We start from the raw sequence: 144179 nt of genomic DNA, 5'->3' as shown, positions 1-144179 counted from the left end.
ACTCTGACACTAAAAACCCCTGTTTTTGACTTTGCATTGGGTTTTGAACATGGGAACTGGGATAGAGGAGTTAAACTGGCTGGGTCCTCTGTCCCTGTTTCAGTTGGTGTAGTGACAGAAACAGCCAGCAGGGCGGCCAGCACAGGACAAGGCAAGGTGGCAAAAGATTATGGCAGTGACGGAATTGCCAGCACCAGTAAGGCCAGTGATGCAGAGGGTGCGGGGAGGGGGGGGGGTCGGGATCAGGGGTCCCCTGTGTGAGAAGTCAGTCTGCAGGGGTCCCTGGGTCTAGGAACCAGGCACCCAGTGATGTGGACACCGCTGGCAAAATTAAAGATAGAGGCAAAAATAAAAAAGCAAAAAGTGCCATAATACAGAGTGCTGACCATGAGGGGGGGGGGGGGGTGTCATTACGGTGGTGGCAGCTGCACAAGATGGGGTAGCGGTGCCACCCCCCAGGTCTACCAAGGCCAAAATAAGACCTGCTTGTAACCCCAAGTCTGGTCCAGATCGTGTCTGTGTGAAAGGTGTGGATGTGCCTGGTGTGGCCCGCGTGTCTGATGCTCCGACGCACTTGGAGGCACAGGCTGCAGTTAGTGTTCCCAGCACAGGGGCACCTACTGTACAAATAGGCACAGGTTCTGCGGATAGTCAGGGTGTATCACAGGTTCCAGTCATCCCTCCGGCGGCGACAACAGCTGGTAGGAGTTATGCCAGTGTCGCCGCTGGAGGGAAGGAGACGACCTTGTCTCCAGGCTTTAGAGATGCATCTCCTCGGGGCTCTATGGAAAGAGGAGAGTTCAATCACAGTTGGAGGAAGAGAGGTGAACCTATCTCTTTGGACAGAGAGACATGGCTTAGGGGCCTTCCGAGAGCAAAGGGGGGGGGGGACCGTATGGTTCCTACCGACACCTGGGCAGGATGTAGGCCGTAGGAATATGGTCTGTCTTTGCTGCAAAAGCAAGGATACATGCCCCCCGGGGGAGAGGGTAGTGGAGCTTCTACTGAAGATAGGCTTCAGAGCGGTTGCCATCTTTGCCCTGATCCATCCCTACGGCACGTCTGAGTTTGACATCAGTTTCGTTCGCCAGGAGGGTCTAGAACTCTTCTGAGGGAATTACGAGCTGATGAAAAGCGAGCCTGGCTGGCAAGACTTTGCCATCCAGGTGGTGTCTCGCCAGAACGAGGTCAAGAAAGTGACCGTTTTGACTTATAACGAGTCGCTTTCTTGTTTTACTATTATGACGTGGCTCGGTCGATATGCAGAGGTGACAGACATGCCCAGAAAGAACAGAGATGAGCGGAAAACTTATAAATAAAGAATTAAAAAATAAAAATAAAAAAAAAGAACAGGGACAAGCACGGCATCTGGTCCGGGGCCTGCATATTTATGGTCAAGCTGAAGCGTTCAGGTAACTCAATGGCTCACATTCCATCTGCAGACTTCCTTGGCAGGGATCGTATCCTGGCCTTTTAACAGGGGCAGCCGAAGCTTTGCCACAGTTGCGGCAACCCTTCACACTTGAGCGCCGCTTGTAGGGCCTTGAAGTGCACTCTGTGTGGGGGTCTGGGTCATCTAGCCACCTCCTGTGCGGAGATTAGGTGTAACCTGTGTGGTGATCTTGGTCACCCATTCAATCGCTGTCCACACTCCTTGGCCAATGCGATCTTAGCCACTACAGATGGGGGCCATGGTGTGGCCTCCAGGGGTGAGGGGACTAGCAGAGGTGGGGGAGCTCAGGAGCCAGCGAAGAACCAGCAAAAGATGCCTACTGAGCAAAGATGTCAGGACAAACGCAGACAGAGCAGGGAGTTGACAGGAGCCTATGTGGCAGGTGGATCAATGGTGGCCCCTGTTCCTGAAGCAAATCTTGTGGCTGAGGTCTTGAGGGACAGCGAAGTGGATAAAGAGGACAGGAGGATCTAGAGGGAGGAGGAAAAGACCAACTCTTCAGATTCCTCCCACTATGAGAGCATGGATGAGGAAGGAAAGAGGTGGTTAGAGAAACGGCGTAAGCTAGGTGCCACTAGGAGAAAGTGAAGGGGGAAATCAAGATCTTCTCCGAACCCGGGCCAAGTACTGGAAGGAGAAGCCTGCTCGCCTCCAGTTGGACTCTCCAATGGGTACCGGGCCCTTTAAGACATATCTTTCTCCTCCGAGGGGGAAGTGAAGGGCAAGGTGCCTGGGGCAAAGAAGGGGTCAATGGGGAGTGCTGAGTCTCCTCCTCATGAAGGCATAGTTTCTTCCGGGTAGGGGGCTACTCTAGAGCCTGGAAACAAAGACGTTGGGGTCAGAGGATCCCTTGCTATGGACACATCAGTGTAAAAAAAAGAAAAGAAGCAAGGGGCTTTCCTCCATCCCCAAGGATGGGGGTGTGAGGAAGAAAGTCATATAATTTAATCACTCATGATGGCGGCACCCACTCCATTGACGCTGGCATCGATTAATGTTTCCAGCATTAAGTCAGATACAGCTAGATTTGCGGCCTTTGATTTTCTCAATCGCGTTGAAGCCGACATTTTATTTTTGCAGGAGACCAGGCTGTCTGATTTGGCAGCCATACATAAGGCAAAAAGGGAGTGGAGGTCAGGCCCTTCCTACTGGTCACTTGCGGCCGAGCTGTATAGCGGAGTGGCGGTACTTTTTACCGCAGTGGTTGAATGCCAACAAGTTATTGAATTAGAAATGGGAAGTTGCCTGATCTTAGATGTCCTCATGAAGGGACAAGAATTGAGACTTGTAAACATCTATGGTCCCCAATCAAAAAAGGAAAGGAAGTTACTCTTCATGAGGATCTACCTTTTTACCAGCTGCCAAGTTGTCTTTGGAGGTGACTTTAATATGGTCACAAGAGCCCGCGATACGGGAGGCTCTGGAGACAGGCGGCTGGCTTTTGATGGCGTCGCACTTAATAGCGTAGCTAGCGAGGCTTGCCTGGTGGATGTCCACATCTGGCACACCCCAGGCCATGAGGGTTTCACCTTTTATAGGGGTCAGAGCGGGTCTAGAATAGACAGGTTTTATTTGAAGGAGGAAGCCATTTATTCACCAGTGTCTGTTGTTGAGGTCGAATTCTCTGACCATTGTCTGATTTTGTTTTCTCTGAATGTTGCAGAGACCTCCCGATGGGCAGAAGTTTGTGGAAGCAGAGATAAGACAGTCCTTTGAGGATTTTCTGGATCTATGTAGTAGTAAGTAAGAGTGGTGGGAAATGTTCAAGAGGAGGGCGGCAAGGTTCTTCTAAGAGCTCTCCAACCTCATATGCCTGGACAGGTACCGCCTGTACAACAGCCTGAGGAGGAAACTCAAACATCTCGTTTTGACTGGAGGTAGCCGCGCGGAGATCTCCAGAGTGAAATCTTTACTGAAAAAGTGCCAGTATGACAGACACACATCCTTGATTTTTTAGAGGGATTTCAGTAAGTACCGCTCACCTGAACCTTACAGAAACTGTAGGATGTCAGTGACTAGTAAAGTGGTCTCTGGACTGATTGACAGTATGGGGTCCCTGAATCGATCCAGATCAGGGATTCTAAAGGTTGTCGGATCCTACTACTCGCAACTCTTGGGGAAGAGGGATCTAGATTTGGAGGTGAATTCGGCTTTCCTGGCTGAAACTGTCCTAGAGCCAGGAGTAGACACCTCTCTTAATGTTTTGAGAGAAGAGATCAGAGTAGAGGAATTTAGACTGGTGATTGATGGGCTTCGGCTCAAAAAGTCACCAGGTTCGGATGGCTTAACATACGACTATTATAAGGCCTTCAAGGACCACTTGTGTCCCCTCTTGACGCAGGTATTAAATAAATCTTTCCTCAGAAACTCTGCCAAAGTCAGTGAGGAGGTCAGCTTTGATCATTCTGTCAAAGGATAAAGAGTTGAGCTGTATTGAGAATTGGCGTCCAATAGCAATTCTCAATATGGACAGGAAGGTTCTGACAAAAGTGCTGTTTAATCGGCTGGTCAAGTTTGCAGCCCGGATCCTCTCGGGAGCCCAGCATTGCTCTGTTCCAGGCCGTAGCACCTTTAGGGCTGTTCTCGGTGTCCGGGAGGCAGTGGAGCAGGGTAGGGCTGGTCACTGAAAGGGGTACTTGCTGTCCTTAGATCAGGCCAAAGCGTTTGATTGGGTTAATCATGAGTACCTCTGTTCAGTCCTTGTGAGATACAGCCTGCCAGTGGGGTTTGTTGATTGGCTGAGAACATTATATGCAGGGGCTGAGACTTTCCCGCTGGTGAACGGTTGGCCTGGCCGCCCTTTTGAGGTGGGGTCCGACATCCATCAGGGCTGTCCCAAAAGTCCCGAGTTGTATGTGTTTGCGATAGATCCCTTCCTTAGGAGGATTGATTGTGGACCTATAGCAGGGGTTGGGATGGACCAGGCGGTGGCGGAGGCTACTCTGAGGGCAGTGTTGGGTGCCGATGATGTCACGCTCTTCGTGTCCTTGAGAGAGAGAGGAAGCGGAGTTTCTTGTGTCGGAAGTGGACCGCTACTCGGAAGCTTCCGGGTCTATGGTCAACTGGGATAAGTGTGAAAGTCTCTGGTTAGGAAGGGGGGATCCTGCATTTGATCTCCCTTCCGGTGCCCCAGACTTCAGCAAAAGTACTCGGCATGAAATTCGGCCAGGGGGATTACCCCATGCAAGATTGGGTGGACAGGCTGGATGGTGTAACTCACAAGGTTAATCAGTGGAAGGGTTGGTTTTTGACCCTTCGGGAAAGTGTTAGCCTGATCAAAACATATCTGCTCCTGTTATTCATCTACCTGGGCAGCGTATGCATTTTGTCAGACCCTCTGTGGACTCGGATCTACAACCTGTTCTTCCTAATGTTGTGGGGGAATAAGTTGAACCTGATCAGGAGAGATGTTATGTACTGCACGAGGAGACTAAGGCTTCTCTCCTGTGGAGAGGGCTTGTATTTTGTTAGGGATAGTCTTTTTTTAATTTTCTAGGGCCATAGGAGGGAGAGAGTAGGGACAGGATAGGAAGAGAGGAGGGATTGGGTAGGGTCAGTTTCTATGAAGGGTCAGACTGAGGAGCAGATTAAGGACAGTCTAGAGCAAATTAGGGAAAGAATAGAGAGACCATGTTTTAAAAATGTAAGGAATAGTACATTGTGATGTCTGTGCCTGGCTTAACACCTCCAATCCCAGTGGTGGGCTGTGAGGGCACCATGAAGCCTTTTGTTTTTAGTTCGGGCAAGATGGAGTGAAATAGGGCTGCAGGAGAGCTGACCTTAGGCTTTCGGGTTATGTTAATATATATAGTGTATGTCATGTGTATTGGTTAATGTATGTATTTGTGTTCTGGGTAGTAGTTAGGTTGGGTGGGGTGTTAGGGGGAGCGGTTTTACGCCTTGAGCCATAGCCTGGCACGTCCCGAACATTGAACTGGCACAGACTGGTGGAGCGGGCACGGCCCCCAGGCTGCGGCAGGCAGAGTATGATATAATTTTAAAAAAAAAACCCGGTGTGGCTTGGCATGTCCTGAACTTTAGAACTCTGGGCACGGACTGGGGGAGCAGGCATGGCCTTCGAGCTGCACTGGGGACCCGGGAAAAAGAACTTGTTATTTTTTGTATGCCGGATGGATTGGTCTTTCTGTTCATATTTGGTTAATTATTTTTCTTGGTATCTATGTTATGTTATTGCTTAATTTTGTTTATGATGTGGTTTCGCGGTACGGCTGGACCTGTAGTTTTAGTTTCTTTAGGTGGATGTTCTTCTTTTAGGTATATTGTGTTATGTGTTGAGTGTGTGTGGGAGTGTACGGCGGGGGGGGGGGGGGGAATTCCAAACATGTATATTTCTTTTGTTTGTGGTCTATGGACTCTGGGTGAAGGGCCTTATTTTTCTGTATACGGTTGTATTATTATTTACTATTGTTACAGTTTGTTTTTATTGTTACATTTTATACTTTTAGAATAAAAGATCTACAGGATATAACTCAGGTTCAGTACTATATTCAGTAATATATGTACACAGTGACTCCACCCGCAGAATAGTGAGTGCAGCTCAGGAGTTAATGTAGGGTGTAACTCAGGATAAGCAATGTATGTATACAATGACTCCACTAGCAGAATAGTGAGTGCAGCTCTGAAGTATAATACAGAATGTAACTCAGGATCTGTACAGGATAAGTAATGTACGTACACAGTGACTGCACCAGCAGAATAGTGAGTACAGCTGTGAAGTACAGTACAGGATGTAACTCTGTATTAGTAAAAGATAAGTAATGTACGTAAACAGGGACTATACCAGCAGAATAGTGAGTATGGCTCTGGAATATAGGATGTAACTCAGGATCAGTACAGAATAAGTAATGTATGTACACAGTGACTCCATCAGCAGAATAGTGAGTGCAGCTGTAGAGGATTATACAGGATGTAATGCAGTATCAGCAATGGATTGTATGTAGACTATATGGAGATGTAACCTGCTGACTGGTAGCCACTAACTGTAGTATTTCCTCCATCGTGTTATCTCAGTTCATTAACATTCTTGCCTGGATGATATAATAATCTACTGCAGTAATTATAATGACTCTGCAGTGTTGCTCCTGCTATCTCCGTACACTGATGTCTGTGACAGGTTATGGCATTTAAGTGAAGGGAAAATTTATGGATTTAAATATCATGGTTTCCACCTCTTCCGTGTCACTTTTCAGCACTGAGACACACGTCTGTGACCTTATTAACATAGCGAGGTATGACTGCTTTATTAACAAGCACTGGCAGCCATTTCTTTAATTGCCTCCAAGATTTAAAGCCTCTTACAATCCTCCATCGCCCCCGTTATATCAGTCACTGTGTATCACACAAATAATGGACACACTCACTATCTCTGTATACAGGTTGCAGATTATTTTTGTCCAGAGTTAACAGTACAGCAGAACATTACAACTACTTGCACATACATTACTTATCCTGTATTAGGCCTCATGTCCACTTGCAAATTCTAATTTAAAATCTGCAGCGTTTTTCCTGCACGTGGATCCGCTCCCCATAGGGATGCATTAGACACCCGCAGGTAGTTAAATACTTGCGGATGTCATTTTTCCCTGCAGACACAGATCCGCGTGCAGGACAAAATCCGGACCATGCTCCATTTGGTGCGGGTCTCCTGCAGGCTTCTATTGAAGCCTATGAAAGCCGCCCGGATCCGCGGGAGACCTAAAATCAGAATATACTCGCCTGCTGCGGGCCGTGCGTGTCTTCCCTTCTTCCCGGCCGGATCTTCTTGCTTCGGCCCGGTGGATGTGCCCGGCGCATGCGCGCGGCACGCAAATGGCATGCCAAGCACATCCACCAGGCCGAAGACAGAAGATCCGGCCGCGAAGAAGGGAAGACACGCACGGCCCGCAGCAGGCGAGTTTATTCTATTTTCAGCCCTCATGTCCGCGGGGCACGAGGGACCCGCTGCGAATTCTCCTGATTTTCCCCGTGGACATGAGCCCATAATGCTGAGTTACATCCTGTAGAACTTTTTTTTTTATTATAAAATTTAAAAAAACATAACAAGAGCACAAGTATCGCTCATAAAACAAACATAACAAACCAAACTGAAACCCGCCTTAATTCAGGAAAAACAAAAGGGTCCATCTGATCCAAACTAATCCACCCACCAAAGTACAGAGAGACCATACTCACTCACACTTACCGATACACATAATATAACACCCCATGACAGAAATAATATATACAGAACTAAAAACACAACCCACAGGATGCAGCCAGAAATGAAAAAGGACCTGAAAAGCAACTGAAACTCCCAAAACAATCACCTAACAATAATAATAAAACAGTTTTTTGGTTTTTTTAAATTTTATATTCAAACCACCACACACCTCACCCCTATGATACAGCCTGGGAGCCACGCCTGCATCCCAAGTTCGTGCTCAATGTCTCTGTCCAGGACGAGCCAAGCTGCACCAAATACACATACCCTGCCCGCGGTAGCCTGAGGGCCACGCCCGCACCAACAGTCCGTGCCCAGTGTTCATTGTCCGGAACGTGTCAAGCTACGGCTGATGCATAAATCCCCCCTCCCCCCAATAACCCCCACCTAACCTATCTATAATAACCTCTTATACCAAACTTATAATACTGTACCTTACAACAAGAACTAAGCAAAATAACACACAATCCTACCCGAAAGCCTAAGGTTCAACTACCTGCAGCCGTACTACTTCATCGTAGACTGAAAAGAAAACTCTAGTGTCACACACAGCCCTCCACCAGGACTGGATATGATAAGCCGGGAACTGATATATAAAGAAATCTATCCCTAAAATTTCCCTACTTCTTCCTTTAAACTTGCCCTCAGAAAAACTGTCCCTAGCTCTCCCTATTCTGCCTCTAAAATGACCCAAACAATAGAAAAAGAAACTGTCCCTAACGAAAGATAAACCTTCTCCATAGGAGAGAGGGCTTATCCGTGCCCAACCTCTCATAATCCAGAGACACTAAACATCATGCATTCCAAATGTGAAACCTGACCACTAAGCTGACTAGTGCACCGGTCCCTGCCACCAAAGTCCTGAATGCAACATAAACCCATTCCGCATAGGAAAGGCATGCTAGCCTAGGCCAACCAATGGAGGCTTCCACCCGATTGTAAACTTCTGTATTGAAGGGGCACTGAAGCAGGAAATGCGCCATGCTTTCCAGCACATTGGTGCACTCCTGAAGGGGGCAACCCCTATCCACCAGAGGCCTGCTCTTCAAGTTACCCCTTACATACAGTCTCCCGTGGAAACAGCGCCAAATCAAGTCCCAAAACTTCAAGGGGATCCTGTCAGAATTTAATAAACGCAACCCTACCACCAGGTCCCGACTTGGGCAGTCCTTGAGTGCCAGGGGCTTCTGGAACTGGGTCAACAGAAACCTCTTGTCGAGGAGCTTCCTCGACAGAGTCTTGATCTCCCATATCCCCAGACCCCACCGTGCGGCGTGCGAAGGTCCTTCACTCGTCCTCCTGTCTCCCATTCCTGAGAAGGAAGGCCAAAGTCATCACCTACAGAAGAATACCCACGGAGGAGCCCTCTCCTGACAGAAGTTGCCTATGTTGATTTTAACAAAAGTGTTTACGAGAAACACCACGGGGTTGATCATAGATAGCCCCCCTAGTCTCCTTGTGCGGTACATCACATCTCTACTAATTAGGTTTAACCTATTCCCCCACAACATTAGGAAGAACAGGTTGTAGACCCGAGTCCAAAGAAGCTCTGGCAAAATGCATACACTGCCCAGATAGATGAATACAGGGAGCAGGTATGTTTTAATCAGGTTAACCCTTTCCCGAAGGGTCAAAGACCAACCCTTTCACTGGGCCACCTTCTGAGTGGCATCATCAAGCCTGACCACCCAATTTTGCATAGAGTACCCTCCCTGGCCAAATTTGATGCCGAAAACTTTAACTGAGTCCTGGGGCACTGGAAGGGTGTCCGAGAGACCAAAAGTAAGATCTCCCCTTCCTAACCAGAGATTTTCGCACTTATTCCAGTTGATGCCGGACCCGGATGCTTCTGAGTAGCGATCCACCTCCGCCATCACGTAGTCTGCCTCCCCCCTAGAGGACACAAAGGTGGTGACCTCATCAGCATTCTGGCACTGCCTGATCCATCCCAACCCCCGCCATAGGCCCACCATCGATCCTCCTAAGGAAAGGATCAACGGCAAACCCATACAGCAAGCGGCTCAGAGGACAACCCTGACGGATCCCCCCCACACACACACACACACACACTGGGACGTGACCAATGGCGCCAGCACCTCTGGACTGGCCACGACCCTTCACTTTCCCAACGCTCTTCTCTACCTCCTTTACTCCTCCATTCCCACTACTGGCACAAGTGGGCTAGGAGTTTTGGGCCGCGTTAACCCTCTCTTCCCAAGTCCCCTGCACCGGACTCACCACAGAGCCCTGGACCAGGAGCTCAGGGTTACCACCCTGGTCTGACTTTGCAGCCAAACCAGGGTGCTTGGTGACATAAATTAATTTTTCCTGAATATATGTCCTTTTCTTTTCCCCCCTCTTCTTGCTAGATGTTTCCAGGGGCAAATATTTTCCAAAATAGAAGAAGGACCGCATCCTATCTGGGGACTCTTGCAGCTGAATCTGTCGCATTATTAGCGCCCTCTCTCCACTGCTGCTGCACCTGTCATCAGTGTCCTCCAAGTCAGATTCGCCTGATGTGGGGGGCTGGCTAACCTGTAAGCGGGGATGCTGGGCCCAGTAGTCCCACCTGGCAGTGATGATTGCCGCTCACCAGAGCACCCAGCTCGCCCATCCTGAGCACTGTCAGATTCTCCCGAGCTGCTGCTTGAGTGCCTGGCAGAGCGTTCTTTAATGCCACCGCTGCTCACCGATGCCATTTTGCTAAACCTCTCATCATTTAAGAGCTTCTCTTTAAAAGGTCCACTTGTTTCCAGAATTCGCTCTCCTTGTGATCAGCCCAACTTGCTTGCGTATGGTCCTCTACTTTCTTTCTCTAGCTGCGAGTCATCTTAGGTTCCTCCAAGGTAGTAAGGGTGACATTGCTGCCACTCCGACCAGATCTCCTGGGGTGCAGTAGTCCCTCCCCTTGACCAAAGCGAGGGAGGAGGTCCGGGACTCCATGGCTGGAGCAAGCCCAGCACCTATAGACTTTGCCGGGTAAGTTTTCCTCTCACTGGTGACCACACCCTAGATCTTGCAGAGCTCACAAATACACACCCTTCTCCAGAGATGCACTCACTATTCTACTGGTGAAGTCACTGTGCACATACATTACTTATCCTGTACTGATCCGGCGTTACATCCTATATTATACTCCAGAGCTCTTCTCACTATTCTGCTGCTGTAGGAACTTTGTACATACATTACTTATCCTCTACTGCTCCTGAGTTACATCTTGCATTATAATCCAGAGCTGCACTCACTATTCTGCTGGTGGAGTCACTGTGTACATACATTACTTATCCTGTACTGATCCTCAGTCACGTCCTGTAGATCTTTTTTATTATAAAATTAAAAAACATAACAAGAGCACAAATATCATTCATAAAACATAAACATATAACAAAACCAAACTGAAACCCGCCTTAATTCAAGGAAAACAAAAGGGTCCATCTGGTCCAAACTAATCCCCACACCACTCTACAGATAGACCGCACTCACTCACACTTATCAATACATATAATATAACACCCCATGACAGGAATAAAATACTAGCCTAAATATATACAGAACTATAAACACAACCCACAGGATCCAGTCAGAAATGAAACAAGGACCTGAAAAAACAACTGAAACTCCAATAACAATTACCTAACAATAATAATAAACCAGTTTTGTTTGTTTGTTTTTGAGTCACATCCTGTATTATACTCCAGAGCTGTACTCACTATTCTGCAGGTGGCGTCACAGTGTACATACATTACTTATTATATACTGAGCCTGCTTTAACATCCTGCATTCTACTCCAGAGCTGCACTCACTATACTGCTGGTGGAGTCACTGTGTACATGCATTACTTATCCTGTACTGATCCTGAGTTACATCCTGTATTATACTCCAGAGCTGCATTCACTATTCTGCTGGTGGAGTCACTGTATTTGCACATTTAAAGGAGTTGTCCCGCGCCGAAAGGTTTTTTGTTTTTTTTTCAATAGCCCCCCCGTTCGGCGCGAGACAAACCCGATGCAGGATAGTACTTACCCGAATCCCTGCGCTCCGGTGACTTCTTACTTACCTTGCGAAGATGGCCACCGGGATCTTCACCCACAGTGGACCGCAGGTCTTCTCCCATGGTGCACCGTGGGCTCTGTGCGTTCCATTGCCGATTCCAGCCTCCTGATTGGCTGGAATCGGCACACGTGACGGGGCGGAGCTATGAGGAGCAGCTCTCCAGCACGAGCGGCCCCATTCAGAAGGGAGAAGACCGGACTGCGCAAGCGCGTTTAATCGGGAGATTAGACGCTGAAATTAGACGGCACCATGGAGACGGGGACGCTAGCAACGGAGCAGGTAAGTGAATAACTTCTGTATGGCCAATATTTAATGCACGATGTATATTACAAAGTGCATTAATATGGCCATACAGAAGTGTATACCCCCACTTGCTTTCGCGGGACAACCCCTTTAATTACTTATCCTGTACTGACTGTTCATGTAGATCTTCTGTGATATTTGATGCCCGTGCCTTGTCCTTGGTGCTGAAGTTTCTTTCCTTCTTGGCAGCACAAGGGAAATCTGAGGCAGATCTCCTAGAAATGAATTTCCTGTGCTGTCCTTGTGAGACGTCCCGTCATCATCTCTGTGCTGTCACTTAATGGTTATTTTTAAAAACGGATTCTGTTCATTTTCGCAGTTTAGGGCAGTGGAGCGCTGTCCTCTACCACCATCAGGTGTCATCACGTATCGCTGTCAGGTAAATCCATCACCACCAGGTGTCATATCACACCTCTGCGTGGCCATATACCACTCTCAGGTGTCATATCATATATCATTGCCAGGTCAATATATCAACATGAGGCATCATATCCTGTGTTGCTCATCTTGCTTTGATGGGCAAAACAATTATCCTGATTTTAACTAAATCAAATCAGGTTAGTGCAAACTGATTTTTAATGAAAAATGTGTGAAAATTGAATTTCCCGCAATGCTGGCTGCAGAGGTTAGCATACAGCCGATCAACTACTAGGATGCCTTGCTGATGTCACCAAATATGTCCTCCATATTGAATACAGACAGCAGTTTCATTGGACGCTTGCATCACATGACCTAGCCATATATAACAGACACAGTGTAACCAGCGACAATTTTACAAATGAGCACAGGACAAAGAAGCTGCATTATTTTTATATGCCTATATAACACGTGGTCTGATGTTAGGGACAGATATTCTTCAGAGGATATATTGCTGTTGGGTGTGAAAGTTTGTATACTAGCAGAGAACTTAAACAGGGTTCTAAGGAGGGAGCAGAGAAAGAAGCTGCATCACGTTTATACGCCTATATAAAACGTGGTCAGTATTTTGGAAAAGGGGAAATTTCTGCTACTGTCGACATATATAACGCCAAAGCAGACAGACAAACTAAGCTTTGGCATGAGGAATATTGCAGTTCTCTGTTTGTGGCCTCAGAAGTCGTTCAAAGTCACCAGTCACTATAAACTATTTGCAGACCTTATACAGCTAGTAGTGGGGTTTGGGGAATTCAATTACGCTGAAGCAAACAGGGACAGCTCCCAAAGATACAAGCTATACCCTGTGGCCTTCTGTTCTCACATATTGTGCTGCCCAGTCATTGCGACTACTTAGTTGGCGGTGGTGTTTTTGTGAATATAAAATAAGAAGAAAAGCAAACAGGGAATTGGCAAATACACACATAGAATCCTAGAATGGTAGAGTTGGAAGGGACCTCCAGGGTCATCGGGTCCAACCTCCTGTTCAGTGCAGGATTCACTAAATCATCACAGACAGATGTTTGTCCAACCTTTGTTTGAACACTTCCATTGAAGGAGAACTAACCACCTCCCATGGTAACCAGTTCCACTCATTGATCACACTCACTGTCCAAGTTTTTTCTAATATCTAATTTGTGTCTCCTCCCTTTCAGTTTCATCCCATTGCTTCTAGTCATTCCTTGTACAAATGAGAATAGGGCTGATCCCTCTGCACTGTGTCAGCCCTTCAAATATTTGTAGACGGCTATTAAGTCTCCTCTCAGCCTTCTTTTTTGCAAGCCAAACATTCCCAGATCCTTTAACCTCATAGAAAATGATTTGCAGACCGCTCACCATCTTGGTAACTCTTCTCTGAACTTGCTCCATTTTGTCTGTCCTTCTGAAAATTGGGTGCGTGTCTGTGGCCTCAGGCACTGTTCAAAGTTACCAGTCCAGCCACTACGAATCCTTTGCAAGCTTTAAGGCTCAAAATTCGTTCAAACAGCTGAAGTGAGTCACTTGTCACTAGCGGTCATTCAAGCTGACTTTTCTGCCAGCTTAAACGATCTTGTTAGCACTCGCTGGCTTCTTGTGCTGTCTGAAAGCTCCCCGCGCAGGACTTCCCATAGAAAGCGCAAAGTGGGGAGAGAGAAGCAGACAAATAGCCAGCGAGCGGCCAGCTAGACTTTCAGTTTCAATGGAACGTGCGAGCAATAACAACCTTAGCGGTGATGTCAGCATTCGCGCAGTCGCTGAAAAGACCGTCGGCCCATGTAAAAAGGGGCTTTATGTAGTCAGCAGTGGTTTTCTGCAAACTACAAAGTTAGGTGGGGCTCATACGACCATATAAAATGTGCAGGATTTTACCTGAGTATGGAATTGCGTATTTCTGCGTGTTGTCATGAATGCATGTTTTTTTGCGTGTACAGTGTTTGTATATCATATTTTACGTGTGCAAAACTGAACACAAGCAAGGAATGATGTAAGAAGTTGCGAAACCATCTGGAAACACCCTTCTAGTGCTCACATAACCGCACTGGAACCATTTTCTTGTACTTTCCTGTGTTGGTGAGAGTTATTAGCAATGCTCTGAGAACCATGTTTTCACTAGAGCAGCGGTTCCCAAAATGTGCTCTGCAGAGCCCTTAGGGCTCTGCGAGCAACAGCCAGGGGCTCCAACCGAGGGTCTGTGGTGACGAACCTATGGCACATGCACAGACAGCTGCTCACCACTGTAGTGATTACCGTCTGGGTGCTGCAGCTCCCCGCCGGTAATCGCGCTGCAAAGCTGACCCTGGAGCACACTATGATATCAGTGTGCACCCGGGATCCTCCTCCCCTCATTGGTTCCGCAGGAGAGGACAAGGAATGAAACGTTCTGGCTCCCACACTGATGTCAGTGTGCACCCAGGCTCAGCGCTGAGCAGAGGAAGAGCGGTGCTGACTGCGAAGGAAGAGGTAAGTATATGGGCTAGGGGGCTATTATTCCTGGGGCTACTGAGGGGGTTAATATTACCGAGGGGGTCACTATTACTACTGGGGCCACTGTGGGGGGGGGGAGCACTATTACTACTGGAGCCACTGTGGGGAGTCACTATTACTACTGGAGCCACTTATGGGGAATGCTATTACTGCTGAGGCCACTGTGCGGGACTCTTACTATTGATGCCGCAATAGGGGTCACCATTGCTAATGAGGCCACTGTGGGGGTTGCTACTACTACTTGGGCCAGAATAGGGGATGCTATTACTACTGGAGCTAATATAGGAGGTCAGTATTACTACTGGGACTAATATAGGGGATGCTATTAATACTGGAGCGACTATTGCTACTAAGGCCACTGTGGGGGACACTATTACTACTGGAGCCAGTATAGGGGTTCACTTTTTCTACTAGGGCCAATATAGGGGGTCACTATTACTACTGGGGGCACCAATATAGAGGGTCACTACTACTACGCAGAGTAGATTTGCTGTGGAATTCACCGCAGCTGTAACAGCAAAGTGGATGACATTTTGAAAATTCCATCCACACACTGTGGAAAAAATCTGCACAAAACCCGTGCAGATATTGACATGTGGCGCGGGATTTAATTTCGGAGCATGTTAATTTAAAATAGCATGTATATTGATAGCCCCTCCAGCGCTCCAGCATCCCCCCCCCCCTCCTTTTTTTTTAAACAACCCTGTCCTTTTTATAATGACGGAGGGGAAAATAATAAATTGTGATAAGCCTCGCCCCCCCCCCCCCCCCCCCATCACACTCTCTGTCCTGCTTTGGGGCTCCACAAGAAAGTTTTCCTTCAAAAAGGGCTCCGTGGCTGAAAAAGTTTTAGAATCACTGCACTAGAGGATGATTCTTTCTTGGTTTGGCTGGTATTTACCACTTTTGGACAGTGGTGAAAATATTACCGCTGATCAACGAGGATATGCAAATCATGTGGTGTGGATGGCAGTACTGAGGACTCCAAGACATACATCATATATGGTTGAGTGGTTACTTGCATGTTTGCAGGAACACTCTGGATGATGTGGGCTATATTGCGCCTCAACAGATCTGCCCAGTCCTCTGACTGCCTCTGCTCCAACACTTCCACCATTCTTCTCTGTTGGCTTGTGCCACTTCCTCAGTGGCAGCAGAGATCTGAGCAGCTCCTGCCCTGCCTCTTCTTTGGGTGGTGGTTGGGCTAGGTCCACATGGTGAGCCACTTCTGTGCTGGCCTGACTGCAGCTGAGACCTTTTTCAGTCAGCTCTGAGGTGTTTGCAGCCGGAGTTGAACTTTCAGCTGTTAGTGCTGCCATGTCTCCCTCCTCCTGGAGACTCTCCATGTTGTCACTAGTAAGGTGTGCAACAAAAATAAAGCCTTGCTTAAATTTTACACACCCAACACTACCTGCACGGCGGACTCTTAACGTGTCATATAAACCTGAGAAAAGAAACGTTTTAAACATGTGCCGCTGTTGAGAAACATGCTGTTCACTACAATACATAGGCAACGGCGCGGACCCAAGCAATGTTCCCCCACAACCATTTATAGCTGGTGATTAGCTTTTTTTTTTTCACTGGACCCACATTGTGCTAACACGTTCTTAGCCGTCAACCGCTGATGGGAGCATTGTAAAAGCCGAAGAGACGGGCGAGGAGGAGCAGCGCTGTAGCCTCTTTATTATATTGAACGGCGGGACCCCACTGCTTTTTGACATGTGTCTGTCGCAGACGTAAATTTATATGAAACCGCAGGTAGTCATATTTACTGGCACGCTTGTTATGTTAGCAAATCATACTTACCATGGTTTGTGCTGGATACATCAGCTGCTGGAGATACAGGTATGGCTCTTTTCTTTTTCCTCCTCCGCTTACTAGCTGTGTACTCTCTCCAGAACTGGTCCCATGCGCTGCGCCATTTTGTATCCAGTTCTTCCACTGCAACATAACGAACAAAATCAGACCTATATTTTTTTTATGTTGCTTCTTATATTTGTGCGTAAAACATCATATGTAACTCAGTTCACAGTAGTGTTATGGCTTATAACCTGTCTGCTTTGTTTTGGTTGCAGAAGATCAAAACTTAAATCTATGTAAAAAGTTTTTGTTTTCCCCAAAATTCTATAGGATGTAACAACGCAGAAAGCTTTCCAGTTGCTTCCGTTATTTACGTTTCACTGCACAAAAAAAACTACAAACATTAAAAAAACCGGAAAAGTACTGTGAATGTAGCCGGCTTACCATGCTTATGCACAAAAATAATCATCACCCAAAGAAAGGAAAACCATACTCATGCAACGTCCCATAGGGACACCCCAGACACTTGAAAAAAGTGAGGAGCTGGGAGGGTTAAGTGTTGGCTTGTCATGGCAGCACTTACCGGATTCTTTTTCAAGAGGGATAGACAACAACAGGGCTCTTGCGTGCGTAATGCGCATTAAAATAGAACTTGCTGTGATCTTTTTTATGCGTGTAACAAACACAATATTTTATGTGTTTGTGTGACATGCGCATGTAATGGAGCAGAGCTATGTTTGTGTGTGCGTCCGTGAGACGCGCGAATGCTGCAGAGCTATGTGTGTCTGTAGCAGAGCTGTGTGGCGTTTTGCACCACCAGAAATGCGGATGCTATTAATTTCCTAATAATTACTAGTAAATCTTTAACAGCACACTTGGTCAATATCCTGCAGGTGGAGCATAAAGCCAAAACTAGTGGTTTACATTTCATGGTATCTTCAAGGGTTGTTGGCCATGCATCTTTGTCTGTCCCCTCCTCACCCCCCTCATCATCCTCTTCCTTCACCTCTTCACACCACCTTTCTGCACTCTCCACATTGGCACAGATATTTATGTGACAAAATCAGAGTTCCATACGTTGTAAACACCAAAATACTGTCCTAAACCTCTTATGTCTAGCGGCACACGGCAGAAGAGCTGTTGATGGTTCTGCAGGCACAGGCATAAATATGTATATGCAGGTGTGAGTGGAACAATGAACAGCAATGCACTTTCATTGCTGCCTACTACCACGTATTACCCGCGCATACATTGTTCTTAATGCGCTATGAATATACACTTGGTGAGCCCTAGCCTTAGCTGATAAATTATATAAATCAACGCTGATAAATTATATAAATCGACACTAAAAAGTAAACAAAAAAACAGAATAAAAATAAATAAGTACCGTATTTTGCGCTCTATAAGACGCACAGGATGATAACACACACCTAGGTTTTAGAGAAGGAATATAGGAAAAAAATATTTTGACCTCCCCCAGACCAGGCAGGGAGGTATTACAGGAGGAATTAAGAGCAGTAGTATCGCCTTGGAATGAAGTATATACCACCAAATGTGAGACCACTCGTCAACCTGCCCTTCAGGATCCAGGGACAGCTGAGTATAAATGTAATGGTGATCTTATTACTTGTCACCCAGCTTTCCAGGAGCCTTGAATGCCATATTTGATTAATTATAGCAATGTATGTGGTATACATGCTTGAAAAACTCTGCGTTGGCATTTAGGATCCTGGAAGAGCTGAGTGATAATGTAATAATTCCATTAGTTGTCACCCAACTTTCCAGGAGTCCTGCATGGCATGTTTCATTATGGTTATGTATTGATGTATACATTTGTGCAGAACTAGGCACCAATGTATACTCCAGCAGATGTGAGAGGTGTCTATATACTTACAGCTGATTGATGAGGCAAGGGGGGAGCAGCAACTCCCTCTTACTAATCAGCTGTTGTATGGGTGTTGCTATGGAGTGGACCTGCGATCTATATCATACTGCTGGATACATAGTAGGAGCCGCCTGTCCGTGCAACAGCTGATTACTGAGCTCCTTGCTGTTTTCCCACCCCCAGCAATCAGCTGTTGGGCTGGACGCTCTGCTCTCCTGCTGTGTATGCAAACAACCGACAGCTGTGTGAGGGCGCCTACCCACTTGCGTTGCCGATTTTCGCGCATGAAAAATGCGGCGTTTTTGCGCGTTTTTTGCAGCCCTCCATTGACAATCATGGGTGCATTAAGAGAAAAATAAGGAGACATATGCAACTGACAGTTCCTATGTGAAAAAAAACCCACGAAACGGGAAAAAAAACCCAGATGGACAAGAACACATTCTATACTAATTGCTCTTGAGAAAAAACGCAAAACATCACAGGAAAAAAAATCGCAAGTGGGTAGGCACCCTGAGAAGGATTTGTGATGCTTTTCAGCTGCCCGCTGGGTCCGGTCTCAGCACATTCGCTCTATAGGACGCACTGACACTGAAAAAGTGCGTCTTACAGAGTGAAAAATACAGTAAATAAATAAAAACAAAACAAGGTGTAAAAAATGTGTCGGTGGTGGAGAACGAGACAAGTTCAAGTGGCTCCCGCTGAAGCTCCGCATTCTGCAGGAGATGAGGCAAGCCCACTGCCATTCCTTAGAAGTGGTTCTGCCCATGCTTTATATCCGCGACACACAGAACAGGTAGTAGAGTGGATGGCACAGCATCAAGTACCACCAACTCTTCTTCCCTCTAGTCGCAGGCACACAGCAGTCAGTCTTCGCCAGTTGACCATGAGCCTCCCCCCTCTACTTCACCCCATGCCGAATCCCTGGCAGCCCCTGGAACCGTCCACATGGATCAGTCTGAGGAGCTGTTTCATCATTCAGTGCCATTGATGTCAACTTTATTAGGCGGTCTAAACAACCAGAAGAAGACCAAGACATTGAATGCACTGATGCCCAACCATTTTTTTCCTCTGAAGAGGAAGATGAGGGTGGGTCAGTGCTCATGGTCAGCCCTCCACAGGTAATATGTACTCAAGGGATGTGAAAACAGAGGTGCCAGTTCCCATGGTTCACAGTGACATACAGTCCACTCTGGAGGTGAAGGATGGCGAAGAGGAAGAGGAGGTGGAAGGCCACAGCTAGGTCTCTTCACAGGACTTGTACAGCTTGGGCATTCTTTGTACCCATATGTGATGGTCATCTGTAAGATCTGCGGGGAGCGTTCAAAATGCTGTGTGTGACGCCATTGCTGGTCCTAAAGCATAAAACATGCAGAGCCTGACAGCAGTCGTGTGCTCACAGGACCTGTGACGATGTCGCCATCAGGTGATCAGTCACCTGGGCTCTGACCTCCTCCCCTAGCATATTTCTATATTCCACAACACTTCTGTTCGATTCACAACCTGATTGGTTGTTTGGGTTGGCTGATTCACAGTGATTGGTTGTTTGGGTTGAATCAAGCAGAAGTGTTGTGGAATATAAATATATGCCCTCCCCTTATACAGGATGCTGATGTCATCACTGGTGCTTCCCTTTATTAAAAATTTGCACAGCCCGACAACAGCCGTCTGCTGACAGGACCTGTGAGGATGTCACCATCATGTGATCAGTCACCTGTGTGGGAGGAGTCCGGGGGTTACATGATGGTGACGTCATCACAGATACTAAACTAGAACAGTGTGCATCTGTGACATGCCCATGAAATGTAACAGAGCTGTGTGTGTTTGTGACACGCGCATGTAATGAAGCAAATCTGTGTTTGTGACATGCCCATGTAGCGTAGCAGAGCTGTGTGTCTCTGGCACATGCCCATGTAATGTAGCACAGCTGTGTGTGTCTGTGACACACCCATATAATGTACTAGAGTTGTGTGTGTCTGTGGCATGCGCATGTAATATAGCAGAGCTGTGTCTGGGATGCACATGTAGCAGAGCTGTGTGTGTCTGTGACATGCCCATGTAATGAAGCACAGCTGTGTGTGTGTGTGTGACATGCACATGTAATGTAGCAGAAGAGAGGGAGATGCTGCAGAGCTATGTGTGTCTGTAGCAGAGCTGTGTGGCGTTTTGCACCACCAGGAATACGGATGCTATTAATTTCCTAATAATTACTAATAAATCTTTAACAGCACACTTGGTCAATATCCTGCAGGTGGAGCATAAAGCCAAAACTAATGGTTTACATTTCATGGTATCTTCAAGAGTTGTGGGCCATGCATCCTTGTCTGTCCCCTCCTCACCTCCCTGATCCTTCTCTTCCTTCACCTCTTCACACCACCTTTCTGCACCCTGCACATTGGCACAGATATTTATGTGACAAAATCGGAGTTCCATACGTTGTAAACACCAAAATACTGTCCTAAACCTTATATGTCTAGGGGAGTGCAGCCACACGGCAGAAGAGCTGTTGATGGCTCTACAGGCACAGGCTGACACGTGGCTGACCCCGCACAATCTGAAGCCAGGCAAGGTCGTGTGCGACAATGGTGCCAACCCACTAGCAGCCCTTCCCCTCAGCAATCTCATACACGTACCTTGTTTGCCCATGTGATGAAGCCAGTAGTGCAGCGTTTCCTAAACAATTACCCAGGTTTACATCCAGTGTTGGAAAGACCAGGAAACTGCTCTCACACCCAGCAACCTCTCATCTGGCGGAGGTACAGTGAGAGCTCTGGTTACCACCAACCGTCTCATCTGTGGCCAGCCGCCTCTCATCTGGCAGAGGTGCATCAAGAGTTCAGGCCACCACCAATTGTCTCATCTGTGCCCAGCCACCTGTCATCTGGCAGAGGTAAAGCAAGAGCTCAGGCTACCACCAACTGTCTCATCTGTGCCCAGCCGCCTCTCATCTGGCAGAGGTACAGCAAGAGCTCAGGCTACCACCAACTGTCTCATCTGTGCCCAGCCGCCTCTCATCTGGCAGAGGTGCATCAAGAGTTCAGGCTACAGAGGTACAGGAGAGTTCTCCTTCTCCTGCTTCTGGCATGTTTCCTGATCAGTATGACCATCCCTGATGTCTGCTGGAACAGACACTACAGGGCCTTAGGGACAATGAAGTGTTGCTGACACAGGAGGAGGAAGGAATACTAACCTCCCAACTGTCTGGCCTGTCTTTCATTACTCAACACTACAGGGAGGGTGTGTCTTCTCCAACATGTTTCTCCACCCATGGTAGAAGTATAAAGGAGAAAAAAAGATGAGGAGGAGAATAATATAGATCCATGGGCTGAGAAGGGGGCTATCTAACATTACTTCCATTCATCTCTAACCCCAGCTATTCTACGTGGACGGTGGGACCAGCTGGAGGACATTCTTAGGCTTGACCCCAAGGAATGTGGGCTATCACCCTTAGCTTAGGCAGTTTGAGGCATTTAAGTGCTCTATGCTGCAATGCTTACAGAAGGACCGTCACATAGCCCACATCAAAACATCAGATCATTACTGGGTGGGCACCTTCATTGATTTCCGTGAAATGGCCAAAATGACAGCTCTCATTTCTGCAGTGGAGAGAGAATACAAAATGCAGCACTATCAAGGCAGTCTGTTAAGCAGCTTGAGCACAGCATTTTCCCATGGCTGCTGGGATGCATCCACAAGTGATTGCAACTTCGTGGCTCATGGGGAATAAGCATGAAGCTGCCACATCAGCACCTCCACTAGTACCACAGGATGGCTAACAGTCATAGTTTTTTCAACCTGTAGCAGCCTGCAGCGACAGCACAGGGTAGGAATGGCAGTAACAGGCAGTGCTTCTCCATGATGGCCCAATAGTTTGTCAGTTCACGCATGGATGCATTCAGACATGGAGTTGGCCCCCTTGACTTTTGGGTGTCTAAGCTGGATGAGTGGCCAGAGCTTGTACAACATGCTTTAGAGCTGCTTTCTGTCTTCCACCGAAAAGGCACATGGGGGCACCTTCAGCCCTCATGTGTTGAAGATGGAAGAGGAGGAGAGGTTTCCCATGTGTAAGGATCAGCATGAACTGTGAGTGAGCCCATCCTAGAGAAAGAGTGAGCAATCAGTGAATGAGACTTTCTCAAGGCCAAGTGCAGAGGTACACTTTCTTCTTCTTCAACTGTTCACACCCAAGCGTCCTGAAGTCTGGGACTGCTGGAGTGGAGGTACGCGTTTACAGTTGTCACACACGCAGGTGGCCTGAAGTCTAGGTTCGTGACGTGGAGGTACTCATCATCTAATCTGTCTGTATATATCTTTCCCTGTGCCTGCACTTGAAGTACTGCTGTTTTTTGCCTTTTTGCCTTGTATTGCTTGAAGTTATTGAAGTTATCACTCAGTAAAGTTATTCCAAGCCCTGACCTTTCCCAGGGACCTGAGGTACTATAACCTTGTCTTTGGCTTAGTTATTTCCCCACTGATGTTCATGCCGGTGGGTGCCGGAATGGTGGCGTCACTCATGACAACCCCCTTTACCTGTCCTAATGTTTATTGGGCATCCCCATGCGGGGGGTGTCCGAAAGAGGCGCAGTGCTGTCCTGGCCTTGGCTACGTGCGTCCCTCCTTGACCTCCCAGCTCCTCAGCATATGCCATGTGTCTGGAATCACCCTATGTTACGCTGCAGGAGCCTACTTCTTTTTGGTGTCACTAGGAACAGGATTGAATCTTGTATGCCACACAGACATGCCTGTGATGATGCAGAGGTACTACCCAGAAAGAAGAAATGTGTTAACAATTTACAAGTGTTTGCACTGTATGTTCCGCCCCGGAATACCCCAAATGGTGCTCAATCGCCAAAGCTCTCCTCTCTGCCACTCACTCCCGCCAAGCTTTTGGCATGAAAAAGACCATGCCCTGGCCAGGCGCAAAGTAGGGGGGAGGACTACCCACATCATTCATTGTGCCAACCGGGTGGCCCGTGCCCTGATACCCCCAGAGTTACATCTCCTTGTTCGGTATTTTGAGGACCCTGGGGTGAAGCTTCTACTTAGTCAGAAAGAATGTCTGCACCTGTGGAAGAAGCTGCACTCTCCTTATTCTTCTCCAGCTTTGAAGGAGGACGGGGAAGAGATTCTGAAAAGCAGTGTGCAACCGCACAAGGACTGTTGCCGGTGTTAAAACAAAAAAGACTCTTTATGTAAGAGACATTGAACTGTGTTTTTTATCTCAGTTAAGCCCCTCTTCTAAAGAAAAAGACTTTAAATCGATCCCCGTTTCCATAGTTATAGAAAATTGTTGTGTTTTTCATATTGAAAAGTTCATAAAGATATGCAACGTTTATAATGTTCAAGTAATGTGCAGGAGGAAGTTTAATACAGTGTTTATTTGTTTGCTCCACTTGCTCCTGTCTAACTTAAAAGTAATGTATTTCCCTTTAAATGTAATATGATAATTAAAATATGCTTAATTAGAAATGCCACTATGTGCTTGAATCTGTGTGCATGGTATGTATGATTTATGTGTATGACTGGAGGTTTCTTGCGTTCCCCATGTCGCGTCTCAGTACCAGCTGTCCGTTCTATCTGTCTCAGTAGGCTGGGCCTTCCTTTCACCTGGTTCTATTTTTTTCAGGGAGAGTAATGGTCATTCTACTCGTCTCTTGTTCTCTTTTTCCTGCCAGTCGCCCCTTTCTAATTTTTGGTTTGGTCACAGTGTGTCTCATCCTCAGTAGAAGAAAGTGATGGTCATTCCACATATCTCAATTCTTTTAGTCTTTGGAGAAAAGAGTTATGAATGTGCTCTATTGCAATACTAGTGTTCCTGATTTCCGTTCAGCCTAGTAGTAATTCATTAATATACTTGCAAGTCATAGTCCTTACACGCTGTCATAAACAAAACACCATATACAAAAATGACACTTGGGGTGGGTTAATCCTGTACATGGGTAACCAGGGGTAGGACATGTGCTTACAGGTTTCGCCTTGCATACTCCATGACTGCGCAGAGGCTTCTCAGGTGCATTGGAAGTCAAACACTGAAGATGACCGACTGCGGATTCATAAACTCTGCTTTGGAGGCGCTACGGTTGGCTTATTTTTAAGGGGGGAACTGTAGTGGTCCAGTACATGCTTTCCTGGCCCCCTCCATAATGTCATACATGTAATATCTTGTGTTGATGCACTGTGCAAAATGTTTTGTCATTCTGTTTTGTGCATTGCACAGCTGCAGCCGTGTGATGGGTTACGTGTCTGCAAGGCTTGGAGACTGTCTGAAAATGTATCAATTTATGTCCTGTCACATGGTATGAGAGAGTGTATAAATGTGAGTGCTGAGAGTGGGAAAAAGGTCTTCCATCTACGGCTTTCTGGCTTCCACCGAAAGTACAGAGGCACATGGGGCACCTTCAGCCCTCATGTGTTGAAGATGGAAGAGGAGGAGAGGTTTCCCTAACGCAAGGATCAGCATGAACTGTGAGTGAGCCCATCCTTGACAAAGAATGAGCAATCAGTGAGTGAGACTTTCTCAAGGCATAGTGCAGAAGTACTCTTTCTTCTTCTTCAACTGTTTACACGCAGGCAGCCTGAAATCTGGGTTCGCGGCATGGAGGTACTCATCGTCCAATCTGTCTGTATATATCTTTCCCTGAGCCTGCACTTGGAATACTGTTGATTTTTGCCTTGTATTGCTTGAAGTTATCACTCAGTAAAGTTATTCCAGGCCCTGATCATTCCCAGGGACCTGAGGTGCTATAAACTTGTCTGTGACTCAGTTATTTCCACGCCGATGTTCATGCCGGTGGGTCCTGGAACGGTGGCATCACCCCTGACAACCCCCTTTACCTGTCATAATGTTTATTGGGCATCCCCATGCGGGGGGATCCGGAAGAGGCCCAGCACTGCCCTGGCTTTGGCTACATGCGTCCCTCTTGGAGGGAGCGTGGTAAGTGCCGCTGTGACAAGCCAGCATCTTGACCTCTCAGCTCCTCAGCGTATGCCATGTTTCCGGGGTCACCCAATGGGATGCTGCACATGCAATCTGGGGGTTTTGGCTGCTTTTGGGACCTTTCGAAGGGCAAATTAGGGATCCCGATTTTTACTCCCATTGACTTTAATGGGATTCGGAATCAAGTGTTCCAATTCACAATTATTTTTGTAAATCTCGCATCAATGGTCATATCACATATGAATGTCATCAATTGTCATGTTACATATCAACGTGAGGTCCATAAATCAATATCAAATGTCATATCGCTTATCAGCATCAGCTCTTTATATCAGTATCAGGTGTTATATGACACATCAGAGTCACATCCATATATCACCATCAGATCTTGTATCACATATCAACATCAGATTTATAGATCACCATCAGGTGTCATATCACGTATCAGCATGAGGTCCATATATTACCATTGAGTGCCATATGACATAACAGCATCAGGTCCATATCTCAACATTGAATCCGAGCATTTTCACCAGGTGTCATGTCACATACAGGTATCCCATGTCAAATATGTTATGGTCGGATATCATATGTTGGTGTCCCGTGTCAAGCACATGCACCCGGACAGCCATTATTTTGCTGTGTATGACTACAGATCACGTGTTTTGTGATCACTAGCATTCATGTTTTACATTAACTCCTGAGATCCGCCATAAGGTGCTATATGTGTAATACCCACCACTGTGTGCAACTCAATCTTTATACAACCTGTATTGTCCATCAGACATCTGCTGCAGATTTGCCGCTGTCCTTCGCGGTGTCGTCGCGGCTTCCTGTGTCTTTCTTTATTGTATAATTGATGAATATAAAATGATTCAGGGGTACTTAATAATGATGATTAATAGGAGGCGCGCGGTGCTGAGGGCTCCACTCGCTGCCAAACCACAATGTTTCCTGAACCTGCGCCGAGACGTTAATCAGATCTAATTAACCGGGGACGACTTTCCTTTGTTGCAGCGACGGCCTCTGCCGTGTCCCCAGATGTGGCGGCAGCGCGGACGTAAAAAAGCCTCTTCCATAGTAATGAGCAATAACACAGAGATAATCACCGGGAGCTCATTATATAGTCATCATAATTATCACAAGAAGCCACCTCAGCATCGTCCTCCAGGTGACGACCGGAAACATGCGAATATTAACAAGCATTTGAAAAACAGCGCTGATTTATGGTAAAACTGCATATTATCAGTGTTTGTGGGGGCCGCCATTTGCGTCCCTACCCCTATAGAAGAGTCTATTTAACAATCAAATTAATTCGAATTATTAATGACGATTGACTATCTCGTGAGAAAAGGGGTAAAGGATGAGGAATCATGGACGATATACTCCAGTCACATCCAAAACTGTATTTATAATCCTGATTTCCTCTCACCCTGCAGGACCTCGCGTCACTCTGCTGCCTCCTGCTGGTTCAGTGTTTATAGCACAAGACTGCTTTAGATGTGACTGGAGTATAAGACAAGGTGTAACTGCAGAAATGGATATGCAGTTTTGGATTTGACTGCTGGAGCACAAGACGTGTAACAACAGAATTTTGAATGCAGCTCTGGATCTGTCTGGAGTGTAAAACATGATGTAACTCAGCATCAGTACATGATAAATGAATGAAGCGAGGTCACAAAGTTCCATCTTTTGGTAAGTATAGTTTTGTGTGCAGCTGATGTAAAGTCATCTTCGTCATGTATTTCTATTTCAGTATTTACATTATGTGGAATTTAAAAAATCTGGCAGTACCTGGAAACCATCAGCAAGCAGCTGCAGATGGATCTTACTATTCAGATTGTTGACAAACAAAAACCTGCTGCAGTCTGCAAGAGAACTGCGACTGGGGAGATTAATTATCCAGTAGAGCCAAATAAAAAACTGTACAGGTCTGGAGTGACTATTCCTATAAATATGCATCCACCACCGGCCCCCATGTGACGGTGACATCACACCTTGTAATTATAAGCAGATCTCCTTCACACAACATTCGGATACCTGTGCTAGAGAGCGAACCTATTGGGTGTATTATATTGGCAGGGTGTAGGATTACTGGGGCACTGTATGGTGTATTACGTTGACAGGGCATAGAGATATTATCTAGGCACTGTAAGGTTGGCAGAGAATGGCAGCATTTGGGTCCTGTAACGTGTGTTACAAATCAGTAGGAATTCTCCTGATGTGTTGTCATCTCCTAGCTTTGTTTCTTAGTGCAACACTGTTCATGTGATTATTTTCTTAAGTCCTTACGTCTTAGGGCCCTTTTACATTGGCTGATGAATCATTCAGATTCCCGCATCCAGCGCAAATCTGAATGATTGTCTAAATGCATGCACCGACTGAACAATGACTGATAATTTGTTCTCTTATCGTTCAGTTTATGAAGGCATAAAAACTGAACAACAATTGGCCTGTGTAAAGAAGAAGTCATTCATCAATGAACAACTGCCTGTTTAATGTGAATGGTGGCAGGTGGACTGGAACAATCCCTGGCCCCCTCCACCTTTATTCAGTCAGCAATAAATGTTGCTGTGTAAAAGCACTGCTGGAGCAGCCTGTTGGGCATCTGCGCCCGATTAGGGCCCCTAGCCTTTTATTTGTTTCTCTTTGCCTTGCTTCTTAGTTCTGCTCTGTCCATTTTGATTTTCTTGTCTCTGGGTTTTAGTGCCCTCTTATTGGTTGTCTGGCCTAGTGTTTCAGATGGGGTTACCATTAGGGATACTCAGGGACAATGGTGTCTGGTGTTAGGGTCAGCATCAGAGATATATTGAGAAAGACTTAGGGAAAGTTATATTTAGAATCAGCTATTGTCAGATCATTATTATCTGTTCATCATCACTCATCTGTTTCAGTATCTAACTGCCATCACCATCATCTGTTTGTGCCATCATCTAATTACCCTCACCATGCTGTTCCTGTAATCAGTTGGCGAGTTCTTAGTCCTGCATGTTTGTTGCCTTTTAGCGTAGATGCGTTCTTCATATTATTGCTCATTTGTTTGGATGTTACATAACTTGAACCTACTGTAAGACTTGGGGTATCAGAGTACTGGGAGACACCAGGCGACTACTGCCAGTGACATCCAATTCTGTTGACTTATGTCCAGTAGGCACCGTTATACAGTGGTTTTGTGTTTCTGTATGGGAGTATTATTTGCGACTGTATGGTAGTTGATGTGGCTCATGGAAAGATTTGAATCCAGGACTCCAGCACTACAAAGCAACAGTCCTAACCACTGAGCCACTGTGCTGCCCCACATAACCTACTGACACATATGCCATAAAGTTTTGCATATGTGCAGGGATTCACATGCAGATTACACTGGAGACAACATCCAGTAACATCTTTGTGATTGCCCAACTGACCCGGGGCTGTTGTTCCCTGAGTTGAGGGTTAATGTATGATATCTGTATTTGATGAACAGAGTATAAGGTTCCCTGATCTCCAGCTCCATGTGCTGTGTAGATGTGTATATAACATGAGCAGCTGCCAGAGGACGCGGGGACAGTCAGACAGAGTCCTCGGGATTCTATAAATGAATGCAATATGGCTGAGAAGATTTTGTTGGACGCCGTCCATGGATGATCCGCGCGCATCGCTCAGCAAAGATGCCGTTCTGCAATGACCTTTAAAAGAAAACTAAATAAAACTTCCCAGTCAAATCAAAGAACCTGTGCAGGCATGGGAGAAGAAGTGGCAGAGACGGCGAGTAACTGGACTGTGTAACCACATATACAGAATGCCAGGAGAGATAAGGGAGACTCTGAGCTTATGAAAAGAATAGATTTAGGGTCCAAGCATAGCACATAGAAAAGACCATGCAACTGAATCACCAAAGATCACCAAAAATGCAACATTCTAGGTGTAAAGTGTAGCAGAGGTGACATCAAGGGAAATCCTGGAAGAAAACCTGCTGCAGTCTGCATAAGAACTGCCGTATAATATATATAGAGGTGTGTGAGATTCAAGACGATGACTGATCTATGGTCCGAGGAGAGCAAAACTGTGCACCCACAGAAAAGACTATGTGACCGAGTCATGAAAAACAAGACACAATTAGATACACATCTTAGCATCGAAGTATCACACATGGTAGGCTTAGATACACAGCTCAGCAAACAGTATCACAAATGATAGTATTAGATCCATGGGCTCAGCAGACAATATCATATATATATATATATATATATATATATATATATATATATTCTCCACAGTCAGAATCACACATGAGAGGATTAGCTGCACAACTCAGCAGATAGTATAACACATGGTATGATTAGATATATAGCAGGCTGTATCAAACATGAGAGGCTTAAATGCAGCAGAACAGCAAACAGTATCATACATGACAGGATTAGATAAACAGCTCAGTAAACAGTATCATACATAATAGCATTAGTTACACAGCTTGGTAGGTAGCATCACACATGATAGGTTTAGATACAGCAGCTCAGCAGACAGTATCACACACAAGCGGCTTAGATACAGCTCTGAATGGCCTTCCTCCATTATTACAGGTGGGATGTCATGACGGGGAGCGGTGACCCTGGACAGATTGTGTCTTCGGCAGGAGATGGATTCTGGCGCTGCAGGAAATGTTGTGTCCTGTGGGTCACTGTGGTAATGGATTTTCTACTTGGCTTTAATTGTTCTGCTCACTCTGGCGGTTGTCATGAGGCAGCGCAGACAGCAGCGCCTCCATCACTCTCTCTTCCCACCATCCACAGCCAACTGGCAGCAGCTCAAGTCCAGAACACTTCACGACTTACGGGGATTAATGCCGCTTCTTGTCACTTCAATGTGACTTTGGAAGAGAAGTGCAGCCTGGAAGCCCATAGTCTGTGCTAAGGTCTGGGGGGGCACTGAGCCCCATTATACTGGGGAACAGGGAAAAGAACTGCAGCCTGGAGTCTGCGCTGAGGTCTGAGGGGAACTGAATACCATTATACCGCTATACACCACAGGTGAAAAGTTCTAGCACAGCTCAGTTTTTCCAATGTTTATTTATATTTACAGTTTAATGTCTCCAATGTACTTTGTAATAAAAGCATAGAAACAAATAAACACGTTAAGATGAATAATAGTAATGGATTAATTTTGCTTCATCAAATTAAATTTTCACTTTTCCCAGTCACCCCTCTAGCTAATATAACAGATTTACACCATCAAGGCATTTCTACATTTAAATTCAACTATTGCTCAAAAATTTCTTCCAAAGATTGTTGCAGAAGTTCTCACAAATGTGCTGCACTTGTAGATTGCTTTGCTTTCACCCTTCTGTCAAGCTCATTCCAAACAAGCTTAATGGGTTTTAAGTCTGGACACTATGCAGGTCATTCCATTCTTTTAAGGCTGCTTTCACACAGGCGACAAAATCGAGCGATTTTCTCGAAATGCGATAGTTCTACAAATCACATGTATGTGAAGCCCATGCTTTCCAATGGGTTCCTTCACATTAGTGATATTTCGTAGCCTAATAATAATCTTTATTTTTATGGCGACAATTTATTCTAACATTGAAAGTGAATGGGTCAATTGGTTCTAACATTGAAAGTGAATGGGTGATGAATCCAGTGCTGAAGACTGGGATTGGGGCTAGCCATGCAGTTTTTGGAGATTTCTTTTCAGATGTTGTCGGGTTTTTTTTCCTTTAAAATAGGCGTCTAGTTCTCCAGCACTCAGATCTGTCATGGGGGCCTGTTCTTTGGTGCTGAGGAGGGAGTGGAAGAGCCATTTGGGGTTGTGGGATAGTGAGGAGGCAAGGGAGGTGAAATAAACTGGTTCGCCATGGTGAAGGGCTAGGTTATAAGTTTTAAGCTTGAATTTGAAGTGGAGGAAGTCTGCGGGTAGCTTTCTCCACAGTCATTCAGTGCACCTAGAGCACCGCCGGATGAAGCGCATTTGGGATGTGAGCCAAGGTTCCCATGGTCTGCGTTCGACGGCTCAGGTTATGGGTGGTGCCGCTTTATCCAGGGCACGTCTGAGGGTGGTGTTGTAGTGTTCAGCTGCCAAGGAGAGAGATAAGTGACAGGGAGGACTGGGTGGTTTTGACGAAATAATAGGTGTGGACGGTCTGGAGGTTCCTAGAGATCCGATAGATGGGAGGTCGTGATCTGAGAGTGGAACGGGGGAGTTAGTAAAGTGGGAGGCAGAGCAAAGGCGGAGGAAGATCAAATCAAGAGTCTTGCCATCTCTGTGAGTGGGGGAGTCTGAGAGTTGTGATAGGCCGAGGGAGGAGGTGAGCGTTAAAAGTCGGGAGGCAGATGAGGAGCTGGGGTTGTTAGCAGGGATATTGAAATTGCCAAGGCTGATGGTTGGGATTTCACAGGATAGGAAGTGGCAGAGCCAGGCAGTACAGTTTGGTGAGAGGAGGACACCTACTCCTCTGCCGTGCCTATTGTCCGATCTGGGGGTGTGGTAGAACTGTAGGCCATCATACGACAATGCAGTGGGGAAGGTAGAATTGGACTGCTGCATCCTGGTTTCAGTGAGGGTGAGCAGGTTGAAGTGTTTGGTGGTGAGGTTATGGATAGTTGGGAGTTTGTTACATGCGGATCTGGAGTTCCATAGGGCACATTTGAATGGGGCAGGTCTGGTATAATTGGAGGGGGATTTTTGTAGAGAGCAGTATGGGGTGGGCCAGAGTTGGGGGACATGTCCCCCATACCTAGGAGTAGCAGAGTTCCAAGGGTGAGCAGGTGGTTGGCGGATTTGTGAAAGTGGCTAAAGTGTTTCTTGGTGGTATACGGGGGATAGAGGCGTCTGAGGAAAGTGAAAACTGCATGGAAGCTGTGCATGGGTGAGCAGAGGAGGGAGGGGCTGATGTGTATGGAGTGTGAGGCTACTACTAAATTTATAGTTCAAGCTACAAGACTACAGCTTGGAGTGGCTAGTTGGACTACATTAGTCAACCAGCAGACCCCATCCTCACAAGGCTAATAAACAAGATGGGGGGTGGAGAGGTTTATTGCCCTCTTTGGATAAACAAAATATGCCCAGCAGCACTAGATGAGACAGGTGGGGGAAAATGCATATAGTAACAAATGGAGCCAAAAAGCAGGACAATATGGAGGCATACCATTTACACAGTTATAACATGAAATGTGCATGGGGCATTAATATAGCAGATAGCAGAGTGAGGTCAAATCAGTCAGTTCAGATCAGCTTGAATGGAGTCAGTGCAGGACAATATGGAAATATACGATTCACACAGTTAGCCTGCGACCTTGCAAGAAAAAAATAGCAGGTTGCTAAATATTGCCACGCTTTGTGAGGTTTTGTAGCCCATGTTTCCCTATGGACCCTTACTCTGTGTTGCATTGCATCGCACAATAACAAGGTTTTCGTGCAGTGCGATGCAACTTTGACAGAAGGAAATCCTACTGTTTCCCCTAAAATAAGCTCTAGCTGCATAAAAAAAACAAACCAATACATCACTTAAGAGGCGCAAGTGGTGGGGACCTGTAGAGAAGGCAGACAGCGGCTGTTAAGTGATGTATTTTTTTTTCATGCAGCTAGTGCTTATTTTCGGGGTAGGGCTTATATTTCAAGCCTCCCTGAAAATCCAGTCAAAAAAGCGCTTCAACATCACACGACTTTGTAGTGTAGTGGCCTAGGGTTTGGGGACCCCTCCAGCAGCTCAGAATACATGTTTTATGTTTGTCTTGTGTTATCGTCTTGTTTGTGGAATGCATAAGATTTATGTGTATTGGAGTTTGCAGGCATGAAAGAGTTAAAGGGGTTGTCCCGCCGCAGCAAGTGGGTCTATACACTTCTGTATGGCCATATTAATGCACTTTGTAATGTACATTGTGCATTAATTATGAGCCATACAGAAGTTATCAAAAGTTTTATACTTACCTGTTCCGTTGCTGGCGTCTTCGTCTCCATGGTGCCGACTAATTTTCGGCCTCCGATGGCCAAATTAGCCGCGCTTGCGCAGTCCGGGTCTTCTCCTGTCTTCAATGGGGCCGCTCGTGCAGAATGCCGGCTCCGTGTAGCTCCACCCCGTCACGTGCCGATTCCAGCCAATCAGGAGTCTGGAATCGGCAATGGACCGCACAGAAGAGCTGCAGTCCACGGAGGAAGAGGATCCCGGCGGCCATCTTCACCGGTAAGTATAGAAGTCACCGGAGCGCGGGGATTAAGGTAAGCGCTGAGCGGTTTTTATTTTACATCCCTGCATCGGGGTTGTCTCGCGCCGAACGGGGGGGGGGGGGGTGTTTGAAAAAAAAAAAACCCGTTTCGTCGCGGGACAACCCCTTTAATGTTTGGTCATGTCTGGTGTTGTCTAGAAACTGTATCTATCTGTCTAGCTCTTGATTGGTCTATGTCCACATGATGTGATGAGTTTAGTGAGGTGTCTGTAATTAGTCAGAGTTGAGTAAGTAAGAAGTTAGTGAGTGAGAAGGGAGTGAGCAAGAGTCAGGAGTCAGTTGGTGAGTGGAGAGAGATGTAAGAGGCCAAGCAATGGTCTGCTGCTCATGTTTGGGTCCAGCCATTCTAGGGACCCTCCATGTGGCCGCTAACCGTGAAGACAGTGAAAAGCCTGGAGATGGTGGAAACGCATGGGTGTATAGCGCAGGTACCGCATGCATCCAGAGAAAATGGAAACCACTTCTTAGTGAGTGTATGACAGTGGAGAGAGAGTTTTGCCAGCAGAAAGATCTGACAGATAACTTAGACTGTGGATTATACAAATGCCCTGAGAATCCTTACTGCTTCAACACTACAAATTGTTTTTGTACAAAGACTAATGGATTAACTTTTATTTCAAAAGTTTAAGGAAACAGACAGGACCGAACATTCCCGATTCTCGTTCAGAAAATACCCTCTGTGTATGGACTACTTTATTTTATCGGCATGATCCGCTGCAGAAAACGGAACGTTGGCATCACGAGTGACAAAACAGGACTGAAGGTACCTCAGGTTACTGATTGTTGGTCTCACCCTGTGGTAACGAGGTTGGGTTCCTAGCCACCCATAGTAAGGAGACGGTGGAGCCCCGTGACAAGGTTATTTTCTCTACCCCACTGTCTCCTCGGTGGTGGGCCTGCTCCTTGGACGTTGCAGTAGCAACACAAAATCACGATATTCCTGCAAGAAAATGCAGCAATATCGCACAGAACACCGATGCAATATTGCTGCAATTTTCTGACAGCGATATCACTGTCACCCATGTGAAAGAGGCCTAAGCCTAACTGGCTTCTTCTGGTCTTCTTAAGTAGTACTGACAAAACCTAGAAGTATGCTTTCGATCATTTTCTTGCTGCAATGTGAATCCCTGACCAATTAGGCGTACACAAGACGGTAGCCCTTTTTTCCAGCATGCCAGTCACCCTGCACAAGTTGCCAACTCTGTATCCAGCATACAGCCCCAGACATCATGCTTCCTCCTCCATGTTTGACAGTTGTCACACACTCAGAACCATCTTTTCACCTACTTGACAGCGTACAAAAACCCTGTGTGATGTACCAAAGATGTGCGATTTTCATTCATCAGTCCATAAGACCTTCTTCCACTCTTCAGTAGCTCACTAGAGGTGCAGCTTGGCCCAGGCAAGTCATTTTTTTTTTTTTTACAATCTGAGGGCTTATTCAGACGGGCGTATATCGGTTGGGTTTTCATGCCCAGCCGATATAAGCTGCCCCTCTCTGCAAGGGGAGGAGGCGGGACGAGACAGGAGCTAGTGTACTGTTTGCAATGGGAGGGGGCGGGATGGGGGTGGAACTTAGCTCTGGACCGGGAGCCCAGAACGCCGCGAGACATCGTGGAATTTGGGGGCGAGTACCTCGAGCTGCCCTGATGGATCTGATCCATCATGGAAGCTGAATCTTTAACTTTTATTTACTTTTCATTGAGTTTCATATGATCGCTGGCATTCTGTAAATGCTGGCGATCATGTGACCAGGAGGGGGGGTCCTGCGGCCCAGGATGACAGCTCCAGGTTGTCGGCAGCATGGAGCTATCAGATCCAGAGTTGTAGGGTTTTAATCCCCGCAGGGAACATGTTTTTACGTCCCTGGTGATTAAAGTCCAGCAAGCAAGGCCGTAAAAACACTATGTGGTTGTCACTAAGAGGTTAATGGTATAGGAAACTATCAATGGCCCCCTTGGCTTTCTTCGCACTTTCTCTGCAGAACGGACCTACATTTCTAAGGATTGTAATTGTCTGTCTATCAGCTTTGATTAATCGCCTTTTTCTTGCCATTATGATAGCAATATGCTTGGCATGAAGAGCAAAACTGCCCAAATCCTTCCTTAGAGGGTTTAATACAGTCTGTTCCAACACTGGTTATATAGAATCAGAGGGTTTGAAACTAATCTATAAAAGTTGAGACACCAGAAGGAATAGTTTGCATCCAATCCCAAACCATAATTTGCTCTCTGTCTTGCAGAGTAGCTGTTCTTGCTGTGTTCCCTGAAAAAAAGCTCTTTGGTTAAAATCATAAATTTAGACGATTGTTTCAGTACAAAATGTCATAATATTTTTGTTTTCAACATACTTTTGAACTATTTCACATAATTTGCTGGACACGGAGTCTTATTGTACTGCAGGTCGGGTGAAAGAAGTGCAGCCTGGATGCTGAGTGTCTGTGCTGAGGTCTGTGGGGGCACTGAACCCCATTACAACTGGGCAAAGTGAGGACTGGATGCTCAAAGTCTATACTGAAGTCTGTTGGGTCTGGAGTCATGAGCGTAACTAGGAGACATCACTAGATCCAGAAGATAGGATCAGATCCTGGAGATATGAACCTGATCCAGGAAACATAATCAGATCTATGAGATGTGACCAGAGTCAGGAGACATCACCAGGATATTATTGTACCTTGTCGCCACCGGAAGCTAGGGGGCTTGACAGGGCTTAGATGGAGGAACGCCCCTGTCACACGTCTAGCTCCCGATTGGCTGAATTCAGTAAGGTCCTAGCAGCGGTGTGTGTAATGATTTTGTGCCTGTGCTGGAGGGTTAGGGATTAGTTTTTCTGTTAGGCTTACATTATTAGCTGTAAATGCAGAAGCTGCTGTGTCGGCTGTCAGCTCCGTCCCAGCTGGCAATTGCCGTGCGGCCACTTTTTTGCAGCCGCTGTGCCAGCTGTGAGGTCCATCCCAGCCGGCAATTGCCCCACTCACTAACTGTTGGGGTCCACTGCCTGTGGCTCTCTGGCCACGGTCCTCCTGCTGTGTCAGGATGGCACTTGCAGGATTCAACAGGGCCGTCGCTCCCAGCCTCACCGGTGTCCTTCGGCGCATCTGTCTTTGCCGCTGCTCCAAGGCTTCCCGCGGTATCTTCCTGCCATCTAAGAACGGGGGTGTTACTAAATTGTTTGACAGCTGGTACCTTGTCACCACCCCTAACTTCCGGCAGATCCAGGAAACATAACCGAATCCAGGGAAAACAACTGGAACCAGAAAAGATGACCAGATCCAGGACAAATGGCCAGATTTATGAGACATGACCGGATCTAGAAAATATGACCGGATTCAGATGCAGGAGATGTGACTGCATCCAGAAGACATGACCATATCTCTGGAGATATGAACCCTATCTACGAAACATAATTGGATCAAGGATTTATGACTGGATTTAGGAGACATGATGAAATTCATGGATATGACCGGATCCAGAGACATGACCAAATTCATGAAACAAGACAAATCCAAATTACTACACATTCCAGTAACCTGTGTTGGCTCCATTCATTGCTTGTGAATCTCCATACAGGCTGCTCTGTAGAAGTGGAACGTATGGAGCTTTCAGCAGCTATTGCTGATCTTGTACAGGGTCCCAGGAGATTCCCCTTACTGCTCTGCTTACTTACTGGCTGAGAGATGTCTATACATAACAGTGTTTCCCAACCTTTTTAGTCTTGGGGCACCCTTGTGAAAAAATGTTACCGCTCAGCACTCCTACCAAAAAGGGGGTGTGGTTAGTGGTGTGGCTAGGAACATGGCTTATCACGATGTATGATTTTTACCTCTAATATTCCTGGCACTCAGACCGCCAGGTGCCCGATGAAGGAGAGCGCAAAGACTTCAGAGGTGAGAGAAAGTGCGGTACCTTCTGAAATCAGCTGCAGAAGCGCAGCTGATTTCAGAAGGTACTCTTTTGTGGAAATGCGGCAGATTTTGCCACAGAATTTTCCACTGTGGAAATTCTGCAGCATTTTCAAATTTAAACATAGTCTTAAGGGCTTATTCTCATGAGCCTATATCGTCCGCCGTATCGGCCTATATACACTACCATCTGAAATGTCTCCCTCCACCTCGACAACTCTCTGCCTCTCTCCTCTCCTCCAGCTGTTTGCAATGGGAGTGGGTGGAGCTAAGCTGCGGACAAGGGGCGGGAGCTTCGCTCCGTCCACTCCCATTGCAAACAGATGGAGGGGAGGAGAGAGGCAGAGAGCTGGCAGGGGGGGTGACAGCTCAGATGGTAGTGTTTATTGGCAGATATACGCTCATGTGAATAAGCCCTCAGGCTCGGTCCACACAGGGCTGAATTGCTGCAGAATGTCCGCAATGAACATTCTGCAGCAGATCAGCAGCAGAAGGTCTAATCTTGATGTGGGTTTTATCGCATATTTATGTGCAGAATTCACCCCCTCATTGAAAAGAGGTGAATTCCACAGCAGAAAAGGCGATAAAATTCGCATGTTGTGGAATTAAATTCTGCACTGCATGTAAGATTCCGCACAGGTTTTGTGTGGATTTTTTCTGCAGCTTGTGGATGAGATTTTCAAAATCTCATCCACTTTGTTGCTACTGTAAATGGAGAATTTGCATGGAACTTCCACAGCAAATCCGCCCTGTGTGGAGCCAGCCTAAGGGTGCATTCAGACGATCGTATATCGGCTGGGTTTTCACGCCCAGCCAATATACCTCGTCCCTCTCGTCAGGGGGAGGAAGCTGGAAGAGCCGAGAGCAGTACTCTGAGCTCCCACCCCCTCTCTGCCTCCTCTCCACCTCCCTGCATTATTTTCAATGAGGAGAGGCGGGATGGGGCGGAGCTAATTCCCAGGACTTAGCCCCCCCCCCCCCTCCTCGTCTCTCACTGTAAATAGTGCAGAGGGGCGGAGAGGGGGTGGGAGCTCAGAGCACTGCTCCCGACTCTTCCAGCCTCCTCCCCCTGCAGAGAGAGACGCCGTATATCGACTGGGCGTGAAAACCCAGCAGAGATATACGGTCATCTGAATGCAGCCTAAAGGGGATTTTCCAGGCAGCGCAGTGGTTTTGGAGCAGAAACGCTGCTCCGATCCCCGCGTAGTGGCCGACACTTGTAATTGCAGACACACCTATTGATTTCAGTAAGAGCTGCGCCTGCAATTACGAGCGCCAGCCACTACACAGGGATCGGAGCAGCGCTTCCGCTCCGACCTCTGAGCACTGCCTGGAGAATTCCCTTTAGGGTGCGGGCAGACGAGCGCATTAACGGCGCGTTTTTGCGACCAAACGTATATACGTGACCATCTGAGGCAATGGTTTCGAATGTAGTCGTTCACATGGGCGATTTTACGGCGCGTAAAAACGGCAATTCGAAAAAAAAACGGAACATATGCGACCGAAATACGCGCCAACGCATATTCGATAGCCGAAAAGACCGTTTGCAAAGTAGGAACAAACGAAAATACGCTTTCTAGCTCTGGTCGTGATCGGTGAAAAACGATCGCTCGGGCGATTATACGTTGCGCTCGTGCGAACGTAAATATGCCTACGCTCGTCTGCCCGCACCCTTAGGCCTACTGCCCCCAACTCTGAATGGCAGGGCAGCAGAGGACTTCAATGGCCTTGAATTCTGTGTCTCCTCTCTGTGACACGAGCGGTCCCGTTATTATCCCCCTATTGTTTCCAGAAAATCGCGTTCTCTCCGGTCATACATCCCGAGGAATAAAGTCAGGCAGCAGTGCCAGAGGCGGAGTTATGTGATTACTAACGAGAGCGCAATATTTACAGTGTATCACAATGCAGAGACCAATGCCGTGTCAAACATGGAACCATCGGCTGTTATCAGGAGCCCCCAAATTCACAAGAGGAAACGGATAAAAAGTATTAACCCCCCTGCAGGCGGGGATATTTCTCTGTTTCGTGAAATTTTAATCGGCCGTAAGCAGACGCCAAGATCACAAACAGCAGCTTAATCTGAGCGCTGTCATGTAAGTGGGACACCATTGATTGTTGGGAAATATATCAATTAAAGGGAAATTAGTGGAATTAAAGGAGCCGGGAAGGCGATGTAGTCTGCATGCCTCCTTGCTGATAACATCCGAGCGCAGAGCCGTATCTGTGCTGCACATTTTACGCCTTTTATATCTTTTCAGCTCATTTCATGTCGGTTCGAACAGATGCGGAGAAGCTTTTGAGCCATTTCTCTGTATTCTCCCGGCTTCCTGTACTCAGCAGTAGGCGGCGCGGGGAAGGGAGGAGGGGGGTTGTAGCCTCCGCTCTCAGGATCATTTGTATTCCACCGCTCGATCTTTCTGGCCGCCTCTTTACATGACTTTAATGGGGATTTGCTTCCAGACTCTTCATCCTCTTAGGCTGATTTGCATATTCGCCTTTTTCTCCTTTGGCTTCTCTTTGAATGAGTTAGCGCTGAGCTCAGGGCGATACGTCGAGTCGATACATGTAGTGTCAGAGCATTGCGCTCATGGCGTTACGACCAGTCGATATACATAATGTAGAAGCATTGCAATGAATCTGCACATAATGTTGAGCAACTTTGCGCTGCTGAGCGTCTATCATTCTTGACTCCAGTCACATCCAAAGCTGCATTTACAAGTTCAAATTTCACTGTTACCTCCTAGGGGCTTGGTATCTGCACAGAAATGCTTTACTGTGGTGCATTGTGGGATATGTAGAGCTTATATCTGACAGCATATATTAGTCTGATATAGAATAACACTACACAAGTCAATTTTTAGGGGTGTGTTTGTTAGCAAAGAGAAGACAAAACTGGTAGAAATCAAGTAAAGCCAGTAAAACTTTGAATGCAGCTTTGAATGTGACTGGAGTATACATGATGTGACAACACAATTGTAAATGCAGCCTTAGATGTAACTTGAGTATGTATGAATAATAACAGAATCATGAACAGCGCTTTGAATGTAACTGGAGTATAAGACAAGATGTAACAACAGAATCCTGACTGCAGCTTTGGATGTGTCTGTAGTAGGCACAATATAACAACAGAATCACGAATGCAGCCTTGAATGTGACTGGAATGTATGTGCTATAACAGATTCATGAATGCAGCTTTGGAGGTGACTGGAGTATATGCGGTGTAACAAGAGAATTGGAATGGAGTGAATGGAGCTTTAAATGTAACTGAAGTATACATGACATAACAACAGAATCCTGACTGCAGATTTAAGGCCCATTTACACGGGCCAATGATCGCTCAAACAACAGTTTGAGTGACAGCTTTGAGCTACTTAGGAGCCATTAAGTGTGCAAATAAAGCCTTTAGCTGAAACCAGTTAATAACTGGAGGGCTCTTATCTGCTCCCAGATCCTTTGTTCTTCAGAGGGAAACAACGCTATCAGCACTTCCCATGGAGAACTGCTGATAAGGCTGACTGACGATTTTTAGGTTGGACTGAATTTAACGATTATTGCTCAAATGATCACTTTTTAGCGATCATCGCTCCGTGTAAATGGGTCTTAAAATGTAACTTGAGTATACATGAACAACAAGAGAATCACAAATGGAGTTTTGAATGTGACTAGAGTGGAGGACATGATGCAAGAACAGTGACTGCAGCTTTCGATGTTCCTGAAGTATGCATGATATAATAACTAAATCGAGAATGCAGCTTTGAATGTGACTGGAGTACACATGATGTAATAACAGAATCCCTGAGTACAGATTTGAATGTGACTAGAGTATACATCATGGTGTTCCTACGTTTGCCATGAGATTTTGTTTTGCCATCTATCCTCCAATTTCTGCTGATTTATGATTTGAATATGCAAATCTGCTTCTCTTTGGAGCGAGAAGGCTTCATTTAAATGATTTAAATTAATTGAACCTGGAAGTGTACAAATTCCTTATCTTTTATTACATTACTTATAATGCATCCTGTCCAAGTGCCATTTTTAACATTTTCCCCACCCAGCGGGGTTACATATGGCTACACACAACTAAAAAAACGTAAGCAGTCCCATTGCTTTAAATAGGCTCTTTCAATTCGTAATACAGACGAAAAGAGGACATGCTGCATTTCAACAGGTACACAATTAATACGCCTGTGTGAATGTGCCCTTAGAATGCTAATTACGAAACCCCATGCAGCCAACACCTTGCCCACCCGCTGTTGCCAATAGCTGCATGACTTTACCGGAAAATTGTTTGGCCATTGTCTGTCATGGCTGCATGGGGTTGACCACGTTCAGCTGGCCGGACCGCGTGTCTTAGTCCGGGCTCACATGACCATATTTTATGTTGCAATTAAAGCGCGTATAATAGGTATGTTTGGAAAAGTCTGACGCATATTTCAATGTAAACCCCGTCAGAAATCCACGTTTTAAACAGATTTCTGTGCTACATCTGCATATGTAGCAAATGGACACTGATTTTGCCCAGTTCAGCAAGGCAAATTCGTCTGTAAATTTCCCTGTGTCAAAATTTGACATGGCGCTTCTTTTTTTTTGCGATGGAGATTTAAAATCTGAGTCATATAAACTTTGGCACGAACATCCATTGCCACGAATGGGACATTCATTTAGTAGATTTCACTGTGGAGTTGGTGCGGAATCTGGAATGGACAATCAAAAGTCTAACATGTAGAGCAAAGTGCGCCAAATGTTTTACACCACAGACACCATTTTAAACAATTTGTGCATGATATGACTAAGCTGATGATCACTCTGGATCTTCTTGTATTCTGCTGGATGCTGGCCGATTTCAATTCCCAGCCTAGCTAGATGTCCCACGATACCTGCTGCAGCTACCTGAGCACCCTCTGGACATCTCATGTGTTTGTCATAAGAGCTGAGTATTTGGGGTCAGCAGGGTTGATACAGCCTCGGCGCCTCCATCATCCCACGGAGTATATAATACGTGATTGCAGTGTCAAAGCTGGGAGAATGAGAGATGGAGCTGCTTGTGAGAGATGAAATCAGATAGACATTGATTTCCAGTTAGTGCACAGCGAGGTTTAATTTGTGTTCGTAATGAGGATCCGCAGATGAGATGTCAGTGATTGACGTGTAATACGTATGGACTCAGCAATGCAACTAACAAGCGCTGCGTGCCTGGCATCCTGAGAGCGCACAGAGCCGGCAGAACGCATAAATGGTTAAATGGCGGAGAGCTCTCATCTCATTATATCTGGGTGGGAAAGAAAGAACAGCAAGGACGCAGCCAGCAAAGTACTAATGGCCGCACGTGTCTCCCTCAGCTCCTAGACGTAGCGCCAATTCTCAGTATTCCTGCAGACCAAACAGCTGCTCATCAGCCGAAGCTTCTGTGGAAGAGGAAGATGAAAGTGACTAGAAGGAAAAGAACAGACAGAAAGCGAACACATGGAAAACACGTAGAGAAAACACATTAAAAAACAAACACAAGGAAAACAAAATGAGGAAACAAGTAAAAGAACAAGTAGAGAAAACAAAGAACACAAACTAAACATGTTGTGGAAAGTACAGCGTAAACACGTAGAAACAGACCGTGTGGATAATTCCGCAGCCCATGTTATCCCATGCGGCTTGAGATCCACATCATTTTATATTCGCACATCTTTATTTCGCAGAGGAAAAGTTAAATGAAGCAGAATTCACCACATCTTGTGGAACAATAGTTGCAGATTTGTAACATACAAAAGATATCATTTCACACCTAAATTCTGAGGAAAGGAAATTCTGCAGGGTGTTACGCAAAGCACATCCCACAGGTAAAAACGCTACAAAAGCCACATTACTTGATGAGATCAGCAACTGCGCTGCGTCTGGTGGACAATCCTGATACGTGTGAAAGAGCTGTAATCAAGAAACACACCGAAAAATATGTAGTGAAAAGCCGTAGACAAAAATGCAGAGAAAAGACAAAAAAGACACGTAAAAAATAGTGTAAAAACACAGAGAGAAAATACATAGAAAGACACGTACCCTGTTGTGCCGCCTCTAGCTTAGATATAAGATATGATACGGACAGCCATGGAGGCTCTAGTACCCTGTTGTACCGCCTCTAGCTTGGATACAAGATGTGATACGGGTGGGCATGGAGGTTCTCGTACCCTGTTGTACTGCCCCTAGCTTAGATACAAAATGTGGTACAGAGGGCATGGTGGCTTTAGTACCTTGTTGTAGCACCTCTAGCTTGTATACAAGATGTGATGCGGGAGGGCATGAAGGCTCTAGTACCCTGTTGTACCACCTCTAGCTTGGATACATGATGTGATACAGTTGGACATGGAGGCTGTAGTCCACTTTTGTACCACCTCTAGCTTGGATACACGATGTGATATGCTCAGGCATGGAGGTTTTAGTACCCTGCTATACCGCCTCTAGTTTGGATACAAGATGTGATACAGGCGGGCATGGAGGCTCTCGTACCCTGTTGAGCAGCCTGTAGCTTGTATACAAGATGTGATACAGGCGGGCATAGAGACTCTAGTACCCTCTCAGCTGCACCACAATCATCTATATATCTGACTGAGATGTTACTGCATGCCGAGTCTTGCAGCAAAATGACAGCTTCTTCAAGGGGCTGAATTGTTTTTGACAACGAGTGTAGTTCTCTATTCACTGAAGAAAGAAATCTGCTATGAGTTAAGTGTCCCAAATCCAGCAAGAAAGAACAAAGATTAGGGACAGTGCTTTGAAAAGTGTAAAGTTACGGTGATAATATTGGAAATCTATAGACGGGACCCACCTGGTGTTAGTTACCCAACCCAAAAGAAATTCAGGCCGTCTGCAACACCTAAGAAAGTCCCAGGAGGCAAATGATATTCTTGATCCTTATGTAAAGCAATACATTCACAGGGTTTGGAGAGCGTCCGGAACAACTCCAGATATTGCAGTGGAAATCCAGGAAGTAAAGTAGATGGGTAAGAAAGTTTGTCAGGCACTCATAAGGAAAAGAAAAAGTATAACAAATCAAAAGAGGTAGACTTACTTAGAAGGGAGGTCCCATTGTCCTCGAGACCCCCTATTAAGGAGTAGGTAGCCAGTCAGAAGCATATTCAATGTTCTTTAATTAATCCAAAAAGCAGGTAAGTACATAGTGATGAACATGTAGGTATACCAAGAAAATAAGGTTGTATGCAACGGGTTTCAGGGTGTCAAGGACCCTTTTCTCAAGCATAGTGTTGTCAGGGAACAGGCAGTTAGTTATATAGTAGTGTAGTTATCATTCCATCCAGAGTGGTGCGCGTTCTTATTGACGCTTTCTGGAATAATTCATTCAATAAACCTAGAATCTGCCAGGTTCTACTATTGCGGCTGAGTCCTGTGACCAGAAATACTGTCAGATACATTGTATCAACCATCTGCAAGAGATGCCGTCAGTTTGCATTTTTTCCATTCAACTCTATGTTTTGTCCTGATCCACTCAGTAGGAGGTTCTGGGGTACACGAGGTGGACGTCTGGATAGCGTGTTCTAGAAAGAACTATCCTCCTAGATGCCATTCTTCAGGGTTTACAACTTACTTAAAGGGGTTGTCCCGCGGCAGCAAGTGGGGTTATACACTTCTGTATGGCCATATTAATGCACTTTGTAATGTACATTGTGCATTAATTATGAGCCATACAGAAGTTATCAAAAGTTTTATACTTACCTGCTCCGTTGCTGGCGTCCTCGTCTCCATGGTGCCGACTAATTTTCGGCCTCTAATGGCCAAATTAGCCGCGCTTGCGCAGTCCGGGTCTTCTGCTGTCTTCAATGGGGCCGCTCATGCAGAATGCCGGCTCCGTGTAGCTCCGCCCCGTCACGTGCCGATTCCAGCCAATCAGGAGGCTGGAATCGGCAATGGACCGCACAGAAGCCCTGCGGTCCACAGAGAGAGAGGATCCCGGCGGCCATCTTCAGCAGGTGAGTATGAAGACGCCGGACCGCCGGGATTCGGGTAAGTACTACCCGGTTTGTTTTTTTAACCCCTGCATCGGGGTTGTCTCGCGCTGAACGGGGGGGGGGGGGGGGGGGGTTAAAAAAAACAAAAAAAAAACGTTTCGGCGCGGGACAACCCCTTTGAGTCTTTTTAAAGATGGGAGTATTACCTGTACGTAGCTGCAAGACCACCTGAAGATGTTCTCCAACATGTTTTCTTTCATTCAGATTTCCATAAATCAGAGGATGTCCGTTGTTTATTGCTCGCTTGTGGTTTGGTGCCTACACTATTAAAGAACTGAACCATCACCAGCCTTAGCCATGTGGTCACACCGAGCACCAGCCACCAGCTTGTGGGGAAGCACCAGGCACAATAAGGTTGGGGGGCACTGCCTTCCCCCAACCTCCCCCTAGCTCTGCCCAGCAAAATAATCATCTTCCATGTGGCAACATCTTATGGAGCTACATGAGTCATGCTCCAAAGTGCTGCTGTTAGCTCATAAGCACCCCCACTGTTTTACGTTATGAGCTTGATTCTGGTGCTGCATTTACATACTGAACTTGGTTCTAGTACTGTATTTATTAACTGAACTTGGTTCTTCTGCTTTATTTATGTTATGAAATTGGTTCTGGTGCTGCACTTATGTACTGAACTTGGTGCTGTATTTATGAACTGAACTTGGTTCTGGTGCCATATTTATGTTCTGAGCGTGGTTCTGGTGCTGAGTTTATATACTGAGCTTGGTTCTGGTGCTTTATTTATGTTATGAGCTTGGTTCTGGTGCTGTAGCTATGTACTGAACTGAACTGAATTCTGCTGCTGTATTTGTGTTAAAAGCTTGGTTTTGGGGTAGGTCTTATTTTCAGGGAAAGTGTATGTGTGTGTATACACACATATATATATATATATGTACTGAGTTTGGTTCTGGTGCTATATTCAAGTTATGAGTGTAGTTATGGTGATATATATATATATATATATATATATAGTAGACATGCAAAGGGTGAAGTTGTGGATGGAGTATACCTCCCTCCCAGGCTTTTAGTCCACAGCTTCACCCTAGTTCTCAGGAAGCGCAGCTGTAGGCCCTGACCTCATTACTGGAGCATAAAATTTTGCAGCTCCAGGAAGTCAGGGCCTGACAGCCTGAGGAGAAACCTCCTGAGCACTTGGATAGTGCAAACTACATTTGTTTGGTGTATGGACTTGAGGACCCTGCGAGGTACCTCTGCGACTTTAAAAGGACATTGTTCTTGTTTGTTGTGGTTGCAAATAATAAAGACTGCTGTGAGTTTCACCCACTGTTATATATATATATATATATATATATATATATGTATATATATATATATATATATATATATATATATATATATATATATATATATACACACTGAGCTTGGTTCTGGTGTTATATTTAGGCACTGAGCTGGGTTCTGAGGATGCACTTATATTATGAGCTTGGTTATGGTGCTGTATTTATGTTAAGAACTTGGTGCTCAATTTATGTGCTGAGCTTAGTTCTGGTACAGTATTTCACTGAGCTGTTCTGGTGTGGGTATGCTGCTATCTTGCTTCTTTCTGCACAAGTAGAATACAGGCAGTCTGCTTCAGTGCAATATATATAGTCTTTTTCTTATGATGTGGGGGTGCCAAAAAACATTCTGTGCAGTGTGCCATCTAACCTAAGACTGCGATGCAGAACTTCCATCATCTATCAGCAGCTCAGTTCCTAGGTAGCCAATGCCATGAAAGGGCAGCTTCACTCTTTGAGCAGGTTAGATTAGGGATGTGGTTGGAATGGGCTCCCAGGTATGTAAAAGTTTGTTTCTCTTGTGCCCGCCTATCCTTGACTGCATCATTTTGCTCCCAGACCTATTCTAGTAAGTCAACTGGGGTTCCATGAAATTGTGCGGTCACTGACTGGTGAGATCCAGAGGGGCTGGAACCGTTCACTCTTCACAGAATGTTACAATGATGATGCCCCCTGTGGTAGTGATCAGGCCCGAATAATTCATCTAGGATCAGTCCTAGGACCCATTATTTTCATCCAGGGTGGAGCTGCAGTTGTCACATGAAGGGGGTGGAGCCTAACACACTATATGTTGGAGCAGAAATATGAAACGAGATAACAGCCACCAGCTGCTACAATGTAGTAAGAATACTATAAAAGCTCTTTTACACGGGATGACTGTCAGGCGCTAAAGTGCCCAACAGCCGTCTCAGCGATGAAGGCTCCTGCGCTTTCACGATCATTGCGCAGCAATTGGAGGCAGGGTGAGCAGGACATTGTTGCAGCCCGCCTGCCTCCATACACAATAGCAGGCTGTTGTTCATGGATGAGCGACCGTCTATTTGTACGGCCGATGCAGCGGCAGACTAACAATGATGTTTTTTTAGGTCTGCGTGAAAGAGCCAATCAGCACTAATCTAACAATTTATCACTGATCGTTTTTTCATTGCACGCATTTCCACCTATCATGCAAACCACTTCCTCTAATGAGTCGTTTGTACGATAATCAGGGCATTAACACTGACTACAAAGGACTTTCTAGGTGCAAAGCCTCATGGGAGAAATGAGAACACAGATCTGAGTGGAGTATTCCTTTAAGTCCTGCATCTCGCTCTATATGTCACTGGTCAGGCCCTATGATAAACCCTAATGCACTTGGATTGACTGCTTTGCGGCTTTTAATTCTTCTGCCTTCTTCTGTGCTTTCAGAGAATTATGTGTGTCCCTGCTGCGGGGAGCGGAGGATAAATCACACGTCCCGCAGATCCAACCGTCCCTGGGAATTCACAGAGAGACATTTATCAAGACTCCCATCATCCTCTCATGGGTAAGACGAAATCTAGAGACTTCAAGGCTTTGTATCCTCCTGTTGCGCTGACACTTGTATCAGAGATGGCAGACATATGGCACGGGCCACCTCTTCGGGATACGCGTACATCCTGATGGGGAATGACATCACAGCTGCGCATAGCACAGCTCCACATACACCTCTCACCGTTACATCTGCTTTGCTTTTGTGATGTTGCGCTAACATCATACTCCAGTCACATCCAAAGCTGCAATCTGCTGGTGCAATGCATGGAGTACTATACAGCGGATTACAGACTGTAAGACTATAAAGAGCTAGAGCTATGAATGCAGCTCTGGTTGTGACTAGAATATAACTTAGGACCAGTAGACATCTTATATAGAGTTATAGTTTTTCTCTGTAGTCACATTTGCACATTTCCTGCATCTCCTAATCACATCGCTGAAAGGCTCAGGGACAGATTTAAACCTGGATGGATCCCGTGTCGTCAATCACCGCTATAAAAATCTCCGCACCGCTCCGATAAGCGAAGCCAAACTACGAGAAATTTGTGAGCCCGTTTTGGCTCTTGGTCCTCGGGGCCATTCATAACTTGCTGACACAATGTCCATAGTTTTGGACGGAGGAGTCATTACTGGAGATGAAGGATGACGCCCGTCTGTGAGACGCACGGCGCCCGTCTGCCACTCACTAATGTGGCATTAAACGATGGGATGCCTGAGCGATGAACGGCCACAGGGCAGAGATTACATCTTGAACGAGCAGATCTACAGTGGTATTAAATGAGCTGTAGGGTCTTCAGACCCTAAATACTGTATAAACAAAGCTTCCGTTCACAGAGAACAATCAGAGCTCTTGAGAACGGTAAAGATCTGAAAGACATTTATTAGAAAGTTGCAAATCGGTCCTTTACGGAAGTCCATATATTGCAGGGTTACGAGATGTCGGGGCCAGGATCTCAATCTATCACTGATGTGGCCTGTAGGGTGATGTAAGCAGAGACTGCTCACTGTTCTCATGCTGCAGACTAATGAGCCGCGACTATAACGTGTCCTCAAGTAACACTACCTGTCAGAAACAATCCCGCCCCTAGAAGTTGTTGTTTAGCTGCAAAACTCGTCATGCAGCTACATCCCAGGCAGATGTGCAAATGATTAGAGTTGTGGGGTGATTAGATGAACGGTCTTACCACCTGAGGCCCTAAAAGTAGTCCCCCCCCCCCTCCCCTTGGCCTATAAGAGGCTCTCGGAGGCTCCTTGTGTGCAGTGACCTCTTCTTCCACTTGTGTAGAGCTTGTTCACGCCTCTACGAATCAGAGAAGAGATTTCAGCAAGTTAACTAAGTTTGGGAGGAGAGCATTATTGGGATGTGAGAAGCTGGACAGTTGTATCCATGAATTGCTGCCACCTCCACCGTTCTAACCAGATTGGTAGGAGGTGTGGGTACCAGTGGATGCATGCAGGCGCACACAAGGTGACTGGGCTCAGGACGCCCTCAACAGATCACGAGTAGAGAGGAACGTCTTATTGTCCAAAAAGTACGAGAGGCTCCAACTGTTTTGTTGTCCGCCATCCAGAAACAGGTTGCACCATCGTTACTGTATCTGTAGGAACCATTTCCGGGCTCTTGGATAAAGGACAGTTGGTGCCCTTTGACACCCACCATCACCTCCGTTTCCAGTGGTGTCATGAAAGACAAAATTGGACGCTACGGAGTGGAACCGGGTTGTCTTCAGTGATGAAACCAGGTTTAGTTTGGGCGTTGACGACGGCCGTGTTCGTGTCTGGATACTTGAGATGAGCGTATACGAGCGTATTTCTGCACAACAAAAACGAAGCATTGGCGACATGAGAATGTGTGAAGAGCTGCAGCTTTTTATTCGCTGACTGATATCCTCCAGGCTCGATCCATGCAACAAGTCCGTACAGAATTGCTGACAGCTCTGAGACTTGTCCTGTATTATGTCCTACCACAAAAGTATATTTTGCCTGCATTTTACGTATGGAATACAGAAGTGTGTCCCGACCTGAGCGCAGGTCTCCTGCCCCGAAGTCTGAGCATCATGAGCATATAATGCTATAAATTTGGGTCAGGAGACCTATGGTTAGGCCGGGACCCACTTCTGTATTCCATACGTAAAACGCAGGCAAAATATGCCTGCGTGGTTAGCCTCCTAGTAGTACCAGCCCATCACTACACATGATGACCAAAGGCTACACACCATTTCACCACAATTATCAAATTCTAGCTGCCTACAGTCTCTGTATACTGTTATTATTAAGTATTCTGTCGTGCACTGTGTAGTGAGCTCCCCTGGTGATGACTGTATACTTCTGTATGCAGTGAGCTCCCCCTAGTGGGGACTGGATATAGCTGTATGCAGTGAGCTACACAAGTGGTGGTTGTATACTGTATATCTTTATACATTGAGCATCTACTACTGGTGGCTGTATATATCTGTAAACAGTGAGCTCCACCTAGTGATGGATGTATATATCTGTATATAGTGAGTTCCCCCTAGTGGTGGCTGTATATATATGTAGTTGGTAAGCTCCGTAGAAAGAGCCACCTCACCACGATTAAGAACACCTAGTGTTTGAAACGCATTCATGTACATTACGTCATGATTTTATTAAGTTTCTGCAGTAAAGGATTTATTTATTTTTTTTGCTGGACCTTGGCGTTTTTTATACAGTGAGCACCCCTTAATGTTGGATGTATACTGTATATCTGCATGCAGTGAGCTCCCCCAAGTGGTGGCAATATATCTGTATATAGTGAGCTCTCCCTAGTGGTGGCTATATACATCTGTATGCAGAAAGTGCGACTTGGTGATGGTTGTATATATCTGTATGTATTAAGCTCCCTCTAGTGGTGCCTGTATATTTTGTATACAGTGAGCTCCCCCTAGTGGTGGCTGCAGGCAGATACAATCTTATCATATATCTTTATGGCTGTATAGGGGATTCAGAGCTCTTTAAAGATAGAACTGTGGAGCCAGAAAGATGCGGACTAACATCACATGTAAGAGGACCAGATACACCAATAGAAGCCAACATAAACCTTATATCCAAGAAGAGGGGCAGACACAGCCCCAAACTTAAATATGGTGTGTTTTGGGTGTGTGGTACTAAGCATTAGCTCTAGAGATGAGCGAACGTACTCGGTAAGGCCGATTTCGCAATCGAGCACCGCGATTTTCGAGTACTTCACTACTCGGGTGAAAAGTACTCGGGGGCACTGTGGGTGAGCGGGGGGTTGCAGAGGGGAGTGGGGGGGGGAGAGAGAGAGCGAGCTCCCACCTGTTCCGCGCTGCTACCCCCCGCTCCACCACGCCACGCCCCGCCCCACAGCGCCCCCGAGTACTTTTCACCAGAGTAGTGAAGTACTCGAAAATCGCGGTGCTCGATTGCGAAATCGGCCTTACCGAGTACGTTCGCTCATCTCTAATTGGCTCTAGAAGGTCATCAGTGTCCACCACGATGCAGGTAAGTTGGGCTTCACATGCAGCGAGAGCACTGTCAAGGGACTTTAGAGAATCACAACTTTTGCAGGGATCTTTATCTTCACCGTGAAATTTCGTTTTACTTACCACCTGTCATGCACCTTTCTACCTGACCCTCCCTGCATTTCCAAGATCATACCTTACACACTGGCCCAGGTGTACCTACCATAGACAGGGGATGTCACAGTTAGGGCGCCCACCCACTGGCGATTTTTTTTCCCTGCGAAATTCGCAGCATTTTTTTCTCTGCAGGGGTCTATGGGACTTGTAATGTTAAAATCGCGATTTCGCGGTAAATTGCAATTTTGCGCGATCGCGATTTTAACATTACAAGTCCCATAGACCCCTGCAGAGAAAAAAATGCTGCGAATTTCGCAGGGAAAAAAAATCGCCAGTGGGTGGGCGCCCTTATGGGGCAGAACTAGCTCTTCTCCCAAGTGCTGGTACTAAAGGATCTGCATTTTCTGTTCTTCATCTCTGGACTCTCGTGTTGTGCTTTGCAGCCTTCTCCGCTCTGTCATAGAAGTTTGCTAGTTCTGATTTTTCCCAGCTTTGTGTTCTATCCATCTGCGCTCTTTGCTTCTATTGATGCATTTATGCACTTGCTCTGTGGCCAATCATGGTGACTGCTGCCTTATGTGAACCCATAGTTTGGTACTTCCTGTGTCCTAATTATTTTGGATGTCAGTTAACCAGTTTTTCTGAGCACTCCTGGAACTGGATCTTTGGTTGGAACTCCTATTCAGAGCCTGGATCTGTATGAGTACCCAGATTCCTGACCCTGTATGTGTACCACAAGGAAAAACAAAAATGTGCTCAACGCCTCTCATCCGCTACCCCGCTTTCACAGTCCGGCTGAGTGTTCACTCTCCGTGGTGATGTGTGTAGTCTTTCACGAGATCCAAATACATTGATTCATAAAAAAGTCACACCGACTGTGATATAGAAACTTCCAGCCTTTATTGAAGAGTGTCACAGCTTCATTAGTCACAAAAAGGGACGCGTCTCGGTCGCAAGACCTTGGTCACCCTGTATGTGTACCCTGAAGTTTGCACATGAGTCTTTATGTGTACCCTGTGTCCTGCACCTGTATATGTCCCCCCCCCCCCCCCCCAAGTCCTGGATCTGATCCTACAAGTGTACCCTGAGTTGTGGACATGAATCTGTATATGTACTCTACGTCCTGGACTTGAGTCTGTATGTGTACCCCAAGTCCTGAAACCGAGCCTCTATGTGCACCCCAAATCCTAGCAGGGTGGATATAAATGTTTTTTGGGATTGAGGGAATATAGAAGTTTGTGGTCAAGGACAAGGAAGGGGAGCTATATGGGCCTAAATATACAAAACACGACCAGGAGTCATTCTCTCTGGATCACTGGTCTTTGATGCCGGTATCTTCGTTGTTTTGAGACCGCTGCATGGGTTCTGATTGGCTAAAGAGGTTTCGTTATTTCCAGTGTCCTCAGGTCTCTTGTGCCCAGGAAGTCACTCGTCAGTCTATGGATTATATGACAACTCTCATCATTAGCTTGGCTAGTGCTTGGATTCTTCTTAATTACTTTTATATTTGAACACTCAGCTAGTGGATTGTAATCGTCTCCAGGTAGAAGTCGCATCCCTGCCGTGGAAACCGAGCGCACACATGATCCAAATACAAGTAATGGGTCAGGGAAAAGCAAACACAGACTCTGACTGATCCTATCAATGACAAACCACCACTCTCATCATTGCCATAAAGGATTAACCTAAATAAATCACTTTCTGTGACAAATCACTAACAGACGCCATAATCATTATCACCCAGCTGAACAGGATACGTTAACATTGTTGCATTTATCTCATTCTCTCTACCACTGATCTGCCTGCGTGTCAGTCATTGTGGTACTGGAATTCTAGTCCTGAACGAGGAAGGTTATGATGAACAGTTATATAGATTGTGAACTCTTGAGACAGGAATGATGGGAGTGATACATTGTGAACTTCAGGGTTCAGAGATAATGGGAGTGATATCATCTCCCCCCCCCCCAGTCCTCACACTTCCTTGCAGTGGCTAAGACTGTGCTGCTTCCCACAACTTCCAGGATCTCAGGGAAGCCATTAGCCGCTGCCTCGTGACTTCCTGTGTGCGCGTCTCTGCGGCCTCAGGCCTATTCTTGGTTTCTCTGCATTGTTAAGATTTCATTTTTCATGTTCTGGAAGAAAGCGGAAAAATGAATAACGCTCTCCCGGCTGTTAAATGTAATCTGCTCCACATTTATCATCGGCTCCTTTCTACATACGCAGCACTCGTGTTACTTGTGAAGCTGCTGATGGATGAAGCCATAAAGTCCTGATTATACAGAGGCTATAACGGCAAATTTATCATCCCCTCAAAGACGCAGCAGTGCGGGGGCAGGGCGAAAACACTGGAGATAATATCACAATCTTCATCTCCATGCGGACATAAATTTTCTCCAGTCTACTAGGACCAGAAGAAGACTGAGACCAAGAATTAGGCTGTAAAAGAAGGCTAAGGAACCTCCAAGTCCATGCACATAAGAAGATTGGAGATGGACCAGAGTGTAATAGATCAAGGAGCTTCCATGGGCAAGGTTGAGAATAAAAAACTGGAGACAAGGAACAGACTGTAATAGAAGATTAAGGAACCTCCAAATCCATGGTCAAAACTAAAGACCGATAGGAGACAAGTTCACAATCAGAAGAAGACTGAGAATGAAGGACCAGACTGCAATAGATGACTGAGTAGTTTCCAAGTTCATGGACTGGGGACCAAGCAACAGACTGTAATTCTGAACTCTGATGTTGATGATAGCTTTTTAGATCATCATATATTGTAAAGAAAGTAGTACATGGAAGCAACCATAAATCCTCTCCAATTAGTCAGGATTAGAAGAAGAATGGAACCAAGGATCGGAGTATAATAGAAAAATAAGGAGCCTATAAGTCCATGGTCAGAAGAAGACTGGAGATGAAGGATCAAAATGTAATAGACTAGGACTCCTACATGTGTTGTGGCACTGCCCTAAATTAAATAGATATTGGAACGAGTTCCACTCATTAATGGTATATGCAATGGAGAGTTGGCCTTCTCTCCGTTGGTGTGTAGATTGGGATATGTGGATGATCTGCCTGTGCTGGAGTCGGAGCAATTGGCGGTTGCAAAATTATTATACATTGTGAAAAAACTAAAAATCGCACAACATTGGCTGGATGAGTTGCCTCCCACAAGGAGCAAATTTTAAAGTAAAGTTCATAGACTTCTGCCATGGAAAAGGGCAATATACCATAAACGCAATGAGGAACATAAATATAACAACATATGGTTCAAATGGCTACATGCAAATAGTTTAATACAATGAAACCTGAACCGGCTGCCTGTCGCTCTGATGTTTGCACACCTCCTACAATTGCTGGAGAGGTTGTCAATATATGATGATGTAAAATGTATATCCAGTTACTAGAGGGATTTATTGTCATTTTAAATATGGAAGGAGAGATACGATTAAAGTACAATAGTTTACTTTTGGTTATCAAATTTGGCACCTAATGCTATGTAACTAATATATCTTACATATGATGGATATGATCCAGATGCTATAAGATGGAAGCTGATGTACCGTACCAGCTATTAGCTCTTGTCTACAAGGAGTATGACCGAAATAATCACAAATGCCATTCATAATAAATCACAGTAATGTTTTATTCCGTTATGTATTACAAAATGATGTGACGTTTTCAAAAGAAGATTATGATATCTGTTGGCCTACAAGAAACTCTGTAAAAATGTTTGAGAGAGACTTGGGGTTAGGGGGTTCTATTATTGTATTGATGTATATGTTAGGTTTTTGGGGAGGAAAAAGTCAATAAAAATCATTTAATGGAAAAAATAGAGCAAATGTAATAGACCAAGGAGCTTCCAAGTCCATGGTCAGAAGAAGACAGGAAATGAAGGTCCAGATTGTAATAGACTGAGAAGCCTTCAAAATCCATGGTCAGAAAAAGACTGGAGACAAGTAACACTGTAAGACTATAATGAAAGTCTAAGCAGTCTCCATGTCCATGGTCAGAAGAAGACATGGAACTAAGGAGTGACTGTAAGAGACTACATAGGCTACAAGTACATGGTTAGAAGAAGATTGGGAATGAAACATCAGACTGCAAAAGATGACTGAGCAGTTTCCAACTTCATGGACTGGGAACCAGGCAAAGGACTGTAATTTTGAACTTTGATGCTGGTTAAAAGTTTTTACAATACCATAGGTTGTAAGGAAAGTAATGCAACCATAAATTCTCTCCAATCAGCCAAGGTCAGAAAAAGACTGGGAGCAAGGACCACACTGTAATAAAAGACTAAGGATCCTCCAATGGTCAGAAGAGGACTGGGAACTAATGACCAGACTGTAATAGATGACTGAGCAGCCTCCAAGTCCATGATCAGAAGAAGACTGGGGATAAGGAACAGACTATAATGGAAGGCCACTGAGCCTCAAAGTCATGGTCAAAAGAAGATACGGAACTAAGGACCTGACTGTAAAAGACTACAAGTCCATGATCAGAAGACTGGAGACAAAGGACCAGACTGCAATAGATGACTGAGCAGTTTCCAAGTTCATGGACTGGGGACCAAGCAAAAGACAATAATTCTGGACTTTGATATTGATGACAACTTTTTAGACTATCTTGATTGTAATTAAAGTAATAAGTGGATTCAGCCAAAATCTCTCTCCAAACAGTCAGAAGAAGAGTGAGAGCAAGGACTGGACTGTAATAGAAGACTAAGGAACCTCCAAAGTCAATGGTCAGAAGACAACTGGGGATGAAAAAGTACCAAAAACTGTAATTGACAACTAAGCAGACTACAAGTCTGGTCCTTTGTTCCTGGTCTAAAAAACATCCAAGTCTATGATCAGAAGAAGACAGGAAACTAAGGACCAGACTGTAATAGACACCTAAGACTACATGCAAGTCCATGGTCAAAAGAAGACTGGAGATAAAGGACCAGCTTGTAGTAGACCAACAAGTCTCCAAGTCCATGGTCAGAAGAAGACAGGGAAACAAGGATGAGACTATAACAAACAACTAAGCAGACTACAAGTCTATGGTCCTAAGAAGACTGGGGACAAGGAACAAACTGTAACAGAAGCCTAACAAGCCTCCAAGTCCATGGTCAGCAGGAAATAGGGAACTAAGGACCAGACTGTGATAGACGACTAAAGTAGACTACAAGTACATGCCGAGAAGAAGACTGGCGACTAGAGATGAGCGAGCACCAAAATGCTCGGGTGCTCGTTACTCGGGACGAAATTATCGCGATGCTCGAGGGTTCGTTTCGAGTAACGAACCCCATTGAAGTCAATGGGCGACTCGAGCATTTTTGTATATCGCCGATGCTCGCTAAGGTTTCCATTTGTGAAAATCTGGGCAATTCAAGAAAGTGATGGGAACGACACAGCAACGGATAGGGCAGGCGAGGGGCTACATGTTGGGCTGCATCTCAAGTTCCCAGGTCCCACTATTAAGCCACAATGGCGGCAAGAGTGGGCCACCCCCCCTCCCAACAATTTTTACTTCTGAAAAGCCCTCATTAGCAATGCATACCTTAGCTAAGCACCACACTACCTCCAACAAAGCACAATCACTGCCTGCATGACACTCCGCTGCCACTTCTCCTGGGTTACATGCTGCCCAACCCCCCCCCCCCCCCTGCACGACGCAGTGTCCATAGCGCACACCAAAGTGTCCCTGCGCAGCCTTCAGCTGCCATCATGCCACACCACCCTCATGTCTATTTATAAGTGCGTCTGCCATGAGGAGGAACCGCAGGCACACACTGCAGAGGGTTGGCACGGCTAGACAGCGACCCTCTTTAAAATGGGCGGGGTGATAGCCCACAATGCTGTACAGAAGCAATGAGAAATATAATCCTGTGCCACCGCCATCAGGAGCTGCACACGTGGGCATAGCAATGGGGAACCTATGTGCCACACACTATTCATTCTGTCAAGGTGTCTGCATGCCCCAGTCAGACCGCGTTTTTTTATAAATAGTCACAGGCAGGTACAACTGGGAATCCCCAACTCCGCAATGGGAATTCCGTGTGCACCCACAGCATGGGTGGCTCCCTGGAACCCACCCGCTGTACATAAATGTATCCCATTGCAGTGCCCTGGACAGCAGAGCTAACATCAGATTAAATGCAGGTGGGCTTCGGCCCAAACTGCATGTCCAAGTCAGACTAGGGTTCTTTAGAAGTGGACACATGCAGTTACAACTCCGTGTGGACCGACAGCATGGGTGGGTGCCAGGAAGCCACCGGCGGTACATAAATATATCCCATTGCAGTGCCCAGCACAGCTGATGTAACGTCAGCTGTAATGCAGGTGGGCAAAAAATTAATTGGATTACACTGTAGGCGAGGGCCCCAAAAAATTGGTGTACCAACAGTACTAATGTACCTCAGAAAAATTGCCCATGCCCAACCAAGAGGGCAGGTGAAACCCATTAATCGCTTTGGTTAATGTGGCTTAATTTGTAACTAGGCCTGGAGGCAGCCCAGTTAAAATAAAAATTGGTTCAGGTGAAAGTTTCAACGCTTTAATGAGCATTGAAACGTATAAAAATTGTTTACAAAAATTATATGACTGAGCCTTGTGGGCCTAAGAAAAGCTGCCCGTTCGGCGTGATTAGGTCAGGTTTCAGGAGGAGGAGGAGGAGGATGAATATTATACACAGATTGAGGAAGCTAAAAGGTCCACGTTTTTGATGGTGATAGAGAACAATGCTTCCATCCGCGGGTGCAGCCTACGTATTGTTTAGGTATCGCTGTTGACCGCTGGTGGGGAAGAGAAGTCTGGGGAAATCCAGGCTTTGTTCATCTTGATGAGTGTAAGCCTGTCGGCACTGTCGGTTGACAGGCGGGTATGCTTATCCGTGATGATTCCCCCAGCCGCACTAAACACCCTCTCTGACAAGACGCTAGCCGCAGGACAAGCAAGCACCTCCAGGGCATACAGCGCGAGTTCAGGCCACGTGTCCAGCTTCGACACCCAGTAGTTGTAGGGGGACAGAGGCGTCACGGAGGACGGTCGTGCGATCGGCTACGTACTCCCTCACCATCGTTTTACAGTGCTCCCGCCGACTCAGCCTTGACTGGGGAGCGGTGACACAGTCTTGCTGGGGAGCCAGAAAGCTGTCAAAGGCCTTAGAGAGTGTTCCCTGCCTGTGCTGTACATGCTGCCTGATCTCTGCCCCTCGCCTGCTACCTGGCCCTCGGAACTGCACCTTCGGCCACTAGCGCTGTCGGATGGGAATTTTACCATCAGTTTGTCCGCCAGGGTCCTGTGGTATAGCATCACTCTCGAACCCCTTTCCTCTTCGGGTATGAGAGTGGAAAGGTTCTCCTTATACCGTGGGTCGAGCAGTGTGTACACCCAGTAATCTGTAGTGGCCAGAATGTGTGTAACGCGAGGGTCACGAGAAAGGCATCCTAACATGAAGTCAGCCATGTGTGCCAGGGTACCTGTACGCAACACATGGCTGTCCTCACTAAGAAGATCACTTTCAGGATCCTCCTCCTCCTCCTCAGGCCATATACGCTGAAAGGATGACAGGCAAGCAGCATGGGTACCCTCAGCAGTGGGCCAAGCTGTCTCTTCCCCCTCCTCCTCATCCTCCTCATGCTCCTCCTCCTCCTCCTCCTCAACGCGCTGAGATATAGACAGGAGGGTGCTCTGACTATCCAGCGACATACTGTCTTCCCCCGCCTCTCTTTCCGAGCGCAAAGCGTCTGCCTTTATGCTTTGCAGGGAACTTCTCAAGAGGCATAGCAGAGGAATGGTGACGCTAATGATTGCAGCATCGCCGCTCACCATCTGGGTAGACTCCTCAAAGTTTCCAAGGACCTGGCAGATGTCTGCCAACCAGGCCCACTCTTCTGTAAAGAATTGAGGAGGCTGACTCCCACTGCGCCGCCCATGTTGGAATTGGTACTCCACTATAGCTCTACGCTGCTCATAGAGCCTGGCCAACATGTGGAGCGTAGAGTTCCACCGTGTGGGCACGTCGCACAGCAGTCGGTGCACTGGCAGATGAAACCGATGTTGCAGGGTGCGCAAGGTGGCAGCGTCCGTGTGGGACTTGCGGAAATGTGCGCAGAGCCGGCGCACCTTTCCGAGCAGGTCTGACAAGCGTGGGTAGCTTTTCAGAAAGCGCTGAACCACCAAATTAAAGATGTGGGCCAGGCATGGCACGTGCGTGAGGCTGCCGAGCTGCAAAGCCGCCACCAGGTTACGGCTGTTGTCACACACGACCATGCCCGGTTGGAGGCTCAGCGGCGCAAGCCAGCGGTCGGTCTGCTCTGTCAGACCCTGCAGCAGTTCGTGGGCCATGTGCCTCTTATCTCCTAAGCTGAGTAGTTTCAGCACGGCCTGCTGACGCTTGCCCACCGCTGTGCTGCCGTGCCCCGCGACACCGACTGCTGGCGACGTGCTGCTGCTGACACATCTTGATTGCGAGACAGAGGTTGCATAGGAGGAGGAGGAGGGTGGTTTAGTGGAGGAAGCATACACCGCCGCAGATACCACCACCGAGCTGGGGCCCGCAATTCTGGGGGTGGGTAGGACGTGAGCGGTCCCAGGCTCTGACTCTGTCCCAGCCTCCACTAAATTCACCCAATGTGCCGTCAGGGAGATATAGTGGCCCTACCCGCCTGTGCTTGTCCACGTGTCCGTTGTTAAGTGGACCTTGGCAGTAACCGCGTTGGTGAGGGCGCGTACAATGTTGCGGGAGACGTGGTCGTGCAGGGCTGGGACGGCACATCGGGAAAAGTAGTGGCGACTGGGAACTGAGTAGCGCGGGGCCGCCGCCGCCATCATACTTTTGAAAGCCTCCGTTTCCACAACCCTATATGGCAGCATCTCCAGGCTGATAAATTTGGCTATGTGCACGTTTAACGCTTGAGCATGCGGGTGCGTGGCGGCGTACTTGCACTTGCGCTCCAACACTTGCACTAGCGACGGCTGGACGGTGCGCTGACAGACATTGGTGGATGGGGCCGAGGACAGCGGAGGTGGGGGTGTAGGCCAGGAGACGGTAGTGCCTGTGTCCTGAGAGAGGGGTTGGGTCTCAGTGGCAAGTTGGGGTACAGGGGGAGAGGCAGCGGTGCAAACCGGAGGCGGTGAACGGCCTTCGTCCCACCTTGTGGGGTGCTTGGCCATCATATGTCTGCGCATGCTGGTGGTGGTGAGGCTGGTGGTGGTGGCTCCCCGGCTGATCTTGGCGCGACACAGGTTGCACACCACTGTTCGTCGGTCGTCTGAACTCTCAGTGAAAAACTGCCAGACCTTTGAGCACCTCGGCCTCTGCAGGGTGGCATGGCGCAAGGGGGCGCTTTGGGAAACAGTTGGTGGATTATTCGGTCTGGCCCTGCCTCTACCCCTGGACACCGCACTGCCTCTTGTAACCTGCCCTGCTGCTGCCCTTGCCTCCCCCTCTGAAGACCTGTCCTCAGTAGGCGTAGCAAACCAGGTGGGGTCAGTCACCTCATCGTCCTGCTGCTCTTCCTCCGAATCCTCTGTGCGCTCCTCCCTCGGACTTACTGCCCTTACTACTACCTCACTGATAGACAACTGTGTCTCATCGTCATCGTCCTCCTCACCCACTGAAAGGTCTTGAGACAGTTGCCGGAAGTCCCCAGCCTCATCCCCCGGACCCAGGGAACTTTCCAAAGGTTGGGCATCGGTCACGAGAAACTCCTCCAGTGGGAGAGGATTCGGAACCCTTGCTGCCCATTCTGGGCAGGGGCCCGGGAACAGTTCCTGGGAGTCTGCCTGCTCCTCAGAATGTGTCATTGTAATGGAGTGAGGAGGCTGGGAGGAAGGAGGAGCAGCAGCCAGAGGATTCAGAGTTGCAGCAGTGGACGGCGCAGAACTCTGGGTGTTCGATAGATTGCTGGATGCACTTTCTGCCATCCACGACAGGACCTGCTCACACTGCTCATTTTCTAATAAAGGTCTACCGCGTGGACCCATTAATTGTGAGATGAATGTGGGGATGCCAGAAACGTGCCTCTCTCCTAATCCCGCAGCAGTCGGCTGCGATACACCTGGATCAGGAGCTCGGCCTGTGCCCACACCCTGACTTGGGCCTCCGCGTCCTCGCCCGCGTCCACGTTCTCTAGGCCTACCCCTACCCCTCAGCATGGTGTATTACCAGTAGTGCAGAAACAGAACGCTGTAATTAAATGTGCCGCTTATTGGCCTGTGATTGGAGGCTGACTTCGCTTATGGAACGCACAGCAGAGCCAGGAAATAATTTTGCGCAAGCCTGCTGTAACACTTAGCTGGCTGCGTATGAATTAGGAGGACAACTACCCCCAGCACAGACCCAGTACACTGAGGACAGTCACAGGCAGCCCAAATAGATTTTTTTTCCTAAATGTTTTTGGAAAGGCCCACTGCCTATATTCAATAAATATGTCTTCTGTCCCTGCCTCACCACCACTACTGGCCCTGGACTATGTATAATTACTGCAGGGCGCAATGCTCTGCACGGCCGATATACAAAAAAAAAAAAAAAAGTGCAACACTGCAAAAAGCAGCCTCCACACTACTGCACACGGTTAGATGTGGCCCTAAGAAGGACCGTTGGGGTTCTTGAAGCCTAAAATACTCCTAACACTCTCCCTATAGCAGCTCCGTGGCGGAGCTGGTGCCCAGCAGCACTGTCCCTGATCTCTGTCAGAACGCATCTGTGGCGAGCCGCGGGAGGGGCCGATTTATATACTCGGGTGACACCTGATCTCGCCAGCCACTCACTGCAGGGGTAGTGGTATAGGGCTTGAACGCCGCAGGGGGAAGTTGTAATGCCTTCCCTGTCTTTCTATTGGCCAGAAAAGCGCGCTAACGTCTCAGAGATGAAAGTGAAAGTAACTCGAACATCGCGTGGTACTCGTCACGAGTAACGAGCATCTCAAACACGCTAATACTCGAACGAGTATCAAGCTCGGACAAGTACGTTCGCTCATCTCTACTGGCGACCAGACTAGAACACACGAATTAGCAGTTTCCAAGTTTATGAACTTGGCACCAAGCAAGAGACTAATTATAATGAGTGTGACAACTTTTTTGAACACTGTAGACTGTAAGGAAAGGAACCCCTTTTGCTGGATGTTTTTCTTGATCGGTATACCCTCCACACATTGCACAAGAAAACCCCCAGAAGGTCGACAGTGAAATGTGGCCATAAATTCACTCCAATTAGCCAGGGTCAGAAGAAGACTTGGACCAAGGCCTGTACTCTAATGGAAGACCAAAGAACCTGCGTCATCAGAAGAAGGCTGGGGCTGAAGGACCAGAGTGTGATAGACCAAACCACGGTCAAAAGACTGGAAACTAAGGACCAGACTGTAAATGAAGACTAAGGAACCTCCACGTCCATGGACAGAAGAAAAGTGGATATCAAGGACCAGGCTGTCACAGATGGAGCAGCCTCCAAGTCCATGGTCAGAAGACTGGGAACAAAGAACAACGTGATAGATGACTAAGCAGACTGGAAGTCCATGATTAGGAGAAGATGAAGGACCAGACTGCAACAGATGACTGAACAGTTTCCAACTTCATTAGACTGGGGTCCAAGCAAAATACTGTAATTCTGAACTCTGATGTTGGTGATTATTTTTTAGAACAATGTAGATTGTAAGGAAAGTAATAAGTGGTTCCTTGACTAAATCAGAAGAAACTTCTGAAATGCCAGAACAAACCTAATTCTGGAAATATTATGAGGAGATCCAAATCAATGGAGTGGATGAGAATGATGACGAGCAGACGTAAAGATGAATGAAGACAATTAAAGAAATCGCAAAAATGACACTGAGAAGTCTGAAGAAACATACAGACAAAGCAAGATGTTCTGGAGTAGTTTTTGGTCATATGACTGGCTGAATTAGTATGTAAGAATATGCTAAAAAGTCATAACATTTGTGAATTAATTCTGACAGATTCTTGTTGTAAAAGGTGAAAAATTGTCCTTGCATGGGTTACAGCTGGCATGTTACTAACCTTTATATAAAGCTCATCCTGCCTGGTACACACTTCTTTAAAATGCTTAGCCAGCCTAGTGCCAATTTCTCTATACTGCCCAATCAACCATATGGATTACCTTTCTAGGACTGTCAGACAGCACCATGATAACCTCTATTGACCTGATTCCCCAGTCTTTATAAGGTGCTAAGCAGACTTGGTGCCAGTCTCCTCTATACTCAGCCTGCCATTTCCAATTTCTCCTTGTTGATCTGCTTCTACAGTACCAATCTCTAAAGTTCTTCAGTCTAACTTTTCCACTCTATTTGGCAGCTTGATGACAAATTCTTCAAGACATGTCCCCCCCTGCCATTATTTGCTGTGCCAGATAAATAATCTCTGTACAGTTCTGTAGACGACGTTGGCACCATATAAGCAACACATTAAAGTCCACACCAGTGCAATCAGTGTGAACTTCTCCTCTGCCCTATAGCTGTGGGATCCAGTCTGTCCCACATGGGAAGGGTCATTATTATATACTTCTTACCTCCTGAATCAGTCAGTTAACGACCCACAAAACAATTAGCAAGCACTAGAGCCCAGTGCTAAATCCACCCTCAGCAGTGGAACACATCTGGCGTCAATACTATGATGTTCTAAAACCTCCAGCCCTTTGTAGCAAAGAGATTATAGCTTCTGAGCCGCCTGCTCTGTGTCTATAGCAGCTTTATAGATGAAAAGCCGGAGATCCTTATAGAGGAGACATAGGGACCGCCGCAGGTCCCCGCTCATAAGAAGTGTCTGATATTGGCTGCTCCTTGCAAGAGTCTTCAGTGATGACGGGAGCTGTGCCAATTTACCACAGGCTCCTAGAACGATGGTAAAATCCAAGAATGCAATGATGTTGGTGGCAAGAGGCAGATTTCCAGGGTTCAGTAACCCCACCTTTACATAACACCCCTCTCAAATTGTACATATCAGAGCAGACGATCCTCGACGAAATATCAGGCGTGTAGCCACAGATCCCGTTATCAGTTTCCATCACAGAAAGACAGATTTCTGAACACTTCCTACTCCCTTCCAACTGCGATTGCAAAAATCTGACCTACAGTTCACAAAGGCAAGGAAATAAAAAGACAATGTGTTCCGTGCCAGCCCGTGTATCAACCTCTCTGCTTCTGTACGGAGCTGTTAGATCTGTTTACGTCCCCAATTAAAGGCATTTTCAGCAGAAAAACTATTCATTGCATAATGAAAAGTAGATCCAATGGTGCTGGAACTGGCCGTCTGCTGTTATAGCCCATCAATACAAGGAAAGGCAACTTGTGCATTCAGACACATTACTTGGAGCACCAGCGTTGTATTCGACAGCTCTTGACTGTGCAGTGCCCATTGGTCAGAATGATTCTTGACATCCTTCTGACCCCTTTCGACGTTGAGTTGCTTCCATTCACAGGATCTCCTTTCGCTGGATGTTTTTCTTGATCGGTATACCCTCCACACGTTGCACAAGAAAAACCCATAAGGTCGACAGTGAAACCCTGGCCCTGACTAGTCTGGAAGTAGATTAGAAAACGGGATTTTCCCATTTAATGTGGATTCCCACTTAAACTGATCCACAGAAGACTTGTCACATCCTTTTACACTGTAATCCGAGGTCTTGGGTCTTACTTCCATACATGGAAGCTCCAATTATGAAAGGGCCGGTGCCACCACTAAACCATTATTGTTCCCAAATAAACCCCAGTTTCTTGGTCTGTTCATTTAATTACATTAGTTACTACCACTGAACCCCTCCAGCTCTGTTATGCCAGTATCCCTGAGTGCTTGGACTTGTGAATCGCTAGTAATTTCATGACCAGGTTTTCTAATAAGCCATAGATGTTTCCGCGCTTGAGCTTCCTACTCTTCTCTGTAGGAATCCACAATCAGCAGTTGGAAGTTTTTACGCTCACACATTGTAGAAGGACCTGACCCTTATTTTACCACCAGATGTAGATTCCCCGACTCCCGCTCCATCGGCTTTTATCATCATTATCTCGACCTAATAAAGTCCGCATGACACAAGATTTAGTGAGGGCTTAGGTTTTAAGTCACCATGACAGATACCAGCCCCATCCTGGTAAATGAGAAGTAGAGAATGCATCACTACATGCTGCTCCACCAGTGATTTATGGCTCGTACATCACCTCCTTGTACTGGCGGATTACTGTGCTGACAGCGCCCCCTCCCTCCCTTAGGAAGCACAGCAACAGCAGCCAATCACATCCAGAGTCAGAATGAAGAAACTGTGCGACAAAATGAATGGATGGATATAAATATTTATTGCTTGCAAGCGTACAGAAATATCCGATGTGAAGAGGCATCCAGCGCATACAGGCCGCCGGGATGATGACGTTGTGACCTCCAGAATCCACGCTTCTCTCTCTTGACGTTGCTGCGAGCGCTCATGAGCAGAGGTTAACCCCTCGCTCACCTTTTTTTCAGCAAAATTCACAGTTCAGCTGAAAAATTGCGATCCAAAAAAAATAAGCAGAAAATACCCAAACAATCAACAGTGCGCAAATTAAGATTCAACTGTGCATAATCACACTGGTGATAACCAAGAGCTAAAGGGCCCATAACAATGGCGGAACAGGCTCTGACCTTGCCCCAAACATGGGGTGAGCCTTCACAGGCATCTATTACCAAACAAAGGGAGAGTGGACCCTCATGGTGCCGTAGCGGAAGAGCAGGTGCGAACAAGCACAAGACATTCCAGTCTCGGGGGGGGGTTGGGTGGGCTGGTAAGAACCCAAATCATGAGTGTGGCCTTACTTTGGGTTCAGCTATACCCCCCAGTATACACCTTTTCTTCATCTCCCATATAGCGGTCTTTACAGTCTCATCCTCCTGACATCCCTGAATTTCCTTTGCATCCAGAAGGACTCTTGTCAGATGAGAGCAAGAAGCTCATTGCTGAGATCGTGACGCTTCCCCTGCCAGTGAAAACAAATGGGAGGTTCAGTCTTCGATCCTACGGGAAATTCAAAACATGGACTCAGCTCAAACGCCAGCGAGGATTTCACAAGTCCAACCCCTCCGGTTTTCTCTGGCGCCGGGTGATAGACTCGCCCGTTCTCAGGTAACATGACAAGTTTCTCGGGCTCAAACTTGACTATGAGCTTTACTCCTCCCCCACAGTATGACAAATGCTGGGCACCCAAGCTCTCGTCACTTAACAAGTGGGTGAAGACCACTGGTCGATCGTCACAGCGGATGTAATTTGTCTCCCTGCCACAGGGGGAGATGTAGGGAAAATTGTCCATGTAACGACCGCTTTCATTCCTCTGAACGCGTTTGAAGAAAAAGGCAAGAAATTGTTTGTCTGAAAGATAAAAGCAAAAATTATGAACTAGGAAGACAGAGAGGATTGTAGGAAGAAGCACAAAGAACGAGGCTGTGACGGGCTGTAGACACAATGACATCTCAATATATACAAAGATACCACAATGAAGGCATCAAACCTGCAGGGACGCAAAATCTCGTTAACTTAGATCTTCCATGGGACAAGGTAGGGTGGGGAGTAGGTTAAGCTCTGAGCCGGCACATTAACAGGCATGGCACTACCATAGGAAAAACCCAACATTATATGCCGCTTAGTAACATCAATGTCCCTTCCAAGTAACAGGACGCTCCATGTAGCTGCTCTCCAGGTAATTGCTGGGGGTCCTGAATTAGAGACCCACTTTCTCACCCCTACAGTAATGCAGAATGTCCTATAACAGTATCTGAGAATGCGTTTTCTATACCAGACACTTAATATTTACAGCGCTTTCTTACGACCCCCTGAATGGGAACTCTAAAGTTAGATTCAGCGGTGACCCCAAATTACAGGACTATTAATAATGATATAGAACTTGGCGCCAATGACATCAAGCATTAGTCCAGTGAAGAGGTGTGGAAATTACACCACAACCTGGATGTACAGAGCTTTTGGGTATTCTGTTGACTCATGAGATGATTGCAAACTTAACACACAAGTGCCGTATGTCCTAGAGGGCTAAAACTGGGCAAAACACGAGCGGAGATGGATCTAGGTGTACTTGGAGAGCATAGACGAATTAGCTACTTCAGGATATTTTCATGTATTTAAACAATCATGGAGTTGCGGGACAGGGACATAATGTTACTATGTTACAGAACTTCTACCTACTGCTCCTCCTGCCCCACACATATACACTCCATGCAGATTATACCCAGAGAACATCTACCCACTGCCCCCTCCTGCCCCACACATAAACACTTCATGCAGATTATCCCCAGAGAACATCTATCCACTGCCCCACACATATATGCTTCATGCAATTTACCCCCAGAGAACATCTACAAACTGCCCCCCTGCCCCACACATGTACTCTGGAGGTAATCTGCATGGAGTGTATATCTACCCACTGCCACTCATGCCCCACACATATACACTCCATGCAGATTACCCCCAGAGTACATCTACCCATTGCCACTCATGCCCCACACATATACACTCCATGCAGATTACCCCCAGAGTACATCTACCCACTGCCACTCATGCCCCACACATATACACTCCATGCAGATTACCCACAAAGAACATCTACCCACTGCCCCACACATATACGCTTCATGCAAATTACCTACAGAGAACATCTACTCACTGCCCCTCCTGCCCCACACATATACACTCCATGCAGATCACCTCCAGAAAACATCTATCCACAGCCCCTCCAGCAAACACACATATGCTCTCTGCAGATTACATTCTGAGTACATCTACTGACTGCCCCACACATGTATGCTCCCTGCAGATTACACTAAGAACATCTACCCACTGCACCTCCTGCCCCACACATGCATACTCCCTGCGAATTACCCTAAGAGAACATCTACCCACAGCCCCTCCAGCAAACACATATATGTTCTCTGCAGATTACATTCTGAGTACATCTACGCACTGCTCCACACATGTATGCTGCCTGCGAATCACCCTAAGAGAACCTCTACCCACTGCCCCTCTTGCCCCACACATGTATGCTCCCTGCGAATTACCTTGAGAGCATCTATCTACTGCCCTCCACCCGCCCCACACATGTATGCTTCCTGTAGATCACCCTAAGAGAACATCAACCCACTGACCCTTCTGCGCCTCCTACATACACTTCCTGCCTTCTCAGTGCAGAGATAGAATTTTTTGCACAATGTAATGTGAAGCATATAAAGAAATAGAGGTGGCAGCAGACGCTGGCAGATGGCGGCAGTAATCAGCTGCTTAATGACACGACAAATGCAGAATTATACAAAATATTAGCAAATGAAATCCCGCTAAATAAGGAGAACAAAAAAGAGCCACATAAAGCAGGAGGTGGATATTCATCTCATGTGTCCCCAGGATGCCCCATTCAACAATGACGGGGCGAACAGAGACGAGGGCACTTCATAATGTCATGACTATAGACAGCTTCGCGCCAATAGCAGCATTTAAAGGGGATGTTCACTTCTGCCTGTGCCCACCTACCCTGTTTACGGGTCTTTCTGCTGGATTACCATGTGTAACACTGCAAGACCACTAAAGGGTTTCCAAAAAAGAGCTCTAACCCCATGAAGGGGATAACCTGTGGTAGCACACTGCACCCCCTGTGAGTCCCTGTTTGGCCCTGGGGAGGCTGTGCCTCTAACCCCTACAGTGAGTGGCTTCCCTTGGCTCACACATGCAGTCAGCGCTCCAATCACATCTAATATATTGCAGTGGGGGATACTCCAGGACAAAACATGCAGATGCTTTGTATACATGGGACCCAAAAGGAAATGCTGAAATACTCAGTGCTGCGATGCAGTTTGATGACTTAACTATGATGAATCCTGCAAAGTTACTACCCTCGTCATCCACAGAGTGATGTAGTTCACCTACCAAGTGGGCTACGGTTACACCTCATAGACACAATCTGGGACACTAGGGGTTAAAGAGAGCCTGTCACGTCCCCACAACACAATAAACGAAGTTATAGCCGTTAGGGGAGATGACGGAGCCAGTGATGTATTTTTATACTCACCGGCTCCCTGGATCCAGTAGTGTCGGCCTCTGAGGGTCGGCGCACGGCACAAAGTCGATGGGGCAGCGCACACATGGATCTCTGAAGAGTCAGATCTTTGTGCAGCACTGACTTCAAAGGGGAAAACCGCTGGACACGGACTATAAGAATACATCACAGGCTCCCTGTCACCTCCTCGTACAGCACTATAATATTGTTTATAATGTTGTGGGAACATGACAGGCTTCCTTTAACATGTACTGTAATATATGTACACAGTAATTCCACTTGCAGAATAGGGAGTGCAGATCTGGAGTATAAAGGCTGATTTAGACATAACGAGAATCGCTCAAAAGAATCTTTTGAGCGACTCTCGTTCTGTCTAAATACAGGGACATCGTGCAGTTTTCGTGCAGGAGTCGTTGATTGCTCAATTCTAGCAAGCTAGAATTCAACAATCAGCTGTTAACAGCCGGCTGCACTGATAAGATTCTCTGTGTCTGTGTCCTGCTGTGAATTCACAGCGGGGCACAGGCTGTAAGCCCAGAGAAGACGATAGTTGTTCGCTTATGCAAAGCAGCTGTATTGTTCTATTAGCAGCTGCAGCTGTGTCCTGCTCCAGCTGCATATTCTATAGTAGCTAATTAGCTACTATAAAGTATGCAAAGATGATCGCTTAAAACTGTCACTCAAACTGTCGTTTGAGCAACTTTTGAGCGATCATCCGTCAGTGTAAATGGGGTATAATACAGGATGGAACTCAGGATCAATACAGAATAAGTAATGTGTGTACACAGTGACGCCACCAGCAGAATAGTGCGTGCAGCTCTCGGGTATAATACAGGATGTAACTCAGGATCAATACAGGACAAGTAATGTATGTAAAGAGTGACTCCACCTGCAGAATAGTGAGTGCAGCTCGGGATTATAATACAGGATGTAACTGAGGATCAGTACAGGATAAGTAATGTATGTAAAGAGTGACTCCACTTGCAGAATAGTGAGTGCAGCTCTGGAGTATAATACAGGTTGCAACCGAGGATCAGTACAGGATAAGTAATGTATGTACACCATCACTGCACTAGCAGAATAGTGAGTGCATCTCTGGAGTAAGGTGTGGTTTGTTGGAGCTCCTCAGAGAACCAGGGTGTGGCTGCAGTCCCAGCTGGAAGCCTGTTTTGGATCCCAGGATCAGTGCACTCATCTGGGCTTCTTGTTCTATGGAGCCACGCAATTCCCCCCCACCCGGCTTCGGTCGGAGGGGGGGGAGTGCTGAGAAGGCAGCGACAACACCATCAGCGGCGCTGGCGGCATACGTGGTTTCAGCAGCAACAACCAGGAAAGCCGGAGCAGCTAGTAAAGCTGCGAAGAGAGAGGGTCCGGGTCGCAGGCGCAGTGACATGGCCCAGCAGGTTGGTGCAGCTGCATCTGACAGCGCCGGAAGCGAAATGATGACCCGCAGTCAAACTCGCAGCCAAACGCTCAGCAAAGGAGGTAAGCCGCAGTGGAGTGATCGCAGGAAAGGGGAGTCGGTGGTAGAGCTGGCCTCCCGTCTGGCCACCAGCATGGCGGACTATGAGCGTGCGGGGAGAGAAATCCTCCTACAGAAGGAGAAGCTGCGGTCGGCCAGGTCGCTAAAGGACCAGACCGCTGCTAAAGGCAAGAAAGATGTAATAAGCAAGACTATACAGGACTGTAAAGATTGCATACAGAGCTGCAAGGAAGAGAGGGACAGGATTCTGGAGCAAAGTGGTCCCTTTAGGGAAAAGTTACTTAACGGTGATAGATTTTCCAAAATGGCATCAGGATACAGTGGTCACAAGAAGGCTGATCACTCCAGCGATGGAGACAGCGGTGGTGACTGTACTGACGAGGATGCCTTTGAGGATAGCCTGAGGGAGCAGCCTGTCTGCTCAGGAGAGCAGACCCAGAGTGGCACTACAACCACCAGCAGCCTCCGGCCGGAGCAGGTTGCGCTGCCTCTAACCTCCGGGGATTCAGATCCAGAGGAAGATAAAAGCGATGGGGGCGCTTTAATAATGCAGCAGATAAGGCTGTTGGAATCCCCCCCTAATATGAGCGGCCTTCAGTTTGGTGATGATTTACCAGAAGAGGATGTGAAAATCAAGACAAAAAAAGGAAAAAAAAAGAATTTGGTGCAGGAGAAATTTGTGTATGTGACGGGGGGCGCTGGTTTGGCTGCAAAGTCGGATCAGGGCACCCCCACCCTGAGAACCCCGGTTTCTGACTCTGCAGTGGGTTTTGAACATGGGAACAGGGATAAAGGAGTTAAACTGGCCGGGTCCTCTGTCCCTGTTTCAGTTAGTGCAGTGACAGAAACAGCCAGCAGGGCGGCCAGCACAGGACAAGGCAAGGTGGCAAAAGAATTTGGCAGTGGCGGAACTGCCAGCACCAGTAAGGCCAGTGATGCGGAGGGTGCTGCGGGGTCGGGATCGGGGGTCCCCCGTGCGACAGGTCGGTCTGCAGGGGTCCCTCAGTCTAGGTCCCAGTCTAGGTCCCAGGCACCCAGTGATGCGGAGGCTGCTGGCAAAAGTAAGGAAAAAAGCAAAAATAAAAATACTAAAAGTGCTGGAATGCAGAGTGCTGACCATGGGGGGGTCATTACGGTGGTTGCAGCTGCGCAAGATGGGGCAGCAGTGCCACCCCCAAGGTCTACCAAGGCCCAAAATAAAAAAGCTGCTTCCAACCCAAAGTCTGGTCCAGAGGGTCTTGGTATGAAAGGTCTTGGTATGAAAGGTGTGGATATGTCTGGTGCGGCCCGTGTGTCTGATGCTCCGACGCACTCGGAGGCACGGGCTGCAGCTACTGTTCCCGGCACAGGGGCACCTACTGTAAATATAGGCACAGGTTCTAGGGATGGTCAGGGCACATCACAGGTTCCAGTCGCCCCTCCGGTGGCGACCACAGCTGGTAGGAGTTATGCCAGTGTCGCCGCTGGAGGGGAGGGGTCCTCCTTGTCTCCAGGCTCTAGAGAGGGCGTATTGCAACAGCGCCTCCTGGGGGCTCTACGGAAGGGGGAGAGTTCAATCACAGTTGGAGGAAGAGAGGTGAACCTATCTCTTTGGACAGAGAGACACGGCTTAGGAGCCTTCCGAGAGCAAAGGGGGGAGACCGTATGGTCCCTACCAACACCCGGGCAGGACGCAGGTCGTAGGAATGTGGTCCGTCTTCGTTGGAGGGGCAATGATACATGCCCCCCGAGGGCGAGAGTAGTGGAGCTTCTACTGAAGATGGGCTTCAGGGCGGTTGACATCTTTGCCCTGATCCATCCCTTCGGCACGTCTGAGTTTGACATCAGCTTCGTTCGCCCAGAGGGGCTAGAACTCTTCTGGGGGAATTACGAGCTGATGAAAAGCGAGCCCGGCTGGCGAGACTTTGCCGTCCAGGTGGTGTCTCGCCAGAACGAAGTCAAGAAGGTGACCGTTTTGACTCGTAACGAGTCGCTTTCTTGTTTTGATATTATGACGTGGCTCGGTCGATACGGAGAGGTGACAGACATGCCCAGAAAGAACCGGGATGAGCACGGCATCTGGTCCGGGGCCTGGACATTCATGGTCAAGCTGAAGCGTTCAGGAAACTCAGTGGCACACATACCTTCTGCAGCCTTCCTCGGCAGGGATCGTATCTTGGCCTTTTACCAGGGGCAGCCGAAGCTCTGCCACAGGTGCGGCGACCCCTCACACTTGAGCGCCGCTTGTAAGACCTTGAAGTGCGCTCTGTGTGGGGGTGTGGGTCATCTAGCCGCCTCCTGTGCAGAGATTAGGTGTAACCTGTGTGGTGACCTTGGTCACCCATTCAGTCGCTGTCCACGCTCCTTTGCCAATGCGGTCTCAGCACCTACGGATGGGGGCCACGGTGCGGCCTCTGGGGGTGAGGGGACTAGCAGAGGTGGAGGAGCTCAGGAGCCAGGGAAGAACCGGCAAAAGACGCCTGCTGAGCAGAGGCGTCAGGACAAGCGCAGACGGAGCAGGGAGCTGACTGGAGCGCCCACAGCAGGTGGATCAATGGTGGCCCCTGTTCCTGAAGCAAATCTCGCGGCTGAGGCTTTGAGGGACAGCGAAGTGGATGAAGAGGACAGGAGGATCCAGAGGGAGGAGGGAAAGACCAACTCTTCAGATTCCTCCCACTATGAGAGTGTGGATGAGGAAGGAAAGAGGTGGTTAGAGAAACGGCGTAAGCTAGGTGCCACTAGGAGAAAGCGAAGGGGGGATTCAAGATCTTCTCCCACCCCTGGCCAAGTACTGGAAGGAGAAGCCTGCTCGCCTCCAGTTGGACTCTCCAATAGGTACCGGGCCCTTCAAGACATCTCTTCCTCCTCTGAGGGGGAAGCGAAGGGCAAGGTGCCTGGGGCAAAGAAAGGGTCAACAGGGGGCACTGAGTCTCCTCCTCGTGGAGGCCTAGTTCCTTCCGGGGAGGGGGCTACTCTGGAGCCTGGAAACAAGGACGATGGGGTCGGGGGATCCCCTGCTATGGACACATCTGTGTCCAAAAAAAGAAGCAAGGGGCTTTCCTCCGACCCCGAAGAAGCGGGTGTGAGGAAGAAAGCCATCTAATTTAATCACTCATGATGGCGGCACCCACTCCGCTGACTCTGGCATCAATTAACGTTGCCAGCATTAAGTCAGATACGGCTAGATTTGCGGCCTTTGATTTTCTCGGCCGCGTTGAAGCCGACATTTTATTTTTGCAAGAGACCAGGCTGTCTGATTTGGCAGCCATACATAAGGCAAAAAGGGAGTGGAGGTCAGGCCCTTCCTACTGGTCTCTTGCGGCCGAGCCGTATAGCGGAGTGGCGGTACTTTTTACCGCAGCGGTCGAATGCCGACGAGTAATTGAATTAGAAATGGGAAGGTGCCTGATCTTAGATGTCCTCATGAAGGGACAAGAATTGAGACTTGTAAACATCTATGGTCCCCAGTCAAAAAAGGACAGGAAGAGTCTCTTTATGAGGATCAAGCCCTACCTTTTTACCAGCCGCCAAGTTGTCTTTGGAGGTGACTTTAATACAGTCACAAGAGCCCGCGATAGGGGAGGCTCTGGAGACAGGCGGTTGACTTTTGATGGCGTCGCACTTAATAGTGTAGCTAGCGAGGCTCGCCTGGTGGATGTCCACATCCGGCACACCCCAGGCCACGAGGGGTTCACCTATTATAGAGGTCAGAGCAGGTCTAGAATAGACAGGTTTTATTTGAAGGAGGAAGCCATCTCTTCACCAGTGTCCGTTGTTGAGGTGGAATTCTCCGACCACTGTCTGATTTTGTTTTCTCTGAATGTTGCAGAGACCCCCCGGATGGGTAGAGGTTTGTGGAGACTGAATTCATCACTCCTGGAGGAAGCAGAGATAAGACAGTCCTTTGAGGATTTTCTGCAGAGCCAGGTACCATTACTGGATCTCTGTAGCAGTAAGTCAGAGTGGTGGGAGATGTTCAAGAGGAGGGCGGCGAGGTTCTTCCGTGAGCTCTCCAACCTCAGATGCCTGGACAGGTACCGCCTGTACAATGGCCTGAGGAGGAAACTCGAACATCTCGTTTCGACTGGAGGTAGCCGCGAGGAGATCTCCAGAGTGAAATCTTTACTCAAGACGTGCCAGTATGACAGACACGCATCCTTGGTTTTTGAGAGGGATTTCGGGAAGTACCGCTCGCCCGACCCTTACAAAAACTGTAGGATGTCAGTGAATAGTAAAGTGGTCACTGGACTGATTGACAGTACGGGGTCCCTGAATCGATCCAGATCAGGGATTCTGGAGGTCGTCAGATCCTACTACTCGCAACTCTTGGGAAAGAGGGATCTAGATTCGGAAGTGATGTCGGCTTTCCTGGCTGAAACTGTCCCTGGGCCAGGGGTGGACACCTCTCTTGGCGTTTTGACAGAAGAGATCAGAGAAGAGGAAGTTAGACTGGCGATTGATGGGCTCCGGCCCAAAAAGTCGCCAGGTCCGGATGGATTAACATCTGAGTATTATAAGACCTTCAAGGACCTCTTGAGTCCCCTCTTGACGGAGGTATTGAATGAGTGTCTTTCCTCGGGCACTCTGCCAAAGTCAATGAGGAGGTCGGCCTTGATCATTCTGTCAAAAGGTAAAGACTCGAGCCGTATTGAGAACTGGCGTCCCATAGCGCTTCTCAATACGGACAGGAAGGTTCTGGCAAAAGTGCTGTTTAATCGGCTGGTCAAGTTTGCACCCCGGCTCCTCTCGGGGGCGCAGCATTGCTCTGTTCCAGGCCGTAGCACCTTTAGCGCTGTTCTCGGTGTCCGGGAGGCAGTGGAGCAGGGTAGGGCTGGTCACTGGGAGGGGTACCTGCTGTCCTTGGATCAGGCCAAAGCGTTTGATCGGGTTAATCACGAGTACCTCTGGTCCGTCCTTCTGAGATACGGCCTGCCAGTGGGGTTTGTTGATTGGCTGCGAACTTTGTATGCAGGGGCTGAGACTTTCCCGCTGGTGAACGGTTGGCCCGGCCGCCCTTTTGAGGTGGGGTCCGGCGTCCGCCAGGGCTGTCCTCTAAGTCCCCTGTTGTATGCGTTTGCGATAGATCCCTTCCTTAGGAGGGTTGATTGTGGACCTATAGCAGGGGTCGGGATGGACCGGGCGGTGCCGGAGGCTACCCTGAGGGCAGTGGCATACGCCGATGATGTCACGCTCTTCGTGTCCTCGAGAGAGGAGGCGGAGTTTGTGGTGTCGGAGGTGGACCGCTACTCGGAAGCTTCCGGGTCTATGGTCAACTGGGATAAGTGTGAAAGTCTCTGGTTAGGAAGGGGGGATCCTACGTTTGATCTCCCGGACACCCTTCCGGTGCCCCAAACTTCAGCAAAAGTACTTGGCATCAAATTCGGCCAGGGGGATTACCCCATGCAAAATTGGGTGGACAGGCTGGATGGTGCAACTCACAAGGTAAACCAGTGGAAGGGTTGGTCTTTGACCCTTCGGGAAAGAATTAGCCTGATCAAAACATACCTGCTCCCGTTATTCATCTACCTGGGCAGCGTATGCATTTTGCCAGAACCTCTCTGGACTCGGGTCTACAACCTGTTCTTCCTAATGTTGTGGGGGAACAGGTTGAACCTGATCAGGAGAGATGTTACATACCGCACGAGGAGACTAGGGGGGTTGTCTATGGTCAACCCCGTGGTGTTTCTTGTAAACACTTTTTTTAAGATCAACATAGGCAACCTCTGGCAAGAGAGGGCTCCTCCGTGGGTCTACTCCTGCAGGGGATGGTTTCGGCCCTTCTTCCAGGAATGGGAGACAGGAGGGCGAGTGAAGGACCTTCGCACGCAGCACGGACATCTCCCGGCTTACGCTACCTTGGTTCTGAAGGTGATACGCCGGTGGGGTCTGGGGATGTGGGAGATCAGGACTCTGACGAGGAGGCTCCTCGACGAAAGAGTCCTGTTGACCCATTTCCAGAAGCCCCTGGCGCTCAAGGACTGCCCAAGTCGGGACCTGGAGGGAGGGTTACGTTTACTGAATTCAACCCGGGTCCCCTTGAAGTTTTGGGACTTGGCTTGGCGCTGCTTTCACGGGAGACTGTATGTAAGGGGTAACTTGAAGAGCAGGCCTCTGATTGACAGGGGTTGCCCCCGTCAGGAGTGCAGCGACGTGCTGGAAAGCATGGAGCATTTCCTGCTTCAGTGCCCCTTTAATACAGAGGTATACCAACGGGTAGGGGTCTCCATAGGCTGGCGTCAGCTGGCACACCTCTCCTATGCGGAGTGGGCTTATGGAGCGTTCAGAGGCCTTGGTGGCAGGGACCGCTGCACTTTATTTCTAGTTAGCCTAGTGGTCAGGTTCCACATCTGGAGTGCACGGTGTTTAATCTCGACGGAGCTGAAAGTCCTCCCCGTGGATACGGTATGTAGGAACATCCTGGGTGACCTGGTGAAGGTGCGTTCTTTGGAGTATGAGAAGCTGGGCACATCTAAAGCTTCTCTCCTATGGAGAGGGCTTGTATTTCGTTAGGGACAGTTTGTTTTTCTTAATTTTCTAGGGGCAGAGTAGGGAGAGAGGAGGGACAGGATAGGGAGAGAGGAGGGATAGGGCAGGGACAGTTTTCCATGAAGGGTCAGACTGAGGGGCAGACTAAGGACAGTCTAGGGCAAATTAGGGAAAGAATAGGGAGAAAATGCAAGGGATAGTACATTAAGATATCTGTGCCCGGCTTATCACCTCCAATCCCGGTGGCGGGCTGTGAGTGCACCATAAAGCTTTTTGTTTTGATTTGGGCAAGATGGAGTGAAGTAGGGCTGCAGGTGAGCCGACCTTAGGCTTTCGGGTTATGTTAATATATCGTGTATGTCATGTATATTGGTTATTGTATGTTTTATATGTATATATTCACGTTCTGGGTGGTAGTTAGGTTGGGTGGGGGGTTGGGGGGGAGTGGTTTCACGCCTTGAGCCGTAGCCTGGCACGTCCCGAACATTGAACTCTGGGCACGGACTGGTGGAGCGGGCATGGCCCCCAGGCTGCGGCAGGCAGAGTGTTGTACAGTTTATATATATTAAAAAAAAAACAAAAAAAAAACCCTGGTGTGGCTTGGCACGTCCTGAACTTTAGAACTCTGGGCACGGACTGGTGGAGCAGGCATGGCCCCCGAGCTGCACTGGGGACCCAAAAAAAAAAAAATAAAATTTTTCTTTAGTTATTTTTGTATGCCGGTTGGCTTGGTCTTTATTTTCATATTTAGTTAATTATTGGTATATATATATATGTTATGTTTACGTTATTGCCTAATTTTGTTTATGATGGGGTTTCAGTGCGGTACGGCTGGACCTGTAGTTTTAGTTTTATCTTCTGGATAGCTGGATGCTCTTCTTTTAGGTATATTGTGTTTTGCTTTGAGTGTGTGTGCGAGTGTACGGAGGGGGGAGGGGAGTCCAGACATGGGGTTTCTTTTGTTTGTGGACCATGGACTCTGGGTGAAGGGCCTTATCTCTGTATACGGTTGTATTATTATTATTTACTATTGTTACAGTTTGCTTTTATTGTTATGTTTCATACTTTTATAATAAAAGATCTACAGGATGTAACTGAGGATCAGTATAGGATAAGTAAGGAATGTACACAGTGATTCTGCTGGCAGAATAGTGAGCGCAGCTCTGGAGTATAATACAGGATGTAACTCAGGATCAGTACAGGATAAGTAATGTATGTACACAGTGACTCTACCAGCAGAATAGTAAGTGCAGCTCTGGAGTATAATACAGGATGGAGCTCAGGATCAGTACAAGATAAGTAATGTAGGTACTAGAGATGAGCGAGCGTACTCGCTAAGGCAAATTACTAGAGCGAGTATCGCCATTTTCGAGTGCATGCCTGCTTGCCCGAAAAGATTCAGGGGCCGGCGGGGGAGAGCGGAGGGGAACGGGGAAGGAGATCTCTCCCCCCCCCCCCCTCCCCTCCTCCGCCCACTCCCGCAACTCACCCCTCACCCCCGCCGGCCCCCGAATCTTTTCGGACGAGCAGGCATGTACTCGAAAATGGCAATACTCGCTCAAGTAATTTGCCTTAGTGAGTACGCTCGCTCATTTCTAGTAGGTACACATTGACTCCACCAGCAGAATAGTGAGTGCAGCTCTAGAGTATAATACACTATGTAACTCAGGATCAGTACAGGATAAGTAATATATGTACATGTATGTATGTACACAGTGACTCCATCACCAGAATAGTGAGAGCAGCTCCTGCAGTATAATACAGGATGTAACTCAGGATCAGTGCAGGATAAGTAATGCATGTACATTGTAGAATGGGTGGCAGTAAGTTATTGCTTTGATATTCTTCACTCATATACCCATAAGGCAGGAAATCTGACAAGTTCTGTGGAACTGAACACTCCTGTTCGCCTCCTGTGATATGTACACTACAGGTTGAACACATCATGTGTCAGTGGGAGCCCCCAGACTTGCAGCGCTGTCACAATGGCGTCTTCTTCCTGGGTAGCGTGTCTTTTGAAGCTCCCAGCAGGAGACCGCCATGTAGCTCCCAGGATCCAGCGGTAACAATATTACATCTAGACTCGAAGAAGCATCTACTCTGCTGTAGCCCATAGAGGCGTCCTACAGATCTGTATTTCTCCAAAGGATCTATTTTCAAAGAAGTCCGAGTAAACTTTCATCTGCAGGACGCTCTACAGTATAGAGTCAGTATCTTATGTATATCTATAGGTGACTTAGGGTGCAATTATGCAGGCAATTTTCAAGCACAATTTCTGTGTACAGCGAAACGCACGGAACCCATTATTTGAAATGGGTCTGTACAATTTTTCTCTCTGCAACATGTCCTAATTTTGGGTGAGTCTGTTCACCAATCGCCCATCATTCCCTATGGGAGTTTAAAAAAAATTTTTTTTTAAAAATCACATCATGTAATTGACAGTTTCATGCAAGTGCAATGCAATGTTTTCTTCTTCTCCCATGGGAAATGAAAGGCAATAGTGAAGCAATGTGATGTGGTGTTCTTGCAAACTGCATTACACTTGCATTAAAAAAAAGAACGCGGGTATACAAATGCAGTAACAGTCCAGAAAATTCGCCTTCACCGATATAAATGCACCCTTACACTACACAATGTAAAAGTGGGGATCACAAGTGCCTGTTCTGCCAAAAGAGCTCATACGACACGAACAACCATGGGAGCTCTGACTTTACAGAACGATGCAAGGGGCGGGGGATGAGTAAGAGTCCTGACTACGGGAGCTTACAATCTATGGGGAATGGATACAAGGAAGGGCGGCTTCCACTTCTACTGTAAGACATCAGTAAATCTAAGCCCCTTCAGTGCTGGTCCGGGCCTTCCGCGACTATGACACACAGACTCGGGGCCTGTTTATCGGACATCTAGGATTCTGTTTTGTCACTGGGGCTTCTGTATTTCTTTGTACCCCAGAAGGATAATTTGTGTCCAGTCAGCGACCTCTATCACCCTGTCCATAATGAAGAAATGAACAGAGGCATTTGCCGCCATTGGCGTGCGCAGGAGTCGGTCGCATTCTGTGGTATTTATGGTGTTTGTCCATTTAACATTTACATTTTGATACGTAACTCCAGCGAAGCGATTAAGTCTTCTCCGCGCCGAGTTATATTGCGCTCCTGAGATAGAAGGACCAGAGTCTCCTGACTTATAATTAATTCTCTGCTTTTCCTGCCCTTTCCATCACAATGTGGCGAGGACGCGTCCTGCATGCTGAGCGAGGTGACAGCGCTGCCTGGACGTCTCATTCACGGAGACAGGATGAATGCGCTGGAGCGTGGACGCAGCCGCTAATATCTCACAGCCTCATGGCGAACGGAAGGAGCAGAAGAGTCACATAAATGGAAGCAGGGAGGCGAGAGGAGGCGGCCGCCGGTCCTTATCATGTCCCTCAGGCAAAGGTCAGGAAGACTGTATCTACCTGTTCTGCTGCATGTGGAAGCGACAGACATCTCCGCAGCCGCGGTTTAATAGAGTAGCTGTATTCTTAAACACAACACAACCAGAATAGTAAAAAATACAGTATATATGTAGGGTACTATGAAGATGTCCAGTGCATCAGATGAAAGGGTTTTCTGCGATTATACTAAAAGTGCTAAAAGTGGTATATTGTATCCTCCAGCAGGCGCCGTATCTCCTTTGTTGCTTACCAGACACAGCGCAGAACATTTTTTGTGGTTGTTATTAAATTAACATTTTATTAAACATTTATCTTTTTTTTTAGCTCACTAAGGGACTTGACAGTACGACCCTCTCATAACCTCTATAATACACTGCAATCCGTCTACTTCAGGGTTTAATGGAAGTGCCAACACAGCAGATCTGTCAGCCATTGTTAGTACCCCAGCCCCCATTACAACTATCAGCATTTTGCAATCGCAGCCTGGTGGGCTGATGGAGTGACGGAGGGAGCTGCATCCATCTGTAAAGCACTTTAATGTCAAGGTCAGCGCAGTTGTAAAATATTCCCTATCCACAGGATAGGAGCTAACTTGCTGATTGGTGGAGGTCTCACCGCTGGGACCCCCACCAATCATGAGGATGCTGGGCCCGTGTTCCCCGACGTCCTCATTGCAAGGTTACTGCACCCCTGCAGTGATGGGGAGACTGAACAGAGTGCTGGTCGCACATGCATACAATCGCTTCATTCACTTTCAATGGGACAGTGAAGATACCCATGCGGGTGCTTCTCACCTATTTCTATGAGCCCCACTGAAATGAATGGAGCAGCGACCGCACACGCTTGGCCAGAGTTCAATGCACAGTGATGTCACTGCGGGCGGGAGAAGCGACTCCCGCAGTAACAGGAGAGTGGGACACAGAGATCAGCAGGGGTCTTAGTGGTAAGATCCCCATGGATCAGCAAGTTATCCCCTATGCTGTGGATAGGGGATAACTTGCAACTGTGCTACAACCGATTTAAAGGGGGTTATCTAGGACAAGGATATTGATGACTTACCCTTAGGAAATGTCACCCGCCACCCGGGACGCTCTTTGACCAGCAGTTTGAAGAGACCAGTGAGAACTGCTGCTGCTTCATTGGCCAATGACATCACATTCATTTGTCACATGGCCTGCAGGGGATGGACAAACATCATACGAAATGATATTTCAATAACACATGCCGAGACCAATTTTAAGTGGAGGTAATATGACACAGATGCTGCCAGGCAGAAGAGAACATTTGCCTGAGCAACAACGTTCTATTGGTCAGGGGTTTGAGCTCCTCGGCTGCTGTTGCCAGCTGGCTCCCAAAGCCACCCAGGGCAGGGCAAGAGGTGACGTAAACACAAATTTGTTGGAATAAAACTCAGCCAAGCAGGAGTTAGAGCAGCTCAGTGCTAATGGTTAAAATCCCATGCATTTTGTATGGCGTTTCCATATTTTTGTCCACCCCTTGTAAGTGCAGCTCAGTCTCATTCAGGTGAATGGGACTGACCGGTTATACCAGGCACCGCCACTATACAATGCACGGCACTGTGCCTGATATGCAGTCAATGCAGTCAAGTGACTGTAGCACCCACCCGAGCATTACGGCCTCTTCAAACAACTGGCCGGAATGGACTCTAGGCAGCCCCCCATCGATTAGATATTAACTATATTGAGACCAGGTCAAAATTCTAGTTCTGGAAAACCCCTTTAAATGGCCGGAATCTGAGAAATCCTTGAAACTGGCTGTTGTAGCAGGAAGACGTCCTGCAATTATTGGCCCGGCAGAGCTTCTGAGCCCCCATAATCACCATAACATACATGTATGGCATTTTGCAGGAACTACCTCCCGCTGGCGGTGTACTTGTATGTTCTATGTCAGAAAGGGGTTAAAAGCTGGTATAATGCTGAGGAAATGCAGTCACCGATGTCCTTCACATCTTCCATCTTTCCCTCTTCGGCAGTGAATCTGCTTCGTTAATGTCTCCTCGTTAACCGCTCCGTCCTCCGCGCTTGCCTGGTAATGTCTTCCTAATGTTGAGCAGCTGTTTGTAGCTGAGCGTACGCCACATATATTACACGCCACGGGCTCGTCGCTGACATTCTCAGAGCATCTGAGCCAAATCCAGCCGAACGGCAGCGATTACACCAGATGAACCGGAGTCGCTGCACACCGCCGACCCCGTACGAGGAACAAGAGGGGGTCATATAGTTTATTCATCCTCCAACACTTCACAATGTGGGAGGGAACCGCATCTGTGTTCATTTTTAGCTTTCTAGCTTACGAGTAGAATTCCAGATCTTCAGTAAAGACTGACATGTACAGAGGAAGAGCAATAAGACAGGAAGCGTGATATGTTGGAACTGTATGGCAATGATACAAGCGGTAAGACAACCTCTATGGACACAGTAATGGCAGAATCATCATCCTCGGCGTATTACATAGGTATTCTGCTTTTAGAGGCTATAGCGCCCCCTGAAGACAACCTGTACGATGTGTTCCAAATGTGAGACTATGGGGGTTCATGTGAGAAGTGCCCTGTAGTCTCTCTACCGTGCAGCGTATGTTCTGTTGATGAATAGGTTTCCTGGTTGAATTTGGCGCTTAATGAGACTCTGAAGCTCCGCCCACTGCGTTGCATGGGCTTTATAACTATGCCGCTCTGCCAGAATATTTATGGCTTCACAGTTATTTATCCTTTTTCCCTTATCGCGGCGTTGTAAAGAGATGTCCGTGCCGTGGGCCTGGTCTCGCATCTCGTAACTGTTATGCAACGATGGCGGCGATATCACTGCATGAACAACGATCAGATCTAACTGGTGGAAATCTGTTCTCTCCTTCGGGACACTCCGGAGTATTACATGTACGGGGCGTAATATTGTCACCCTGCACTGCATGACATCCCAGCTGTCACTCCTATAATGTAGGTCATCATTTCTCCGCTGTCACTCCTATAATGTATGTCATCACTTCCCTGCTGTCACTCTTGTACCACCTGTCACCCCTGCACTCCATCTCCTGCCTTCCCCGCTGTCACCCCTGCACTGCATCTCCTGCCTTCCCTGCTGTCACCCCTGCACTGCATCTCCTGCCTTCCCCGCTGTCACCCCTGCACTGCATCTCATCCTTTGCCTGCTGTCACTCTTCTACTACCTGTCACCGCTGCACTATGTTATCCCTTTCTACCAGCCCTCTACCTACTGTCACCCCTGTGCCATCTGTCACCTCTGTTCTTCATACTTCATGTCATCTCTTCCCCATTATCACCCTATACCATGTCATCCCTCCACTGCATGTCACCCTTTTCCCACTGTCACTTTTGTATCATCTGTATCCCCTGCACTGTATGTTGTCCCTTCCACGCTGTGACCCCTGTACTGCATTCTATGCTTTCCCTGCTTGTAACCCTATAATGTATGTCATCCTGAACTTGCTGTCACTCTTGTACCACCTGTCACCACTGCACTGCATCTCCCCCCACTGTCATCTTTTCCCTGCTGTCACTCTTGTACCACCTGCACTGTATGTTATCCCTTCCCAGCTGTCACCCTGTACCACTTGTCACTCCTGCACTATATAATCATCCCTTCCTAATCAGCCATTTACCTATTGTCACCTCTGTACCATCTGTCACTTCTGCACTTCAGGTCTTCCCCGCTGTCACTCTATACCTTCTGTCATCCCTTCCTTGCGGTTATCCCTGTATCTACTGTCACCCCTATAGAGCATGTCATCTCTTCTTCACTGTCATCTTGTACCTTCTGTCATTTCTATACTGCATGTCATCCCTTCCCTGCTGTCACCTTGTACCTTGTCATTCCTGCACTGCATATGATCACTTCCTCAATGTTATCCCTGTATCTACTGTCACCCATGTAGAACATTGTATCCCTTCCTCGTTGCCAATCTGGACCTTCTATTACCGCTGCACCGAATGTCACCCTTTCCCGCTGTCATCCTTGCACTGCATGCCATTCACCCCTTCCCCGCTGTCTTTCTTGCAATGCATGTCATTCACCCTTGCACTGCATATCATCCCTGTGCCTTCTGTCACCCAAGTTCTGGCACTTTATTCCACGTCATATATCTGGGCCTCTGCGTAAGTCATGGTTATAGGACTGTCCGCAGTCAAGTAGCAGTCTATGGCACTCGCTGGGTTTGCCCAATGTCGCCAGCTCCTATGGAACCATACTTTTGCCACCTCTGTATTCATTTCTGATGGTTCAGATATTGCAGGAAATATCCAAGGATGAACACCAAGTGTGAAGCCGGAATAGATGTCCATCTAGAGATAGAACTAGTTACATCCCCTTGACAGTCGACATGGAGTCTGGGGAAAGCTGAGTGCTGTGCACTACCATTATACAGATACTACCCGCAGCCCGGACGGCGCCCGCAGGGTAACAGGTCCCTACAGATCCTGGAGGACACACAAAACTGGACTGCTATCACGGGTACATCCTCCTCTGCTCTCACCTATCATTCTGCCTCTGTGTCAGTCTTCTCTGCAGTTCTGGCATTCTATTCATGAACTAGAAAGCTGAGGATTAACACAAGATTAGGTCCTCTCTCAGGCAAGTAGTATTGCAGTGCATGGTCTTGGCCAGGATTAGTACAAGGGGCCTACTTTTTATTGTCCAGGAACAATGCCGCCTCCTCCTGTGTGTTTCACTTGGATGGGGATTAGCTGCAATTCCAGATTTAGCCCATCAAAAAAAGCAAGATGTTTACTCTAATTCTGGTCTTTAAAAATGTGTTCAGACCAGTGATTGATGTCAGTGAATGGAAACCTTCATGGTTTATATCCAAAGGCTGAAAACCCCATCCTGACCTACTCCTGCTAACGCAACTAAGGGTTTGTGACCAGGTAGAAGCTGATCCTACACTAATTTCAGAGCTATTGCTCTGGCGCCCTCTCATGGCTGAAAACGTTATTACTTTATATACATATCACACTGCACTAAAAAGATGGACGCGGCGAGTCTGATGGCAGAGAGACGCAGACATGGGTATATGACAGGGGCATCAGCACTATGCCAGAAAATGTCTCTCGATTGGTTATGTAGGTAAATGTAACCTATTGCTCTCTGTTATCAGCTGTTTCAGGCTGGGCAGACACTTCCTATAAATTGGAAAGAAAGTCAATACACAGCAGAATCTGCCCAATAAAAGGCTACGTTCACACGGAGTGTAAATGCTGCGGATTTTCCGCATAGACAAGGCATGTGTATGACATTTTAACAAATCTCATCTCCGTAGTTTGGAACAGTCCATGTGGAATCGACCTACAGGGTGTGATCACATGACGGAATCAAACGCTGGTTTGAATTGTAAAACTACAGCAGAGATCTGCGGTTATTCTGATCAGCCCTGTCCAATAGCAAAATATGCGCATATCCACGAGAAGAGACATGTTACTTCTTCACACAGATATGTGTTGGAAATTCCGCAAGTAGATTAGCCATTGGACAAAGCTAGAGCTGTATTCACATGAGCAGTTTTGCTACACGAGTTCTATCCGGTTCCAAAATGGCCAGAACTTGCCCGGCAAAGTATTAATTCACACAAGTAATTTTTTTGCCCGTCCCAAAAGTCCAAGTTTGAAAAATTGCTGCATGTCCTATTTTTACGCAATTCTTGTTTAAGAATCATCCTTTTTTTTCTAAGAGAGTGTAAAAAAAAAAAGAAAAAGGATCGCAATAGCGTGCAAATAGGATGTGTTTTTAATGCATGTTACTAATGGGACCCCATGAAAAAAAAAAAGGATGTGCAAGGCAGTGAGAAACACAAGTGACAAATACACGTAACACGGATGCAGGTCACAAAAATGCATAGCAAATGCATTGAAATCGCACAGAAAACGGCCAGATTTTCACTGACCGAAATCACACTCGCCTGCGTGCATACAGCTTGAAGCCATGTGGATCTGAGTAGAAATATGCGACTTAGCTGAATCTGCATTGGCTTTTGCAGTGTGAACACACCCACTGCGCATTTTACATCTGTATCAGGTCAGTGGCTTCCTGCAGATTTCAGTAGGGATTTGGAATGTAGAGGGTGAAATCTGCAGCAAATGCGAACCATTTACTGCAGATTTTGCCTTTGTGGAAAATAAGCAGCGGTTACGACCCGTCGGCGCAAACGCAGAGGAATGATTTCTGCTGCACATTATGGCTATGAGTCACAGTCAGCGAGCGCCGGTCGTCTCTTATATTGTCGCATTTCCTAGAATCTGACTGGCTTTCTCTGGTGAATCTTCTCTCATCAGACAAAATGTTAGTTTGGAGTGTCTCAGGTCCAGTCTGTGACTCCTGGACCTTTATGTTGTCCCTCCTAAGCTACTCACATGTGGACTTGTTTATGTCTTCCCATCATTGTCCTACAGACAGATGAAGCTGCAGGCTGTGAGGTGTCCATTACTTTATCACTGCACCCTACAGACCTGTACTGTATATTAAAAGAACCTCATACAGCTCAAAAGGACAAATGTGCATAAATATATTATACTGGGTCCTGCATGAGCTGTATACTGGGGGATGGTCACTTCAGTGCAGTATACCACGGAATCGGGGGCAGCCAGGGTGGTGGCTGCCCCCTCTTACTATGGTCTTCACCTTTTCTACAGGGGAGAGAGGTACTTATACAAAACCTACTGTTACACTGCTGCCACCTGGTGGTCTATACATGAATTACAGTGATATAAATCCAGGTAAAATCAGTGCGGGGTGAGGTAGTCCCCCGGGGGCCAGTGTGAATAGCCTGTGTTCCTTGTAAGAGGACACAAATCTGAATACTGATCCTTAGAGCTGTCCACACTAGAAAGTAGGACAAAACAGCGCCTATGGTCAGTCCACAACCTGCATACATCAGCGGCAGTTCTCAGTCCTCCCCCATTACAATTATGGGGCAAATCCTGCTGCAAACATGTTATATCTGGAGATAAATGGGCAGACACGTAAGAGGGCATCAAACACTACAAGGAAAGATCAATTAAACATACAGGACTGTGCAGTAATGTGAGCGCTCGTCACACGCAGTACTAACACTCTAATACACATGGCTGAAAAACACTGAAGGGGTCGCTTAATCTCAGAACCTCAGATCCTGATAATGAAAGATTCAAGTTGACTCTTTCACGTCTGTCTCACGGGTTCAGTGTGAGCCAGCTCGCTTCTGTTAAAAGAACAGGGGGCCAATGAGGGTCCTGCCAATTCTGTGCTCCATTACACTATGGCATGTCTGCTTGTGCCCTCTGTGCTCCATTACACTATGGCGTGCCAGCTTGTGCCCTCTGTGCTCCATTACACTATGGCATGTCTGCTTGTGCCATCTGTGCTTCATTACACTATAACGTGCCTGCTTGTGCCCTCTGTGCTCCATTACACCATGTGTGCCCTGTTTGTGCCATCTGTGCTTTATTACACGATGTGTGCCCTGCTTGTGCCATCTGAGCTCCATTACACTATGGCATGCCTGCTTATGCTATCTGTGCCTCATTACACCATGTGTGCCCTACTTGTGCCATCTGTGCTCCATTACACTATGGCATGCCTGCTTGTGTCATCTGAGCTCCATTACACCACGTGTGCCCTGTTTGTGCCATCTGTGCTCTATTACACTATGGCGTGCCTGCCTGTGCCATCTGAGCTCCATTACACCATGTGTGCCCTGCTTGTGCCATCTGTCCTCCATTACAATATTGCATGCCTGCTTGTGCCATCTGTGCTCCATTACACTATGGCATGCCTGCTTGTGCTATCTGAGCTCCATTACACCACGTGTGCCCTACTTGTGCCATCTGTCCTCCATTACACTATTGCATGCCTGATTGTGCCATCTGTGCTCCATTACACTATGGCATGCCTGCTTGTGCTATCTAGCTCCATTACACCACGTGTGCCCTGCTTGTGCCATCTGTCCTCCATTACACTATTGCATGCCTGCTTGTGCTATCTGAGCTCCATTACACCACGTATGCCTTGTTTGTTGCATCTGAGCTCCATTACACCGTGTGTGCCCTGCTTGTGCCATTTGTGCTCCATTACACTATGGCACGTGCCTGCTTGTGCCACCTGTGCTCCATTACACTATTGCGTGCCTGTCTGTGCCATGCTGCTGATTTAAAATGATTTTGCTAGTGACAGCTTCCCTGGGATCTTACCGAGCAGTGCACTTTGTGTATCCGGAGCAGGGGATGATAAGAACGGCAGAGACCAGAATGCTGTGCAGCCCCTGATCATAGCTGTCGTTCAGTGAGCACATCCGCATTTGCGAGCTGCACTGATATTAATGGCCGCACTCACCATCACATGATTTACTACTGCACTCAAGCAGTTGGTGAAACTGCACTTTCCTTCCATGCAGTAAAGTCTCCTCCACTAGGTGGCGCTATTTTTTTAAGTGCATGTTCCCATATGTAATTCCTGGTAATGTGTTTTTCTGCGTGGTGTGCTCTGATACCTACATTAACCTTACACTTCATACTGTACCTTTAAAACAGGTGATGAAATTCTTCACTTTTGTATCATCTAGAAAAAGCTGAAAAAACAAAGAACAGGAATTACCGATAGCCAATCAGAGGACAGCAGCTCTGCCATAGCTGACTATTACAGTTATAAGTCCTGGAATCGTCCTTAACAGCCATATCAGGACTATTACAAATATAAATCCCAGGGCGGTCCTCAGCCGCCATATCACGACAGAGTACTACAGATGTAAGTTCCGGAGTCGTCCTCAGCCGCCATGTCATGACTATTAGGATGTACAAGGTCGATTCATTGCACATGGCTAATACACACGAGCGACTGTTCTCTTGGACTGATAGAGATTGAAACATCGCAGCGGGTCATATCTTGGGTAATTCTAGAACAAAAATCGCTCACGATTTCCAACGGAAGCGCACAAAAAATTTAAAAAAATAGCATCACCCTCGCGTGCCGTGTGATTTGTATGCGGTGCGATGCATTTTTTACCATTGTAACTATTGGAAGCTTGCGCAATTTTTTTCACGTGCAAGAAGATGTTCGGTGAAGCGAACTGCACATTTTTGAAGCCAAAACGCATGGCATGTGCCAGAAAACTGCAGGTTAAACACGTGTGATGAAGGTGAGATTTCATGGCCCTCCATCGCACACACCTCACAGATAGACGTCCCGCAGTCCCCCGGCACGTCCTCAGCAGCTGTGTCACCATTATTACAATCCCACTATGGACACGATCTCTTATAGCCTGTGGATATCACATCATGGTTCCTATTGCCTTTATCCAATATTTGCTGGGGCCCTTGTTGTTCTCTGTGGCCCTGTCCCTGCTTTCACCTACTCAAAATACAATATGGCCCCTGAGCTCCTCTATATACCACACCGTGGCCTTGTACTTTCCCCTTCTATACATGTCACACTGTGATGCATGCTGCTCTCTTCTGGGGCCCCTGAGCTCTTATACATATATCTCACACACTGTGGCCCCTTAGCTCCTCTATGCTATATTGCATTGGGCACCTGAACTCCTTTATGTATCACAATGTGGCCCCTATACTTCTTCCCTGTGGACACTTAGTTCCTCTATGCCATATTACACTGGACCCGCCGCTGTCATCTGGGGCCCCTGAACTCCTCTATGTATCACACTGTGGCCCCTGAACTTCTCTATGGTATATTACACTAGGCCCCTGAACTCCTCTATGGCACACTGTGGCCCCTGAACGTCTCTATGGTATATTACACTGGGCCTTCCTCTGCTCTCACCTGCCCCTGGTGGTCGATATAGTAGAAGTACTCCCGGGTCCGGGGCTCGGGGCTTTGGCCCTGCACATACTGAAGCCTCCTGCTGGGACCCCCGAGTCCTGGCAGCGGGGACAGGCGGCCGAGGGCTCGGAGGCCGGGAAACCCGCGGAGCAGCACCGGATAGGTCATTACTAAGACAGTTCGGGGATCAACAGCACTGACAGGCCGCACGGTTACCATGGAGACGAGTCCGTTATCTCTGTTGTCCCCCGGGAAATTTGGAGCCTGGGAGAAAGGTTCCGGGTACAGACTATCCGCTGTACAACACGGTCAGAGATACACAGATAATACAGGAGATGCCTTCTGATAATGGGGTCTGGGGTCTCCTGTACTAACATGTCATGTATAAATAGAGAAGAGACCATAGTAACCCTAAGAATAATGGAAAGAGCTAAATATGCAGGGGAGAGGTGGCCAAGCCACACACAGCGGAGGGGATAGGCGGCTGAGACCGCTGCAGGGGCGCGGACTGGTAAACATGCCAAGGCTTCGCTGCAAGATCTCACACGAATACCGCTAGAAATCCATTACATTAGAAATCCATTAGCGATATCGCGCTATAGTTTACTGTTCGCCAGGTCCCTGATACCGACCACAGCTGCCGCGTGTTAGCAGGCCCAGCTCTGAAATCTGAATAGTAAGAGTATAGGCGCACGTGACGTAAACGTTCGGAATATCTACAGGTGTATACACATCAGCTGTTTTTTTTCTGCGTTTTTCATAATCACAACAATAACCATAATGCTGTAAAAGCTTCTGTAGTTTTACTGCAATTACAAAAATTCATGCACATGGCCGTACAACCGCTCTGTAATAAGGCCATCATAGGTACACGAGCCGTTTACCGCACCGCCATGTCTACAGTTTTATACAGAAGTTTTTGCTGTCCAATTTCATATGAATCTGATAATATAAATGGCGGCTTCTTCACCGGACTCCGTATGTACAAAGGGGAGATCCAGGACACCCTCTCCGCCGCTATCAGCAAATGTGAGATCACTGCACACAGATGTATCACACGGATCCTGGATATCAGCAGCGTCTCGCTGTGGGCTCGCACGCTGCCACGTTCTTGGACGCATTTCTATTGGCTGCAGCACATCGGACCCCTCTGTTGTAAGGAAGGGGGGATACAGTACAGCACCAGATATGACCCTGTATTGTGAAGGCAACACACAATGTATTAATGGGGGTTTCCAAGAGTAAACTATTCATGAGCCATTCTTAGGCTAGGTCATCACTAGTTGATTGGCGGGGGTCCATTGCTCAGCATTTCTATCGATTGGCCCACTGAAGTGATAGCCACGCTCGGGTGAGCTCTGAAGCCACTTCAGTCTATACCAGGCGCAACTATGTACATTGTAGAGTGGCTGTGGGATAGTAGTTTAACTATTGAGACCTATCCCAAGGACAGATCATGACTTATTTAGCCCTTGAAAACCCCTTTAAGTATATATGGCTGAATATCCATGTACAGAAAGCTGTTATCAGGGGTTTTGCCCCTCATCTGGGCACAGCAGGATTCTGGTTGGCTGGGTGAGAGGACATTAAAGGGCTTGAATGGATACCAAGATTGACTTTTATCACCTATCCACAGGCTTACTTGTTTTGGGAGGGGGGCTCTATTAAGCTGAGGGGCCGCATTTAGGAGACACAAAGGGACATTAACACTGTAGGGACTCAAATTAAGACTACTAATGTGTGGTACTCAAAATGAAGAGGTAGCATTACTTTTTAGGGTTCCAAGGAGGGCACTATTACACCTGAGTCACTATGTGTGGGAATTTGTGTAGGTTGAGAAGAGAAGGAGGATGCTAGAAAACCGAGGAGCCAACAATGTCTAAGGAGCAAACTCTACAGAGATGAGTAGTTTCTGCAAGAAGACATCCCGCAATCTGGGCTTCAGTGTGCTGGAACATTGGGTTGGGCAACATTGGTTGTTCCTCTTCACCCCTGTTGTGTTGGATGCTTGGAAGCCTCCGTGTTGATGTCCTCCCGATGTTGTGTTGGGTCCCATTGGTCTCCCGACCTCTGTTGAGTTGGATACTCAGGAACCTCGGTGTTGGACGATACCACCCTTTCTCCTCTCCTATGTTGATTTTGGATACTTGGGGGCTTTAGTGAGACTAGTTAACCAAAATTTTTTGCATTAAAGGGTTTGTCCCGCAGCAGCAAGTGGGTCTATACACTTCTGTATGGCCATATTAATGCACTTTGTAATGTACATTGTGCATTAATTATGAGCCATACAGAAGTTATAAGAAGTTTTTCACTTACCTGCTCCGTTGCTAGCGTCCTCGTTTCCATGGAGCCCGTCTAATTTTCGGCGTCTAATGGCCAAATTAGACGCGCTTGCGCAGTCCGGGTCTTCTTCTTTTCTCAATGGGGCCGCTCGTGCAGGATGCCGACTCTGTGTAGCTCCGCCCCGTCACGTGCCGATTCCAGCCAATCAGGAGGCTGGAATCGGCAATGGACCGCACAGAAGCCCTGCGGTCCACCGAGGGAGAAGATCCCGGCGGCCATCTTCAACCGGTAAGTAAGAAGTCACCGGAGCGCGAGGATTCAGGTAAGCGCTGTGCGTTTTTTTTTTTAAGTCCCTGCATCGGGGTTGTCTCGCACCCCACGGGGGGGGGGGGGGGGTTGAAAAAAAAAACAACCCGTTTCGGCGCGGGACAACCCCTTTAATTAAAACCAGGTAGTGAACACTTTCCATTTTTGTAATCCGTTTTTATTTTCTGATTGTAGATTTTTTTATTCTTTTCTCTGTACGTGACTATGAGGGCATCCATCTTGCCTGAGCTACATTTTACAGCGTCAAGATATTCTTTACAGCAGCGTCATGGGCCATTCACACAGTCACCCATTGACTTGTATGGGAGTGTTCTAGACCTGCTCTGTGACCTAGGCAGAGGTCATTTTGCTGGAATAAGTAGTCACAGTTTATACCTATTGTGAATGGTGGATGCTGTGTTAGCTACATATGCGTATTACTTCTCAGTGTAAGGCCTCATTCACACGAGCGTGTGCGATTCAATGCTGGCTGTACGCGGCCGAAAATCACAATTAAGAATTACTGCACTCTAATTCCAAAATTAATTTGCGTTTTCTCGTCCATTCACACAAGTTGAAAAAAACGCTGCAGCGCAGAATTCTGTCTGTCAGCAGAATGGCTTCTATTAGCTTAAATAGAGCCAGCTGTCTTCTTTTCCCGGCGTAGGACGCAAGTAAACTCGCTCCCCTTCCCTTTTTTTTCAGCTCCCATAGGAGTCTATGGGGGCCTCCAATTTTTCATCAAAAGATAGGTCAAGACTAGGGATGAGCGAGTATACTCGCTAAGGCACTACTCGCTCGAGTAATGTGCCTTAGCCGAGTATCTCCCCGCTCGTCCCGAAAGATTCGGGTGACGCCGCGGGGCGGGGAGCTGCGGGGGAGAGCAGGGAGGAACGGAGGGGAGATCTCTCTCTCCCTCTCTCCCGCCCGCTCTCCCCCGCAACTCAGCTGTAAGCTGCGGTGGCCCCCGAATCTTTCGGGACGAGCGGGGAGATACTCGGCTAAGGCACATTACTCGAGCGAGTAGTGCCTTAGCGAGTATACTCGCTCATCCCTAGTCAAGACCTATCTTTTGACACTGCGAGACAAATCGGCGACCAAAACCGGTCTGCAATTTGAAGATTTTATAAATCTCCAGGAAGTCATGTCTCCGATTGGTTTATCCAGTGCTGCAGTGATTGAGCAGCAGTGGAAGAACCAATGCAATGGTTGTGATTGACCTCGGCCAAGTCATAAATCCCACATCTATAACGCGATGGCTGTTGATTGGTTTATCCGAAGCTGCATTGATTGGCGAAGCAGCGATGAAAGAACCAATCACAACCATAGCATTGGTACCTCTAGCGCTGCATTAATTGTCTGAGCAGTGATCAAAGAACCAATCAGAGCCATCGCTTCCTGGAGTCAGGATTTAGGAATCCCGTAGCCAGAAAGTAATGTTGTATGAGCTGCAGGAAGCATGTTGGAGCTGTGGAGAGCAGCGGGAGGGACCTGGACTGTACCTGCTAGGTAAGTATAATAAGACCGCCCCTGAAAATAAGACCTAGTGTCTCTTTTGGAGCAATAATTAATATAGGACAGAGTCTTATTTTCAGGGAAACACAGTAATTGCCTTTTTCGCCTTAATTGTGTTGGATATTTAGAAGTCACAATGGTTGTGGCACTTACTAGCGATCTTGTGTCTAACGGACTCTCGTCTTAAGGATGCCTTGACACTTGCAATAAAATCGCGCAATGAGAGAGCAAGTGAAAATGCAAAAGTATGAAACGAATGATTTTCAATGGTTTCATTCCTATTTGTGATGTTTTCACTCCTGCGATGTGGAATGGAAAAATAATAATTGCAGCCTGTCCAATCTTTCCACGTTTTGCTTTTTTAAAATTTTTTAGCTCCTAGGTTTCACTATAGAGCCTCCTTTTTATCACATCGCAATGCACAAACTCACGATTTTCATGCAATAAGTTTTTAACTCCTATTGTCTATTGGAAGAAAAATGAGAAAATGTTAAGTGGCAGTGATGTTTTTGCAAGAAAAGGCATCGCTGACGCTCTGACATCTTATGAGCAAAGTTGAGATTTTGTCACGATTATCATGCGGCGATATCGCAATCGCCAGTGTGAAACTAGCCTAAGTCAGGAAAGGGGAGTCAGATATTTTAGATCTTCCAGATTCTGTGGATTCCCCTAAGCCAGTGGTGGCAAACCTATGGCACGCGTGCCAGAGGCGGCGTACAGAGTCCTCCCTACTGGCACACGCCACCATCAGCCACTCACTACTTGTGAATACCGTCAGGAGCCGCAGCTCCCCTGCCGGCATTCACTCAGCTGCGCAACTAGCAGTGCCTATGCCAGCGCACACTGTGACATCAGTGTGCAGCCAGTATCCTCCTCCCCCTCCGTACTGGTGTATTATTTCACCACCGGAAGTAAGGGGTGGCGACAAAATACACCTGTCACCCAACTGATTCACGCGCCCAGCTTCTGATTGGCTTGGGGTGGAAGACTGCGGCGAGGCTGAGAGCGGCGGGCCCAAGGCTCGGAGCGCCAGCACAGGCAGTGCAGGGCCTGGCCAGCGGACCTGGCCTAGAGGACAGCGCCGACCCTGGGAGCTGCGGCGGCAGAGGCGCAGGAGGAGTGCGTACCACAACTGCGAGTGGAGGCCGCTATGGGATGTCACTATTGCACTGGTGTCACTATTACGCTGGGGGCCACCGTGGAGTGTCACTATTACGCTGGGGGCCGCCGTGAGGTGCCGCTATTGCGCTGGGGGTCGCCGTGGGGTGTTGCTATTACCACTGGGGGCCGCCGTGAGGTGTCGCTATTACCACTGGGGGCCGCCGTTGGGTGTCGCTATTACCGCTGGGAGCCGCCGTGGGGTGTCACTATTACCGCTGGGGGCCGTTGTGGGGTGTCGCCATTACCACTGGGGGCCACTGTGGGATGTCGCGATTATGCTGGAGGCCGCTTGGGGGGGTGAGTCACTATAACCGCTGGGGTATGTTTACATGCAGTGGAATTGGGCAGGGCTATTTCAAAATTTTCCACTGAAATTTCCGCTGAGGACATTCTGCAGTATTTCCGCATCCAAAAAGCAGTTAAAATCTGCACGCTGTCTGTTTTAAAACAGCCCTGTCCTTTTTAGAACGACAGAGGTAAAAATCATACGTCGTGATAAGCCCCGCCCCCTGACATGTTGGCACGTTGCGATAAATAAGTGGGTTTTGGGTTGCAGTTTGGGTACTCTGTCTGTAAAAGGTTCGCTACACTGACCTAAGCGGTGGTCGTAGTTGACCTCTTGTCTTTTGATCCTCAATAGCAGACTTCTTTAGACCTTCATCTTCTCCTCAGTTTATGGGACAGAATCTACTCAATTTCCTTTTGAAAACATTTTTTTATATGTAAAGGGGTTGTCCGGTTACTGGACAATCCCCTTTATTATTTTACCCAATAAAAACAGTGATAACTCTGCCCGGACGGTGGGATGCAGCTCCACAGCCCACTGCAGTCCCGTGGTTTGTTGTGACGGATTATGTCACAGGAAATCACATGACCGTTGTGGCGTCATATTCTTGAACTACTGGCATCATCGCGCTGAGGATGTGAATGCCGATGGCAGGAGACCAGGAGGCGACGCAGCAGCTTCTTATGGGCTGCGGTGGTCACCCATCATTGGTTACAGGAACCTCTAAGACCGCAGCGCTGGCTTCAATTTCAGTGGACGCTGGGGGGTAAGTATATCTGCACAATTTTTTTTACCACACTGAAGAAGGTATTGTCCATGAACTAGAGAACCCATTTATTTATCTCTATCGCTTCTTCTTCAGAATATACATTCTTTATAAAAAAAATAAAAAGTAAAGCATTAGCGTTATGGTGTGGTTAGATGAACGGTCTTCTCACCGGAGGCCCTAGAAGTGGTCCCCCCCTTGGCCTATAAGAGGCTCTCGGAGGCTCCTTGTGTGTAGTGACCTCGTCTTCTGCTTGTATAGAACTTGTTGACCACTAGACGCCTCTACGACGTAGAGAAGAGATGTCACCCGTTACCAGAGTCTGAGATGGGCGCATTATTGGGATATAAGAAGCTGGATGGAATACCGAGGAATTGTTCCCCACCGGCCGTTCTGACCAGACTGGTAGGAGGTGTTGGGACCAGTGGATGTGTGAGGGCACACAAGGTGACCGGGCTCAGGGCCCCCGACATACCACCAGTAAAGAGGAGCGTCTGATCGTTCGACAAGCATCAGCAGCTCCAACTGTTTGTGTCCGCCATCCAGAGACAGGTGGCGCCATCGTTACACCCGTGTCTGCGTGATCCATTTCCAGGCACTTGGCTAAAGAACATTTGGTTTCACAGTACCCATTAGGGCTCATGCACACAAACGTATCGGTAAACTGCTGCAGGTCTGTGTGATTTTTTTTTAATTCCCCGTTCTGTCAGGGGAGATGCATATTAAGTTACCGCACCTACACAATGTATTGCATATGGACAGCGTTTCATATGCAGCCTATACAAATGTAGAGGGTAAGCACTGTGTAGCACACAAGGAAATACAGTAGACTGCAATCTATTTCTCGTGCGTATCGATGCATGTGCGTGTAGACACTGCATATTAATGACTCCATTGACCACGTATCACATGCCCGTGCAATGCATGCATAATACTCAGTAAAAACACAGCAGGGAACATGAGCCCTTACGTGTACAGCCTTTGATACCCACCCTCGCTTTAGTTTTTAGTGGGGTCGTGAATAATGAAACTGTACGCTACAGTGTGGAACCGGGTTGTGTTCAGCACTGAATCCAGGTTTAGTTTGGCACCGACAAAGGCCAAATGCTGCAGGATACCATACAGAACCTGTATGCCTCCATGCGCACCTGTATCACATCTTGTATCCAAGCTAGAGGCGGTACAACAAGGTACTAGAGCCTGCATGCCCACCAGCATCACATCTTGTATCCAATCTAGAGGCAGTACAAGAGGGTACTAGAGCCGCTATGCCCGCCTATATTACATCTTGTATCCAAGCTAGAGGCAGCACAACAGGTACTAGAGCCTCCATGCCTGCCCGTATTACATCTTGTATCCAAGCTAGAGGCGGTACAACAGGATACTAGAGACTCCATGCTCACCTGTATCACACCTTGCATCCAAGCTAGAGGCCGTACAACAGGATACTAGAGACTCCATACAAGGGGTCAGTTTACCACAATAAATGATCCTTTTGCTCTGATATTGTGATCACTTATATCAACGTTACAATATCAAAGTTTCATTCGATTCCAACAACTCCTGCGGGTAAAGGAATTTTTTTTTCTGACAAAAACTATATTATATCTGGAGATCTCAGCTCAAGTTGTCGTCTTGAGAGAATGTTTGCATTTGTTGCTGCTCAGTTGCATTGGGGGACTTCACAGGCGACAATCCAAATGCCTATTCTAGTGCCTTTATGAGTTGGGTACTTAGGTTTACATGTTACTTTGGGGGCTGAGGCAAGCAGAGTGCAGCTCTACAGCCCCTCTATCACATCTACATCCTCCTGTGTCGGTTTTTACTGTGGTTTTAGAATGCAGTTGAGAACCAGTTGTGAAGGTCAGGCTGAAGAGACATAAGGGCTATCCACAGTGCTAGATTTTGCCTTTGTTTTACATATAGAATTTGGAAGTGTGTCCTGGTCTACCTCTGCGTCTCCTAACCCGAACTCCTAGCATTACATGCTCCTAGGATGCTCAGAGTTCGGGTCGGGAGAGTAGCTGTCAAGCTGGGATACTACCGCATCCCTTACCTAAAACGGAGGCAAGATCCGTGGTTAGCCTTTATAGGTCACTCCTGAATGCAGCGATTATGCCTAGTGACATGAAACTATGATAATCTTCAGTCCTGGATCTGGGAAGGTTGGGGGTCATGCCGCCCAGGCTACAGCCAGTGACCAGTTATTGTAAAAGACAATACAATAAAGAGCAGGGACACAGTTCGGAAAGAATGGTTTTATTTCGGCACATTATACCTGAGCCTGTCGTTATTCTGGTCCCTGTGCTGCCCCCTATAGGTGTTAGGAGGGAAGTACATATACAGAGATTGAACAGTTCACATCCAGCCATGCTTGTTCTACATTTCTATTAAATATCCAATCACAACAGACATTGCCTCAGTTGCCCTATAAAAAGCAGAAGACATCCTCACATTACACACAAGTCACTGAGTGTCAGCTCTGCAGCCCACTCACCCTATAAAATGAGTCCACCATAGGGATCTCTGTCAGTAGTAATAAAATCAGTGCTCCTACAGCCATAGTAGGATGTATTACACGGAGCGGGACCAGCGCTCAGGAGAATACAGCTAGTGATTAAGGATTTCAAGTTTGTGGTTGTGGCAGCAAAAAGTGTAGCACCTCTGATGCTAAAGCACTACAACTCCCCGTTAGCAATCTGTATATCTCATGGTCATATGTCATTGTCTGCGCCTGTACAAAAATACTTTAAGGAAATTTATTGAGGCCAAGGTCACTTATGTTGGCACAAGATACGCCATATTTATTTTCGAAAGTGCTGCTTTTGTGTAAATATAGCACGCACCAAAATGTGTCATTTGTAGACGCCAGAAAGACTGCATGAATGGTTTAACTTCGCTCCTCACAAGTTTTATATAAATGTAAACAATGGATGTTGCCATTCACTGCCAGCAAGCAGAGGATTTAAAAAAAAAAAAAACTCTTCCAGACCTAGCTGAGCGTTTGTTACAACGCATCAGTCCACAGCTGTGTTTAGGTCAGAGAGGAGTATCTGCACATAGCAGCAGCACAAATCTCTGGCCCGTTCTGCACTCTAGCCTGCACTGATACACTGTAACGCCGCCTTCACACAGGTGGCAAACGCTGCAGAAATTCCACAGCACTTACAGAACAAGTCATGTGGGGGAGATTTCAGAGATCACATGGTGCCTACATTTTCTAAGGCGAATCCGCACTGTTTGTCTATTAATGCTGCTGTAAAATTTAACCCTTGAAATACAGGTGTTAAATTCTACAACAGGTCCGCAACGGTACAGATTTGGTCGCTGCGGATTTCCTGCAGGTAAAACCGTCACGGAATGTCCACAACGATTTTGCAATGGGTGAAGGTACCTTAATATCTCCAGGAGCTGTGTCAGCAAGACTAAGGCCTCATGTCCACGGGGAAAATCAGGCCCGCTACGGATTCTCCATGGAGAATCCGTAGCGGGTCCCTCCTGCCCCACAGGCATGAGGGCTGAAAATAAGAATAAACTTACCCGCAGCGGACCGTGCAGATCTTCCGGCACATCCTCCGGCCGAAGAAAGAAGATCCGGCCGCGAAGAAGAGAAGATCTGCCCAGTCCGCTGCTGGTAAGTTTATTCTTATTTTAGGTCTCCCGCGGATCCGGACGGCTTCCATAGAAGCCCGCGGGAGCCGTCCCCGTGGGAGACCTGCAACTAAATGAAGCATGTCCATTTTTTTTCATGCTCCATATTTTTTTAAATTCACTTTTATTGACCATCCGCGGGTATTTATCTACCCGCGGGTGGTCAACGCATCCCTATGGGGTGCGGATCCGTGTGCGGGAGAAGGCCTAAGGCCTCCCTCACACAGGGCGTTTTCAGACCCTATGCTAAACGCTGTACAAGGCTCCCATTCATTTCAATGGGGCTGCTCACACAAGGCTGAAAACGCTGCTTTGAAAAACGCAGCGTTTTGAGAGCGCTGCATGTTCTATCTTTGGGCATTTTCAGCTGAGTCTCCCATTGAAATGAATGAGCAGTGTTTTCAGCTGTGCTGAAAATGCAGCTGAAAAGGCAGCGTTTTGCAAACGCCCTGTGTGAGGGAGGCCCAAGTCAAAAGGAGGTATTTTCAGCCTCTGATTGCAAATAAAAAAACTGTTAAAATGGGCTTACAGAAAGCAGAGAACTTGAAAATGCAGAGGAACGGAAACACCAAGTCTATTAAAAAGTTCCAGAACTTTTTACTCCACAATGAGAAGACTGGCCCTTTAATTTTGGGCTTTTGTCTTTACATAGTTTACTGCGCTGGTGGTATGAATTCTACAGGTTTCCCACTAGAAGCCTAATAGCCTGAATCCTACAATACAACGGTGCAAAAACAGCTGCCACCACCGACCTGGGAAGTCAGCAGAAGCAGACTGGTGATTCTGGTTACAGCTGCTCGCCGCCTCCTGCACCATGCTGGTAATGAATACATCCTTAGCTTTAACAGTATTGGACCCTATGTGAGAAGATTCGTGTGCCAGGAAACCCCTACCATTCACAAATTTTTACATAATGCTAAAAAATATACACGGCTATTTACAAAAGGTAGAAAAATAGGGAATTGATCAGTGCTTCGTCCTGCAGGGAATACTGCAGAAGGACTCCACCTCTAAGTAGTCTCCACTTTTTGTTTGCTTCCGGTCAAGTTTTTTCCCCTCTAATGAATAAATTACTGTTTGATTATCTATCGCAGGCCAGCTGTGTCAGGAAGCTCCAGAGCTACAAGTCCCAGCACAAACATGATGGGGCTTGTAGTTCGATAACTGCAAGTAAAGATGGAGGGAAGGCAGGAGTCATGGCCCAAGACAAAAGCTACTCCCTACAATCAAGGCACAAGAGGAACTGTTCTTTGGTGAACGGCCAGAGGTCTGTACCGTTTAATGTCTAGTTCATGGACAGATTTCTCTTGATCCATGTAATCTATCAATGTGAGAAGTCCTCAGATGCCAATGATGGAGAAGTCCACATATGACCTCTGTGGGAAGTTAAAACACAAAGAACCCTCAGACTAATTTGAAGCGTCATTGGCACACTTGGATAGTGGCTAGGGTCATTTCTTAATTAGAGTTCCTAGCTTTCCCAGCAGTTTTCCCACTTTCTTATCCTTCGAGTCATCCTCATTCTCCTCCACTTCTTTTTGTTCATCTTTTTTGCAGAACACTTCAAATCTACTGTAGACGCGTTTTTCCTTCCGGATGCTCTCCATCCTCTTGAGCAGGTTATCTCTGTCCTCAGAAGAAGTCGGAGAAGGTCGGGAGAATCTGCTCCGGCTTAGGAGGCTTCCCGTCTTGGCGACAGATGTAGATTCTGAACTACTGGCATCTTCTGTTTTGGTCTCCGTTGAGTTTGAGTTGGCAGTGGTCACCTCGGAATCATTGGTGGTTAGAGCCTGAGACTGTTTCGCCATCTCTGCCCTGCTCTGACTATTGGCAGAAATTTGCTCCAAGATCACCTTGGTGTCATCACGGAGGTTACTACTGAAGATAATATTTGAGGTGGAAGACGACAACCTGGACTGAGTAATAGATGTGGATTTGGGCGGAGAAGAAGATACTTGTTTAGTGGTCTTGTCTTCTATCTCTACCACTGGTGTTGGCTCAGAGATGTCTGTTTTAGAGAGACGTCTCTGTTTCTCTACTTTAGCAGCATCAGAAACTGCCTCTTCTTCGGCCTTCTTCTCTTTTTGTGATTGCAGAAATTGCTTGAGCCTCATGGAGCCCCTCCGGATGAATTCCATTGGTGTCGGCTCCATTTTTGCCGGTTCTTCCTCTGACTTGGTTGAACTGGTGGTGGGGGAAGTGACAATAGGTATTGGGTTTTGGGACATAATTTCTAGAGCATTGCCAAAGAGAAGACCAGGGTTTACTTTGCTGGCTGGCTTTGGCACTTCAACATCCGGCGGTGTTGGCGTGTCTATAATTTCAGTGATAATAGGTCCACTCTCTTTCGGCTCCGGAAGGGCAGCCATGTTACTATCCATTGTCTGGAAAGTTGAGAACATTTGTTCGACCTTGGTAACTGAGCTGGTCTGCTTATCATTGCTGGAAAGGTCCTGGAACTGAGAAGTGACTGAAGAACGGTACTGTGACTCAAGGAGGGTTCGGCTAAAAGAGTCTTTGTCTAGGAGTTTGGATTCCAGGGACTTGTAAGCTATGGCTTCTGTTGTGTTCTTTTTCTGTCCATCCTCAGTCTCCTCCTGGACGACTTTAGAAGCTGCTTTGGCTTGTACTACAGAAGTCACTTCGTTGTCTTTACTGCCACTTCTGTACTTCTCCAGGATTTCAGCTACTTTGGAAGAAGTCCTTACGATCTCGTTGTCTTTGACCATCTCACTTGTGGTCTGCTCCTTCTGAATAACCTGCATGGTCTCAGTGCTAGAACCATGTTGCTCCAGTTTAGAGTTACTAAATATAAGTGAGGACCTTAAACGGGAACTTCTTTGAATCAAGGGGTTAGTCCGTGAGCGGAAAGAATCGTGTCTTAATAGGAAGGAATCTTCTTTCTCCTTCTCTACCAAGGACATCTCTTTGTTTGCGTCTACTTGCACAGGGGCTTCACTGACTGTTACAATGGGTTTATACGGTGGGATGGGATCAATAGAATACTTTGCCAATGTGTCACTTGTAGGAAACAGTTTTTCTACATGACCTGGAGATTCGTCGAAAGGCTCAGAATCTGTAGCCATCATCATTCCTTCTTCATCCTGGTCCTGCTGAATTCCACTCAAATAAGAGGAGATGCGCCAACTGCGTAAACCCTGTTTGTTTTCTTGAACCTTTTTATCTGCATCTTGGTCATGGAAGAAATGCTTTTGCTCTGCGCTCTGCTTTTGAGTAGGGGACGTTTGACACATGAACTTCTGACGTCCTTGTGATCTTTGCCCAAATCGTCCTTCGCTCCCCAAATTCATCTGGTCTGAGCCATGTCTAACCTCTCGAGATGAGTTGGAGGGGTTGTAGCCCAGTCGTGTGTGTGGACCCTCAATAGCATAATTAGAGTCTCCCTGCAAAGCTTTGAAAGTGGGAAACCTGGAGTCCATCTCATCTGTGTCTTGGAAACCCTGCCGATTGGCTCGAATCTTCTCAAAGAGTCCTTGAGTTCGTCCAGTCCGATCCATTTGCATAAACTGACTTTTCTGGACCTGACTTGACTGGAAGCGATACTCGTTATTGTCAGTGTTCATATACATCTGCCTCGCATACTGCTTAGAAGCGGTGTAGTTTTCAAAGGTGCCCTCTGCAAAGCTGTGCCTCTTAAATGCATCAATCTCCAGCTGTTTGTTCTGCATGAAGGACATCTGCATCTGGTCTGGAAACTTTTGCCCATGAAATCTGGGGCCAGGGACATCCATTGCGTGTCTCATATCTTCTCTGCGAAATGGCTGCATATAGTGGCGGTCAAGATCTACACCAAAGGAGTTGAAAGAGTTGAAAGAGTTCTGGGAGCTGTCGTCTCTGGAGTACATAAAGTGAAGCTTTCGATCATGGTAAGGGCGGGAGCCAGTGAATGGGACCATTCCCATGTAGGGTTTCTCCATCTTTATCATAGCATTCTCAGAGGGTATAAGATGGTCAGACTGGGCAAACAGGACCCGAAACTCCTCATCAAAGCTCGAAACCAGTTCTCCCTGGAAGATGTGAGCAATGCTGCGATGGATCTTCTCAAAGGACCACATGAAACTGTGAAAACAAAAAAAAACATGGCCTTAGCATCAATGGATAAAAAGATACAAAAATTCCAGCACTCTCAATTATGGCAACAAATGTTCCTACTTGTTGACAACCTTTAATGACAGCCATTTCTGTGCCCTTATGGGTTATCATCACTCCACCATTCCAATATATTGGATATAGGATTCTACACGGTTATCCTAGTGTGTCTGTCTTCAAATCAGTTCTAGCATTCCATTCATAAACCAAGAAGCTCAAAATTAATAGAGGTATCGGTTTACAGAATTCTAGCACAGATCAGGAAGATGTAAAATACAATATGTTCTCATTAAACTATCAGGGGACTCAAACTGGATGTTACGCAGCCCTCGTCTCCTCAATATGGCAGATACATGCATCTCACCTGTATGTACCACTCAAGACCACCGTGCAGTCCACCAGCATGAACTTCTCCAGGAGGTTCCCCTTGAACGTTGTGCCCGTCCTGCAGAAATACGTGGGCCCAGAGATGGTCCTCACCCTCAAGAACTGCGGAGGAAGAAGAATCACGTGAGTGTAAGGGGTTATATCGCAAGGGTCCACATTTCATGTTCAGATGACCGGACCATATTGATTGGTCCAGATGTGACAGCATGGCTCTGTGCAGCTTTGGCCAATATGAAAACACTTGTGACAACCACATTACATTCCTGTTTACAATGACCAATGAGTGTAACCTGGTGCTACAGTTGCGCTGCGGTGACTGCAGATCCTTCCCTCTGTGACTATTGACCGTCTCGCTACAGTCATGTTCTGCACAGTCAGACATTTGCAGTGCGGCTTTATTAGTCCTATTTGTATAAACTTTTGAAAAAACAGAATTCCGCCAAGTAAAATCTCCAGCAATGACCCCCACGGTGAGCATTGCAGAAGCACCGCTCCTCTGCCCTGAGGAGATAGCACTCCAAGGAGGGTCTGAGGAGCCAAACCCACATAAAATCTGAAATTATTACAGGGGAAAAGAATTAATAGGAAGAAAGGGCTAGAGTGGAAAAGTGGTTATAGGAAGCAAGGCAGGCAGGCAGTGAGGAAAGCCTCCATCTCGGCCTGCGTTCCTTTCAATAACAGCTTTCCGACTATTTTACATGACTAGTGAGGGGGCAACAAGGAAGGAAAAGAGGCAGAAAGGACGAAAGGAATGAACAAAGGAACATGGACGGAAGGAAAAACAAGAAAAAGTAAGAAAGGAAGTATTGGAAATAAGGAAAGGAAAGAACAACAAACAAGAAAGCAAAAAAAAAAAAAAAGTATGGGAAGGAAAGGATTGTGAAAAGGGGGAACAGAAGGAAAAGGAAGGGTAAAACAGGATGGTAAGGAAGTAAAGGGTAGGAGCCATGATTCATGCAGGGTCCGCAACCACAGGCACTGCATTAGGGGTAGCAGTGTATTAGTTTTGCCAGAAGTGTCCCTTTAAACTGGTGTGACACGAGTAGCGCTGCAATGCTCTGTACTCCAGTCTTTGTGCAACCCCTACAGATCCTAGTATTGCCAGTCCTTTGTCTGCACAGGATTTACAGTCCTCAATTTCCTACCTTCACACATCATAGACTTTAGGTACTAATGACCTTTGCACCCCAGCATATTGCAGAGAATTACGGAAGTTCCCAGTCAGCAGCTGCCGCACCCTGCAGCGCACAATATTTACTAATGGTGGAGAGAAGAGTTCCACTCGGACAGTAATGACACATGGAGGAGACCAGTGGCTAAGATAAACATGCCCCTATGATTCTCTACAGCGAGACCAATGAGGAGCATTGAAGCAGGAGATCTCTGGTCTCATGTAATCATTGGGTGGAGTAGCAAAGATGGCAGCACCTAAAAGTTAACCCAGGATTCCTCATACACCTCTACAGCAAGATGGGGGAACGTGAAGCTCATGAGCCCCAATGCAAATTCTGTTAAGGACCCCTGCCTGCCAGGTGCACCTTATAATACTGGGGTTGTTTCCCCTCAGGCATCGGGGTCCGGGTGCAGATGCTGCCTGTGAAGCCCTACAGTCACACCTGTGTGTACAACCAAGACTCCAGATCTGAACCTAATGAGGGGTTTTCTCTGGTGGCCTCACCTCAACAAAGTTCAGGTTGACCCTGCACTTAGCTACCATATCAAGAAACTGCTGAGAATACATGTCATCCAGGATGATGTAGACTGGAACACGTCGGGCGGCAGCGTCCAGGAGGTCCGAGAGGATGTCTACATCGGTGAAGATGTCCATGACAATCCCAATGACCTAAGATATGAAGAACACGCAATTTTAGAACAGAAACAAAACGTACAAAACACAGAACAGTGACAATTCCAAGAAACTGTTCTACGTATCAGGAACTCTGCAAACTGCATAGAGTAATACTCTGCAGAGCCCTACAGAGGTCAGGGGTATATAAATCCGCAGAATATATGCAATATGCATCTGTCAGGAGGTTGTACAGAGGGGTCTGGAGGTGGGACAGCGGCTGCTCTTCCTTCCGCTTAAATGAGCAGGCTAAACAGTGTCCATGTTTGTCGTGGGACATCACTGATGTCATGGCATGGGACGACATTTGGATCTTGGCATTACATATAATTATGGTCACAACATGACAAAACTATTTTACGCATCACTGAGACAGAAGAGCCAAAAGTTGCGTCCCATAAATATTCAGGATATTAACCCACTAGACATCAGGAAGAGAGATACTTTTTTATATACGGTATCTCGCTTGCTGGTGGTGGGTTACTAATATCTTGAATACTTAGGATATTATATACATACAAATTTGTTAAAACACTTTCGTCCAGGGAAAGTCTTTAAACCTAACCAGATATCATAGAGAGTATTCTGGGCCCCAGGGACAGAAGGCCCAGCGCGCCCCCCCCCCCCCCAACTAGGCCCCAGGGACAGAGGGCCCCCCCCCCCCACAACTAGGCCCCAGGGACAGAGGCGCCCCCCCACAACTAGGCCCCAGGGACAGAGGCGCCCCCCAACTAGGCCCCAGGGACAGAGGGCCCCGGCCACCCCCCCACAACTAGGCCCCAGGGACAGACACCTGGTAAAGTATTATAAAGCCCACCACACACCAGGGATAAAATATTAAACCTCCAGTCATAACCAATATTAGGATTAAAGCTCAGTCTATTAGGGATAATATTAACCCCTTAAGGACTCGGCCCTTTTTTCCCCTTATTTTGGGTCCTCCCCCCTTTTAAAAAGTCATAACTCTTATTTATGATGTAATGCAGGCAATCGATTAAGCCACACCACAGGCATAGCTTGATAGGCAATCTGCAGTGGCAGCCCTGGGGCCTTTCAGAAGGGCCCTGGTAACCACACGGCGACCCAAGATCTTGTCGCGGGGGGGGGGGAGGGGGGGGCAGTGTGGAACCCCCGAACTGCGATCATGGCTTTTAAATGCTGCTGTCAGCACTGACGGCGGCATTTAAAAGGTTAACAGATCCGATCAGTGGTGCTGCTGATTGGAGCTGCTGCGGGCGGGTGTCTGCTGTAAGAAGCCTGTGATCCCACTCCATACAAACCCTGAACCTGCAGGACGTAACTGTATGTCCTGTAGCGTTGAGGGGGTTAAATCCAATAAACATCAATGATATTACTATTAAACACACTAGACATGCAAGACTATAGGAGTATATATAGGACTCCATAGGTATATGAACTGTATAGGTTATATATGAGTACAAGTTACTGGTCTCTTACCTGCTGTGCAGAGCGGATCATCCTTCGCACTTCTTCCTTAATACTGGGGCTATCAGGAGGGGGTGGATGTATGAGGGTTGTCACCTCTGTCCCTTGGAAGCCATAGATAGTGGGCCACCCGAGGTCCAGCTCCGGAGCAGCCGTGTCTGAGTGCATGGGCCAGTAGGTGCCTGACGAGCCATCATCCTCCTCTTGTCCACCATAAACATGGTCTGAGTATAGACTTTCTTGGGTGGGCTCTGGGGGCCTTTGGAGGTATTTTGAGATGTGGTCAATTTCTGAATGACTTAAGAAACCTGGAACCCCCTCCTCTGCAAGGAACCGATCATACGCCTCCGGACCTTCCTCCGCTAGAACATCAATAGCAATACGATAATACTCCTTATAATGCGGGGGCAAGTAATTGGGGTCCAGAGGGTTGTCCCCCTGTGAGGAGCTCTGGGACCGACGTGCCATGGGTCAACACCAGAGGGGGGAGAAGAGGGACCTATAAAGAAGAAGAAAAGAAAAATTTACCACCGAGCAAACACATTTAGACACATCATAGACCTGCATTGTAAAGACAAGGCATTCTGGGTAACGTGTTGTGAGGTTGGGCAAGATGTAGGTTGCTGGGTAGTTTAGCTCATTAGAGACAGTATATGCTATGTAAGGGTGAGGCACGCTGGGTAATAAAGGTCATCATTATAGTCATGCTATGCTATGCTATGCTATATGGGTGAGAGGTCTTCTTTAAGAAGATATGGCGAGATACAATGGCATGGGTAACACAATGTGGTAAGGGGCCTGGCGTGAAGCCTGCCAGGTGACACAGCAGATTGCTGAAGTAAGGCCTGCTGGGTGCCAAGGCCTCGTTGAGCCGCACTGGTTGCTGAGGCCTCATTAAGCAGCTCTGGGTGTGACCGGGATTTATAATGAGAGCATTTATGAATGGAATTTAAGAGGATTTGCAGATTGTCGGCTCCACTCCTGACACATACATTGTGTAACTAGATATATGGCCGCGGCGGCTCCACCCGAAACACTCAGCCCCAAACCAATAACCTCTCCACGAAGCACAAGACTGTGAGAACGCGGATCAGTAGGCCCCGGTGTCTCAGACAGGCCGAATATCTGGATGCAGCACCGCCCTCACCTGGAATATTCCATTGTATCCACCAGAAACTAGGTTAAATACACAAGAGCCATCTGTACTGCTGTTCAGGACACCCTGGGGCATATATGACGGCTCAGGATCAGCGTCATGAACAACCAGATAGGGTGCCCGCCCTGCACCATCGCTAATGTCAGGAATGGCAGGCAGCCTTCACATCTAGGTGCTAAAACACCCGAAGGACATGGAGCAAAGTTTGCCAGACACCATGTTAAACCGGACTGACACAAAACAGGTCGGATTCCGCATGCGGATTTCTGCAGCAGCAGACCTGTGAGCATTCGCGGATGCAAGAATTTTTCCGCGCAAATGTACACTATGCACAGCGTATCGTCCACACTGAAGAAAGCCTCCTCTCCACTCCAACCAGCATTCAGGCTTTTCTATTTTCCTTTGACGTTGTGAGCATTTCCACCACTCATACGCAATGTTGACTTCATTGGGGTCCGTCCGCGCAGAAACCGCACTAAAATAGAGCATACTGAAATTCTTCTTCTGCTTGCGGAATATGCATGCCTTTCAATGCATGCATTTTACCGTCCTGCGCGGATGGTGATCGCGTAATTCCCAATCCAAATCCGCCCATGTGAGCCCGGCCTTATAGTAGACCCTGGTCAGGCCTGAATCTTATACAACACCCACACTCTAGCAATTGTAATACTACAACTCCCAGCATGTTCCAGGGAAGGTGTAGATCACTCATTCTTCCAGCCATAGCTCCCTAGTCTTACAATGCATTAGCTGCCCATCGCCAACCCCAGCGTAAGGCTGCAGTCTTGTCTCTGGTTACCTTCACGTGTAATTTCTCCTTTTTGTGAAGTCATAGACATCTATGGGGCACATGTATGTGAGGAACGTCTCCTCTAGGAAATTTATGCAATTTGAGAGAATCTCGTCTGCCGCTGAAAGTCTTGGGCATGGTAATTCGCCTCTTATCTACTCCCTATAGTGTGGAAGACTATAGAAAGAGGAATCTTCTTGGTTCAACACAAATGTAAATATGGTTGAGCACAACTAATCCACGTATCCAGCGCATGTTAAAGAACACAGTACCAAGAAGAAGAAAATCTGATACCATTAGGAGGATCTAGAAGCAGATCTCACAGCATCTTCTACATAAAGGCCCTTTTACACGAGCCGACCGTCTTTTAGACGACTGTGCAAGCGTTGACGTCACCACTGAGGTCGTTAGCGCTCGTGCAAAGCATTCAGACAGAAAGACTTGCCGCTGGCTCCTTGTCCTCCGATAAGACTCAGCTTATCATAGGACTCCATTATAGTGGGAGGGGATAGAAGATGAAAACTGGCAGCAAGATGGATAAAGGTGAGAGAAAAAACACGGACAAGACCCAACGGTGAAACCAGACACCTTGGAGGAGGCAGATGAAGGGAAGCAGCACAGCTCTTCTTGTGAAACTCAACATTCTCCTTACTCCGCACTATGACCCAGTCCAAGAGGTCCAAATATTAACATACGTAGAGAAGAGGAGAGCTGCATCCACATCTTCAGAGGATGGAGGGTTTTATTTATCCCAAACATGTGCAACAGCATTCTGGTCTTAAGAAGTCAATGTAGATTGCCAATCTGCTGTGGAGTAAATGACCCACTAGTATGTGAAGTTGAGCGCACTCTACAAAACTTAAAGAGTAACTAAAAACTTTTCATAAACTTCTGACAACTCATAGTGACAAGTCCAATAGAGAAGATAACTGGCAGCATCACCGGATGGTGACGTTTTGGCCATAATGGCTTCATCAAGCTTGCTGCCAGTTATCTTCTCTATTGGACGAGTTATAAGTTGGAGTTTATCTGGTTTGAGCTCCTTTTCTGGCTCCTGCATGATTTAGCCTGACCCAGAGGGGTATGATTTTAGTGCTGCTGGTTGGACTCTATATAACTCATAGTGACATGTCAGAAGTTTTGATCGGTGGGAGTCTGGGTATTGAGACCCCCACTAAACACTAAAAAAAATGGGCAAGCGCTCAACTGAGCATTGCGCCTATTCAGCTCTTTCCATTACTGCTCAGAGCAGAATACAGGCTCCATAGAAAGTCTATGGAGTCCATACACCACTAGCAGTGATAGATGAATGGGCACAGAACTCAGCTGAGCTTCTGCACATTCATTTTAGCGATCAAGGGGAGTCCCGGCATCGGAGACACCACCGATCGAAAATTCTGACATGTCACTAGGACATGTCTGAAGTTTGTAAAAAGTTTAGTTACCCTTTAAGACTGCCAAAAAGTCCAAGAAGATTCATTAGAACAACAGAAACATGGACTTTGAAGTAGACCCAAAGATTCATAGCAAGATTATCTTAAAAATGCCACAATCTGGTGGTAAATATGGCAGCTTCAGGGTGACTCGGGTCATAAACAGCAAGGGTTAATATTACTGAGTCATCAGCACAACAACAGTAGAATGTAGTGAATGCGGTGTCATTCACTGAATGAATGGTCCAACCCTGTGCATGACCTGAGAAGAACAGATACCACAAAGTGAAGCTGTAAAGAGGCATTCAAGTCATGGCGGTCTCACCAGACAGATCAGCTGGAGGTTGTATGGTTGGTTTTCTTTATGACCTGCTCTACAGATGGGCCACATTATACCTTCATTGTGATAGCAGTGCAGAAGGTTATGTTAACCCATTAAAAAGCCAATGTTTCTCTTTGGTCTCGTTCACATCAGTGTGGGAAGTTCCGTTTGGAACATCTGTTGCCGACGTTCGCTAGAAAGCTGGACGAAATAGTGCAGCAAGATGCGCCACTTTATTCTGTAAATTCCGACAAAATGCTGGACTGCTGGCCAGAGATCGAACGGACGCCGTTATAGTCAATTGGTCATAAGACAGATCCGTTCAGCCACGGGGTGCAGTTTTCCTGCTCCAAGAACGAAGCTGGAAACCGGACTCCCGAACGCTGATGTCATGGAGCTCGTAACACAATAAAACACAAAGTCTAAATAAACCACCTTGATAAGGCGCCAAGGTATCACAGGCTGCCGTGCGAAGAGTCAAGCTAAGGAGTAACCCATCTGTCGAGGACACCCTGGTGTGGACGCCCACAGTGTACACCATAACTCACGCGGGATGCCCAGGATTCTTTGGGCTCAATCTCACAGGCGTGTTTTCCGTCATTCTGTTTGTACTTTTTATGGATACGAACAGCATAAATCCAATTAATTTGCATTTGAGTATTCAGATGAAAAAAAAAATTGTAGCATTCCTTATTTTGGACCGTGATGGACTGAAATCGCCCATTAAAGTCAATGCGAGTGCATGAAAAAACGCAGCAAATATGCAGTTGCACACGGTCATTGCACATTTACCTATGTTGGCAGGAGACTGTGGGTTAAAAAAAACACACAAAAAAAAAAACAGTGGCATCAATCGGGCCTTCTTGCAAGACGCATGCAAAAAAAGAAAAAAAAAAACCAAACACATATGCACCAAAACGCATATGTAGACGCAGCAAAACACTGCGTATTTCATGGACCCAAATCGCATGTGTGTGAATTGTTGCCATATTGAGGGCTGTAGTAATATCAGCAGGTACAACAAGTACCAGCCTGCACCGACAAACTCCTTGATGGCGAATGCCTATTATGTTGATGACCGGCCGCCATTCAAGTTCCGCATGAATTATCATGAGACTCCTCCTGAGCGACGTGTTCACCTATTTATAACATTCAGTCGAGTCTGAGAACACTCCAAGTAAGCGTGCCAGGGGCATCTGAGTACCGATAACTGCTGGTAGGAGGGTGCGTCCGGGAATACCAGTCTGTGCAGGAATGCCAGTCACAGCCCAGCCTCATAAACCAAGTGAGCCACGAGGCGCTGCACAGACTACATGTGCCTCACAGCATATGGGAAATGATAGAGGTGACTAACAGCAGAATAGCGAATGCAGCTCTGGAGTACAGTACAGGATGTAACTCAGGACTAGTACAGGATAAGTAATGTATGTACACAGTCATTGCACCAGCAGAATAGTGAGTGCAGCTCTGGAGTATAATACAGGATGTAACTCAGGACTAGTACAGGATAAGTAATGTATGTACACAGTGACTCTGCCAGCAGAATAATGAGTGCAGCTCTGGAGTATAATAAAGGGTGTAACTCAGGACTAGTACAGGATAAATAATGTATGCACATAGTGACTCTGCCAGCAGAATAGTGAGTGCAGCTCTAGGTTACAATATAGAATGTAACTGAGGATCAGTACAGGATAAGTAATGTATGTAACACCATCATTGCACCAGCAGAATAGTGAGTGCAGCTCTGGAGTATAATACAGGATGTAACTCAGAATCAGTACAGGATAAGTAAGGTATGTACACAGTGACTCCGACAGCAGAATAGTGAGTGCAGCTCTGGGGTATAATACAGGATTCATCTCAGGATCAGTACAGGATAAGTAGTGTATGTACACAGTGACTCTGCTGTTTATGGAGATAATCTCTATATATACTCAGTTTATGTACAGAGGTGACTACTTCAGCCCATGAAAAATCCTCTTTAAAGCCCCAAAGTGCTGACATTTCACAAGACTGACATACCTTTTGTCAGCTGCTTTATTTTCCTTTTTTTTGCACCAGGAGTGAGTCGGCTCACGTATTTAGGGTCCTTTTACACATGAAAATGAATTTGTAATAACCAGCGCCAAATCTATGGCAGCGGGTTTTAACAATAAGACGCGCATGTATACGCAAGAATCATAGGTTTCAATCCCTCGTCTCTCCTCAGATCACATCTAGCAGATTGTTTACACAAAGGGATATAGAAGGTCTACAAACAATTTTAGGTCATTGTAAAAGATTTAATCCACAACAAACGCAAGCGAATACTCGCCGATCGGAATTTCTCATGCAAACACTGCAGTCTGATTAGGGACATTAGCTTAATAGAATGATATTTACATGGTAATCGCTTCGGTGTAATAGAAAGGGATGGGGGAGTTATTACATCCACATGGTCTAATAGGATATATCATACACAAGTGCCCACCGGATCACCAGCAGACGAAGGAATGAACTCAACCGTAAATCCGAACAGGAGGTCACATGACAGAAACTGCAGCGTCTTCATTCCTAGAAACCTAAATATTTGTTTACCAAAACAAACGCTTTCCATATCCAGGACGCCCTGAACACCTTGAACTTTACTCAGGAGCCTTATCAGAGTTACAAAGAAACCCCACACCAGGCACTGACTCACATTCTACCAACCTGACCCACTACTGGACAAACAGGGCATGGGATGTTCCTATATCACTACATCTACTCCAGTCACATCCAGAGCAGCAAGCACAATTCTGCTGCCTCCCAGTGGAGTCTGACCCAGCAAGTTTTAAGTGTCTGCAGTTAGAGAAAGCAAACAGCAGAATTCTGAATGCAGCTCTAGATGGTTAGAGAGTATAAGAGGTGATGTGACTGGAGTACAGGGCACGCTGCAGTCACCATGCTGCTTTAACATGCAGGTTTAATACTAGATGCACTACCAAGCATGCATACCCTCCTTTCATTTAATATCATGCCTTATACTCTAAACACATCCACAGCTGCACCCAATGCAATAAGTTAAGACTCAGCACCTTCTTCCTATAATGGACACCGTGAGCACATCCTCAGTCGTATTACATCAGGGAATGGCTCCCAGAGCAGACTCACGATGCAAGATGACATTTTTGTCCAGAGTGCCAAAACTTTTGCAGCTACCTACTCAATACAGTTGAACACCATTTGCTGTGTACTGCATTCATCATTGTTCTATGTTATCAGCCATTGCAGGCAGGAAGTCTATGTACACAATCCAACCACAGACTTCTCACCTTCAATCTGAAAAATCAGAGAATTGAAATAAGTTTTGGCCGTTTCGGGGGTGTACACAGACGTGTGGGGGCCCAAATCAAAAATCTGCACGTCCATGAATAAGTGAATAACAGGCAGCTTCTCTTCTTCCTTCAAGGATTCAGCAGCTACTCAAGAGTTTTGTACTTTCATATCACACTGCGACAGGGGAATGAATAATCAATGGGACGACCTGAAGGACTCACTGCGGCCAGGAAACCTCTATAAGGCCTGATTAGGGAGGTGGATCAAAAAAAAAACAAAAAAAAAACGACTTAATAATAATAATAATAATAATATATATATTACACACGCGCACACACAGTTGCTACATGTAGTTCTGCGTACTATTACTGTGGTCACTGTGTGCAATTACCAGATTAGTGAAATCCTCAATGTGCAACATGAGTGCAGAAGGACACAAGGCTATAAAACCACAAAGTGCTGCACATTTCCAAAGTGGTGCAAGCATACCTTTAAAGATTTGTTTTTCAAATTTCTAGTGCTGCATGCAAATCCCGGTTAGTGGTCAGGTGGGCAGACCGGACCTTCCCTGGTGGGCTATATTTCACCCCTAACGCCTCACCTCCCTGCTACTGTGATCTGAGACGTCCCCCACACTATCAATGCGGCACTCCAACTCTTGCTCATGTGCCAGGAGCGATGCATGCGCTGTGGAGCATACTGAATATGCCCACACATGAACTACACATGCGCCAATCTTGGAGCTTCTGGCACAAGAGTTGGAGCGCCGTGTTGATTACATCTCAGGTGAGAGTAACAGACTTTTAGAGGAGGAAAACAGCCAATCGGAGACTGTCCCGCTATCCCACCGGACCAATCACCAGGATTTGCTTGCAGGGTGGGTCATTTGAAAGCTTTTATAAAAAGGTAATATTTCACTAGGATGCATAACAAAGTAACTTGTACGCAATACTTCGTTGTTTTACTGCTGTAACTGTTTTAACCCCTTAAGGACCCAGCTGTTTTGTACCTTAAGGACAGGTCACTTTTTAGGGATTTTACCCAGGTGGTTGTTTTACTGCACTATTTTTTTTCCCGTTAGCTACCAAAATTATTTTTGCTGTAATTTTTTTCTCTCCTTGAAACATAAGGCTAATTTTTAAAAATATTTTTACTGGCTTTTCTTTCCACCTTTTAGTTTTACTGAGAGTAAAAAGCCAAAAAAAAATTGTGTTTTTTTTTGTAAACATTTATAGTTTTTTTTCAATTCGTATATTTACATTATAATAAAGTATAGAAATGGGTTCCTCGTTTTGTTTCACATGTTTTAATATAGAATATGTATGTTTTGGATTACACGGCGCATACAGTGACGGTTTTGGGTCATTTTTCTTTTTTTCCTCTTATTTTTGTAACGATTTTGTTTTACCATCTCTGTCCCCATGACATCATACAACACCTCTGGTGGTCATTCACATGTTTTTTTTTATTACACGCTTTTCCACTGTAGTTGGGTCATCCATAGGAGCCCCAGTTACAGAAAAAATATCCTCCTATAGTGGCCGACAAAAAGTGAAAAGTCCCCGCGCTCCTGGATCAATAGTCACTAGCAGAGCTCATCAGGGTCTACCAAGACCCTGCAGCTCTGCTCTAACTGGGGCACCCGGTGGTCACGTGATCGCCAGGTCACATTGTGGAAGAAATACTTCTGCCTTCACTTCATAGCGATCATTGAGCTCTATGTACCCAGGAAAGGGTTTTCAGCTGTGATTAACAGCTGAGGACCTGACCGATACTGGTGTACCTTGACGCCACCGGAAGTGGTGGGTGTATACCAGGGTTTGGCTGCTTGACAGCCTGGTGATGCCCCCACTTCCTGATTGGCTTTCAGAAGCATACAGCATTGCCCAAACACCGGAGTTTCCTGCGGCCCCGGGGACATGCAGCAGAGATGGACTACAGGGGACGGAGACTGGAGGAGCAGCAGGGGATATACCACTGCACCAGCGTCTGTTACAGGTGCGGGCCACCAGCACACAAGCGGGGTCTGCATCAGGAGCACGCCGGGAGAACATGCCACTCACAGCGCTGTGAGTGTTGGGAGGCTGCAGTCCAGGAGAGAGTCTGAGCTGGCGAGGCTGCTTACAGTGGTCCCCTTGCGGCGTTGTGTATCCGGTACCGGCGGCCACACTTTCACAGTCCCGGGGTGGGACCAGAGTGCTAACAGGCTACCCCATTCCCTTATTTCCTACTCTTACACAGTCCTGGGAGAGCTGGGTGACAACATAGCAGACCCCATTACATAACTCCAGTAGTTGTCAGCCGGCTTTCTAGGCCCCTGCACATGACACGGCTACAGGAGTATTCCGGGAGCCTCCTGGGAGGCGGCAGCTTCTCGCTCTCACACCCAGAGATGACTCCCAGAATAACCCTCAGCAGCTGAATGGGTGGCTCTGGGGGTCCTTCCCATCAGTACATAGTCCCCCATATGTACCTGTAGAAGGATGTCCCCACCCAGAGGAGTCCTCTGCACATGTGCTGCGCACCTGCCTCTACCTGCCCTCACCGCATACCTTCCTCACGGACAACCTGCCTATACCTGAGCGCGTCTCCCAGCCATCAGCTGTAATTACCCCAGCCTGTAACCCCTTCACTGCTCGCTGTCTGCATGTTCTATGGGGGGGCGGGGGAGCAAGGAAAAAGGGGGTGACATACATAACACAAGACATAAGAGATACAATTCTCTGGCTGTTGAACACTGTATTTACTATGGCTTGACACCACCCTACTGACACCAGTCATGAAGGGGCTTATATTCATACTGGGCATGCTGCACGTACATGGAAAGCTGGCAACAAAATACTCACCAGAATGGCAAACAAAAAAGGAATGGATAATATTTATTAGAGAAGTAAATTATGATATATGTTACACACATATAAAACATAACGTTTAATAAATATGTATTAAAAAATGCATCAGCATCAAAATGAGAATCTAATTTTGATTTGACCCAGAGACTTTAACGCATATTTACTAAAGGCTACATTATATATTACAGATATATCTCTGCGATTTTCTTCTCTGCATGCATGACATAAGGCGGGTAGGGCCATGTACATACATGACGTAGAATGGGGAGCGTGTGTATGTATATATGTTGCATTAAAGGTTTAGTTCCATATATACCTACACACTACATAGAATGGGAAGTATGTACATACATGATGTATTATGTACAGGCACAGCTGTAACAAGGGAAGGTTAATATACAGACCCAGTAGAAGGAATCCCACCTTACCAAATAGGGAATCATTTCATGTGAGTGAACAATGCTTTACCAAGGAGGTAAAATATCCCACGAGATGAAATCGCACCTTACCAAGGAGGTAAAATATCCCACGAGATGGAATCGCACATTACCAAGGAGGTAAAGTATCCCACGAGATGGAATCGCACCTTACCAAGGAGGTAAAGTATCCCACGAGATGGAATCGCACCTTACCAAGGAGGTAAAGTATCCCACGAGATGGAATCGCACCTTACCAAGGAGGTAAAGTATCCCACGAGATGGAATCGCACCTTACCAAGGAGGTAAAGTATCCCACGAGATGGAATCGCACCTTACCAAGGAGGTAAAGTATCCCACGAGATGGAATCGCACCTTACCAAGGAGGTAAAGTATCCCACGAGATGGAATCGCACCTTACCAAGGAGGTAAAGTATCCCACGAGATGGAATCGCACCTTACCAAGGAGGTAAAGTATCCCACGAGATGGAATCGCACCTTACCAAGGAGGTAAAGTATCCCACGAGATGGAATCGCACCTTACCAAGGAGGTAAAGTATCCCACGAGATGGAATCGCACCTTACCAAGGAGGTAAAGTATCCCACGAGAGGGAATCCCACCTTACCAAGGAGGTAAAATATCCCACGAGAGGGAATCCCACCTTACCAAGGGGGTAAAATATCCCACGAGATGGAATCCCACCTTACCAAGGGGGTAAAATATCCCACGAGATGGAATCCCACCTTACCAAGGGGGTAAAATATCCCACGAGAGGGAATCCCACCTTACCAAGGAGGTAAAATATCCCACGAGATGGAATCCCACCTTACCAAGGGGGTAAAATATCCCACGAGATGGAATCCCACCTTACCAAGGGGGTAAAATATCCCACGAGAGGGAATCCCACCTTACGAAGGAGGTAAAATATCCCACGAGAGGGAATCCCACCTTACCAAGGGGGTAAAATATCCCACGAGAGGGAATCCCACCTTACCAAGGGGGTAAAATATCCCACGAGAGGGAATCCCACCTTACCAAGGGGGTAAAATATCCCACGAGAGGGAATCCCACCTTACCAAGGGGGTAAAATATCCCACGAGAGGGAATCCCACCTTACCAAGGGGGCAACATATCCCACGAGAGGGAATCCCACCTTACCAAGGGGGTAAAATATCCCACGAGAGGGAATCCCACCTTACCAAGGGGGTAAAATATCCCACGAGAGGGAATCCCACCTTACCAAGGAGGTAAAATATCCCACGAGATGAAATCGCACCTTACCAAGGAGGTAAAATATCCCACGAGAGGGAATCGCACCTTACCAAGGAGGTAAAATATCCCACGAGAGGGAATCGCACCTTACCAAGGAGGTAAAATATCCCACGAGAGGGAATCGCACCTTACCAAGGAGGTAAAATATCCCACGAGAGGGAATCGCACCTTACCAAGGAGGTAAAATATCCCACGAGAGGGAATCCCACCTTACCAAGGAGGTAAAATATGCCACGAGAGGGAATCCCACCTTACCAAGGAGGTAAAATATGCCACGAGAGGGAATCCCACCTTACCAAGGAGGTAAAATATGCCACGAGAGGGAATCCCACCTTACCAAGGAGGTAAAATATGCCACGAGAGGGAATCCCACCTTACCAAGGAGGTAAAATATCCCACGAGAGGGAATCCCACCTTACCAAGGAGGTAAAATATCCCACGAGAGGGAATCCCACCTTACCAAGGAGGTAAAATATCCCACGAGAGGGAATCCCACCTTACCAAGGAGGTAAAATATCCCACGAGAGGGAATCCCACCTTACCAAGGAGGTAAAATATCCCACGAGATGGAATCCCACCTTACCAAGGAGGTAAAATATCCCACGAGATGGAATCCCACCTTACCAAGACGGTAAAATATCCCACGAGATGGAATCCCACCTTACCAAGGAGGTAAAATATCCCACGAGAGGGAATCCCACCTTACCAAGGGGGTAAAATATCCCACGAGAGGGAATCCCACCTTACCAAGACGGTAAAATATCCCACGGGATGGAATCCCACCTTACCAAGGGGGTAAAATATCCCACGAGAGGGAATTCCACCTTACCAAGGGGGTAAAATATCCCACGAGAGGGAATCCCACCTTACCAAGACGGTAAAATATTCCATCTTACCAAGGAGGTAAAATATCCTTTGATAGGGAATCTGTGCTTAAATGTTATGCATCTTTATTTCTGCCAAATTATTATCCATCTTTTCTTTGCAACAGACACAGATATGGCTGCAAGATAAACACCCGATGAGGGGACATTGTGCCAATATCAGGGAGCTGAGTACCCGGGTTATTGCAACAGATTTCAACAGTTGGCACCATAATGGACCACCCACCTGCCATGGCACAGTTGACATATTGCTTGTCAAATTTTGTCAAACAGGTTCTGTATTGGACCTGCCAAAAAGTGGACGTAACAAAACTGCCACAGACGAAGCAACAAAAATGGGCGCCCTGGTGTCCTTGTGCGAGAGCCCACATCATAGCACCCGGCGTCTGTCACAGGAGAGTGGGGTGAGCCAAACCACCATCGAACGGATGCTGGCTACACATAAATGGAACTCGTACAAGACCCAGTTGCTTCATCATCTGAACGAGGACGATCCCAATCACTGTGCAGAATTTGCGGAATTGGTGTCTCAGCAATTGCAAAGACAGACGGTTCTGTTTAGTGATCACATGAACTTCTAGGTGAACGGAAAGCTGAACAAAGAAACCCTTCACTACCGACACCAACCCACACTGGACGGATCCCTCCAAGATGGTTGGCGCAGTGTGTGGGGTAAGAAGATAGTGGGCTCATTCTTCATCGACAGTAACCTTACTACTGCTACGTATCAGTAATCGTTACATGACGAGGTGTGCAACGAAAATTGAACATTCCCATTGTTCTTCCAGCAGGATAAACGCCTGTGCAAGCGCTTCTGCTTGGTTGTTGCTCTCAGCGCATCACGAATGGGAGAAGAGAATAGCCTTGATGATTGGAAAAGACGGGAAGCACGGTGCGCATATCCTGTAGTGGATCATCGTTGTGTGCCATGTCACAAAAAAAATTGTTAAATGCCATGTACCTTTTATTTCTGCCAAAATTTTTAAGCACAGATTTGGATAACTCTATCAGATAGATATGGACACCTGCCCTCATAGATTTGCCCTCTTCCCCTTTGCAACGTGCCACCCACAAGATGGCGCTCCCAACCACCGTTTTCCACTTATTCATACCCTTGGACCTCGTAAAAGACCAGAGGACACCATGATGGAAAGCCGGCCTAGCCGTACTACGAGGAGGACTCTCAGACCAACTACTGTCCCCATCATTGCTCCATTCAGCGGCAGGAACATAAAGGACTACAAAAAAATCCCACATTTCCTGGAGGTTTCTTTGGAGTATGGGAGAATCCTAAGACAACACGGACTTTCCATGTTGACCAGTGGTCTCCAAATTGCGGCTATCAGTTCATGCTGGGAGCTGAAGTCTAAAAGCAGCCAATAGCAATGCTGACCACTGACAGTCTTCACTAGAGAGATGGGACCATGTGTCTATAAGCAGGACGGAAGAGCTGCCATGTTGCTTGCTCAGGTGATATATATATATATATATATATATAAGAGAGAGAGAGAGAGAACAGCACTCCTAGTGGTTAATGTCCATATACGAGAAACCACCACATCCAGGTACATACAATAGCGGGGCGAGGCGATGATAAAGGAGCAATGACAGAGCTCTGAGTAGTGAAGATCCCAGACTGACTCACTATCACCCCATCTATGAGGAGCAGCAAGCCTCTGGCCTCCTTCCTTCTCTACTCGCTATTCCCACCCAATTATTAGACAAAGGCATTCAGATGAATAAGATCTCGAACACGTCTGAGGTCACAGATCTGAGTCACAGCAGAGGAGCGGAGAATTATTCCAGGAGTCAATAACTCTGCTACCAGGAAAGCTGAGTGACAACCAATATGGCTGCCATTACAGCGCAGGTTGTGCTTGTATGAAGAATCCACTTTCTCATGGACGTGATATAAGAGGATGAATCAGGAATTTATATTTGGCGACGGCAGGCGGTCCCTCTCATCAGAGCTTATGACAGGGCGGCGGCGATTGCGCTGACACGGCCTCCTTTTAGGTTGTAGGAGTCCTGATTAGAATTTCCAGAGACTCATTAATAAAACAGCAGGTACAGGTTCATCAGCCCCAACATGTTACTGCGCCGCCCCAGAGCATGCTGGGAGGAGCAGCCGCTGGGCGTTCTCAGCTGTCACATCATCAGGTAAGGAGATTGAGCGATGGCATCCGGAGAGGACAGAAATAGAACATTGCAGGGTACAGAAACCTTCAACTTTTAGTCAAGAGCTCTGCTTGCCGTCAGTGAGTGGAAACATCATCCACATTCGGCAACCCGTCCCAACATGGTTTTGCTCTTAGCTGAGGGTATGTTACAAAGTAGCAGTTCAGATAAGATTCATCAGCCTGCAGTCCCGGCAGGACAACTCATAGTAGATTGCATGACACAATGTGAGACATCTCCATTCACTGACAGCAAGCAGGGAACAGGTTTTGGAGAGCTGTACTGACTGTCACTTATGGAAGGTGGCAGATCTCCGGTTATCCTTATTCACATTTTACCCAGCATTCACTGTAGGCATTTGTGGAGGGAGGGAATCAAAATGGCGACGACCTCCACCCGCCTGCGGGGTTAACTCTTCAGTACCTGTAAACATTCCCACATTGAGCTGTTGCCAAAAGTTTTTCCAGCGAGCTATGACAACGTTGTCTGGTACATTCTCATTACCACTTGGTGTCTGTTTTTCATCATCGCTCTTGTCAGAGACCACAAATTAACCCTTTAGCCTCACGGCTGGTGATGTGTAGAAACCAACACTAGAAAAACCCATCAGGCGCATTACACAAAGGTGAAACCGGACTCACTGCACCATGAGCCGAAGGGCTCATTCACACGGGCATATGCAATTTTGGTGTGTGAAATACACAGCATTTTTGTGGCGCATATCTGCAGATTTGGTGCATAATGTGTTTTTTTTTTTGTGTGTATTCACATGCCCCCCACCCAAAAAGGATCTATTGCTGTATTTTTTTTTTTACACACCATTTCCTAGATCCATGTGTAAAAACACCGTGAATACACATGTAACTTGTATTCACCACTAATCTGCACAAGACAGAGTGGGGACAATACAAATGAAAATGTGGCTCTGGGCCACCCCTTCAGTTTTTGTCTATACTTGACAGGAGGAGTAGTGGGGTTAAGAAGTCGCTGCCCCGGCAAGAGCGGTTTGGGATGGGTCACTGCTCCGGGAGAGTGAGGCCTCCTTCAGGGATCGGACCTGGCTGAGAAGCAGGAATTCTCGGTTCTTTCTCATGGAGACTGCCAAGAATCCCTTCCACTTGCACCCCACAATCCGCGCCCCGTCAATCTCTGAATTTTCTGAATATCAGCATTTTACAGAGACATAATACCCCCAGAAGCATAAAAAAAGAGAGGCTTCCATGCAGTTAACCTTTTCCCTACTGAAACCTCAACAGAGCATTGTGGGTGCAGTATCCAACGATTGCCAAGTACACTGCAAAGTGGAGAAATCTTGAGGCAAGAAGTCCACATCTATCTGGGTCAGAGGCTGGCATGGATGGCATGTCGCTGGTGAGACTCAGAACCCACGCCGCTGTGCCGCATCTGTTCAATTCCCAATAACTTATATCAGGGTGCACGTGGGTTCTGCGATAAAGCACCATCTCTGTATAATGAGATCGCCAACTTCCTAAGGGCTCGCTCACATCATTTGTGTCCTGTTTTCCAGCTCCGTTATAGCTGCAGGAAAGGGGCACCCAATGGCTGAGGCATACAGTCATTTAATGAAACCAGAGGCCACTGACTGTAATAGGGTCTGTTGGGTTTCCAGAGGGTCTTCTAGCATTTTATAGGATGAAATAACAGCAAGCTGCGCTATCTCCTCCTGTTTTAACAACGGAATTTAGTGACAGAGGTTCTGAACGAGCCCAAATAAACTGTGTTTCAAACACTCACCATCTTCAAAGATCTCGTATTGCTGTCAATGAACGAGAACACTCAGGTTTATTATTCAGAGGCAGTGATTTGTACATGGCTAGTCCTGCTTGCAAACTGAGGGTTTGTTACAATTGTATCCAGTGTAGACAATGATCTAAACATCAGCTGCACATATTTCTCTTCTAGTTTGCTACAATGTATCAGTCTGGGCTGTTATATCACAGCATTGTGTGGACTGGATACAATTGTATCCACTTCTCAACTGAGAGCAGGACCAAATATGTAAGTGACTGCCTGTCCACGAGGGAGCAGGAGCCGGCAGACGGATCTCCGCTGTCAGCCTATCTGACAGATAGGGTGACCGCGGAGAATCACGGCAAATCGCAGCATGCTGCAATTTGCCAGCCGCGAGCGGAGATTCGCAATGATTTTCTGCTTGTGGAGAGGGGTGAAGCGCTTTCCATAGCAATGCTTTCACTGCGTTCCCCGGTTCCCCGCGGCCGGATTATCGCCACGGGGAACGCAATGAAAACCCGGCTGTGGACAAGTAGCCTTAGAGAAAGATCTTATTCACTGACAGCAAGCAGAGATCTGGAAAACAGCAATTAATTTTTTTTTAAAGTCTATTAGGAAGTTCTAGGACGTTTCAGAGGATTTAGGGCCCAGAATATTCCGGAGGTGGATTACATGCTTAAATTTGTATTTTTTTGCTATCCCATTGAATTCAACGAGAAACAAAAAAAAAAAAAAAAAAAAGAAGGAGACCACACTGATAAATGCAAACTTGACATGAAATCCACGTCAGAGAATCCACTCGTGGATCTGTCCCATTGAATGGTTCTGATCCACACGCAGCTCTGCATCATGATGAAATTAGGATTCGTGTCAGAATTCTCGCAGATTCGTGGTGTGGATTTTCATTGAAATTTATGCCGGATTTTTGCTACGCTAATTTCATATTGTGTGAATGAGGCCTCAACACTGTTCACATACCAGACCTTGCCGTGGAAGCAGTACAGATTATGAAATCCACGCATAAATCCAATGCGTAGGAGAACAAAACAGTCATGTGTCTATTGTGGATGTGGAAACTGCTTCAGGAAAACGGCATGCAGATTAGACTAAGTGAAAACGGGCGAATCTACATGTAGATCCACGGCAGAAAACCACGGCTCGGCTGTGTGAACAAGGTGGAATGCAACACCGATTCTTCCACTGAAAGCCGTGGTAGAAATCTGCAGTTGGTGACGCAGGTGTAGGGCCGCGACTCAAACACGGATTGAGCCCCTTTCAACCGGCAAATCCATGTGCAGAATTCCCAATACAGATGCCATTTGGAAAAGCGTAAACTCCATGTTAAGAAGAGACGTGTCACATTTTTCACCAAGCACATTTGAAATCTGTGGGCAGAAAAAAAAACCTGCACCGTATACACTATGGCGCAGATTCCCAGTGAACTGAATGGCATGGGGATTAATCCCAAAATCAGAGCGGATTTGGTAGCAAAAGTCCACTGTGTGAAGATACTCTAAGGCCGCTCTCACACACAGCGTCAACAACATGCTGCGATTCTTATTGCCTTTTTTGAACGTAGGTTACTGCATTTAACAGCGCATTTTGAAGCACCCCATCATTGTGATGGGTGATTAGGTGCGTTAAAAAGCGTGAAAACGTACCAAAATAGAGCGGAGCATTAGAAAACGCCACGTTAAACCGCAGGTCAGCGAGGCCCTATTGAAATCAATGGGAGCGACATTCAAAACACCACAGTAATTGGGGTAAAAAAAAATGCATGTGTGAGAGTGGCCTAAGGGTATCTTCACACATAGCGCAGAAGTTGCAGATTTTCAGAGCGGATTTCTTTCCTTTGAAGGGGTTAAATCCGTATCAACATCCACGTGTTACATATGGAAAACCCGCTATATGTGAAAGCAGCCTGAATGACACATCTAAGACTTATCTCTGGTGATTGTGGTGACTAATCACGTGGTGCAGGGACTGACATTTGTCACACACAGTCATGGCGGCTGGCCGCAGGGCGATCTGATACTTTCCCATAACAGATCACGGATGTAACATCAGAAGAAAGCTCCTGTCCACCATTGTTATGATAAGGGTAATGAATTGAGGAGGATGATGTAGCAACAAGTCATCTACACAATGGAGAGCTCATGAGCCCTGTATACATTCCAGGGGCCACAGGGGCCCTTCAGTACTCCTTAGTCAGGAGTTTGATAGCGATGACATCACCACCATGAAGAGAGACAGCTGTGCTGGCAATCTTTCTGCTCACGTTTTGCTACACTATGTATTAATTATCCCTAATTACTGGCATTATCGGAATAACATTAAGATCTCATCACATTCAGCAGCAATGACCCTGCGCAGTACTCGATGGGGGCAGTTGTCAGCTCGCTTTTCCATGATGAGATCAGCGCACGAGGCTGCGGTTATGTCACAGAATGTTCTATGACCAAAGACGGTCACCATTCACACTCATCGTAGCCGAAAAGTGAGACAGATCAGAACATTCCTAACAGAGTAGCAGAAATAACTTCTACAGACATTCGTCCCATGAAGCACTAGCATAGCAACAGTTACCAGGGGCATCACTCATCCTGACTGTGTGGATATAGATCTACACTTAGATTTGTCTGTGTCAGTCTTCACAGAGTTCTGCCATTTACTTCATGAATCAGGAAGGTCAGGATGAACACGACTATAGAGCATCACAAAGCAGGAGCACGTAGAGAAGGGTTTTTTTATAAATGTTACTTACAATATGACGATCCTGTGGACAAAAATGTTCAGGCAGAGGAAAAATGGCCATCAGTTATATAACTGCAGAACATGGAGCAGCCGCGTTGGTATTATCCCTGGGCGAGCGGCCAAAATCTCCCCAGACTCTGCATAAAACACCAGCTAAATCTGTCACAAATTAGCGAATCGTAAATCGCGCTCCATCCAGGAATAACTTTACTAAGAAACAACGGAATGTTCATCACAGCTAGGACTCCGCCCACAGCGACAGATCATGGGCTCATTACTGCTGCTCATATAAGGATTTGATCTGTGGCTGCTAGAGAACTACAACTCCCAGCGTGCCCAGGCAGCACAAGACTGGATCTCTGACTCTATGAATGAACCAGGGTGCTCAGGATGAAAAGGAATATATAGTCACAGGGGACTCCCAGGAGTGGGATCATAACCCCAACAGCTGTGCAGCACCAGTATAACTGCCCGGAAAGGCTGCTCAGAGTGCCAGGGACCCTCACCTGAGGTGGGAAGAGCGGATATGACAGGTTGGGTCAGTCTGGTCACATTGTGACAGTCATCCAGCAGCCGCTTTTCTTCTCTACATCATCTGTGGCCGATATCAGCCACTCCTCTTAACGCTCTGAACTGCGGGGTACTGGGCTTTAAAAGGGTGGAAGCCAGAAGAAAAAAAAGCCCAGAAGGTGGCAGACAGAGGGTTACCCATCATCAGTGCCGATTCAGTCCCATCAATATAATGAGATTCTAACGTTATGTGCACACAGAGGAATACTGCAGCAGAAATCCACGGCTATGCCACGAATCCACACGTGGATTTAGCAAAATTCAAGTGCAGAAATACTGACGCCATTCCATGCAGATTCACGTGAAAAATTACACTTCTTCACATGGATTCACACAAAATGCATCGGCAATTCCACATATGGATGTTGCCCATTTACAGGGCTAAATCCGCATGCAGATCCACAGCAAAAAACACGATATAGACCATTCTTAGAGGCGGAATCCCGCGTTGAATTACGCATTTCAAGGTTTCTGCTTGCTGTGAACATTCTTCTGAACATCCAGAGGGTGAAATCCCATAATGGCCTTACGCAGCTAAGTATTTGTTACAACTGAATCCAGTCTGCACAATCCTCTCAGATACAAATATCCCAGACTGACACATTGTAACAAGAAACTTGTGCCACTGAGGCGTTTGCCTCACAGAGGATATATTGTAACAAACCTTCAGCTGTTGTATGTATTAGATCACGTTGGATAATTGAATTCCCTATTTAAACAGCGAGTGTTTCTATTTACTGACAGCAAGCAGAGATCTTGTAAATGATGAGGAATTGAAACACAGTATATTACAAAGTTACAGAGCTTTTTGTGATGTCTTGATCAGTATTTAAAAAGGTGGGGCCCTTTAACTCCAGACTGAGCATTTTCCTGCACCCCGTTATCAGTGAAAGGGCAGGTGACCCCAACATTTCAAGGGCTGGATATGTGGCCTCCAACCGTATCACCCCAGATCTCTGCACCCTGTGAGGTTTCACTTTTCCCTTGCACTAGTTTTGATGAAACTCCGCAACGTCTGATCTATCTGGTATTCCCAACTTCTCGGTTTGGCGCATTGGAGCGTCCTCTCCTATCATGTCAGCAGTCCATGGTGTGAGGAGCAGGCCAACCTGTCCTGCAGGCCATTCCTCCAACCCATCCACTGTGCAGCATAATAAGCCCAGCAGAGGACAGCAGCACCACGTGACTTCAGGGTAGAGCGTGAGCTCCAGAGCACCCACTACAAGTCCCAGCAAACCCTGACAGCAGTGAGTGCAGGAAGCCATCATGCAGCTAAGAAACCACTGAGGGATCCAGACACTTCTATAACTGGAGCAAACATGGCAGCACTGTTAAAGGGGCAGTATGCCTACAGTCTAACCCCATTCTGCAAAGGCTGATAACAGGGAATAATAGAGGATTTTTTTCCTGTCATGCAGTCAGGATAAATACATGAAGACCAGGGATCAGCTCCGCCCAGTGTCAATCATGGCAGATGACAGGACCCATCACTGAAAACCAGTCCCACCAGTCCCCGAGATTAACCCATTCCTGTCTGGAGATGCAGGATGTGATGATCCTGGGGTTATATGGATGATCCATATAAGAGTCCCCACGCTACAGCAGCACACGTACAAGTGCCCCTCCCCATATACTGCAAGACCCACTTCTTCTAACAGGAAATTACATGTGAAGAGCCAATCAACAGCCACATATGTGTAGTATGAACAGTATATACCTGGTGTTATAATCTATACCCTCTGTATCACACGGTATATAGTATCCGGCATTAAAATCCAGACCCCTCATATAACACAGTATATACTCAGAGCTATAATCAATATTCCCTGTCTCGCACAGTATATACCTGGCATTATAATCCAGACCCCTCATAGAACACAGTATATACTCAGAGCTATAATCAATATTCCCTGTCTCGCACAGTATATACCTGGCATTATAATCAATACTCCCCATTACACAGTATAGCCTATACCCATCAGTATAATCTATACTTCTCTTATTGCACAGTATATACTCGTAGTTTTAATCTATACTCTCCGTATCACAGTATATAATACCTTGCGTTATAATCTATACTCCTATCACAAAATATATTCGAGGCATTATAATCAATATTCCCCATTATAGGGTATATTCACAGTTATATACTATACTCCCCATTATACGGCATTATAATCCGTACTCTCTATTATACCATATAACCTATACCTGGCGTTATCATTTATATACCCCATTATACAGTATAGCCTATATCTGGCGTTATAATCCATACTTCTCATATCACAGTACATATACCCGGCATTATAATCTTTAGTCCCCATTATACAGTATATTCATGGCATTATAATCAGCACTCTCCATTATACTTATAATTTATATGCCCCATTATGCGATATGCACTCTATAATCCATGCTCCTTGTATCACACAGTATATACCTGGCGTCATAACTATATTCCCAATTAGAGTATATATGCAGTGTTATAACCCATACTCTTGATTATAATCTATACTCCACATCAGGTGTTATAATCCATACTCCTTGCACCATACAATATTTTTCCAGCATTATAACCCATACTCCCCATAATACAGTATAAACCTGGTGCTATAATCCATACTTGTCGTATCATACAGTATATACCCAGCGTTATAAACACAACCCATAATATGGCATATACCCATATAGTACAGAAAGTATTCTTAGAATTTTAGCATCTGGAGTGAACAGAAGAGCTGACAATCTACCCCTCCTCCAGAAACCAGTCAGGAGCTGGAAGTCACCAGGGATCTGCCAGGATTTCCTGCAACTACGGACAAACAGTATAACAGGGGCCGTACAGCGAGGAGCAGATGGTTGGCACAGGTGTACAAGGAGGAGTAGACAGCAAAGAATAGACTGTCATTATAGATGTACAGTGAGGAGTAGACGGGCAGCAGAGTCTAACAGGGCTGTACAGTGAGGAGTAGACAGAGTCTAACAGGGCTGTACAGTGAGGAGTAGACAGCTAGGAAAGTTGTACAGTGAGGAGTAGACAGTCAGCAGGGTGTTACAGGGCTGCACAGTGAAGAGTAGACTGCCAGGAAAGTTGTACAGTGAGGGGCAGACGGTCAGCACAGTATAACAAGGCTGTACAGTGAGGAGCAGACGGTCAGCACAGTATAACAAGGCTGTACAGTGAGTAGACGGGCAGCGGGTAGAACATAGAGGAGTATCTGCGGCTCTCACCTCGGCTGATTCTCTTCCTCTCTCCGTCGTGTTCTCCTCAGGAACTTCAGGAAGAGAAAACATGAAGACTCCACCCAGGAGAGCAGAGACATCCCCGGCCAGCCGCACCTCCCCCTGCTCCTGCCTATGTGCACCCGGGAATAGCCTCCCTCACCTGTCTGTCACCAGCAATACCTCCCTCCATACCTGTGGGCAACCTCCAATACCCTCCCCACACACCTGTGTGTCAGCAGAAATACCTTCTCCTCACATCTCTGTATCACCAGAAATACCATCCCCTCACACCTGTGTGCACCCTGCAAAACCATCCCCGCACACCTGTGTGCACCCTGCAAAACCATCCCCGCACACCTGTGTGCACCCTGCAAAACCATCCCCTCACACCTGTGTGCACCCTGCAAAACCATCCCCTCACACCTGTGTGCAACCTGCTAAACCTTCCCCTCACACCTGTGTGCAACCTGCTAAACCTTCCCCTCACACCTGTGTGCAACCTGCTAAACCTTCCCCTCACACCTGTGTGCAACCTGCTAAACCTTCCCCTCACACCTGTGTGCAAGCAGAAATAGCTTCTCCCATCTCTGTATCACCAGAAATACCTTCCCCTCGCGCCTGCGGGCACCGTGCAAAACCTTCCCCTCGCGCCTGCGGGCACCGTGCAAAACCTTCCCCTCGCGCCTGCGGGCACCGTGCAAAACCTTCCCCTCGCGCCTGCGGGCACCGTGCAAAACCTTCCCCTCGCGCCTGCGGGCACCGTGCAAAACCTTCCCCTCGCGCCTGCGGGCACCGTGCAAAACCTTCCCCTCGCGCCTGCGGGCACCGTGCAAAACCTTCCCCTCGCGCCTGCGGGCACCGTGTAAAACCTTCCCCTCGCGCCTGCGGGCACCGTGCAAAATCTCGCCCTTACGCCTGCGTGCACAGTGCAAAACCTTCCCCTCACACCTGCGAGTAACTTGCAAAACCTTCCCCTCACGCCTGCGGGCAACCTGCAATACAGTTTCCTCAGGCCTGTTGGCACCGTGCAAAACCTTCCCCTCGCGCCTGCGGACACCGTGTAAAACCTTCCCCTCGCGCCTGCGGGCACCGTGTAAAACCTTCCCCTCGCGCCTGCGGGCACCGTGTAAAACCTTCCCCTCGTGCCTGCGGGCACCGTGTAAAACCTTCCCCTCGCGCCTGCGGGCACCGTGTAAAACCTTCCCCTCGCGCCTGCGGGCACCGTGTAAAACCTTCCCCTCGCGCCTGCGGGCACCGTGTAAAACCTTCCCCTCGCGCCTGCGGGCACCGTGCAAAATCTCGCCCTTACGCCGGCGTGCACAGTGCAAAACCTTCCCCTCACACCTGCATGCACCGTACAAAACCTTCCCCTCACACCTGCATGCACCGTACAAAACCTTCCCCTCACACCTGCATGCACCGTACAAAACCTTCCCCTCACGCCTGCGAGTAACTTGCAAAACCTTCCCCTCACGCCTGCGGGCAACCTGCAAAACAGTTTCCTCAGGCCTGTTGGCACAGTGCAAAACCTTCCCCTCACGCCTGCGGGCAACCCGCAAAACCTTCCCCTCACGCCTGCGGGCAACCCGCAAAACCTTCCCCTCACGCCTGCGGGCAACCCGCAAAACCTTCCCCTCACGCCTGCGGGCAACGTTCAAAACCTTCCCCTCACGCCTGCGGGCACCGTGCAAAACCTTCCCCGCACACCTGTGTGCACCCTGCAAAACCATCCCCGCACACCTGTGTGCACCCTGCAAAACCATCCCCGCACACCTGTGTGCACCCTGCAAAACCATCCCCGCACACCTGTGTGCACCCTGCAAAACCATCCCCGCACACCTGTGTGCTCCCTGCAAAACCATCCCCGCACACCTGTGTGCACCCTGCAAAACCATCCCCGCACACCTGTGTGCACCCTGCAAAACCTTCCCCGCACACCTGTGTGCACCCTGCAAAACCTTCCCCGCACACCTGTGTGCACCCTGCAAAACCTTCCCCGCACACCTGTGTGCACCCTGCAAAACCTTCCCCGCACACCTGTGTGCACCCTGCAAAACCTTCCCCGCACACCTGTGTGCAAGCAGAAATAGCTTCTCCCATCTCTGTATCACCAGAAATACCTTCCCCTCGCGCCTGCGGGCACCGTGCAAAACCTTCCCCTCGCGCCTGCGGGCACCGTGCAAAACCTTCCCCTCGCGCCTGCGGGCACCGTGCAAAACCTTCCCCTCGCGCCTGCGGGCACCGTGCAAAACCTTCCCCTCGCGCCTGCGGGCACCGTGCAAAACCTTCCCCTCGCGCCTGCGGGCAACCTGCAAAACCTTCCCCTCGCGCCTGCGGGCAACCTGCAAAACCTTCCCTCACACCTGCATGCACTGTGCAAAACCTTCCCCTCACGCCTGCGGGCAACCCGCAAAACCTTCCCCTCGCGCCTGCGGGCACCGTGCAAAACCTTCCCCTCGCGCCTGCGGGCACCGTACAAAACCTTCCCCTCGCGCCTAAGGGCACCGTGCAAAACCTTCCCCTCGCGCCTGCGGGCACCGTGCAAAACCTTCCCCTCGCGCCTGCGGGCACCGTGCAAAACCTTCCCCTCGCGCCTGCGGGCACCGTGCAAAACCTTCCCCTCGCGCCTAAGGGCACCGTGCAAAACCTTCCCCTCGCGCCTAAGGGCACCGTGCAAAACCTTCCCCTCGCGCCTAAGGGCACCGTGCAAAACCTTCCCCTCGCGCCTAAGGGCACCGTGCAAAACCTTCCCCTCGCGCCTAAGGGCACCGTGCAAAATCTCGCCCTTACGCCTGCGTGCACCGTGCAAAACCTTCCCCTCACACCTGCGAGTAACCTGCAAAACTTTCCCTCACACCTGCATGCACCGTACAAAACCTTCCCCTCACACCTGCGAGTAACTTGCAAAACCTTCCCCTCACGCCTGCGGGCAACCTGCAAAACAGTTTCCTCAGGCCTGTTGGCACCGTGCAAAACCTTCCCCTCACGCCTGCGGGCACCGTGCAAAACCTTCCCCTCACGCCTGCGGGCACCGTGGAAAACCTTCCCCTCACGCCTGCGGGCACCGTGGAAAACCTTCCCCTCACGCCTGCGGGCACCCTGCAAAACCTTCCCCTCACGCCTGCGGGCACCCTGCAAAACCTTCCCCTCACGCCTGCGGGCACCCTGCAAAACCTTCCCCTCACGCCTGCGGGCACCCTGCAAAACCTTCCCCTCACGCCTGCGGGCACCCTGCAAAACCTTCCCCTCACGCCTGCGGGCACCCTGCAAAACCTTCCCCTCACGCCTGCGGGCAACCCGCAAAACCTTCCCCTCACGCCTGCGGGCAACCCGCAAAACCTTCCCCTCACGCCTGCGGGCAACCCGCAAAACCTTCCCCTCACGCCTGCGGGCAACCCGCAAAACCTTCCCCTCACGCCTGCGGGCAACCTGCAAAACCTTCCCCTCACGCTTGCGGGCAACCCGCAAAACCTTCCCCTCACGCCTGCGGGCAACCCGCAAAACCTTCCCCTCACGCCTGCGGGCAACCCGCAAAACCTTCCCCTCACGCCTGCGGGCAACGTGCAAAACCTTCCCCTCACGCCTGCGGGCAACGTGCAAAACCTTCCCCTCACGCCTGCGGGCAACGTGCAAAACCTTCCCCTCACGCCTGCGGGCAACGTGCAAAACCTTCTCCTCGCGCCTGCGGGCACCCTGCAAAACCTTCCCCTCACGCCTGCGGGCAACGTGCAAAACCTTCTCCTCACACCTGCGGGCAACGTGCAAAACCTTCCCATCGCAGGGTGCAACCTACAATGCATTCCCCTCACACCTGTGTGCAGCCTATAAAACCTCCCCCTCAACTTCGTGTAACCAGCTATACATTCCTCTCACACCTGTATTGCCAGTAATACTTTCACCCCACATGTATGTAACCAACAATACACTCCCCTCACACCTCTGTGTAACCTGTGGTACCTTCCCCTAACATCTGTGTGTAAGGGCCCCTGCACACCGGCGATCACTGCGAGAAAATTGTGGCCACTTCACAACTTTGCTCATGAGATGTCGGAGCGTCAGCGATGCTTTTTCTTGCAAACACATCGCTGCCGTTTGTGATTTTCTTGCAATAGACAATAGGCGTTTCTAATGTTAACGACGCATCACACAAAAAGCACAAGTTCATGCTTTGTATTGCGATGTGATAAAAGGAGGCTCCATAAGGAAAAATGCAGAAAGATAGGACATGCTGCGATTTTTGTTTTAACGCAACATAGCAGATGGGAATAGAACCATTGAAAATTATTGGTTTCATAATTCTGCGTTTTCACTCACTTTGGCATCACACAATTGTATCACCAGTGTGAAGGGGCCCGAACGTGTAGACTCACCCCTCCCATCCCTAACCAATAATACCTTCAGCTCACACCTGGGTGCGACCAGTAAGGGCTCCCACGTACTTGCGTTTTTTAACGCGAATGTCAATGGGACTTTCTAAGTTTGCGCTCAGCGATTTTTGTGCGATGCATTTTTAACATTAGAAAGTCCCATGGACATTTGCGTTAAAAAAAAACAAAAAACACGCAGCGTTAATGCAGGGGTAGGAGCCTTTACATTTTTCCCTCATTCCTGTGTGTAACCAACAATACCATCCCCTTACAAGTGCCACCAGAAACACTCCCCGCCTCATACCTGTATGTCACCATCAATAACATCCCCTTACACCTGTATGTAACTGGTAATACCCTCCTCTCACACCTGTGTGTGGTACCAGAAATACCTTCCCCTTATACCCTTGTGTAACCAACAATACTTTCCCCTCACACCTGAGTGTAACTAGTAACACCTTCACATCATACCTGTATGTCACCAACAATACCCCCTATCAAACCAGTGTGTGACCGGTAATACCTTCCCCTTCTACTTGCACTTTTCCCTTATGTGTGTACAACAAGCATTTCCTTCCCTTCACGGCGGTGTATAACATGATACAACCAACATGGCTGCATTTCTAGTTGAAATTTTTGTGAAAATGGCTGCCACAGCAAACCAGAGAACTGTTGGTATTTGTGTAAGGCACCATCCGGTGTGCTGCGGCCGCTCCCGTCCTCCTTTTATACGGCTGGGTTATATTTGGGGTGGGAATCTATTTGTTTTATGCCTACAGCTACTCAGCAGAGCTATGTGTCTCCATGGTAACAGTCCAGTCTTGCCATCATGTTCCTCAGGCGCTGTGGGATTATGTCAGGGTGTTCTGTCACAGCTGCCAAAAACAGCATTGTGATGTCCCCCCATACTAGAGCGAACAGAACCGTTTGCTGTCGTTAGTGAAGCGGACGCTACTATGTTAGCTGTCCGTGTGACAAGGATTGAATTCAGTCACCTACATGATTCTACAGTCCAAATATAATGGAGACAATCGGAACCCTCGTCACACGGACACCAAAGTGGCGTCCGTTTTACTAATGACAGTGAACGATTCTGTTCGTCCCATATGGGGCGAACAGAAGGGTGAGAGTGCAAGACTGTGGGATCAGACCACAAATGTATATCCTCTCAGCTGCCTGTTACCATGGAGACGCATTGGCCTGCAGAGGAGCTGGAGACACAAAACGGTAGGAAATGTGTAATGAGGACCAAACGTAGAGTGGCGTCATCCTTTATTTTATGTTTATTAGGACAACAAAAAATATAGTTCGGAAGGTGGAGACAGGAAGTAAGATAGTGGAGCGCTGCCGCCGCCATGGGTGATGTTACACGTGTCATGAAAATCCACCGCAAGCAATCCACAGCAAAATCTTACATAGCAGTTTTGATGCAGAGATTTACGCCACATGTGACTCTACCCTTCTGCGTTGGCCCCGTTACACATTGCGCTGCTGACGCAGGTTCAGGACCTTCGGTGTCACTCATCTCTGCGGTTCTGCCGCTTTGTTTTAGTGCAGATCTTCTGGCTGCGGCCCAAATCACAGCGAAGAATCAGAGCAGGATATAAAAATAACCCATCGCCCTTACATGGAGAACAACGCTACACCCCTCGTATGTCCTTATAGGGCAGGGTTATAGCATCTACTGCTCCCTGTTATCAGCCATGGCAGACTGGGGAGAATGACTGGAGGTTAAGGGAATACAATCTATTGCTCCCTGTTAAAAGCCATTGCAGGTGGGGTAGAGGCTTACTGTAGGACAGAAAAATACAATGCATTGGTTCTTATTATCAGCCATTTCAGACTGTCGAGATGTTCCCCATTAGAGGTTAGGAAGGGGTGCCTATAGTACAAGGGGATACAATCTATTACTCACTGTTATTCAGGGTGGGGAGAGGTGGAGATAAGCTACTGCTCCCTGTTATCAACCATTTTAGGATGTTGAGAGGTGAATACAGTCTATTATTCTCTGTTATCAGCCGTTTTAGGCTGGGAAGAGGTGAATGCAAACTATTGCTCCCTGTTATCAGCCATTTCATGCTAGGGTGAGGCTGACTGTAGGGTCCAATAATAGGATGAGTGGCCGTTGGTGGTTGTAGTTGGGCGTCAACGACCAGGGTTACTCCGAAATGGCTAAAGGGAACATAAAGCAGATGTTGCTGTAAACCAATTTACAGAGCGGGGAACAACAAGCAACATGATGAGTTCTTGGAACGGTCCGCGTATATCTTAATTTTTCAGTCTTGAAGGCATCTGGAGGAGTCCGGACATGATAAATTGTGTGGGCACTGCTAAGAGTTGTAGTATAAAGAGGTTAGATTGGCCGGTGAGTTTCTCTGTAGGACCATGTTAGAAGGATGTGGAGTAGACACATGAGGGGGTGGTCTCCTCTGTCGGACCATGTTAGGAGGATGTGGAGTAGACACATGGGCAGAAGTCTTCCGTATAGGACCATGTTAGGAAGATGTGGAGTAGACACATGGGCGGTGGATTTCTCTGTAGGACCATGTTAGGAGGATGTGGAGTAGACACATGGGCGGTGGTCTTCTCTGTAGGACCATGTTAGGAGGATGTGGAGTAGACACATGGGCAGTGGTGTCCTCTGTAGGACCATGTTAGGAGGATGTGGAGTAGACACATAGGGGGTGGTCTCCTCTGTCGGACCATGTTAGGAGGATGTGGAGTAGACACATGGGCAGAGGTCTTCTGTGTAGGACCATGTTAGGAGAACGTGGAGTGGATACATGGGCGGTGGTCTCCTCTGTCAGACCATGTTAGGAAGATGTGGAGTAGACACATGGGCGGTGGGCTTCTCTGTCAGACCATGTTAGTAGGATGTGGAGTAGACACATGGGCGCTGGTCTCCTCTGTCGGACCATGTTAGGATGATGTGGAGTAAACACATGGGCGGTGGTCTCCTTTGTAGGACCATGTTAGTAGGATTTTGAATAGACACATGGGCGGTGGTCTCCTCTGTCGGACCAAGTTAGGAGAATGTGGAGTAGACACATGGACGGTGGTCTCCTCTGTCGGACCATGTTAGGAGGACGTCGACTAGACATGGGTGGTGGTTTCCTCTGTAGGACCATGTTAGGAGGATGTGGAGTAGACACACGGGCAGTAGTCTCCTCTGTAGGGCCATGTTAGTAGGATGTGGAGTAGACACAAGGGCGGTGGTCTCCTCTGTAGGAGGATGTGGAGTAGACACATGGGTGGTGGTCTTCTCTGTCGGCCCATGTTAGGAGGATGTGGAGTAGACACATGGGTGGTGGTCTTCTCTGTCGGCCCATGTTAGGAGGATGTGGAATAGACACATGGGCGGTGGTCTTCTCTGTAGGACCATGTTAGGATGATGTGAAGTAGACACATGGGCAGAGGTCTTGTCTGTAGGACTATGTTAGGAGGATGTGGAGTAGACACATGGGTGGTGGTCTCCTCTGTCAGACCATGTTAGGAGGATGTGGAGTAGACACATGGGAGGTGGTCTCCTCTGTAGGACCAAGTTAGGATGATGTGGAGTAGACACATGGGTGGTAGTCTCCTCTGTAGGAGGATGTGGAGTAGAAACATGGGCAGAGGTCTTCTGTGTAGGACCATGTTAGCAACATGTGGAGTAGACACATGGGCAGTGTTCTTCTCTGTAGGGCCTTGTTAGGAGGATGTGGAGAAGACACATGGGCAGAGGTCTTCTCTGTAGGACCATGTTAGGAGGATGTGGAGTAGACACATGGACGCTGGTCTCCTCTGTATGACCATGTTAAGAGGATGTGGAGTAGACACATGGGCGATGGGCTTCTATATAGGACCATGTTAGGAGGATGTGGAGTAGACACATGGGCGATGGGCTTCTATATAGGACCATGTTAGGAGGATGTGGAGTAGACACATGGGCGATGGGCTTCTATATAGGACCATGTTAGGAGGATGTGGAGTAGACACATGGGAGCTGGTCTCCTCTATAGGACCAAGTTAGGATGATGTGGAGTAGACACATGGGTGGTAGTCTCCTCTGTAGGACCATGGTAGGAGGATGTGGAGTAGACACATGGGCAGAGGTCTTCTGTGTAGAACCATGTTAGGAACATGTGGAGTAGACACATGGGCAGAGGTCTTCTCTGTAGGACCATGTTAGGAGGATGTGGAGTAGACACATGGGCAGTGGTCTTCTCTGTAGGAGCATGTTAGGAGGATGTGGAGTAAACACATGTGTGGTGGGCTTTTTTGCAGGACCCCATGTACCGCTCACCTGTCAGCTCTCATCTCACCCACCGACGTCATCACATTTCTCTCTAAAAAATTCTTCAAACAAGAACAAACTTGTTACCAAATCTGCTGGAAATAAAACACAGGCACCAGGAGCAAGAAATATGGGGGAAGTAGTTCTGTCCAGGGGAGTATGCCCCCTGGGAAAGGGGGGGGAGGTAGGTCTGTCTGGAAGGGGATGCCTCCTGGGGGTAAGGAAGGGGGGGTGGGGGGAGTAGTTTTGTCTTGCAGAGGATGCCTCCTGGGGGTAAGGAAGGGGGGGTGGGGGGAGTAGTTTTGTCTTGCAGAGGATGCCTCCTGGGGGGGGGGGGGGGGGAGTAGTTTTGTTCGGGAAGGTTGTCTTTATAGAGAGGGGAGAGTAGTTCGATCTGGAGGGGCTGCCTTCATGAGGACAGTAGTTCCATCTAAGGGGGGGGGGGGGGGGGGATGTCCTCATGGGGGGGAGGGGGTGCTTTCATGGGAGGACTAGCTCTGTTCAGGGAAGGCCTGCCTCATAAGGGGAATAGTTCTGTCCAGGGAAGTTGCCTTATGGGGGGAATAGTTTTATCTTCAGGGAAGGCTGCTTCTTCGGCGCAGGAATCCTATCGGGGGGGGGGGGGGGGGGGGGGAGCTATTTGCATGGAGAGAGTAGTGTTGTTCATGTAAGATTTCTTGAGTGACATTATAGTTCTGATTATAGGGGATTGTATTTGCAATGACATTACACTACAGCCAGTTCCTCAAATATATAAGTTTAGCTCAGGCTGGTGCTGAAGAACCCCCCAATATGTTTTACTCACTATCTCCACAGAAGTAACACGAACTCCTACAGTACTCCTGGAAAGATGACCACGAGCACTGGCCCTTACCGTTAATGGTCACTAGAGAGAGGTGGTGGTGTAGTCTGGTGTGGGGGTTCTGCTATGGGCTCTTCTCCATGGAATGATTAGCATTCACAAAATCATTGTATTGTGCGAAACCGAACGGTAATGGTTCAGTGTAAACACAGTGGCTGATAGAACGATAATTCATCTGCCACTTGCATAAAAATTATCAGGCATTTGCAAGACAATATGTGTAAAATGCTTATTGCTCTTTCAGGGGACGATGGCAGGGCATGATTGAGCAATCGCAAGTGAATGACAAAAACATATAAATGATTATCTGTCTGTGTAAACTAATGGCATTTCAAAGCAAATGACTCCAACAATTTCTCACTTCGGATAAAAGGACCACTTCCCAGGACCCCCTTAGACCACAACCTAGCTTCTATTATTTTACATGGGAAACCTTTTCAAAAGTGTTAAATGCTGCTGGATCCTCTGGGCCAATACTGGACGCTGGAGCTCTGCAGCAGCCCAGGGGTTAAGCACAACAGCTCCAGCCGGGGTGGAGTCACCTGTGATGTTACACCTGGTAACAGGGACAACAGGTTGTATACTGGGTGCGGCTGGGCAGCTGACAGGGAGCGCCAGTGTGTGCCTCCGGGGAGGAGGGAGGGTGCAAAACTGACAGCAGGAAGCATAGGGGCTCTAAAGTAAGGATAACCCCCCTCCTCCAAGTGTTAGCGTGAAGCCTGGCAGAAAGTACATGACGAAGGCATTGGTGATTCACTTCATTTCATCTAAGTGCGGCTCTGACCAAACTAATGCTATTAACCACTTTATGACATACATGAACAGCAAATGTGTGAGAGTCTTGTGGGGGTCAGGAGCCAAGCCTTTACTATGCACAGTGAGTGCCAACTGTGCTATGTGGTTCACTTCTGCCACTGGGATTGGAGGGAGCATTGACTCCGGCTGTTTAACTACAAAGATCATAGAATGGTAGAGTTGGAAGGGACCTCCAGGGTCATCGGGTCCAACCCCCTGCTCAGGGCAGGATTTACTAAATCATCTCAGACAGATATTTGTCCAGCCTCTGTTTGAACATTTCCACTGAAGGAGAACTCACCACCTCCGGTGGTAACCTGTTCCACTCATTGATCACCCTCACCGTCAAAGTATTTTCTAATATCTAATCTGTGTCTCCTCCCTTTCAGTTTAATCCCATTGCTTCTAGTCTTTCCTTGTGCAAATGAGAAAAGGGCTGATCCCTCTGCAGTGTGACAGCCCTTCAGATATTTGTAGACAGCTATTAAGTCTCCTCTCACCCTTCTTTTTTGCATGCTAAACATTCCCAGATCCTTTAACCGTTCTTCATAGGACCTGATTTGCAGACCGCTTACCATCTTGGTAACTCTTCTCTGAATTGATGGTACCCGTCTATGCTGACCATGGCCTCTAAGTGGTTAGATGGGGGTGCTTTGTCACCCAATCATGAGGTGTCACACGGTTGTTAAGGCAGTTAGAGGCTAACAGAATGGTATTCAACAAGGAGAGATGCAAAGTCCTACATCTGGGCAAGAAAAATGAAAAAAAAGCACATACAGAATGGGAGGAATTGGGCTAAGCAGCAGCACATGTGAAAAAGACTTGGGTATACTAATCACAGACTGAACATGAGTCAACAATGCGATGCAGCAGCCAAAAAAGCCAAACACAATTCTTGGAAGTATTAAGAGAAGCATAGAGTCTAGATCACGTGAGGTAATTATACACTCTAATCTTCCTTGGTCAGACCTTATCTGGAATACTGTGTCCAGTTCTCGGCACCAAAATTTAAAAAAAAAGATAAACAAATTGGGGTAAGTTCAGAGAAGAGTTACCAGGATAGTGAGCAGTCTGCAAATCATGTCCTATGAAGAACCGTTAAAGGATCTGGGAATGTTTAGCTTGCAAAATGCGGTTAAGAGGAGACTTAATAGCAGTCTACAAATATCTGAAGGATTGTCACAGGGCAAAGGGATCAGCCCTAATCTCATTTGCACAAGACTAGAAGCAAATGGATTAAACTGAAAGGGAGGAGACACAGATTAGATATTAGACAGGGAGAGTGAACCATCAGTGGAACACGTTGCCATGGGAGGTGGCGAGTTCTACTTCAATGGAAGTCTTCAAACAAAAACTGGACAAACATCTGTCTGGGATGATTTAGTGGATTCTGAATTGAGCAGGTGGTTGGACTAGATGATGCTGGAGTTCCCTTCCAACGCTACCATTCAAGGATTCCTTAAATATAAGAAACAACAGTCTGTTTATCACATTACTTGATTCCCTTAGAACCTAGTGGGGATGGGGGGGGGGGGGGGGGGTTAGCCATTAGGACCCCAATGATTTGTCTATTTTATTTAATCTTTTTAAGGTGGCTATGCATTTCTTCCTGGGTAAGGCTGCCTGTCCACGGGCGTTGTGATATCTGCCGCGGGAGATCCGCGATGGGAGCCGCCGGGGAGCAGGAGCCAGCTGCCGGATCTCCGCAGTAAGCCTATCTGACAGAAAGGCTCACCGTGGAGAATCGCAGCATGCTGCGATTTGCCGTCTGCGAGCGGAGAATCGCTATGATTCTCCGCTCATGGACAGGGGGGCTGCGGTTTCCATAGCAACGCTATGAAAAGCGTTCACGGCGTTCCCCGCGACCGGATTATTGCCGCAGGGAATGCAATGCAAAAATGCCCGTGGACAGGCAGCGTTAGATTGATGACATTTAGTGAAGAGTTCACTTTATCACTCTGCATCTCACCTGACCTCAGTGAATACACTAGAGAAAAAAAAAAAATAATGTTTGCTTTCTCCTCATCACCTTCATTTTGTTCCTACATTG

The 144179-nt window shown here is 47.4% G+C and overlaps 2 protein-coding genes across 2 annotated transcripts; both read right to left on the bottom strand.

Moving 5' to 3' along the window:
- Positions 1–66262: 66262 nt before the first annotated feature.
- Positions 66263–91404, bottom strand: C9H8orf82 (chromosome 9 C8orf82 homolog). Its single transcript, XM_066578992.1, has 3 exons — positions 91171–91404; positions 89914–89962; positions 66263–67324 (listed from the first exon to the last, which is right to left on the bottom strand). The coding sequence occupies exons 1-3, from the start codon at positions 91387–91389 to the stop codon at positions 66891–66893; spliced, it is 702 nt and encodes a 233-aa protein (XP_066435089.1). The 5' UTR covers positions 91390–91404; the 3' UTR covers positions 66263–66890.
- An 8326-nt stretch (positions 91405–99730) lies between these two features.
- On the bottom strand, positions 99731–131921 carry FAM83H (family with sequence similarity 83 member H). Its single transcript, XM_066578223.1, has 5 exons — positions 131836–131921; positions 108940–109426; positions 107314–107478; positions 105613–105737; positions 99731–105218 (listed from the first exon to the last, which is right to left on the bottom strand). The coding sequence occupies exons 2-5, from the start codon at positions 109393–109395 to the stop codon at positions 102590–102592; spliced, it is 3375 nt and encodes a 1124-aa protein (XP_066434320.1). The 5' UTR covers positions 109396–109426; positions 131836–131921; the 3' UTR covers positions 99731–102589.
- Between the last annotated feature and the right edge of the window lie 12258 nt (positions 131922–144179).

Source organism: Eleutherodactylus coqui, chromosome 9 (assembly GCF_035609145.1).
Source record: "Eleutherodactylus coqui strain aEleCoq1 chromosome 9, aEleCoq1.hap1, whole genome shotgun sequence".
Lineage (NCBI taxonomy): Eukaryota > Metazoa > Chordata > Amphibia > Anura > Eleutherodactylidae > Eleutherodactylus > Eleutherodactylus coqui.
Note: the sequence above shows the minus strand (reverse complement) of the source record. Positions and strands in the feature narration are given on the sequence as shown.

Coding starts and splice junctions, on each gene's coding strand:
- C9H8orf82 (XM_066578992.1), bottom strand. CDS start 91,389: ATGGTAACCGTGCGGCCTGTCAGTGCTGTTGATCCCCGAACTGTCTTA. Junction 89,963..91,170: donor ATATCGACCACCAGGGGCAG/GTGAGAGCAGAG, acceptor TTGTTTTTTCAG/CTTTTTCTAGATGATACAAA. Junction 67,325..89,913: donor TTTCATCACCTGTTTTAAAG/GTACAGTATGAA, acceptor TTTATCTTTCAG/ACAAACAATTTCTTGCCTTT.
- FAM83H (XM_066578223.1), bottom strand. CDS start 109,395: ATGGCACGTCGGTCCCAGAGCTCCTCACAGGGGGACAACCCTCTGGAC. Junction 107,479..108,939: donor TGATCCGCTCTGCACAGCAG/GTAAGAGACCAG, acceptor TTCATATCTTAG/GTCATTGGGATTGTCATGGA. Junction 105,219..105,612: donor GTCTTGAGTGGTACATACAG/GTGAGATGCATG, acceptor TTGTTTTCACAG/TTTCATGTGGTCCTTTGAGA.